We start from the raw sequence: 144179 nt of genomic DNA, 5'->3' as shown, positions 1-144179 counted from the left end.
TCGATCCATCTCAAGCATGGTGTGTCACGTCTTCTTTTTCTACCATAGATATTGCACTTATAGAGTTTCCAGGCTAGATTATACTCATCCATACGGTCAAGATGACCTGGCAATCGCAACCTGTGGAGCCGGATTTTATCCACCATCAGACGGTTGTGGTATCGTTCATAGATTTCATTGTTATAGAGACTGCGGAATCGTCCATCCTCATGTAAGGGGGCAAAAAATCTTCGGAGGATTCTTCTCTCCAACATGGCTAAGAGTTCGCAATTTTTTCTTGCTAAGAGCCCAGATCTCCGTTTTATGCGAAACAGTTTTTTTTTAGCCTGACATGGGGTCTGTTGACTGCCAACGCCCGCGCACGATTTCATCGTCATAGCTGTTATCGGTTGGGTATAGTTTTACCCTAGCTATGCTATTATATCATAGGCGGCCTTGAAATCGATGAAAGGATGGTGCAACTGATGGCCATATTCCAACAGCTTTTCCATCGCTTGCCACAGAGAGAAAATCCGATCTGTTGCTAATAGGTCTGCAGTGAAGCCTCACTGGTATGGGTATGGGCCGATGATGTTCTAAGCGTATGGGGCTATCTGGCCTAGCAAGATAGCGGAGAATATCTATGGAGCAATCGTATAGCAACGTAATACCTCTATAATTGCTGCATTGCGTGATATCCGTATTTTGGTGCATGAGACAAATAATGTCTCGTTGGCAGTCAGTCAGTCCCACACCTTGAGCACAAGTTGATGAACCACTTGGTGTAACTGGTCGCCTCCATATTTCACCAATTCGGCTGTAATTCCTTCGATTCCTGGCGACTTATGGTTTTTAAGCCGATGAATTGCACGGATTGTTTCTTTCATGCTCGGTAGTGGCAGCGTTTGTCCGTCGTCTTCAGCTATTAGTATCAAAGTTCAAACAGTTCATACTTTTCAATTTGGCCCGAATTCGCTGTACGTTTAACCAAAGAAATGTGTTGAGTTTTGGACTATCGCAACAGATCCTTGACAATCTGCTGATATAGGCTTAAATCTCACGGAAGACTGTGGGTATCTAAAGATCTCTGTGGAGCTGGTTATTTTTCTCAAACCAAGGCTCCTGAAATTGTACGCAGAATTCGCGAGTTTCAATAGCTCTATATTAGACATTCTCGCAAAACCCGATAACGGGATTCCATATGTGCAGAGAGGCTTTATGACTGCCTTGCACAAAAAAACTTTGTACCTCAATTTAAGCATAGAGCGCTTATTTAAAAGCCAATGTAGACTCCTTGCTTTAATAGTAATCAGTTGCTTCTTGGCTTCAATATGTCTTTTCCGTAAGCTGTTCAAGTGGTATTTCGCACCACTAGATTAGGGAACTTGGTTCCATTTAAGTTGATTCGAGGGCAGATTTTCCGATGGAGTGTGAACGTTATGTATATGAGTGACTAATTGACTTTAATCTTCCAGCCATTCCTCGATCCGATTTAAAAGTCGCTGTAGGACGCACGATGCTAATTGAAATTCGATAGACACGAAATTTCATCCGCAAATGTAGGTATGACTATACTACTGTTAGTTGGCATGTCTGATATGTCGATAAGGTACAGCATTGATGTGCCCAATTAGCTAGGATTCTAGAATCTTGTGAACATTAACAGTTCCTTAATTTTATACACCAGACCTGCGTGCCATACTCCGGAACACCGCAGAGCAACACTTCCTACCCTCTAATACTTGCCTAATTTTCGGCCACAATTCTGTGAACTTACTCGTGATATGCTTTGTGCGAAAGCCAAATTCCTGTTGGGGAATTGCTTCTTCGTTGGCAAGGAAAGGTGAGACTTTCGCCAGGAGGTAGCTCTCAAAAATCTTTGACACTTACTGGCCTAACAAAGGATAATATTGGCAAAAGTGGATCACTACCTGAGAAATTTGGTTGAAAAGCACCCTGCAGATAAGTCGCAAACACTGCCCTTAATCGACATTGCTCCTCACCTAGTTTCCATTAGCAAACCTTAATGATTGCTCAGTCTATACCGCTTTTGATTGCCTTCCATAGAGAGTAGTCGTTGCTGTGATAGGGACTGAGACTGCTCGTAAAGCGCTGGAAGTCACTTTCTGTTTCTGCTTATTAGCTCCTTGGTGGTTTTTGTGACTCCTGCTTCAGTCTCGGGAATCGATGTTCCTGCCATTTTCGACACAAATTTCACTTTTTGTAACCCCAAAATCCATAAGATATGATCAGAAATTTTGCACAAGTGACTGGGCCAACAAGTAGGCTATAGGCATCAAGCCCATCGAACAGTTATCTGCCTTTCGAAGAGATTATTCTTGATCCCCAGTGGGTGTGCTTAGCATTATAGTCCCCGCCTGCTAAAAGATTCTTTCCAAGAGTGCTGTAGAAATCAGTAACCTGTTGTGCCGTAATTTTAAACCCTGGAGAGCAATATACGGCTGGAAAGGTGATTTCGTCGCTAGATTCAGTTAGGCGGATAGATGAAGGTATTCCTTGCAGTAACAGTCCAGAGCGGAGTGTCTAAGCCAGGATTTGATTAGAATACCAGTTCCACCGTGAGCCTAGAGAGAACAATGAAAAATATCCAAGCCAGCCCCTCGGAAAAATGTTGTATGAAGAACTTTCTATGCATGTTTTTCCATTCATTCTTAGCTTAAAATACTCCTTCAATATTACTAAACTTACAGGTATATGTACGTATAATTCATTTTCTTCAGCCCTTGTCCTATTCTCAAGGAGGGTCAGCCGGTCGGGATCGATTTCGCCATTTGGCTCTATCAAATGCCTCATCTGGACGCAATGGCGAAGCTTTTAAATCCCCATCCAGCGTATCAAGCCACCGTTGTTTCGCCCGGCCTTTTGGTCACTTGCCGCTTCAGACATAAATACAATGGTCGTCCTAAGCCTAGCCTATTACCACACACGGACGCGTTCACATCTATACTCATGCGTACCTAAATTGATCGCACAGATCTAAATATTTCCGCATTACTCAATACGCACTACTAACGTACATACATATGGATGTCTATCAGGATTGGACACCACCCGTAAAATTTATTAATATATAGATATATATATGTTTGCCTCGAAAAATCGACCATCATCATTAATGCCGCAAAAACCGGCATTCGATCTAGGCCAGCCTAAATAAGGAACTCCAGACATCCCAGTTGTGCGCCGAGGTCCACCAATTCGATATTCCCCACCGTTCCATCTCAGGCAGGATCTGCTTCGTCTTCTTTTTCTACCATAGATATTGCCCTTACAGACTTTCCGCGCTAGATCATCCTCATCCATACGGATTAAGTGACCCGCCCACCGTAACCTATTGAGCCGGATTTTATCCACAACCTGACGGCCATGGTATCGCTCATAGATTTTGTCGATACATAGGCTATGGAATCGTCCATCAGCCAAAAATTCTTCGGAGGATTCTTCTCTCGAACGTGGCCAAGAGTTCGCAATTTTTCTTGATAAGAACCCAAGTTTCCGAGGAACACATGAGGACTGGTAAGATCATAGTCTTGTACAGTAAAACCTTTGACCCTAGGTGAGACGTTTCGAGCGGAACAGTTTTTGTAAGCTGAAATAAGCTCTGTTGGCTGCCGAGAACCATGCACGGATTCCATCGTCGTAGCTGTTATCGATTGTGATTTTCGACCCTAGATAGAAGAAATTTGCGACGGTCTCTCACGGCCGTATAAAGTTTTACCCTGCCTATGCTATCATAGGTAAAGACCAATGTGCCCATTCTGTCGGAAATCAGATTTCCTTCTTTGTCTCGGCAGGATGTGCATCGAAATATATAACGTTCCATCCTGCTGACTTATCGGTAAAACTTCCGCACTTGGTGCGGTTGTACTTGTACTTTTCGAGTTCACAGAGCTGTTGGTTCTCCCAGGCTTCCTTGTTCCTTCTGTGAAATCGCTTTTCCGCGCGCCGGAATTCGTGATAAGTCTCCACGCGAGCGCGTGTCCTTTGGGAATGCAACATTAGTCGGTATGTTGCGTTGCTAGCTTACTTTCATCGTCGAACCAGCCGTTCCAACTCTTTTTGCCGCTGGGACCAAGTATGTTGTATGCACCAATGATAACCTTCTTCAGGTGATTGTGAAGATCAGTTATTGATGCTTCATCTCGGGGACCTCTGTCGACTGCGGTTATTGCGGCTTCTATTTCTCCCTCCTAGGTTTTACGGAGGTCTGTGCTGCGGGTGGCTTCGGTGTTAACTCCCACCTGATGGTCAGATGGGATTCTGGGTGGTGTTGTTATTCGAGCTGGAAGCACCATGCCAACGAAATAGTGAGCCGAGTCTATGTATATTGGCCCCCTTATATGTTCTGACATTCATCAAAGCTGAGAACTGGCGGCTTTCGATCAGCACGTGGTCAATTTGGTTGAAAGTGGTCCCTTCTGGAGAGGCCCACGTATGTTTGTGGACCACTTTCCGCGCAAACCAGGTACTTTCCATAACCATTTCGTATGACTCTGCTAATTGAATAATCCACAGTCCGCTATCAATTGTATTTTGATGTAAGCTATAGGAGCCAACGTATCGCCAGAATATGGGCTCCGTGCCTGCTTGGCTTTAAAATCCCCAGGTTTGATTTTAATATCATAGAGTAATCGATACTTATATACAAGTAACCAAAAAGGAAAACTAAAATGTTCCCATGGGCCCGCCATTAAGGGGTTGGTTTTGGTTGGTTTTAGTGGGTAAGAGTCCCAAGTAACCGTGTGACAGGAGCCTGCGGTAGCTTTTGAAGCTTTTCATCCCCCATCGGCAAAGACAGACAGACAGACATTGAACCGAACTTTTTATACTACTTTAACCATAAAGGGCTTCAGCTTCTCGGGCAATTTTTTTCTAACTACACAATAAATCAACAATAAACTAAGAATATTTCTTTGAGCACGTTTTAAAGGCTTTGTGCAAAACAAAACCTTATTAAAATCGGTTTACTGTCTGCCTGTCTATCTTTTTTAACGTTGCAAGTTGGAAAGGTTTAAATCCTACCGCTAGTTCCTGCCATACAGTTATGGGAGACTTTTACTCACTGAAACCACCTCCTTCTCCTTCGCTTACCCCGCGGAACAGCCATTTCGATATTACTTCGCGGAGCAGGATCAGGCTAGCGTGTAATCCACGATATTTTCGGGTGTTAACTGTGCCCCGGCATCAATTTCCCCCTCCGCTCTGTGTGCGGCGAACCGCGAGCAGTTAAAAGCGTATGTCGGGCAATACGTTCTCGTTGCCAACTCCGTCGTTGTCAGACCCATCCAAACAAAGGCTCCTTATGTGGTTTCATTACAATTGCTTTCCGTTGTCAGCATTACCCAACTCCCAGCCTAATTAATGAAAAAAGGGGAGAAATATGAGAAATATTTTGTAATTAGTAATTCTCCAACACAGATTTTGGAAAACAACACCGTATTAAAACTGGGTTACTGTCTGTCTGTCCCTCCGGTAGTTACACGCACTTTTCTCAGAAATTAATTGATATTGATATTTGGATAAAAAGGAACAAATTGTAAACACTCAGGCATGCAGCGAATTACATCCCTTTACATTCAAAAGAGGATATACACTTTTTTACCGAATATTAGCATGTGAGGTATCGATTGAAAGCTCTTAATTAGCACTTTATAAAGCAGCTTTTCGTTTTGTTATTTGTTGTACAGAGGCAGTACGAGGTTGGAAAGAGGTTAATTATTTCAAGCACATCCTCAGAAACTACCCAGTCGAAAAATCTGAAAAAAAATAGAACATCGAGGTAGGTTACCCATCTAGTATCTCCAAATTCCAAGATTTGTTTAATGTCCTAATGACGTTTTACACGGAACGACGACGAATTTTGCACGAAGTGAAACAATTTGGTTTCCTTTTACGCTTGAATTAAGAAATTACCTTCCAAATGTGCATTTTAAAAAGGGTGCTGATATTGGCCTCCAAAAGGACCCTGGCCTGTAGCTAACAGGCGACGAACTATCGGCGCTCAGTTCGCGGTGAAAGTCTATATCAAGAAGACTACACACAGGAGATTCATCTTCCGGCGCATTGCTCGAATTTGTATGGTGGAAGAAAAGCATTGCACAAAAAATGTCTTGCTCTGACCTGAATTCTAAACAATAACCTAACATCAAAAATGCCTTTGCCAAATAAATAAACACAAGGAGCTGAAAGCTGTTAATCACGAACAGTGTGGGGACTCGACGCACTGGAACTCCATTATCGGAATAAGGAAGGAAACATGTCCTGTTGTCTCATTGGAAGGTCAAAACTCATTTAGATAGAAGAAATTTGCGACGGTCTCTCACGGCCGTATAAAGTTTTACCCTGCCTATGCTATCATAGGTAAAGACCAATGTGCCCATTCTGTCGGAAATCAGATTTCCTTCTTTGTCTCGGCAGGATGTGCATCGAAATATATAACGTTCCATCCTGCTGACTTATCGGTAAAACTTCCGCACTTGGTGCGGTTGTACTTGTACTTTTCGAGTTCACAGAGCTGTTGGTTCTCCCAGGCTTCCTTGTTCCTTCTGTGAAATCGCTTTTCCGCGCGCCGGAATTCGTGATAAGTCTCCACGCGAGCGCGTGTCCTTTGGGAATGCAACATTAGTCGGTATGTTGCGTTGCTAGCTTACTTTCATCGTCGAACCAGCCGTTCCAACTCTTTTTGCCGCTGGGACCAAGTATGTTGTATGCACCAATGATAACCTTCTTCAGGTGATTGTGAAGATCAGTTATTGATGCTTCATCTCGGGGACCTCTGTCGACTGCGGTTATTGCGGCTTCTATTTCTCCCTCCTAGGTTTTACGGAGGTCTGTGCTGCGGGTGGCTTCGGTGTTAACTCCCACCTGATGGTCAGATGGGATTCTGGGTGGTGTTGTTATTCGAGCTGGAAGCACCATGCCAACGAAATAGTGAGCCGAGTCTATGTATATTGGCCCCCTTATATGTTCTGACATTCATCAAAGCTGAGAACTGGCGGCTTTCGATCAGCACGTGGTCAATTTGGTTGAAAGTGGTCCCTTCTGGAGAGGCCCACGTATGTTTGTGGACCACTTTCCGCGCAAACCAGGTACTTTCCATAACCATTTCGTATGACTCTGCTAATTGAATAATCCACAGTCCGCTATCAATTGTATTTTGATGTAAGCTATAGGAGCCAACGTATCGCCAGAATATGGGCTCCGTGCCTGCTTGGCTTTAAAATCCCCAGGTTTGATTTTAATATCATAGAGTAATCGATACTTATATACAAGTAACCAAAAAGGAAAACTAAAATGTTCCCATGGGCCCGCCATTAAGGGGTTGGTTTTGGTTGGTTTTAGTGGGTAAGAGTCCCAAGTAACCGTGTGACAGGAGCCTGCGGTAGCTTTTGAAGCTTTTCATCCCCCATCGGCAAAGACAGACAGACAGACATTGAACCGAACTTTTTATACTACTTTAACCATAAAGGGCTTCAGCTTCTCGGGCAATTTTTTTCTAACTACACAATAAATCAACAATAAACTAAGAATATTTCTTTGAGCACGTTTTAAAGGCTTTGTGCAAAACAAAACCTTATTAAAATCGGTTTACTGTCTGCCTGTCTATCTTTTTTAACGTTGCAAGTTGGAAAGGTTTAAATCCTACCGCTAGTTCCTGCCATACAGTTATGGGAGACTTTTACTCACTGAAACCACCTCCTTCTCCTTCGCTTACCCCGCGGAACAGCCATTTCGATATTACTTCGCGGAGCAGGATCAGGCTAGCGTGTAATCCACGATATTTTCGGGTGTTAACTGTGCCCCGGCATCAATTTCCCCCTCCGCTCTGTGTGCGGCGAACCGCGAGCAGTTAAAAGCGTATGTCGGGCAATACGTTCTCGTTGCCAACTCCGTCGTTGTCAGACCCATCCAAACAAAGGCTCCTTATGTGGTTTCATTACAATTGCTTTCCGTTGTCAGCATTACCCAACTCCCAGCCTAATTAATGAAAAAAGGGGAGAAATATGAGAAATATTTTGTAATTAGTAATTCTCCAACACAGATTTTGGAAAACAACACCGTATTAAAACTGGGTTACTGTCTGTCTGTCCCTCCGGTAGTTACACGCACTTTTCTCAGAAATTAATTGATATTGATATTTGGATAAAAAGGAACAAATTGTAAACACTCAGGCATGCAGCGAATTACATCCCTTTACATTCAAAAGAGGATATACACTTTTTTACCGAATATTAGCATGTGAGGTATCGATTGAAAGCTCTTAATTAGCACTTTATAAAGCAGCTTTTCGTTTTGTTATTTGTTGTACAGAGGCAGTACGAGGTTGGAAAGAGGTTAATTATTTCAAGCACATCCTCAGAAACTACCCAGTCGAAAAATCTGAAAAAAAATAGAACATCGAGGTAGGTTACCCATCTAGTATCTCCAAATTCCAAGATTTGTTTAATGTCCTAATGACGTTTTACACGGAACGACGACGAATTTTGCACGAAGTGAAACAATTTGGTTTCCTTTTACGCTTGAATTAAGAAATTACCTTCCAAATGTGCATTTTAAAAAGGGTGCTGATATTGGCCTCCAAAAGGACCCTGGCCTGTAGCTAACAGGCGACGAACTATCGGCGCTCAGTTCGCGGTGAAAGTCTATATCAAGAAGACTACACACAGGAGATTCATCTTCCGGCGCATTGCTCGAATTTGTATGGTGGAAGAAAAGCATTGCACAAAAAATGTCTTGCTCTGACCTGAATTCTAAACAATAACCTAACATCAAAAATGCCTTTGCCAAATAAATAAACACAAGGAGCTGAAAGCTGTTAATCACGAACAGTGTGGGGACTCGACGCACTGGAACTCCATTATCGGAATAAGGAAGGAAACATGTCCTGTTGTCTCATTGGAAGGTCAAAACTCATTTATCGTAGTATAACAAAATCCCAGGAAACTAAAAATGTACACTATTTAAGTTGAGTTTAAGTTGAAAACGTTAGGCAAGGAAGAACAAACATGGAAAAATAATCAACATTCACCTTTGAGTGAACTTGCTCTTGCTTTTATACATCCATGTCGTACTGAAATTAGTGTGGTCAAATCAAATTGATTGCGTAAGTAGACATATTTCTAGGCACTTTTGGTAAATTATTAAAATTAAAGAATGAATTTTGTATTCGAAAAAGAAATGAAACCCCATTTAAGCGACGGTCAAAGTATTCCTCTGAGCACCAATGAATATCGATAGTTGAACTCAACACCAACCAAATAGCAAAATTCTGCACTCGAATGACCTTTTCTAACCACAGCCCGGATTCCTCCACTCAAACCGAACACACATTTTAGTGCTTCCTTTAGGACATTTTGCCTATCCGTAAAAAATAATGTGTTTACAAACTGCACATGCTATTTTCTGCAACAGCTGCAATCGATTTTTTTGTGTTAACCCGAAAAAAACACTTCAGTTCAGTTTAGTGCAATTCAGATGCATGCTGCGAATGAATGACGCTAGTATGCGATGTAGATGTGGATGTTTACAGGCAGAATTGTAAGATTGCAGCATAGGACGTTGTTTTCCATAAGGACCATGCCCTATCTCAACATCTTGATCTTGTGCTTTCGTTGAGAAAACATAAATGAAGAAATGCAGAAAAAAATTTGAAAATAAACGTTAACAACACGCAAAATAGAATTGAAATGTATTCAGCTGGAAAAAATGTAAAATATGGCTGGAAAATGTATAAATTGCGCGATTTTTGCTGCGTAATGGCATGCAGCTGTTGATAAGCAGCTGCTCCGTTTTTTACTGGTATAACAAAATTATGATTGCATAGAATAGTTTTTTATCCAGAAAATTTCATAAATTTTTCAACGGCCATTTGAAAGAAATAGGAAGTTGTAACTATATACATGTAGTTCTGGTGCCTCGAGTTTATAGCATTTATTAATTCATCGGGAACGAACCTTTAGAATTCGGTACAAAAACTCACAGTGAGATTTCCTTCCTGTTTGTTGTCTCGTAAGTTAGAATGGATACACGCAATTTGAAGCCTGAAAAGATTAAAATTACTTCCAACTTTCCTTGAAATTCTAATCCTTCTCGTTATAGAAACTAATCAACTTTAACTAATAACATGCAACAGACCAATACACAAGTGAAAAAAAATGAATGATGAATATATCCAGTAGGGGGACCATTCGCATATAAACTGCTACGCTTGTTGGACGAAGCTTAATAGGATTCAAAGGACCGCATGTGCAGGTATTACTGGGATTCGGCAGTCCTGCCCAGCCAGCAGATGCTCACAAAGTACACCTACACCTCCTCCTCCTAGACCTCCACATTAAATACCCTGCAGCGTGCAGTGCTGTCAGAATACGTGAGAGAGATGTTGGACAGCGAAGCCCTAGGGCCATAGCAACATTCTAGACGAAGTATCACAAGCAACCCGAAATTGCGAACCAGGGCAGAAGGAAAAACCGGCAGCATATTGCAAGATTATAACAAAGTATTCTTCACCGGCAGATCAGAGGTCTGTGGAGTCGGTGTGGGAGTTTTCTCGGATACACACAGTGTAGTCAATTCGTAATATCTCCCAGGATTCACCAGTGCATTCTAAGCCAAATTATCCGCGATACTGCAAGCCTGTCAATCTGAACCCAAGCCGAACATAGCTATTCTGACTGACAGCCAACCAGCCAAAAGGCTTTGTACGTACTCAGTGTCAACATCCATCAGGCAGGTGGGGCAGTACAGGTACGAGCTGAACGGCCTGGACAGTAAGCTGAAAGTCAGTTTCCTCTGGCTTTCCGGTCATAGTAAAACAGCGGGAAATGGGCGGGCTGATGGACTAGCCAGGCCGAGCTATACCTTTGGCAGCTCCCCAGAGAGCACAGTATGTGTTGAGAGTGGAATCTACTCGCACTGCTTAGTAACCACGGAACTCAGATGGCGACGTCTTACCACATGCGCCCTAGTCAGGAATACTTAGTTCGCCTATAACAAGAGCCGATAGTCGTCGGTGGTCAAAGAGTAGTGTAGGTTCCAAGGCGAAACGTGGATTAGTATACACGATGGAGCATAAAACCTTTGAAACGCTTGCTGAACCAACAACAACAGCTCTACTACCAAACACTATCACTACCTACATGTAGCGATCGCTAGAAGTTATATCTTAATGAAAAATTACCGACGGAGAAGAATGAAGGCGAATCTCCCGCGCCTAAAAGTGGAACAAATTGTGCCCATTGGTCTTCCAGATTCAAGGTAGTGTAGAGCTGACAACGCTAAACGGAAAATTGATGTTAGGAAGCCACAAAAGTAGCCTCGGATAAGTCTATAAGGGCAATATCTATGGTAGAAAAAGAAGACGAGGCAGACCCTGCCTAAGATGGGGCGATGGCGTAGGTCAGGACGCCAGACAGCTTTTAGGGATATCGAATTGGTGGACCTTGGCGCAAAACCGGGATGTCTGGAGTTCCTTATTAAGGCAGGCCTAGACCGGATACCGGTTGTTGCACCATTGACGATGATGAATATAGGACTGATAGAACACCGTTGCAAAAGAAACAGTAGACATGAATTGGTTTTCTAGAGAAGAACTACTACACTGTATATTATAGTGGCCATCCCTTACGTTTCCTAGTCAACCAAAAAATGAAACCTGCTGTTATCGGCTTTGAAAACATAAGTAAACGGCTCTGCACTCTGGGTTTTCGAGACAAATTTTAAAATATAAGCCTTAATGAGGCGTTCATGCCCCTATGAAGTCCGCCTCAAGTATAATATCAAAATCGTAATTCGAGATTTTAACAGCCAAATTGGAATGGAGCCCGTATACAGGCGATACATGGATTTACACAAAACTGCCAACGACAACAGAGTCCGGATTATTCAGTTAGCAACACAAAATGATTATTGGTAGCACTTAGTTTGGGCGGAAAGCGGCCCACAAACATACGTGCGCCTCTCCAAATACTTTCAACCAAATTGATCGCGTGCTGATTGAACGCCGCCACATCCCAGCCTTGATGAAAGTAAGAATATATAGGGGGCCAACATAGACTCGGATCACTATCTCGTTGCATAGTAGTACGAGCTCAAATTACAACACCACCTACAATCCCCTTGACAATCAGGTCTAAATGAATTCTGAAGCAATCTGTAAGAGAGTCCTCCGTATCACCTATAAGAGAGAAATGAATGCTGCAATAATCATAGTTAACAGAGGTCCTGGAGATGATGACGCATCAATAAATGATCTTCCCAATCAACTGAGGGACGTCGTCATTGATACGTCTACAAACATACTTGGCCCCAGTCGCAAAAAAGATCAGAACGACTGGCTGGACGTCGAATGTAAGCTAGCAAGGGAACGGAAGAATGCTGCATACCGAACAAGTTTTACCAACAAGTCAGCAGGATGAAGCCGATGCTTATCGTGCGGAGACAAAGAAGCAAATCTAACTTTTGACAGAGTGGGAATATTGGAACGATGAGTTGAGTATTTTGATGAACTATTCAACCACCAAAATATCGGCAAGTTGGAGGTCCCGCCAACTGAAGATGACGGAGAAATGCTGCCACCAGCAAGTATAGAAAAAATAGTCAACGCAATTCATCACCTCTTTGGTGCCATGTACAAAGAAGGGACAACATCAAATCGCACTGGTCAAATAAGAACAATAAAGATAGGAGAATACATTTTTGAGACCGTTAATAATTTCTCCTATTTAGGGGTCGAAAATCACAAGCGATAACAGCTAAGACGATGAAATCCGCGGCTGGTTGTCGGCAGCCAAAAGAGCCTATTTCAGCTTACAAAAACTGTTCTGCTAGAAACATCTCACCATAGGGTCAAAGTTCTTACTGCATAAACCAATAATCTTACCAGTCGGAGACTTAAGTTCTTAGCAAGAAAAGTAGGAGCAAAGCAGGGATGTCTATAGTTCCTTACTAAGATAGACCTAAACCGGATACCGGTTGTTGAGTCGTTGATGATGATAACAAGATCCTGAATCTGACTTTGCCAGAATCGGCATGATCTTCATTCGCATTGGCAAAACTATGGAGAAGAGGAAAAAATCTTCAGGCATTTCCTTCGCAATTGCCTAGTTCTAGCTAGACCCAGACTTCGGACGCTAGCTAAACAACTCCTTAAGGACCTCAGAGAAAGCTCTAACTACTGGGTGGGAGAGATGCCCACGGGTTGTCTCTGAAAATCTGAGCCTTCACAGCATTCATAGCGTTAGAAGTTTGTAGCATCAAAAAGACGGACCACAGTGCTAATTGGGTCTCTGTGGAGCGGCCATTGATGCCATTCTGGTAAAAATGCTTTAAAATCATTTCTTCTAGTGTGAAGACGATTTTATTTATGCTAATAATTTTTTAATATCCTTATCGGTGATATTCTGCCATTTTTAGGCAGAGTTATGATCCCATCACCGATTAACATTTGTAGTTGTTGATTTAAAAGTGGACCTGCTCTTTTTGAAGACCGCCTATTCTCAGTGAGAAAGCCTTAAGCTTAAATTTAAGTGACAATCAAAGGTTACAATGTTTGGAATACATGGACAATTTTTTCAATTTATCCATTTCAACGATTTGTCTAACGTTATCATCCTAGTTCTCTGCGGTATAATTGAGTGAGCGTTTTGTATTCTCAATGTAACCTACTTTGGCTTGGTAAAGGTTTTTGAAGACCAATTGTTCAATCAAATCATTTACACATTTGGAAGTCCAGAGAGCACATTCTCGGTTCGGACCCCCCCCCCCCCCACTTCTTACAATAGTCTGTTAAGATTCGACATACTAGAAAAGTTGGACATACTATTGACTGTTGCATAAAACACTTTTCATATTGATGCGATGGGTAAACGGATCGATGATGGCTCATGGTTTCCGCCTTGCCCTGAGAAAAAACCAAAGTAGTCATCTTACCTAAAAAGAAAATCCCGACTCTGCACCCCATATTGATCGGTGAGATGATTAAAGTGTTAAAACCAAAGGTTAAGTACCTTGGATTGACACTCAACCCGAAAATAAGGTTTCTCGAGTAAGTCGAAGTAGCAGCAGCAGATAAAGCCACGGCTGGATTTTCTGCCTTAAATCAATTAATGGCAAACGTTGAGGTTCTCCCTTTAGCAGGAGACATCTTTTCGTGGATGCAACGCAGTTCACCTTGTTCTATGGTTTGGGTTGAGCTTTCGGGGTGGTGGCTGCCTACCGCGCTGTCTCAGAATCGGCTGTGATAGTGGTCGCAGGAGTGGCTCCCGTTACCTTCCTTACCAACATAATACTATTTATAAGTGCAAAGGAAGAGATTCAACAGATGTGGTAGCTAGAGAAGAACAACAACATAATTCTCTGACTTGCAGACTCCCTTAGGTAAGACCATCCCATAGTAATGTGTGAAACGCAGTTATTCAATTGGTAGTCCGACGGCTTACCCCTACGGAAGCCCATACAAGAAAATTGGAAAAATGGCAAATAAATCACAGGAAAATACCTTGTAAGCAGAAAACGAAATATTAAGTTCGGAAATTAGAGCCACTTATTCTAATTTCAGAGCGGCACATGTAAATCAATTGATTGCTCTAATTTCCTGACTGTTCTAATGTCTGTGAATTGTAATTTCCAGTGACTACTGAACAATCTTATCCAATAATTTAAATGTAAGTAATGATTGTTCACTGGAGCAAGGAAATGAGCGCATGCGCATGCAATCAACGGGAGAGGTGAAAACTATTCATTATACGAGGTCTGATCAAAAATTTCAGGACTTTTCAAATTACGCCCCTTCACGATAATGTTGACAGCTGTGTGTATTTCTTGTTCGGCGTTTTTGTCATGAATGTGAAGGAGCAGCAACGTGTTTGTTCACGGAAACTTTTCAAATTTCCAATGCTAATGCAAACTTCTTGAAAAACATCACTACATGTGACGAGTCTTATGGCTACGACCACACCAAGGTGCAGTCGCCCCAGTGGAAATCAAAAAAATCACCAAGACCAAAAAAGTTCGCCTCCATCGTGAGAGTGATGCTCACTGTTTTCTTCGACTCGCAGTTCCTCCCACAAAATGAGACAACCATTCGTTATCGATACCTCTAGACCCTGTGAACTTTACACCAAAAGATTCGTCGTAAGAGGCCGGAATTTTGGGAAACAGGCGATTAGTTTTATCACCCCGACAACGCGCCTTGTCACACTGCGCTTCCAATTCTCGAGTTGTTTGCCAAAAACTCGATGATAACCCATCCCCATACCCTCCATTCTCCTGACCTGACTTTGTGTGACTTCTGGCTGCTCCCAAAACTCAAGTACCCAATGAAAGGAAGCGGTTTCAGACGATAGAAGAGATCAAGCAAAAAACGCTAGAACAGCTGAACAGCATCCATGAAACAGTTTTCCAGATGCGCGGAACAGTGGAAACATCGGTGGGAGAAATGTTCGCTCCCAAGGGGAGTATTTTGAAGGGGATAAATTAGAATAATTGTAAATATTTGGAATAAAGAGTTATTGGAAATGTTCTGGAACTTTTTGATCAAACTTCTTTTTTCTTCTATACCGAAATCGAATGTCAGTTCATTGTTGCACTTAAATTATTGGGTTGAAATGGTTACTTCAATTCTACAATGAAAAACACTCCGCGCTTGGTTAATCTTAACGGAATGGGCAGAACGCAGCTTCCTGGTCGACCTCATGGTCGTTCGGGCTCATTCCTGCTTGGTGACAGTTATATGAAGCGGGTATTGTGTATCGATCCGCCAAAATATTTTGTATCAATGGAACACCCAGAATTTCCATTTTCTCACACAGATTATATTCCGGAATTTTCTTGGGTCGAGAAGTTTTTTTTTTTTATTTTACTTTCCGATTTTTCAGCTTGACATCCATTTCCGTGTCAATTTCAAGCGATCTCAAGCACTCGCCGGACTGAACACGTAAATCACTTTATTAATGGTGTTAGAGAGATTGAGTGCCCAAAAGGATTCCCCTTCTGCATTCCTTAGGCTGGTTAGCACAAAGAGGTGCAAGCGCGTGTCAACAGGATACTTAAGTGGAACTGCTCTTAGTTGCTAGCGGACTTACACGGTCACTGCCACTACTTTCTTTAGACTTTTTGACATATTTCTGCACTTGTGATTGACCATGACTAATCCGGATAGTCATTCTGGCTATCCTCTATTTTTCAGATCATTACAATTTTCACAGAAGCTAATTCCTCAGGCACAAGACCCTTTGCTTATGGAATTGTAGTCAAATACATATTTCACAATATGATGAAAATACTAATGTAAAAGCAATTATAAGCAGCAATATACATATTTGCTTACAAAGCTTCAGTGAAATTGCCTTTTTAGTGGAATTCTTTAAGGCGCATGTTGCAAAAGTGGATATAAAGTATTTACGACCTGGGGGGTCACGTGACGGCTGCGGCAATAAAGCAACGTATGTAAATTTTTGGAACAGGCAACACCGGAAAGCATGTAATGTAATACATGGGCCGTTAAGTTCCGAGACTGACACACACATCGCCAGCAATTACCACATCATTTTCGGTAAAACCAACTTTTAGGAGATACGGGTGAAAATTTCATGGCACTCGGCATAGTAGTTCTTGAGATATTGAAGGTTAAAGGACGATAGATTTGTGTTTGTTCAAACGATGGAAAAGAACCGAATTTCGCGTGTTAATCAAACAGTTTTTTAATGAGAAAAAATGCCGTTCAAACTGAAAAATGGTTGAAAATATGTTACCCACAAAAGAGTCCGACGAAAGCAACAATTTGCCGAAAGTATGCGAACTTTAAACATGCATGAACATCTACCGAAGATGAAAGGCGCCCCGGTGCCCAATTGAGGCTGCGCCTAAAAACATTCAACAACATCCATAAAAATCATCATGTCCGATCGTAAAGCAAGTTTGGGCATAGGTAAGATCCTGAAGACATCAAAGGACCCTTGTGTCAAAAATTGTGCATGCCGATTTGGATATGAAAGAATGTTGTTCCGAGTGGGTGCCGCATTGACTCACAATAGAGCAAAAACAACAGCGAATTGATGATTCCGAACGCTGTTTGCAGCTTTTTACATTAGATAGAAAGAATTTTTCACGTCCTTACATAAAAATGGACGTCGATTCATCGTTGTACTTCGGAGCCAAAAGGAGCGTCAGCCGAATGGAGACGAAAGGGCGAAAGCTGACCAAAGTGCCCGAAGACACAACATTCAACAGGCAAGATCATGGCCTCTGTGTTTTGGGATATGCACAGAATTTTGTTTTAGGACTTTCTTCCAGACGATCAACAGCGGCTACTATATTGAATTATTGGATCGATTGGTTGACACAATTAAATAGAAAAGACCTCCACATGGCAAAGAAAAAACCGCTGTTTCACCTCGATAATGCGCCGATTCACAAATCGATGAAACCGATGGGGAAATTGCACGACTTACGATTCGAATTGCTTCTATACCCCCCATATTAACCAGATCTGGCCCCATCTAACCTCTACTTGTTCGCAGATCTCAAAAGCAAACTCCAGGGAAAGAAATTTCGCACCTATGGTGAAGTTATAGCCGCAACTGAGGGCTATTTTCAGGCTAAAAGGACACAGTCTTTTTTAAGAAAGGCATTGAAAGTTTAGAAAAACACTGGAATGATTGTACTGCTGTAGGAGGCAACTATATTGAAGAGTAAAGTCCAATTTTGCAAAAAAAAATGCGTTTTTAAGGTTTTGTGTAAAACAACGTTTAAGGTTTTGTGTGAAACAAACTACATTCAAAAGGGGATTGTACGTTTTTTTTCCACCAAATATATTCATGTGCTGTATCAAACGAATGATAACGGTTAGTATTTTCCTAAACCGGCCTTAGTTTTGACATTTCTTGGAAACGTGGGGGTGCGAGAGGTATTTCATGGACCCATTGTCAGAAACCGAAAAAATCAGGAGGCAGTTACTACATGGTGCCTAGGTTCCGAAATATCCTCCATGCCAATATCTTTTCAAATAAAATTAATAATAGTATATTACTTTAATTCTTAGTAATTGGCTGCAAAACCTTCCTTAAGTTCTCCCTCCTAGAACAACGCAATTGCGTAATGTAGGCTGCCAAGTTTGGTGGAAATCGTGCTATTATTATACTAACAAAGTTGTCGCTTCTATGCGATTTCAAGACTTTAAAAGTCAATATCACGCGAAAGTGGATATTCGCAAATAGGCTTTATAAAAGAAATACACAAAATCTTTCATACCAGAAGCGTCCAGCTTCTGGTTTCCCGACTGTTATTGGTTAGTCTCAGGACTTAACACTTTACCGACCAGCCGCTCAACAACAGATTCTTCGTGATGCCGGCTTTGTTTCGGCTTGGACTATCGCACGGGAGAATTTCTGTGCTTTGCGTGCTCAGACAAAATTGTCCACTTTCTATATTATATTTATTTCCATGATGTTAATAGTAAATTATATTTATTTTGCCCATCATCCATTCACCTCCACATGGTGACCGCTGAGAGTTCTTTCTTAACAAAAAGCTGCAGACGGAGAAGGATGAAGGCGAGTCTCCCACGAATAAAAACGGGATAAATTGTACCAACTGTCCCTCCAGGTGGGGAGTTGGGTAGGGCTGACAGCCCTACACGGAAAACAACTTATTACGAAGCCACAACAAGAGCCTCGGACTGGACGGATAACACAACGACAAACCCGGCAATGACAATGGAATAACAATTTGCGCGTTTTCTCATGGAACGTGCGCTCCCTGTATAGAGATGGAGCTGCCAAGCAGCTAGCGGATACCCTGCCCCAATATAGGGCTGACATAACAGCGTTATAGGAGATACGTTGGACAGGGACCGGAGTAGGTTCCTTAGTCAGCCAAAACATGAAACCTGCTGTTATCGGTTTTGAAAACATTAGCGAACGACTATGCACTCTGCATTTGAGAGATTTAGAAATATAAGCCTCATTAACGTTCACGCCTCTACTGGAGACTGCAGAGTCGGAGAAGGATACCTTCTAAGAGGCAGTAGAACGCACCCTCGAAGTCTGCCCCAGATGTCATATTTGGGGATTTTAACGGCCAAGTAGGAGCGGAGCCTGTATTTAGGCGATACGTTGGCTTCCATAGCTTACATCAAAATGCAAATAATAACGGACTGCGAATTATTCAATTAGCAGTGTCACATGAAATGGTTGTTGGAAGTACCTGGTTTGTGCGGAAAGCGGTCCACTAACAAACGACGACGACGAGACGAGACCACTTTCAACAAAATTAACCACGTGTTGATCGAACGCCTCTCAGCCTTGTTGAATGTAAGAACATATAGGGAGGCCAATATAGACTCGGATCACTATCTCGTTGGCGTGGTACTCCGAGCTCGAATAGCAACATCACCCAGAATCCCCTCTGACAACCATGTGTGAGGTAACACTGAAGCCATCCACAACACAGCCCTCCGTAATACCTATAAGAAGGAAATGGATGCCGCAGTAACCGCAGTCAACAGAGATCCTGGAAATGAAGTATAAACAAATGATCTTAACAATCACCTGAAGAATGTTGTCATAAATACGGCCACAAACATACTTAGCCCCAGCCGCAAAGAGTCGGGATGGCTGGTTGGACGATGAATGTAAGCTAGCAACGGAACCGAAGAATGCTGCATACCAAGTAATGCTGCATTCTCAAAGAACGCGGGCACGAAGCGACTTCACAGACGGAAAAAGGATGCCTGGGAGAACCAACAGGTCTATGAACCCGGAAGGTACAGGGAGCAACTGCACCAGGCGCGAAAATTTTACCAACAGCAGGATGAAGCCCTCGGTGGTCATCCTGCCGAGACAAAGAGGGAAATCTGATTTCTGACAGAATGGGCATATTGGAGCGATGGGTTGAGTACTTTGATGAGCTACTGAATAACCAGAACATCGGCGAGTTGGAGGTCCCGCCAATTGAAGACGATGGACAAATACTGCCACCACCAAGTATAGGAGAAACAGTCCGTGCAGTTCATCGGCTAAAAAATCATAAGTCGCCAGGAGCCGATGGAATTACAGCCGAATTGGTTAAATATGGTGGCGACCAGTTACACCAAGTGGTTCATCAACTGATGCTCAACGTGTGGGACAGCGAATCAATGCCTGACGACTGGCAAAGAGGCATTATCTGTCACATACGAAAAAAGGGAGATATTACACAGTGCAGCAATTATAGAGGTATCACGTTGCTGAGTACCATCTATAACATATTCTTCGCTATCTTCCTAGGCCGGAGCTCAGAACATCATTGGCCCATATCAAAGAGGCTTCACTCCAGATCAGATTTTCTCTCTGCGGCAAGCGATGGAAAAACTAGGAATATGGACATCAGTTGCACCATCTTTTCATGGACTTTAAAGCAATGACAAAATAGCCAGGGTAAAACTGTACACTGTACTGTAAGACTGACTAGACTAACCCTGACCAATGTGCGAGGCCAGATGAAAGCAGCAGAATCACCATTCACCATCAACAACGGTCTAAGACGTACGTCCTCTTCAACCTGGCCCTGAAGAAAGTGATTCGCGATGTAGACGTAAATGCGAGAAGCACTATCCTCTTCAAGTCCACCCAACTGGCTTGCCGTGACGATATTGACATCATGGAAAGAACAGTCCGAGATGTGCAGTCTACCTTCATCCAGATCGAGCACATTAATGAAGGCAAGACGAAGTATATTGTGGAACGTCAGCGCCAAAAACCAAAGAGCAAACAACATCGAATGGCACTGGTCAAACGAAAACAATAAAGATAGGAGACTACAAGTATGAGACCGTTGAAAATTTCTCCTATTTGGGGTCGAAAATCCGCGTACCTTGTTGGCAACCAACAGAGCCTATTCCAGTTTGCAACAACTGTTCAGCTCGAAACTTCTCACTATAGGGTCAAAGCCTTATGTATTTCTCGGAGATCTGCGTTCTTAGTAAGGAAAATTGCGAACTCGTGGCCACATTCAAGAGTAGAATCCTCCAAAGAACTTTCGACCCCTACGTGAGGATGATCGATTCCGTAGCCTACATAATGACGAAATCTATCAGCGATACCACAAAGTCTATAAGGGCAATATCTATGGTAGAAAAAGGAGACGAGGCAAACCCTGCTTGAGATGGAGTGATGGCGTAGGCCAGCAGCTTTTAGGGATATCGAATTGGTGGACCACAGCGCAGAACTATGGTGTCTGGAGTCGCTTATTAATGCACGCCTAGACCGGATACCGGTTGTTGCGCCATTGATGATGTCATCACACACTTTCTCTTTTTCTTCTTTAATGTTTATATTTATGAACTTTAGATATAATTGCAATTTTTTCTCTTACCTTGCAGAGCTACAACTTCATATGTTCTGTGAAGCGAACCGATTCCAACTATATAATGTAGAACTTCCATTATTGCTACATCAAACACCACATACAATTAAAAAAGATATATTCCTTTTTTTATATAGTACAAATAGAAATGTTTAAAAACAAAAATTAAGTGACTAAACATACTAAAATCTAAGGAATTAAAGGACATTTGAATGTATCTCAAAATCGATATTCATATCTAACGTAAAATAAAACATACATTTTCGCTTACAAAATAAAAGGGAAAAAAGCATTTTCTTTGTCATGTACAATTGAAAAACTAATGAAGATGTATACAGCATAAAGGAGTTTCAATGAACACTGATTGCATATATCAAATGGCACAAATTAATTAAATGAGTTCGGTTGGAAATCTTCCATTTGCCACTGCAATTCTTTACAGAAAATGATTGGTTCAAGATTTACACGCTCAGTGTTCCTAGAAGGGATAGAAATTCACTTTTACGTTGCTGCAAGTATACCATACTCCACGCTTTTATTTATAATCGAAAATATTGAAGTAATCTTTCAATGCCATTGTACTCGATTTTAATCCTATTTATTTAAAAAAGGTACTCCCGTGTTGCTTTATATTTCTTCTCATAAGTTTCATTTAATACTTAATATTATCCATATGGGATACTAATTTTGATATGAGTAGTAGCAGGTAATTGCACAGATAATTGCAACCGTACAGAATAAACGATTCGCTTTTCTCGTGAAAAATTTGTACTTGAGCGATAAAAAACTTTCGTGTTCTACCTACGCTACTGATCAAAATTTGCCACCACTAAGAAGGTTTTCCCAGTGTGATTTTATTTTTTCTCTTTTTTTTAAAGTCCAAATACGCTGATGTGTTAATGCCGATTATTGCAAAGCATCGTCCATTGCGATAAAACTGAAAGAACAGAGTTCCATTCAATGGTGAAATGTCCAAGAATTTTTGCCGAAGGACTTGCAATCAACACACTTTTTGGAATGATAGCACTAAAACGGCGAATCAATTTACGTTCAAACGTTCTATTTTTTAGATAGAGAATCGAGAACGCTCACTGACACTCTTATCATCAGCTCACAAATGGACTTTTTCATTTCATTTAAGTAGCTACCGTTTCAATTTTTTTCCTATTCTGAGAAAACAGAAGAAATATACAATTGAAATTTAAAAATTAGATTATATTATCATTTTTTTTACACTCTTGTGTACTATCACGTGGGTTCGGAAGTTGTCTTGGAAAAAACATATTTGAGACGAAATAAAATTTATCCAACATACATATTGACGTAATTTCACTGATAACGAAAGCACCGGGCAATGTTTTTACTCTTAAATATAAACATATTACTTAACTATAAGTATGTGTAAGTGTCAGGTTTACGTGTGAATCAACACTTGGTTTTTTTTTTGAAAAAAGAAAAGAACCATTGGGAATCGTTGGGAATAATCATTCAGTAGCTAATTGAATGACAAAAGGAGACGTTTGTTAGCGGATAAAAGGAAAGAATGAAACCCATATAATAACCAGGTTGCCACTAGCCGTTTAACTTCACAGTAAACTTGACATATAAAGAGAATCTATATTATTTTGAACATTTTGGGAAAATTGCTTGGATAATAAAAACGAAAAATTCGTTACGAAAAGGATAATTTCAAGACAATTTGATTTTATGTAGCAACAAGCTGTTTAGTTCTTCCACACTGGACAGGTTCATTGCCCTCCTCTTTTGGCTGAAATAATAATGGAAATATAGAAGTGATAATCGTAGAAAACCATCTCCATGCGTACCTAGCACTTTGCTTTTTAAGTCCTTAAAATACCTATTGTATTTGTTACTATTTGGGTCCAACGCCATACGTTGTGTAATCATTGCAAAACAGTAGTTGTAAACATCATCCATAAATTCTTTATCTGGAACCGCTATCTCCATTCGAATTTCTTCGTCATTAGCCTGCTCCACTTCTGATGTAGGCGAATCATGTGAAATGTCCTCTGGCTCCTCTTTAATTTTCTTCGACAGTCTCTTTCCGGGCGGCAGATTTGCTGTAAGTAAGAAAAATCATAGAAATGTTTATATTTATATGATGAAACAAGTCGCGAAACCGGAAGCTGAACGCTTCAGGTATGAAAGGTTTTGTATATTTCTTTCATAAAGACATTTGAGTGTGCATTGTCCCTTTAGTACCTAGCACGTAATATATGCATTTGCGGTTTGATAAGAGAGAACATTGCTTTTTCTTTTTTTTTCCACGAACCCCCGATGGAAGGGATCAACCTGTAAGTTCAACGACCTTTTTCTGACTGGTCCCATCGCTGTTGCCATCTGCTTACGGATCTCTCCCTTTCGGTTTTTTTCACCTGAGATAAGGGAGAGATGGCCACGGTGTTATAAATGTTCATAATTTCGGTTGCCAGGATGTCAATCGGCATCATTCCCGAGATGGCGAACACTGCATCGTCTGAGACGGTCCTGAAGGCAGGATACACCCTTAAGGATGTTCTTCTGTAAACCGTACTCAGTTTATGTGTATTGCCTAAAACCTGCAGTGCATTTCCCCAAACTGGGACTGCATACAGCATAATAGAGCTCACCACCCTGGCTATGAGCAGGCTGCCAGTATGCCGCGGTCCTACGTTCGACATCATTCTTGAAAGAACCATACTCGTGGGGGATGCTCTTTTACAAGTATCCTCTGTGTGCTGCTTTATATGAAAGTGTTTGTTTACAAGCCAATTAGTATCGAGCCGTCACAGTATTTTTTGCCATGGAAAAAATCAAGTATCGTGCAATGATTGAATTTTTATTTATGGAAGGTTTAAAAACAAAGGAAATTCATGACCGAATGTTGAAAGTGTATAAGGACTCTTTGCATTCAATTAGTATACTATAAAGATTATTGCTAAATTTAGATGTGGTCGTACAAGCCTTGAAGACAGCAATACCAGAAATGGTAGAAAAAATGCAGGATATCGTGTTGAAAATCGCTGAGTGACTGAAAGAAATTTAATAGAAGCCCTAGGCGTCTTATTGGGCAGTACAAGCAATATTTTGACTGAAGTATAAGGTTTCAGAAAACTGTGGGCACAATGAATGCCGCATTCGCTAACAATGGAAGAAAAACACATTCGAATGCGACATTCCCAGTAACATTTAGAGCGTTTTCGAAGGGATAAAGTGGATTTGTGGGTCATTCATATGGATGAGACTTGTGTCTATCACCATGATCCTGAATTTTGACAATGGTTAAAATCTATGAAATCAAGTTCGGATTGTTAAAACATCCACCGTATTCCCCATATGTTCCCAGTCCTAAAAAAATCATGCAAGGAAAGCTTTTTTCGTCAAATGATGAGATCATAGCAGCTGTGAAAGTGTATTTTTCAGCCCTTCCAGATTTTCACAGGGATGGAATTCATAAATTAGAATTTCGTTGGACTAACCGAACAATAAAGTGTATTTCAAACCATCAAATTGGGGTTTTCTTATCGCACCGCAAAACTTATTGAACAACCTAATATTAAGTGAGAATATCCACATTCAGATGATATTGACATTCAAAGTCTTGAGTTTGCAAAGAAGCAATAACTTTGACCTATTATAACTTCGTTAATAATAGTGCGATTTCCACCAAAATTGGTAGGATCATGCTCTTGCTATAATGATTTTAAGGGAGGTTTTGCAGTCAATTACTAAAAATTATAGTAAAATACTATTTTTAATTTTATTTGAACAGACATCGGCATGGATGATATTTGGGAGCCTAGACACCATATAGCTTCCTGATTTCTCTGATTTTTCGGTTGGGTAATTTCTGAGAATGGGTCCGTTAAAGAAACGGCTTCGGAAAGTGCTAATCAAGACCTTTCATTTGATACCCACCTCACAAGACTACATTTGGTGAAAAAAAAAATAAAATAAAATTGACACCCCCCTTAAATTCGACATAGAATTATGTAACTCACTGTATGCGTGAGCGTTCACAATTCCCACCTCTCCACAAAATTTTCTGTGAATCGCTAAAACCGTCTCCTAGAAAAATGGTTGTGATGGACAGACAGACAGACAGTAAACCGATTTTAATAACGTTTTTGTTTTACACAAAACCTTAAAAAAAAAGGATCTAGAGTCTGAGGGTTGTTGATGTAAACCCGCGGGGGCCAGTGCAAATCACTAAAACGAGAGACCCGGAAATGCTTCCTTCGGAATATCGGTCGTGGCTCGAGCAGTGTGTGCCATTGCACCGTCCTATTGGAACCACATGTTCTCCAGTCCCAATTCATAAATAAATAATAAATAGCAGACGACGCAGTAACTTTGAGTGGGTGACTCTCGGACTTTTGGTGCCCCAGAAATGATGATTAACCGCTAAGATGGAAATGAGCCCCATCGTTCGTGATAATTTTCGAAGAAAAATCGTGCTCGTCTCCGTTGAGATTCAGGATGGCTTGAGCGCAGGTTTGGCGTTTGGCGGTCAACAGCTAACAGCTGATACACTGTCTGCACTTTGTAAGGGAATTTCAAAAATCATCGGCCTACTCCGCCACGGAGAACACCGATGGTGACAACTGCCAATCGAATTAACAACATTCGAAATAAATGATAACCCCGCTGCACCACAGGAACATCTTCAAATCTTCCAAAATTCTGCTTAGGGACCGCCATCTAATGCATGGCACGTCGCTTGGTCAATGTTCCGGGCTCCTCTTCAACACCTTGGGTAATAGCAGCGATATTCTCAGCAAAACGGCTGCTTCGGGGCCGGCCAGCCCTGAGAACATCTCGTGTTGTCCCAGTCTCTTCAAGGCGAGTGGCCGAGCGCCGCAGTGTTTGTCTAGTTGGTGTCGGACGCCCAGAAAATCTGCGATAAAATTAACGCTGCGCCAACACAACCGATGAATTGTTGTGCAAAAAATGGAAACAATTATTCCGCATTCTTCCGGAGTAAACCGATTCATGGCTTCTCGATTTGTATTTTGCATTTGTTTACTTCACAAATGTCAAAACCGGGTTGACCATCGGCACCATTTGCAAAAGTTATAGCGTTTTCTAATAGAGTGATTACTTTTTCCCCACCTTGTAGTTAAACTTAATTGGGAGTAAGTCTTTTCGGCGGTAACATGAAAAGCAGCGACATTGCTCGATGTTCATGGTTTGCAGCTCAAATGACACTGGGCATAGCATAGCATTGGTTACCTTTTTCAATATTGTTTCGTCCGTCTTTAACGTCACATGAGCTGGCTGTGGTGCTTAGAGTTATGGTGGATTGGGTAGCCAGTCCTGGTTTTGCGACTACCGTTGAAGTTTCGAACAGTCCTTATATCCTACACTGGTATACCTCGACTTATAACACTCGAAAAATTAAGGAGCATGCTTCCAGGTAACAAGTTTTTGCTTCGACTAATCACACAATTTTTAGCACTATGTGATACATATTTTTAATTCTACACTTTTTTTTAACAGAAAAAGGATCAAAACCCCACATAGCAATATGGATAAAGGATACAGGTCCTCTAAAAAGAAGAGGCATAATTTAAAAACGCAGGGTGCTTGCTTCATCTATTCTGGCTGAGGTTGCTTAGTTGTTGGCATCGTTTGGGTGCTTTAAAAGTTTGCTTAATCGTCGCTTCAAGGAAGACGATGGTCGCTCAAAGCCCCCGGATTAGATCCTGCTGAGACGTGCTTCGTAAAAGTGCCTTATCAAGTTTCCTCATGAGGCGCGAATTTTGCTCCTTCATTAGAGCTAGCAACTTCTGGATCGTTGTGGGTTCATATAGAATTTTACCGGAGTCCCGTGACGACTCAGAATCATTGTCCGTTACGACCACTGACTCCGATTTATATTCGAAGTTAGGTACTTCAAGTGGGAGATACCGCAACCCTTTTGCTGATCATTACCTTGGATGCGCTCTCCGCTGAGGGCGAACTCATTCTGTGTGCTGTCCTTTTAGCGTTCACTGTTACCGAGCGGCACACCCCTGTCACTTTTTCTAGTTTGGTTGTTTATCGTCATTTGTATGGACGAATCCATTTTACAATCACTATTTGAAAACTTACTTTCGCTCTGCACCCTTACCTTTGCTGGAAGTCCTAAGAGGAAAAATTTACCCACAGAATTCGTTCAATTTGATTTGTAATGCTGACGACACGATACAGCACACTCGGTGGTAACGCATAGACTGAATGCAGATCTTTTCCTAGCGTCTCAGCAAAACTGATCTCGAGCAACTTGTTCAAAAATGAATTGATCGCCTCATGCAACACGGTCTCAGACTGAATCTAAATAAAACAGAAATTTTGACGACTGATCCCAATGAAACAGGCAGCATCACTGTCACTGGCACTGAGCTACATAGAACTGAATGATCTGAATATCTCGGATCAACTCTATCAGCCAGTGCGTTATGAAATTAATTTACGCATCAGCGCGACTTGAATGAAGTGTCGTGGGAAATAGTCAAGGATGGGTTGATTAGTAGGCTTTGTGGGTGTATCGGGTAAGATCATTTAAATCTAATTTAATAGATACTAGCTCTGAATTCAATTAACATCAACTGCTCTATCGCCCCAGATGTGCTTCGAATTGAAATTGCCACCGAATTGAAATGAGGTGCAAGAGATGGCCCGTGACCCTTGAGAAGTTTCATTTGATGTAGATAGAAACTACCAATATCTTTCTATTATCGGTAATTATAACTAATATCTCTGCAGTAGAAGAAGTTAGCATAATCGTCCTTTCTAACTGACAGGGCGTGATAACAACACTTTTCCGTTAAATGAAGTTTTAATTACGGGTGCTCCGTGGAGAGTTCAGACGTGATATCTTCAGCGCACCTTTTTTGGAGACCTCAGACCAGTTAGTGATTAGAGCAAAAAACGTGAATATGGAAGATTTTGTGAATGCTTTTTATGTAAGAATATTTTGTTATTTCATAAATCGATTTCAGACTACTGGGTCTGTCCTCTTCTTATATACTTAAAAATCAACTTCCAAATTTTATTGAATCTGTTCCTATTAATATTCAATTGAGGAACATATTATTCCAACTGAAATAATAATAATAATCAGCGCGATAATTTAAGACTTAAATCTTAAAGTGTGTTAGAGCACTTTATTCAAGAAAGTAACTGTATGCCACAAGACCACAGTATACCGTAGGGGACCTGATCGGCATTGCGTTCCCCGTGCTTATTGTCCGGATTTGACTTAGATAGTCATTCAGAGCTTCTCCCACCAATGAGATTTGAACTAGGACCTTCCACTGCTATATCTCAGCCCTTTGATCATTAATCCCTCCAACTGAGATATGATAGAGTTTAATATCTTAGAATGTTCGGGTTATACTTGTGTTAAATGTTTACTTCTTAGTGTCACTTAATTGAATAGTTTTTACATACCTTCGTCTGAGCTCCTTTTTAATTCATTGCATTTTGATTCCTCCTTTTCCTTATCTCGCTTTGGGCAGCTACAGATTTTCACACTTAAAAAGCGTTTACCAAGCACGACCCCGCTGCACAGATTGAAATACAGTATTAAAAATAAATAAAATCTATAACATTGAATAATGCATACTTACTCCTTATTTTCAAGAAAGAAAATAACAGCAGTTGGCCGTCTACCGATGCAAGAATTTTGGCATAAAAATTTCAATGCAATAGATTGCTTAGTAATATTTTTATCATCCGGTGCCACTGGACTGAGAGGAATAAGCACAGCCAGTCGCTCGTTAACATTCTTGCCTGCGGCACTTCCAACATATTTAGCATGTGGATTAACACAACGAACCACGGATTCAATGTAAGCTTCTCCAAAATTATGTGATTCAGTAGCTATTTCATGGAGAAAATTAAGCAGATCATATGAATTGTGAATTGCGGAAAGATGGTGTTATTAAAAACAGAAACATTTAAAATACACAATACCTGCGTCCATTCCACTGGCCTTATGATTATTACAGCGCTTAACTGGCATACCGATATCATCTTGGAAAACCATCATTACTCGGAGACTTGCTGGTTCAGTTTCAGTTTTTGCAATGAACAAATATTGAACTTGTAAGTAAATAGTTTGGTCCATCCGAATGTAAACTTTCTTCATTTTCTCGGAATAGTACCAAGAGCTTTTCCCACCATTTGTTGTCTTTAATTCAATTTTAAAGTCTAATTTGGCTTGATCATGCTCTTCTAAATTCGGGAATGTATGCTAAAAACAAAATTCCCTAAATTAAATATTTGATGTTTAAATATAAATGACAAACTTACCTGTTGATTCAATGCATCTTGCTGAGGAATATCTCCAATACTACTTTGCCAGAAATACTGCAAAATATCCGAGAATTATTCAAGTTGAATTTGATTTGAAAAAAATTAGAAATTAAAAATTTTGAGAATGCCTGGTAGAAGGTTTTTGTCCAAAAATTAAATTGTATATAAAGTAAAATAAGCCAAAACAATCAGAATGCGGGGAGCTAGACGCGTTGGGTATAAAGGTTTTGTGTTCATCTTGTGTGAGAAATTTCCTATGCCCGTTTTCCCTCCCTTAACCCAGTGGAAAATGATACCACCCTCTGTATGTGAAGGGATTCACAGTAGAGATGTCTTATCTTAGTAGGCAATATGATATCACATCACTTGTTGAAAAAAGTGATATTATACAATGTAAACATCACCTTTCATTACGAAAAAAACAAACGGCATTACCCCGCATTGCTTTGCTCTGAATTGTGTAGACAGAACGGGCATTAATTATGTATATTGTAAGCGTGAGCCTTTAGTCAATGCCAAGTAAAGAATAAGCAATCACTTGGGAAATGGATGCGGTAATAATAGCAATCAACATAGATCCTGGAGATGAAGCATCAACAAATGATCTTCACAATCACCGGAAGAAAGTTATTATTGATACGGTCACAAACGTACTTGGCCCCAGCCGCAAAAAAGGTTGAAACGGCTGGTTCGACGGTGAATGTAAGCTAGTAACGGAACGGAAGAATGTCGCACACCTGGTAATGCTGCATTCTCAAGGAACGCGGGAGCGAGAAGCGACTTCACAGACGGAAAAACAATGCCTGGGAGAACCAACAAGTCTGTGAAGTCGAAAAGTACAGAGAGCAACCACATCAGGTGCGGAACTTTTACAAACAAGTCAGCTGGATGAAGCCTTATATACCTCGGGAAATTTGATTTGGAGCGATGGGTTGAATATTTTGATGAACTGCTCAACAACCAAAATATCGGCGATTTGGAGGTCCCGCCAACTGAAGACAACACATGCTGCCACCACTAAACATGGAAGTCATCGGCTTAGAAATCATACGTCGCCAGGAGCCGATGTAATTACAGCCGAATTGGTTAAATATGGAGGCGACCAATTATACTAAGCCGTCCATCAACTTATACTCAATGTGTGGGACAGCGAATCAAAGCCTGACGACTGGCAATGGGGCATTATCTGTCCCATACATGAAAAGGAAGATATATAGTAAAGGCCTCACTCCAGACCAGATATAGTAAAAGGCCTCACTCCAGACAAACAGATCAGATTCTTTCTGTGCGGCAAATGATGGAAAAACTGTTGGAATATGGATCATCTTTTCATCGCCTTTAAGGTCGCCTATGATGGCATAGCCAAGGTAAAACTGTACACGATCATGAGCGAATTCGGTATCCCGATGAAATTGATAAGACTCACTAGACTGACCCTGACCAATGTTCGAGGCCAGAGAAAAGCAAAAGGATCAATATCGAGACCATTCAACATCAACAACAGTCTAACACAAGGGGATGCCCTATCATGCATCCTCTTTAACCTTTCCTTGGAAAATGCGATCCGTGATGTTGAGGAAAATACGATTAGCATGATCCTCTTTAAGTCCACCCAACTAATGGCCTATGCTGACGATAAAGACATCACGGGAAGAACAACCCGACACGTACAAACTGCCTTCATCCAGATTAAGCAGGCGGCGCGAGAACTTGGGCTGCACATCAATGAAGGCAAGACGAAGTGTATGGTGGCAACGTCAGCGCCAAAAACTAACCAACCTATAATACATCAAATCGCACTGGTCAAACGAGAAGAATGAAGATAGGAGACTACAACTTCGAGACCATTGATAATTTTTAAGGTTTTGTGTGAAACAAAACCTTATTAGAATCGAGACGGTGTCTGTCTGTCCGTCCGTCTGTCTGTCTATCTGTCTGTCACACCCGATTTATTCGGAAACGGCTAGACCGATTGTCACGAAAATTGGTGAGAGTATGTAATCTGGTGTTCCCTTTACATGCAGTATGTGGCGCCATCTTGTATTGAGTTTAAGGGGGGGGCTCCCCATACATGTGAATGGAGGGTGCAAATTTTTTTTTCACAGAATGTAGCCATGTGGGGTATCAAATGAAAGGTCTTAATTAGTACTTTTCGAAACTGGTTCAATATTTGATATTGGGTGAAACATAGGGGAGTGAGGGCTCAAGATATGACCCCCAAAAAGTGTAACAGGTCTCGTTTTCAGAACCTAGCCAACCGAAAAATCTGAAAAAAATCACAGTGGTGCATCTCTAATCTAGGCCTCAAAATATATCCGGTTGCGATATTTGCGCAAATAAAGTTAATAATAGTATATTTCCACATTTTTGGAAATATACCCGGAACCCCCCTTATGTTCATTCCCGGAGTACAAAATTTGGTATGCGTGTAATGAAGAACATAATGCACAGTTTGGTCAAGTTTGAAGAAAATCCAACTATTATTAACAATGAGTTCTTATGGATGGGAGCGGAAAGGATTATTTTGTTTTAGTTTTTAGTCATTTGTATATGAATATCAATTACTCCAACCAGACATGTGTGTATGTAGGTATATAGTATATGCGTGCTAATGAACTTTGCGGGTAGTGCCTAATTCAGATAGATATAAGAAGTAAATCGGAAAGATGGGTACGATCAATTGATATACGTGCACATATATGTACACAGTATTTGGAAATAGGCAGTTTGTTTGTTTAGGATGAGCGTAATATCTATGGTTGTAATATGTACGTATGTCTCGTAGTTTGGAAAAATATGAAGGATTATGTTGGATTTTTAGCTATATACGGATAGAAAAATGTGCGTTGAAATTTCTTACATAAGATGAACACAAAACCTTTATACCCGAAGCGCGAGCTTCCGGTATTCCGACTTGTTCCTATCTAGTGTCGGGAATCACAACCGATAATAGCTACGACGATGAAATCCGCGTACGGTTGTTGGCAACCAACAGAGCCTATTCTAGCTTACAAAAACTTTTCCGCTCGAAACGTACCACCATAGGGTCAAAGCTCTTACTATACAAGAAAATGATCTTGCCAGTACTTATGTATTCCTCGGAGACTTGGGTTCTTAGCAAGAAAAGTTGGAAACTCTTGGCCGCGTTTGACAGAAGAATCCTTCGAAGACTTTTTGGTTCCTATGATGGTGGACGATTCCGTAGCCTAAATAACGACGAAATCTATGATACGACACCGGTTGTAGATAAAATTCGGCTCAATAGGTTGCGGTGGGGAAAAGGATGATCCAGTCCGAAAAGTCTATAAGGTCAATATCTATGGCAGAAAAAGAAGACGAGGCAGACTGTTCTAGATGGAAGGATGGCGTAGGCCAGAACGCCAGACAGTTATTAGGGATATCGAATTGGTGGACTTCGGCGCAAAACCGGGATGTTTGGAGTTTCCTTATTAAGGCAGGCCTAGACCAGATACCGGTTGTTGCGCCGTTGATGATGATGTTGCCGTTGTTTATTATGGCTTACTCAAGCATATGCTTACATCATATATAAATCCATGTATTATTCGCAATGGGCAATATGTATATTTAATATTTTAGAGCACCCCATGTGAGAGAGTAATTCCTTTTTCATATAAAAGTAAACCAGTTAGAATTTAATTTACTGTTAACTTTCTATGTCAACCTGATCAATTGGTTTCCCTTCATATTTTACCAAGCTTAGGACTGTCAATCTAACATGCTAAAACAGTATAATGTGAAAATTGGCATATTTAAAAATCTAATGACTATTTTCACTACTACACTACTTCACTATCACACATGAATTCTCCCATGAAATTAATATTTTACCATTGAACAAATTCTAAAACCAAAAGTAAAAGGATAGTCGACAAATAGAGTGAATAGTGAAACTAAAGTAAGATTTTTTTCGGATGTATTTAAACTTGGTTCCTTATTATTTCTACCATTACATGCCATATTACGCAAATGCCAATAGAAATGGCCAGAACTAATAGAAATTACGGATAGATTATACATATGTACTATAAACAAGAATTATACCTTACATAAGAAACGTAAGTGCAAAAGATAAGACCCTCACAACTTTTGAGAAGCACATATCATAAAAGGCAAACACTGCCTTGTCTAACTCTACGTTTGGTCTAGTACCAGCATCATACACAATCAGCAGCCCAACGATAATATTACGGATTAATTTCGCTTAAGCAAAGAATCTGCATACACGAATTCACTTGCACACGAAATAATTTCTCTAGCGGAAAGGTAATGGGGTGATGTTGTAATGTTGGTGATGTTTTGTTTCCGCTCGTTGATGGTAATATGATATTACACTTTAAGGTGATATCAATTTGGTAATATTTCATACATCACCTACCCATCTCTAGTTCACAGACCTCACGTCCTTAGCAAATTCCATGACAATTAATGCAGCCGTTTCCAAGTAAATTGGGGTGACAAATAAAGAGACAGACATTGAATCGATTCTAGTAAGGTTTTTTTTCACACAATACCTTAAAAACCAAGTATTGAAATACAACAGAATAGCTTGGAGGCGCCCGTTTGAAAAGTTACGTGATGGTATTATGTAATAATTTCTGGGATTCAGAAGCACCTCCATATATATAAAAGAGGTGTGTGCATTTAGAATATCAAATGAAAAGTTTCGATTTCTAAATCAGATCTTAGTTTGGAAGCCGATTGCGGGACTGAGGGGTCATAGATGGGGTCACTTAAATTAATCTGCAATTCTAAGAAATCACACACCAGAAAAATCTGGTGTCATGTGGATGCCTCTATATAACATCTGGGCTCCGAAATATCCTCCATATTGATATCTGATAAAATAAAGTCAATAATAGTATATTAATATATTTTTCAAGTGTACTGCGAACCCCCCTTATCTTCGTCCTAGACCCTAATGCTAGACTAAAGGAGCCTACTGACAAGTTTGTTGTAAATCCTACTATCATTAACAAAGCTACAGTAGGTCAAAGTGGCCTCTTTTGCGTCAAATTGGTACTCCCTAAGAGATAAAATGTCAGTACCACATCGCATTGAATATTGGGTACGTTCAGCATATATTCACTACGAGCTATGTATAAATGAAACCGTTATGTATCTAAATACCTGGAGCGCCGAGCTTCCGATTTCCCGGCTTGTTTAAAACTCCAAAAGGGGCCAAATGGAAAGAATTGATGTGCAGATAGTCGGTAACTTTATCAAAAAATGAGGACCGTCCGTAACTCTCTCGAACCCCTTAGTATCGAAAGAAACCATGAACGAGAAAGTTCACGCAGACTTATAGAGTAAACTCGACGATCGAAATCATAGAGGAAGTCAACGTAAGGTATGGGACTGTCCAAACAATCTTAACAGGTGATTTGGAATTTCGAAAAGCCTCCATTCTATCAGAAAACCACAAGCGTTAATTGGAAGTTTCTCAGCGGCTGTTCGGACGATTCGAGCAAGAGGGAATTGCGTTTTGAGATAAAATCAACGCCTATGACGAAACTTGGAAGCACCATTAAACACCTGAATAAAACAGGCCAGTGGAGGAAGAACGACGAGTGGACGAACTATCACTGTTACGGACACAAATATTATACGTTTGGCCCCAATTGCAAAGAGTCGACACGACTGGTTGGCAAGATAACGGAACAGAGAAACGCTGCACACCCGGGGAGCAATCGCTTTAAGGCATTCAGTTTTATCAACAAATCGGATGAACTCGGATACGTCGACAATTAAGACCGGGTGCAGAGGGCCTATCGGCCAACCGGAAAAGGCGCGCAAGGGGCAATGGAGTCGGCGAAGAAATGGGAATCTGGCCAGGCGAGCGGAATCTCTTGATAAAGAAAGTTGATTCGAAGTTATCATTAACGTCATTTCGATCCGTACAGTTTAAGTTACATGGCGCACTAAATTAAAAGCGTCTGTTTCTTGTACCTCCAGCAAAGAAAATTAAGTGATTTCTAGATGCTTATGCTCAAAATTTGGGGCAGCGAGTCTCCGATGGCAAGCAACGAGCCATTGGCTGACCTATAAAGAAGGAAATACGGGTCAGTGCAGCAATAATATATGTATTATTACTTGCTAGGCACAATAAACCGATATGTTTAGAATATAATCGACCCACACTAAAGAGGTTTTAGACAGTACACCTTGAGGAAAATCTTTTAAAAAATTTCTAGCCCTTTCACGAGGATTATCGACTCCGTACCCTATATAAGGGGGAGATTTATAAATGATATTATGGCCAGTTGATTGTCAATGGAATCCAACTCAAAAGGCTGCGGGGGGCGGCCACCCAAAGCTGTATTCATACTTAGCATGTACCGCATATACCCAGTAGAAAAGCGGTCACAGCACAGCCAAAAAAATGTAGTGGACATATACGCAAAACCATTCATACAAAATTATTCGTATTGGCATCATGAAAGAAGAAAAAACCCTAAACTGATTAAATCAATGCTTCGATAACCACTTTCAATACGAAACCTAAATTTTAGTATGCAAATTTAATACGAAAACAATTTCAACTATTGCCACAAACATGCACCAAGCACAGAAAAAGTATTCATCTTAACACGCCGATAAAATAGTCGACGAATCTACGTACTGACATGAATGGAGCTTAATCCGTATTGATGGGCATGATCCAGCCCAGAAAGGCTGTAGTGAAGAGGTGGCAGACCCTGCCTCAGAAAGAGCGATACTTAGGACGCCAGAGAGCTGTTACGAGAAATCGAATTGGTAAACCTCGGTGAAAACCCAGGAGCTAGAAATGAGATGAAAGTTGAGCTTCGAAGATGGTGAAGAGTTCATGGAGGAAGAACACCACCCCTCACCCCCACTCCCGATCACAAAGTCAAAATGGTCACCCCCTCTCCTTGAAAACCTACGATTCCTTTAAATGGAGTTTTTGATACCATCATGGTATGGTTCTTCAGAGGGGCCCGCTCACTTCTCCCTCCAAGCCGGTGGAGGCCATTCCAAAGAAATTAATAGCGTGGTATCTTGTCGTCATCGGTAGCGTTGTTGAAGATGCCTTGTATGAAGGACGAGAACGACTTCTTTCCCCAAGCATTTCGACTACGCTGGTGACATCTGCTTGTTTTCACTCCGATTCATGGGAGACTGAGACAAGCAGAGTCGAATTGACAACGAACACCAACAAAATCGAAATTCCGAGTCATATCTGCATTAATGGGCAGAAGATCGAAAGCGTTGATGAATTTGTATATTTAAAAAGCATCGTTTTTATCGACGGTGGCGTTGAACTTGACATCGTATAAAGCGTTAACAATGCTAATTTCGCACTCGCTGTTTTGTCCAAAATCACCAATATCAAGTTAAGACTCTGCTGGGCTGCTGTATGCGAATAGTACGTGGATCGTCAATACTTGTAGAAGTCGTTTCATTGGAGTAATCTAGTATGGTGCAATTTCGAATAAAGAACTTCGTCGGCGTACAGGTCAGATACCCTTAGGCGTATTGATCAAAAAGCAGAAGCAGCAGTAAATCATCATCATACGTAAAGGGCGGCAAACCCATTCCTGACTACGGCGAATCCACCGATAAAAAAGCAAAAGCGGCAATGGATAGGTCACATGTAAAGGAAGGGCGACAAACCCATTCCTATGACGAATCCATTATCCTAAGATAACCGTCGCGTGAGCCGCGCCAGAAACACACGGTGCAGTGCAAGTTTCTCGGGAACTCCTGGAAGGAACTGAAACACATTTCAGCAATGGCACGTAGGTGTGATTGAAGGGCTATACCTCATTTATGGGTAGATGACAACCTGATATTAATAAATAAAACATAATATTGGGTTGGGCAAAAAGTAATGTCGTATTTGTGATCGAATTTTAACGCTTTATTTAACATACTTAGAATTATCTGATTTAAGTGAAATATGCGCCGTTTTGTTCACAAACTTGTTGCCATTTAGAAGGCATTATCCCCCTCTTATAACCCCCCCCCCCCCCTCCTTATTTGCAAAAAACTCAGACAGCCAATTTCCGCAACCCTTTTTTTGAGGCCAACTCAGTGGCACCAAGAGAGTTTTGCATGGACCGGAAGAGATGTTAATCACTTGGTGCCAGGTCCGAACTACACGGTAGGTGCCAGGTCCGGACTACACGGTAGGTGCGATAGGGCATCCCATCCGAGCTCCCGTAGCTTCTAGCGGGTCATCAAAGATGTGTGAGGCCGAGCGTTGTCCTGGTGGAACAGAACACCATTTCTATTGACCAATCCTCCGGTCGAGTTGCTCCCAGCAGAGGACCGAATTGAAGGTCTGGCCATAGTTGAGCAGCTCACAGTGGATGATTCCCTTCCAATCCCACCAAACACAGCAAAAATTTCCTGACCCTTAATCCGAACTTGGCGATGGTTTCGGCCGGCTCGCCGCGCTTCGACCACGATCTTTTTCGCTTGAGATTTTCGTACGTGATACACTTTTTATCACGTCACCATCCGCTTCAAAAATGAGTCGAATTCGTTCCTTTTCAGCAGTGCATCGCAGGCGTTGATTCGGTCCAAGAGATTTTTTTCCGTCAACTCGTGTGGCACGCAAACATCCAGTTTTTTTTGGAATCCAATCTTCTGCAAATGGTTCCAAACGGTTTTATGGTCCGTACCTAGTTCCTGGCCAATCGAGCGAATACTCACGTGCCGGTCTACTTGGATGATTTCGACGATTTTATCGGTTTCTGCGATGATTGACCTACCAGTCCGGGATGTATCTTCGACATCCACTATACCAGAACGAAATCGATCGAACTAACAGTGCTGTGCGAATCGTTACAGTATCGGACCCATAAATTTCACAATTTTTTTTGGCCGCCTTCGTTGCATTTTTATCTCTCAGATATTAAAAGTGTAAAATATGACAAATTTCTTCCTTGGTAGACTCCATCTTTGACGCGCTATAACTTGAGACTGAAACGTACGATCATAAAACTGTCAAAGAGGCACCTGTAGCCCAGATTGTCGTCTTCAAATCGTCGTATAGTATGACCCGATGCGATAAGTACAACATGAGATATATTTAAGAGTCGCCATCTATTGACAAAATACGACATTACTTTTTCCCCAACCTAATATTCCAAATCAAGGCGCATTACTTATTTGAAAGGTTTATGGAGGCACTTTTTATCAAACCACAAAAGACCCGGCACGATAAATTATTTCCATGGGTAACTGTGATTTGTAGGCGTGATTATAATCGACTATGTCAGAAAAGGACAGTCTAATTACTAATTATACGAGCCAATTAGATCTGGAACCACCCCATTCGTTCGATATAATCCAAGCTTATATTATCCCATAATATAAAAATATTCGAAATACTAACTCGATAATTTCCTTTTTAATTTGATTGAGATGAATATCGGGAGCACAATCAAAGCATTCAACATTGGGTGTATTTAAAACAATTTATTATCTCTATATCGAATAATGGAAAATTACGGGTCTATTCAAGCTGATTTTTTCACCCACATTAAGCACATAAATTGGAGATAACATCTCCTTTCCTATGCCATACTGTAACTACAAATACCTAAAACTAAAGGAGCCAACTCAATGATGCGACAATTAAAACTCAATTATCCCTGCAAGGAATCTTCAATTCATGTTATTTGTATCGCAGTATAGTGTAAGGCAAGGAACCATGCAGTCCCGTGAAATTTTACCAAAGTTAATCTCTTTTTCTTGTCAAGTTCTCAACATATGCGGGCTAACACCTTTTCGATATGACACAAAGTCTAAAACATTTAAAAATTCAATTTTTTCAATTATTTTTGCCTTTACTTTTGTCGTGATCTTCTCTACGGCCTATCCGGTTTTCTATAAAAATAGGATGAACAAGACGAAAACATCAATGCACGCAGCCCACAATTTGGCAGCACCATACGTGGCAATCAATGTTTCTGCAGCAATAATACTCTTCATTATTACAACCTTCGAATCGCGCAAATCAGTTGTCGTGATGAATCAAACTTTAGAAATTTTCCTGCGTTTAGGGAAGCAGCTAAAGGAGCGAACATGCATCTTAATCACAGTCAAGACATTGACCAAAGTCATTGGAATACCCGCAATCTTGGAAACTGCTTTGGTCATAAATCTTGTGGGAGTATCAAACATTGACAATATCTTCGATTTTCTTGCAGCTTTAACAATAATTGTGCCATATTTATATCGAAGTTTGGCACCAAATGTTCTTTACGGAGCAATTCTGATCAGCACCGAAATATTGAAAATATTGAATGAACAAATGCAACAAATAATGAAGAGAGTTATTTTCGTCAATAGTGGTGGTGACAGAAGTGAGCACACAGATTATTTCAAAATGGAAATATTTTGTCAAATGAGTGACCAATTGGACAAAATAGCTGAGGAATATTTTCATCTCTGTAGGATTACGAAGTCCTTGGTGAACTTGAGTGCAACTGCTCTGTTGTTTTCATTGTTTTGTGACGTTTACGTCTTAATAGTGCAATTGTTCGTAGAGTTTGTCGCAATCACTAACAGCATAATAGACAGTGAACCATACAATTTTGTTCGTGGAATGGGCGGAATGACTTATTCACTGTTTTTATTGGTTGACATTTTCCTTATAGTGAGCGAAGTGGCAGCACACGTCACAGAGGTGAGGAGTTATACTTAGTGAAACAGTGATCTTTCATTCATTTCGTATTGTTTTTGCAGTGGGGCCTATTTCTCCCGCGTTCGTTTGCCGTGTTTCTTTCTAAGACAGTTTGCACCAACAGACACCGATTCTTTAAAAATGTCCTTTTTCGCCTTTTTTGCTCGTTTATCGTTTTTCTCTCTTCTCATTCGTCTCTTGAAAATCGATTAATTTGTTGCTAAGTCCTATTTAACACCGATACCTTATTTAATTTATCTATAAATTCAGAGGTAAGTGAGACAATTTTTGTTTCAACCGTCGAAAGCATTGTCCACCACTGGCGCCAACGACGACTGAATGTTTGTATTGAAAATATCCCACAGGGAGAAGTGGATTCAAAGGAAATATGCCACTTTCCCGATCATAGGTTCAACCCGGGTGGAGAGAATAGGCTCTCAAATCACTATCCAACGTATCAAGCAATCGTTGTTTCGTCCGACTTCTGGTAACTTCCAATCAATTGTTGTTAGGCCAATCTTAGCTAACGAGCCTTCGTCAGTGCGAATTACAGGATCATACCACTGATGACAGCTATCTCACAATTTTTCGTGATGGATGCCACCGCCTATCGATCACCGATGTTTTCATTTCACATCTTTTTACACCAGTGATTCAATGTAACATATTCAGCTCCATTATCGCATTCATTGTCTATAGTAATCGGCCAGCACTCCAAACTATAGAGCGCGACGGGACAGTTGTCAAGTGCCCTTACACTTCTCAGACCGAACGATCGAATTCCCCTGCACGGATTCCCCACATCCTCACATTATCAAAAACTACTATCAAATTTTGGAATAGTTCAATTAGGATGAAACCAGTCTGGACGACAAAAAGCTGAAGTACAATTGCATAGAAACTGCTAAAGGTGAGGATCCTATCTTCATAACATATGTCTCTCGCGCCTCGGCACTCAGTATCCTTGCAAATGCTACCTTTTTAACAACGTTTTGGCGAATAATTCAAGTAGTCCCGATGTTTTAAATAAAAACCACAATAATTTCCAAAGCTTAAGTTCGAAATCGCTGATGAAGTTTTTGGTGAAAACACTCAATGCGGCGGTCAGGTATTGGCGTCACCGACTTTTAGACGATTTGGCATGTTTTTCCAAAAGTTGTTACACATTCAGGAACTAGCTACTGTATATCGGAAACATTGCATGTATCATCCGCACTGTGAGTTGGAGTTTAAGAATACACTCAAAGTCTTCCCCGCTTACCGTAAGAGACGACTAAAAAAAATTTGTAGGCTAGCAACCTGAAAATTTCGAAACTCTACTTCTACTAAAATATCAACATCGCTGATAGGGACTAACCTAATGGTAACGACTTTCGGCTATTGAAAACAGACTATGATTGGATTCTGGAATGAGCGCACCCTCTTCGGCAACGTTAGCTCACTTTTTCCACCTCGAGCCGGAATTCCCACGAGAGCTTTGGAGAGTAGTTGTCTCCCTCTCGCTACATTTGTACTGTGAAAGCCGGGTCGTAGCAGACACAACGGCAAAGCGCACCTGGCAGACTTTTGACTGCAAGATTCCAATCGGGATTAAGGAGTATGCCAATTGTGCACTGCTATGCACCAACGACGACTTCTGATATAGTGAAGGATGCTTGTGATGACATTGTAATCGTAATGGTCTATCTAAACGCCAAGATGAGCCCTAATAGTAACTTGCTCAGACATGTGATAGGCAAACACGGCCTTAGCGACTTTAACGATAATGGTGGGGGGTTTGTGAATTTCTACAACTTCCACCGCCTCATCATCAATAGCACATTGTTCGAGTGCAATAAGGTCAATAACTAACACCACACGAGCAATCAGATTGACCACTTGATCAGCAATTAATTTAGAAATTGTCTTCTGGATGTACGCAAAAAGAGAGGCGTTGACACCGGTCTCTAAAGAAATCACCATATGGTGGTCACTTACTTTCGCTTGGATGTAGCCTCGCCCCTGTGTAATGGAATATACTCTCCCAAGATGGCGAACGAGTGGGTCGCCATCAGCGCAGAATAGTAGAGAAGGAATGCGAACATCTTGGGAGATCCTGTGGGAGCTAAAGTGCATTTCCGCGTCGGGGGTAGCTCAGGGATCCATCCAAGGCCAGACCTCTGGAACGCTACCTATGACAGACTACTTAAACTCGACATGCCAAAAGAGTCGCGCCTGGTCGGCTGTACAGGTGATGTCGCAGCGCTTGTTGCTGGACGAAACTGCCGAATAGGCGCAAATCAGACTCGGCATATTGATGGGATGGGTAAGCGGATGGATGACTACTCATGGTTTCAACCTTGCACTGGAAAAAACCGAAAGTAGTCATCCTGACGTTCGGCGAGTCGATAATCAAATCAAAATCAGCGGTAAAGTACCTCGGGTTGACTCTTGACTCAAGGATGAGCTTTTTTAAGCAAATCAAAGCAACAGTGAACAAGGCTGCAGCTGGAGTTTCGGCGTTAAGTAGGCTAATGGCAAACATTGGGGGTCCTACGTCTAGCAGGCGACGTCTCCTAATGAGTTCAATGCAGTCTGTCCTGCTCTATGGCGCAGAGGTATGGGCTGACGCTCTTAACAAGGAGATATATCGTAAACGTCTCGCGCAAGTACAGAGACATACCGCACTGTCTCTGAACCGGCCGTGATGGTGATCGCGGGAGTAATCCCCGTTGCCCTTTTTGCTAAGGAGCTTCAAGCCATATACAAGCGCAAGGAAGATGAGCCAAGGGAGGTGGTTGCTCGCGAAGAACGGCAACACACCCTAGACGAGTGGCAGCTCTCGTGGCAAAATGAAATTAGAGGCAGATGGACTGCACGGCTCATCGGCAACTTAGGTGCGTGGCTGAATCGGAAGCATGGTGAGACTGACTATTTCCTTACCCAATATTTAAGTGGGCAAGGAAGTTTTCAGTCTTACCTGCAGCTCTATTTAATCACAGGGAATCTCAAAAAAATGAAGGGATGGCGGCTTTACGGTTTCTTACCAGGGCAGGGGCAAATCGTCACTCGCTGCCTCACCTCTTTCCTAGGAGCAGCGTGACCGTAACGGCTTGCAGATGTTGAGTGCTCCTTTATATAATTCGTAGAACACGACATGACTACGAATTATATTGAGCGCAAATCCGCCTTATTGACCAGAGCTGAAATATTCGTTTCTCAAAATGAATATTACAGGGAATCTCTCTCCAGACAGCACTGTCGAAGAGATGCTGAGGAATGCTGACAGGTGGAGCTGTGTTTCCCGTTATGTGCGGGCCCTTCTCGTTGCTAAGAAGATAGAGACCGGTGGAGGAGCCGGATGGCAGGGGGTTCCTTGAACTGACAGTAACCTTGCTCCTCTCCCCTCTCGTTGGTGAAAGGAATTCCCTGATTTGAACGCTTCGCAAGGCGGGAGAGTTTGGAGGCTAGCCTGAAGTAAGGTGATAAACGGTTCCAGGCTAGCTCTCTGACGATGGGGAGGTGTTTAGTTGGTAGTCCGACGACTCACCGAACCGGGAGTCCAACACTGTGTGCGTAAATGCATTCACCCCCCCCCCCCCGCATTTCCGAGCGAGCGATGGCGGAGCTTAATTTTCTTTCGTTGACATTAATGCAGTACGCCTAGTGACAAATGTAGTTGGCGGTACTTTGATCAGCGTCGGGAGAGTATCTAACCTTCAAATTGGGGGGAAACACCAATTCGAATCACTGAACTGGCTCCCATCAAATACGTGCCCGAAGCAACATAGAATAGCGATTTGCTGAAAATTGTAGCTTCATCGATAATCTAGAAGTGGACAAAAGCACATCTTGATTAGACAGCCTCTCAGACCTTAAAACTTCTTTTCGATCGTCAATTCCGATATCGGCACTCATTATTCATATCCAGTTGATATTTTTGATGCCGGACGAAAGCATCAGTTTTATTCAAGATTCCAAATTGACGTTTAACACCCTATAGCACACAAAACAGCAATTGCACTTCGAATTAGACACTTAAACATAAAAACAAGATAAATAACCCAAACAAAAAAGCATCAAAAAATAAATCCTTTCCAGAATAAAGCGAAACATCATTAAGAGTGCATTGCGCATCAGACGTTCCAAGTTGCACCTTTTAGGGTTCAAAAATCCTTTCACATCACCCAAACAGGATAACCCGTCATACTTGGAACTTTAAAGGTGATCAACGACGAACACTCCAGATGGAACGGACAAATGACCAAGCAAACAATCACTAAAAAAACCAAATTAACTTACATTTCCCCCTGGTGGTATAGGATGTGACTGCCAATCAGTATCCCGGGACTGCTCTTCGAAAACTTCGTGCCCCGCCTAAACACCATAAACAAAGGATCTAGTTACACAATCATACAAAACATTTATTCAATACATAAACAGTAGCTAAATAGAGGATTCGTAGAACTTCAGTACCCAAAAATAAATTGAGAATTTCATTTAACAGGCTCGGAAAACAGGAGAAATTCTGCATTACAATATTTCTTCTGAAATGGACCCTCGTTTAAAAGCGTCCATCGAAACATTCTCTATTGGCATTCTACAAGAAGATTATTCAATAATGCTCTACGGTTTCTTTAAAATCGATCGTGGTCTTTTTCACAAAGTAAGTAATTAAAATATTTATCTAATTACAAAAAAAAACAAAAATAAGGCAGACATACTATATAATTTTCTTTCTTTTTAGATCATTGCATTTATAACGAATTTCTTACTAATTTTGGTGCAATTCGAACTGGCAAATCGACATCAAAACAAAACTGGTTAAACTCGGCTCATCAATTACATTGAAATTTAACACAAAGTATTTAGCGAATTACTTCTGAATTCAGCTTTTCTTGTTTGTTTAATTAGCAACGAATGCAATGTTTAGAATTGATAAAAATGAAATCTGTTTCTTACCGTCATTTCTCTCGGACTCAATGTAATCAAATCCTCGGTCTGAAATAAAAAAGTAAAATGCGTTAAATAAAACATACATAAAACAACTATAATCGGTTACAGAGCGGCAACAAAAAATTGTAGGACACTGGAAAATATAAGATAATTTCCTAATCCACTGTATGCAAATGTTTGATCTTTTCCGCTAATACAACTAAACTAAGATACACTAAAGCCCGGCTGTAAAAAGAAAAGGGATGGATAATTTTAGTCTGAATGTAGGCCACCGCAGCCTCTTAGGAGTATGTGACGAAAGTCCAGGAACTTTTTCGTCTTCAAACTACTCACTGGTGAGGTTATCATCATACCTGGCAGTTACGTACAATATACACTAAAATGAAAAGGAGACATATCAAATCCGTTGTTAAGAACCGACGACTGTCGTCTGACTTTGTGGCTGGGTCGTGTTCCCCTTATAGACAGCACGGCACCGAAACCGATAATCGCGGACCGGTTATATGACCAGGAGCATAGTTGCGCTTGCTGCAGTTGTTTCGCCAGATCTTTGATGACCACTTGAGCAGGTCCGCGAAGGCAGCGAATAAAATTACCTGAGGAGACGGACCTCTTTATCGTCTGCTCCTACTACGAAATAACAATTGCGAGGGAGGAACATCTTACCGCCCCTTACTGCAGCAAAGATTTCTTGGCAAGTGCCGCAATTCGCACAATCAGGAAGCATGTTCGACTTGAAGTCATCGCGGAAATCGGTCACTAAGAGTCTATAGGGGCAGGGGCAGAGGCAATGGTATCAACAATATCACTATCAAGAATTATAATTTGGCTTTGACGATTTCGATCGCAAGGCAGAGGCGATCTCATCAGACGCTGCCTCAACGCCTCTACCGAAAGCGGCAACGGGTGGCATTTACCTCGTTTTTAAGGTTTTGTGTGAAACAAAACCTTATTAGAATCGAGACGTCTGTCTGTCTGTCTGTCACACACGATTTATTCGGAAACGGCTAGACCGATTGTCACGAAAATTGGTGAGAGTATGTAATCTGGTGTTCCCTTTACATGCAGTAAGTGGCGCCATCTTATGTTAAGTTTAAGGGGGCTTCCCATACATGTGAATGGAGGGTGCAAATTTTTTTTTCACAGAATGTAGCCATGTGGGTATCAAATGAAAGGTCTCAATTAGTACTTTTCGAAACTGGTTCAATATTTGATGTTGGGTGAAACGTAGGGGAGTCAGGGCTCAAAATATGACCCCCAAAAAGTGTATCAGGTCTCGTTGTCAGAACCTATCCAACCGAAAAATCTGAAAAAAATCGCAGTGGTGCATCTCTACGAAATCTAGGCCTCAAAATATATCCGGTTCCGATATCTGCACAAATAAAGTTAATAATAGTATATTTCCACATTTTAGAAATTTGCCCGGCACCCCCTCCCCTGTGTTCATCCCAGAAGTACAAAATGGCATGCGTGTAATGAAGAACATAATGCACAGTTAGGTCAAGTTTGAAGAAAATCCAACTATTATTAACAAAGTTATAGGGGGTGAAAATTTTTTGTGAATTTCGTGCACTCTACAACCTGCATAACGTCATCATCACATATCAATTCGTCAATACCACAACGAAATCTTATGAATTGGGTCGCAGAGAATTATTTTGTTTTAGTTTTTTAGTTATTTGTCAACCAGACATGTGTGTATGTAGGTATATTATATATGCGTGCTAATGAACTTTGCGGGTAGTACCTAATTCAAATAGATATAAGAAGTAAATCGGAAATATGGGTACGATCAATTTACATACGTGCATATATGTGTACAGTATTCGGAAATAGGCAGTTTGTTTGTTTAGAATGAGCGTTATATCTATGGCTGTAATATGTACGTATGTCTCGTAGTTTGAAAAAATATTAAGGATTATGTTGGATTTGTAGCTATATACGGATAGAAAAATGTGCGATGAAATTTCTTACATAAGATGAACACAAAACCTTTATACCCGAAGCGCGAGCTTCCGGTATTCCGACTTGTAATTGAATTCAAAACCCGCCACGAACAGAGTAGTCCGCACACCGAATAGAAGAAGTAAGTTGCTCTCAAATAAGTGCAGCCCGCCATCAAGTAGATGGTGGGCTCAGGACAACTCATCCCAAACAAAAAATGTTCTTTAATATCACTATGCCGTAATGTGAGCAAACATTTCAATACTCTCCTCAGCCTGAAATCTTGGCGAAGGTTCGGGACAAGTTTCTATGTAGGATCAATGACGAGATTGCCTCTCGACTGTCTCGACTGTATGTTGATATGTGGCGACTGCAACTACAGTCACTATGCACTGTGGTGTCATTACGGCTGTCAGGTTGGACGACCAGAAGATTCGCTTTTGGGGTTAGTTTGAGTGACGAAAGAGGTCTAGCATTAAAAAATTCGTTTGTAAGGTCGGCGCCCCTGATCAATGTGTGAGATCAGATAAAAACAGCAGAACCGCTCTCGGGGCAAGATAAGACAAGGGGATGTCGTATCATGGACCCTCTTTAATCTGGCCCTGGAAAAAGTGATCCGCGATACTGATATAAATGCAAGAGGCACTATCCTCTTCAAGTCCACCCAGCTACTGGCGAATCCTGACGATATCGACATCACGAGAAGAACAATACAAGATGGATAAAATGCCTTCATCTAGACCGAACAAGCTGCACATTAATAAAAGCAAAACGAAATATATAGCGGCAACGTCAGCACCAAAAACGAAAGAGGCAACAATGTTAAATAGCACTGTTTAAATGAGAACAATAAAGACGAGACTACAACTTTGAGACTATTGATAATTTCTCCTATTTAAGATCGACAATCACAACTGATAGCAGCTACGACAATGAAATCACACGGGTGTTGCCACTCAACAGAGCAATATATTCCTCGGAAATTAGGTTCTCAGCAGGAAAAATTCCGAAATTCCGTTCAAGAGAATAATCCTCCGAAGAATTTGTGGCCACCACATGAGGATGGAAGATTCCGTAGCCTATTAACGACGATACTAGACCGTTTGGTTGTGGATAAAATCAGTCTCAATAAGTTGCGGTGGCTGGGTTACTTAATCTGTATGGATTCCGGCCCGAAAATTCTATAAGGGCAATACTTATGGTACAAAAGGAAGAGATGGCAGAATTTGCTTCAGATGGAACTGTAGCCTAGGCTAGGGCACCAGACAGCTTTTAGGGATTTCGAATTGGTGGACCTCGGCGCAAAACGGGGGTGTCTGAAGTTCCTTATTAGCGTAGGCGTAGACTGGAAACCGATTGTTGAACCGTTGATGAGGGGTTCGTTACAATTTAAAGAAGTAAATATGATATATTCTTTGATGGTCGACGGGGTGAAATTAGCAGGCTTGCATGTAACATGGAAATCGACACGATTGATTTGTCCACCCAATGGGAGAACAGGATATGAACATAAGCAGCGATAAAAGAAGGAGCATCTGGGAATTGGGGAAAGTAACGCACAGGAAAGAGTGTAAAGTGTATCAATGCGTCTAAATCAAAATTGGTCAGTTCATGCCAAACTATTTCTTTTTCGTCAGGGTCTCTGACCACATTTCTTTCATAATGGCCCGTTTCGTTGATAATAATGAATGTAATGTTTTTGATTGCTGTTGCATGTAATGCTCTCTTCGCCCAAGAAGGACTCATCAGTCGCAGCTAATTGTGGGGTTCCGAATTGGGCTTCGTCTTTTTCGTCATCGTCTAAAGTTGATGCCAATCGTCTATGAAAATCTGCGCGCAAACAGTCTGAAATGCACTCTCAAAGCCACTCTCCTCTAGTTTTCAGTCATAGGAACATAGAGGCAGGCCCGACTCTACTCTTGGCAGTCCGTCGGTGGGCATAGTTGGCGTCCTACGGACCTCAGATAGCGAAGTCAAGGGGTCGCGAGAGCTCTTGCGCCAAACACGTGCAAATTGCATACGAGATTACGAGGCACTTACTTATAGGAGACCATGCCGTCAGCCTCGGCATGCCCTACAATATGCATTATCGAAGCTCCGGAGAAGAGGGAGAAAACCTCAAGCACTTCCTTTGCGATTGCTTAGCTCTAGCTAGAACCAGGCTACGGACACTAGGTAAACTATGCTGTGAGGACCACAAAGATATCTCTAGCTGCAAGGGGGAGTTGCATTCCGTCGTGAATGTTACCGGCTGACTCTGAAGATGAACCGAATGCACTCTGCCTTCTGCCCTCATAACAGCAGTCATTGTTTTAGGGAGTTAATAGCATAAAAGCAGCGCACCTCAGTGCTAATTGGGACTTTCGAAGCGGCCAGTAGTAATAAATTGATTCGATCAAATAGAAGAAACAATGCAGGGTAAGGTATTGTTGTGGCGCTAATCACTTCCAGACACTTGGCTGAAATTTGAACTTTTTTAATTAACTTCAAATGCCGTATATGAAGTATCCATTAAAGCGTACACAAAAATTGATAAACGCATCAAGTTATTCCCACGCTCACGCTGCAGGTCCTTGTCCATTTACTATCTGTCGATTTCGCCCCCAACCCAGAGAAATTTGAAGTCGGACAAAATTCTGAGGAAGATTGCTGGCCGGAGCGAAAGGTTGAGAGTGATAACAGACCGGGCGGAAGACAGAGGGTGATAGCAGGCCGTGGGTGAATGCAGATGGTTATAGCAGACCAATACGAAAGGCTGAATGTGACTGCAGACCGGAGAAAGGACGAATGAGGTAGCTCATCATAATACATTACTCATTAATTCTTCGGTCTGAGACATAGATGACACCACTTTTGAAAGACTTGTCGCGATCCAACCTTCAGCGATTGACCGCCATTCGCGTTGCCATCAGCATGTAGCATGTAAACACATTTGCTGTATTATGATGAAATGTAAATGATTCCAGTTTAACATGTCGTAGTAATCGGAGCGACTCTCCCAAATATAAATACACAGTTATTAAGGTATTATTTTGTATATCTCTTTTTTGGGCGTAGAAGCTATTCGTGTTTACAAGAAGCCAGAGACTTCGTCATTTTCTCGGGACCATCAACTACTACAGAAGGTGCAAATTTCCAGATTAAAACTGATCATAAGCCTTTGATTCACGCTTTTCAACAAACATCAGTAAACTCAACGGCGCGGCAGCTCTCAACCGACATTGTTCACATAACTAGGAGGACGAACACTGTCGCGGATTCGTTATTACGAATTGACGCCATCTTGTTCCCTACTTACTTTAATACAGAGGAACTCATCGCAGTGCAAGAACAAGACAAAGAACTGCAGCCATTAATTGCGCACAACCCAACCTCGCTTGTACTTTGACAGGTATAGATCGAAAATGGCAGCTCGTGTGCGATACATCGTCATCTACCGTGCGCCCTTTCGTTCCCACAACATTGCGCAGGCCATTGTTCGACATTTGCCACAGAGCTTCACACCCTAGCAGTCGCCACACATAAAGCGATTAGCAGAAAATGTCTGGCCTAGCATGCCAAAAGACTTTCAACTGGGGGGTCGCACTTGTGAACGCTGTCAACGTTCCAAAGTCGTTCGACATACTAAGAACGATCTTCAAGAGTTTTCCGTTCCTAGTCATCGTTTCCACCACATATATATGGATATAGTTGGACCTCTTCCACCGTCGTGAGGTTATCGCTATTGCCTCACACTGTTAGACAGGTTCACGGAGTGGCCCGAAGCCATTCCCATGGTGGACCAGTATGCGAAAAGCGTTGCAGTGGCATTCTACGCTACTTGGATTTCCCGTTTTGTATCTCCTAGCGTAATTACAACCGACTAAGGAAAACTCAATTTGAATCAGCGTTATTCACTGCACTTATCAAACTTCCGGGATGCAAGCGTACACCAATGGTACTATCGAGCGATGGCATCGATCATTAAAAGGTGCCATCATGTGCCATCAAGATAGCGACAATTGGGTGGACGTCCTTCCCACTATTTTGCTTGGTTGGTTCACCAGCAGAATTAGTTTTCGGAACGACTCTGAGAATTCCTGGAGAATGGTTCATGGACGACGACTCAGCAACTGATCCTCTTACTTTCCTCAATCGTATTCCACAAAACATGAGACAGTTGTGCCCTAAACCGTTTATTCATCGCAACAATCGAATAATATTCGTCCACAAGGAACTGAATCCATGTCCTCATATATTTTTGCGTGTGGACTCAGTTAAACGATTGCTTATTCAACCTTATATCGGTCTGCATCGGATCGTAGAACGAATCAACCCAACCGTATTTCGAATCAATGTTAACGGAAGACTGGTTAATGTGCCGTCAGACAGACTCAAACCAGTCTTTCTGATTTCCAAGCCTAACGAATCGTTCACGACATCATCACCATCGCAGAGCCAACCAGAGAGAATTTTTTCGAATCTTATCGATCCTATTACGAAGCCTAGCAAAAAAATTTCATTTGGTACAACATCATCAGCTGAATTGAACGTCAGCGAGCCAGTTAAACGACAGTTCACATCATTGTCACAACCGATGCCAGCATCCTTTAGTGGTACTTGGAAACCAATCAACCTACGACCGGCTCACATCACAAAGGTGTATTCCAGAAAAGTTTAACCGAATAGCAATACTCAGGGGGGAGTACTGTAGCGAACCGACCTTCAGCGATTGACCGCCATGAGCGTTGCCATCAGCATGTAACAAGCATGTAAACACATTCTCTCTATTATGATGAAATGTAAATGATTCCAGTTTAACACGTCATAGTATTCCGAGTGACTCTCTCAAATATAATAAATATAGTTATTAAGGTATTATTTTATATTTCTCTTTGGGCATATTTCGCAACAGAATTCCTCCAGCAAAGAAACGTAGCAGTAATGTAGAAACATCATTGCTCAAGCCGCTACAGATCGGCGACCCCTGTATGCAACAGACTCATAATTTATGGATAGAACCGATACGAGTCAAAATTTCAGGTGATTCCAACCATTATTTTGATCATTACAGTGGTTTTAGTAAAACAACTTTTATTATTGTAAAAAAAAATGAATAAAAAGAATTCCGAGTGTTGATTAAATAATCTTTTTTAATGGGGTCATGGAAGCTGCACCAGGGAAATCAACTATTATTGACTGGCGCGGCCGTACAAACACCGATGATGCTGAACGCTTCTATCATAATGTGTTAATCTAATATCTATTTACATTTTTTTTTTGTCTAGAAACACATTTTTTATGATATAATTCATGAATAACATAAATTTTGTAGAGGGACACCCGGGTACTCCAGGTGGATTGTACGTGTACTTTTTTTATACTTCAAAATTTTCGTTAAAAAAATGAAAGAAAACAGCTTAATGTATAATTCGATAGAAAATTGGCCCAGTCGTGAAAATTCGAGAGGATTTTAGACAATTTTTTTCCAAGAACGAAAGTGATTAAACAAAATGTACATCAATCGGTACCCGGATGGGAACACAAGGGCTAAGGTTATTATAAATTGAGAAAAAAACTCAAATTATAACTCGTCTTTAAAATCACTATTATATTAAGAAAACACGACTACTCACGTTTATTTTGCTTATCAACGTTGCTGAATCATCGGAATTAGATCTGAAAATTAAACAATATGAAAGTAAATATAACATTTATTTAGTAATTATCATGGCATACCCGTCAGGATTTGGTTGATATAGGCTACTGAACCGCAAACAAAGCATGGAAAAAAGAAAAGGAACAACCATTAATAATAAATAATAAATGAAATAATAAATTTTATTCAATAACTTTGAAAACCCAGAAAAAGGGAAACTATCAATAAAAAGCTTTTCAAAAATATTAAATGAATTTGAATAATTATGTTTGATTGTAAAGATAGAATACACGTCACGTTTGTCACTAGCAACCATTTTAATGGGAATACAGTATGGAATATATCTCCAATCGCAACAAAATCCCTACGAGCCACAGAATATTTCCGTAAAGAAGTTGTCAATCCTGACAACTTTGTAGAATTTTATTCTTTCAGAAGATAGGTGGCCGCCTGTGAAGTTAACTTCCACCCAGGATTTTTACGATTTAATTTGTTTATCTTCATAGGAACACTTACAATTTACCATACAAAGATGAAAGTGGATCTATTCTTTTGTCACAACGCACTCCATTTCCAATTTCTCAAGCTTTGTCAGTATATCGAAACAAGTTGCACTGCAACCTAAAAGAATTACTGTACCAAGTTGTGATATTTAAGTGCGTTATACCCCCACTTACTCGCTATAAGTTTATCTAATAATTAAGCTATTGTACAGAGTTATCATGGCGGGTCTTTGAATTAATTACTTAATTTCCCAACTCCGCATTTCTCCCCTTCGCAACCAATGTCAAAACTAATGTTTCCTTTGAAAAATACTAATCGACCTTTCCTCCTTTGATTCCCTCCTCCACATGGCTATATTCAGTGAAGAAAAGTTTTACACCTATGTTTTACTTGTATGGGAACCGCCCTTAAATCCAGCCTGCAGTAAAGTAACTCACATGTTCCGCGGTTCCAAACTTTCTACCAAATTTCGTGGCAATAGATGTAACCGTTTTTGGTAAAAGAGCATGTGACAGACAGACATGTAGACAGTGAACCGATTGCAAATTGTCGAGGCTTTAATTTAGTAAGTAGAAAACTTCCAAAACGATTCTGCAGCGTTCCATCGATCGAAATTTGAGGAGAAGAACGTGTGAACATTTTCTTACATAGATCCTTGGTTTGACTTTTCCAAACAAATTCCCACCAATTAACTCTCTTATCTTTGGATGGATTACAGAATATAAAGACATTTTAGGGACCAAGTTCATGTCATAGCCTACAAACAGCCCAGAGCGCAAATGCTATTGAAAAGATTTTGGCCATCGTAAAATGAAAAATCTGCCGTTATACAGTAATATTTAAAAATTAAGGAAAACCATTAAATCTATTTGATACATTTTCGAGACAAATAATAAGAAAATTATATGGAAGTGTCCCTTTTCGACTACAACGCATTCTGAAGGCAGACCGACTATTAAACAAAATGCAACGAATAGAAACTGAAGTAAAATCAGGACGCTTCAGGTATGAAAGTTTTGTGTATTTCTTATATAAAGACATTTGAGTGTGAATTTTTCCCATTAGTGCATAACACGTAATATATGCATATATTATGTGGAAATATCCACTTTCGGGTGATATTAATAATAATCATTGGCGCAACAATCCATATTGGATCAGGGCCTTGAAGTGTGTTAGAGCACTTCATCCAAGACCGTAACGGTACACTACAGTATACTGTAGGAGGCAATGTGACCAGCATTGCGCTCGCCCGAGATTATTACCCTGATTTGACTCAGGTACTTATTCACAGCTGAGTCAACTGGTATCCGATGTCAAATCACGATACAAATCCCACTGCCACTAGTGAGATTTAAACCGCGACCTTCCATACGATAGCCTTGTGCTCTAACCACTCAGCTATCCGGGTGATATTGCCATTGAAAATCTTGAATTTGCAAAAAAGTGACAACTTCGACCTATTATAACTTTGTTAGCAATAGTGCAATTTCCACCAAATTTGGTAGGATCAGCTCTATATTATAGCCTACAGTGCTACAAAATTTCGTGGCGCTAGGATGGACTTAAGGAGAGTTCTGCAACCAATTACTAAAAATTAGAATAATATAAATTATTAACTTTATTTGAAAGGATATCGGCATGAAGGGTATTTCGGAGTTTAGGCCCCATATAGTGGCAACCTCTTGATTTTTTTTCAGATTTTTTGGTTGAGTAATTTCTGAGAATGGGTCCGTTAAAGAGATCACTTTCGACCCCCGCACTCCCCACCTATCCAGCAAAAGTCAAAACTAAGATCGACTTCGGAAAGTACTTATCGAGACCTTTCATTGGATACCCCACATGACTATATTTGATGAAAAAACTGTACACTCCTCTTTTGCATTTATGGGGACCCCCGACGTAAAAGGATATAACTCATTGTATGCGCTAGTGTTCACAGTTCCCACCTTTCCACCAAATTTGGTGCCAATCACTATAACCGCCTCCGAGAAAAATGCGTGCGACGGACAGACAGTAAACCGATTTTAATAAGGTTTTGTTCTACATAAAGCCTTAAAAAGTGAGGAGATTACTACTATTATCAAAATAGTTAGTAGGTCAAATTTTTCCCTGTTAATTTTCTGCGCCCTAAGTAATTGTTGAATGTTAACATATCGTATCATGTGAATAGTTTGACATATTCAAGTCATATACACTATGCCCTACTAGTTACGTATAAATGTACATCATGCACCTTACATACGAGGGTGGAGTGAAGCTTCCGGCCTCATGAAGAAATGGCGTCAAAAGCTCCGATTGTTTACTGATATTCTATAACTCTATTTTTGTGAAAATTTGTGTTTAGGGGATTTGTAGTCAATTATTGAAAAATAATAGTAAAATACTATTACAGTGGAATTCCGATAATTCGTACATCGAGTATTCATATTTCCGTCTAATTCGTACAAATTCGACGGTCCTCAGAGTTAATTTTCTTTATTTTATACTCCCGATAATTGGCAATCCCGATGTCAACTTTATTTGAACAGATATGGATATGGGGGTAATTCAGAGCCTCGGCACCGTATAGTGGCACCTTCTTGATTTTTTCGGATTTTTGGATTGGGTAAATTCTGAGAATGTATCCATTAAATAAATGACCAGTTTTGAGCCCCCACCCTCCTCCCTTATGCATTCAATTTCAGAACCGAGATCAGTTTTGAAAAGTAGCAATCAGGACCTTTCATCGGATACCCCACATAGCCATTTTCACCACTCATCTGCATGTACGGAGACCCCCTTAAATTCCACGAAGAACAATGTATGCGTAGGTGTTCACAGTTCCCACCTTTCCATCAAATTAAGTGTCAAGCGATACAACCGTTGATGAGAAAAATCCATGAGACAGGCAGACAGTAAACCGATTTGAATAAAGTCTTGTTTTACAAAAAACCTTAAAAACGTGCTGAAGTTCGAATTGTTCTCCCACCCAGGAAATTAATCCAGCTTCCATCGACTTGTTGCTGTTTTGTGTTCTGAACTAGAAAGAATGAAAGCCAGTTCTTTCCTCAAAATTCAATTAATTTATTGCGCTGAACGATGCAAGGAATAGGTTGTCATCGAAATATCGGCATTCATCAAACCACTACTACACAACGGAGACGTGCTACGTTTCAATCCATTAACCTTTCCGCTAGAAACACCGTGAACACACATTAATTATTATCATGCTGACATTCTTCGACTTTTTTAAAGGCTAATCAGTTTTATTACAACGCAAGTTTGGCCCATTATAATTAAATACTAAAATTGTTCCCTACATTACGATTTGTATTATTGCAGGGATGAACGTAAGGGGGAATTTTCTAGTAAATTTACACAATCGTTGCTAAAGTCGATATTTCGATGACGATTTCAATGCAATGCTTGTCGAACTTTACTTAAAAAAAAAAAAGCGATCAGAGGCAAAAATACAATAAAGCATAGGAGACAAATGATCTCCTAGATAGAGACTGGATTAACTACTATCTTGAACTAGTTATTAAAAACAATTAAGCTTGTGGGGAAAACGAAAATCTGGACAGTAGCTATTGTCCCAGTGTACATCAGACGAGTTTCTAGGCAATGTAAAGGCGGTGACTTTTAATGCACAGGATAACAGCATATTGATGTGTAATCATCACTCATAGACGATCCAACATGACCATTAGATAACTCGCAATAATAATATACTCGCCGACAGGCACGATAAAAGTCGTTGTGTCGAGTAATTACCGAAGAAGTCTTTCTTGAAATCGAATTTACTTGTTCCGGTTCTCTGCCGCTAATTTTGACAGGACTGGAAGCCGGCCTGTCGCAATAACTATTTTATTCATATTATTTTGTTGGATATATTCAAATTTACCTCCTTTACCTTTACGTCCATCCTGCCGCTCTCTATAGTTCTGAGTGTTGGCGGATTATAAGAGACAATGAACGAAGTCTTGCGGTAATGGAGATAAAAATGTTGCGTTGGACTAGTGGCGTGACACGTTTTGATCACATCTGAAATGAGGATATCCGCGATTGATATGGAGTTGCACCGATCGTGGAAAAATTACGAGGCGTCTTCGATGGTATGGTCACGTAATTCGCGCTAAGGTGAATTAACTCGCCAAGATTGGTCTGAAAATCGAAGTCGATGGCGAGCGACCAAAAGGCAGGCAGGAACAACGGTGACTTGATATACTTGATGAGGACTTAAAAGCCTCGCGATGGCATCCAGGTTAAGCATTTGATAGAACCAAATGGCGAAACCTATCATGACGAGCCGATCCCACGTGTGAACGGGACAACGGCTGAAGAAAATATATCCAAGTGTCATATAAGACGATAAAAATTCCAACTTATTTTTGAGAATTCATGCACAATTTGAACATTTTTTCCTGCACAGTGCATCTGGTATTCGTCCCACATTGTCATCATTGATTTAGTTTTCTTATAATCAAATCTATTGAATTGAGATCAAGCAATTTAGCAGGTCACTGCATTACGGCAATTTCATGATTTTCTGCCCGCATATTTTGGAGGACCCATTTAAGAGTCATTTTGTCCTTACCATTCGGAATGATAGCTTCCTACAAAATATCTGCATAGACACTTTGATCCATGGTACTCTTGATCCAGTATTATAGACCATCACCATAGTAGGAAAATTAAGCCCATATGATACTGGACATAGACCCCTTCTCCGTGGTTAATCGTTTTCTTTGTGAAGCGGAGATTGTATTCATAATTCGGCGGACCTAGAACATACCGTCTTGCTCCATGCCACCAAAAAGTATTTCGTCCGTCCATAAAATATTTATCCATTTTTGGATGGATCATTCCAGATTTTGTGGCTCATTTCTTTGGCTTTCGTCGTTCAAATTATAATCCGTTTAAATTAGGTCTACCGGAAAGATCTGTCCGCGAAGATTCAACAGCTCTATGAAAATTCATTTGACGTATATTTGTTTCTTTTTATCACTGTATGTATGCATATTGACCTATTGAACGGACTAAAGTGAAGATGATTAATGTCAGATCTAAGTGACACGATTATGTAATGATAGCTATTGATAAAGGTTATTTATGCTACTGTATTTCATGGGAATTTCAAAAGGGAAGAAATGCTATGGAAGCGTAAAGAAATTTGTTAACGGATGTTGATAAAGGCAGAGTTCGTGGCCCCAAAAATTACAAAACTTTAAAGTAGGGAACTTTGAACTTTCGGATGAGCCATGTTCTGGGATCATCTTTGATTGATGAAGATATTTCGAAGACCCTTTTAGAGGAAAATCCTTATCTGATAACGTCGGATATCGCGGAAAAACTCATTTCAACTCAACAAACCATTTCGGACCATATCCGGAAACTAGGGTTGATGTGAAAATATTCAAGTTGAGTGTAACATGCGAGAAAAATTTGAAGATCAAGTCATGACATGTACACCTCTGTTTGTATAATAAAAAATTGAACCTTTCTTGGGCCCGTTCATTAATAGGAATGACAACTACAAAACATCAAAGGAAAAGGGCATATTGCCACCCCGGATAACCAACCGCCTCCACCGAATTTGAGCTTAAAAAAAAGAATGCTGTGTATATAGTGGGACATTCGCGGGCCGTCACACGCGTCACACAAATATCCGACGTCCAGCGCCCTATATACTGCTTTATGCAGATGATCGTTTCTTAGCGTCCAATATCAAAAATGATCTCGAGCAGCTTGTCCAAAAATATAATGATCGCATCATGCAACACGGTCTTAGATTGAATCTGAATAACCGATCCCCATGAAACAGGAACAATCACTGTCAATGGCAGTGACCTGCCCAGAACTGAGCGATTTAAATATCTCGGGACAATGCTGTCAGTCAATGGAGCGCGATGTGAAATTGCTGCATGCATTAGCGGAACCTGGATGAAGTGGCGTTCCACAAGTTGTGTTCTTTGTGATCGACGTATCAACGAAAGTCTCAAATTTTTTTCAATTTACCCCAAAGTCGTGCGTCCTGTCGCTTTCTATAGTTCTGAGTGTTGGCTGACTATAAAAGACAATAAACGGCGTCTTGCGGTAATGGAGACCAAGATGTTGCGTTGGACGACTAGTGGTATGACACGTTTTGATCACATCCAAAATAAGAATATCCGCGATCGAAATTGGGTTGTACTGATCGTGGAAAAATTGCGAGTTCACTTGCCAAGATTGGTCTCAACATCGAAGTCGATGGTAAGCGGCCAAAAGACCGAAATAACGGTGATTTGATACACTAGATGGGGATTTGAAAGCCTCGCGATTGGATCCAGATTAGGCTTTTGATAAAACAAAATGGCGAAACCGATCACGACGAGCCGACCCCGCCTGTGAACGGGAGAAAGACTGAAGAAAAATATTATAAAAACGGACAGAACTTTCCTCTAATATATAATCGCAAACACGACGATAAGTACGAGTTATATTCAAATGAAAACCGCCTTGTCTTTAGACCCGAACTAGTCCGAAGCGATTTTTTGTCTTTTGTTTGAAGTTTGACATCTAACCGTTTTCGGATAGTGTGAAGCAAATAGATCACGCTACCGTCCAAAAGTTTGGAAGCAAAAAAATGTCTAGAAAAAAAAAACACCAATTTACAAAAAACACATTTATTTGCTGTGTAGCCATAAATTATGTTAATACTTTGAAAATTTGTTACAGCAAAACTAAAATAGATACAAAACTGAAATTATGCCAGAAGGTACAAAACAATCTAATAAGTAAGTGTACATACGCTGCACGAACTGTTTCCAGCAGCATTTCACGCGCAGCTTCCACTATAGTGGCCTTCAAAATTGCCAACTTGGAGTGCCGATAACGGCAGGCGACCTCTTCAAGCTTAATCCACAGAGAATAATCCAATGGATTTAAGTCTGGGCTTCCGCAACGCCAGTCAGCCGACGCTATGGAATCTGGCACGTTCACCGATAACCAATTTTGAATTGCTTGGCCTTGTGCGCTGGCGCAGAATCCTGCTGAAAGTACCAATCATTACCCTCGAACAAGCTTTCATTCAGAGGCTCAACTACGATCTTTAACATCTGTTCATACACCGTTGAGTTGGTATTGACACCGGTTTCACAAAAATGAATGTACCTCGCGCCGTGGTAGGAAACTCTCCATCACACCATCATTGAAGGAAGGTGATGCCCGCCCCCTTTGAATGCGTGTTGCACGATCCTTAGTCTTATAACATGATCTTCCACACACCCGATCATTTTGGAGATTAAATTTTTCTTCGATAGAAAAGATATCTTCATCCGTAAAAAGGATTTTGTGATGCTCATTTTTTGCAAAGCGTTCATGCATCCTGAAGATGCATTCCTTTAATTCAGGCGTAAGTAAATGGCTTTCCCGATGTCTGTAGGCCCCTAACTGAAGTTCGTCGCCTAAAATACTACTCATGCATGGTGACGTTCATCTCACTCGCTAAACTCTTACACAAACATATCTCGGACGCCAGCCTGTCTCGCGATTTTCAATGTGACGGTCTGAAACTTAAGTGGGGGATCCTATATTAAACGTTCACAGTGTTGCCACTATTTTTCGTTTCTCAATTCTTTCGCTACGACGTTTCGCGATTTACTGGTAGAACTTATTGTGTATTTTACAATGTCACCCAATATAATTATGATTATCCATATACTATGACTTTCTTTATTTTTGATTACCTCCTTACAAATTTAGACCATCCTTGTTATGGTCTGGAAATAATTTTCATCCAGCTTTTTTCATTCGCTTTGCTTTGTCCAGACCTGTCCTACACTAGATGGAAATCGACTCTTGACCCTTCGGTCGAGTTCATTCCAAACAAGTTCGACGGGAGAGAGATCTGGTGATTATGATGGCGATTTCATCATTTGTATGATGTTGTCTTTTTCGCTTTCATTGAGGTTATCTTGGGACGGTTAAGAAGATAGCTTCGAATCATTATCTTGGTCGATAACAACATTTTGGACCATGATGTTGGGTCCAGAAGGTATATGTTTTCATTTTTCCGTTTTCCCTTGATTCTGGTTAAATTGGCAGCCCTTACGCCACCAAAGCACTCTCAAACCACAACATTGACCCCCCCCCCCCCCCCCCCCCCCACTTTGCACTCAAATATACTCACAGAAGACGCAAACAAAACCTTTCATACCTGAAGCGCCGAGCTCCCGGTTTTCCGACTTGTTTCTATTGTTCGAACGTATAATTCTTACGTGCTTAAGCCCACTCTAGTCGCCCTTACTTCTGTTTGGCCGTTAATTCCAGGTTTTTTATGGCTACGCAACCTCTTAAACCACGCGTTTCATTTAATGCGGCAGTGACTTTAGGACCAGTTAAACGTCGGTTACGTTTAGATATCACTGTAATAAACGCTCTCCGAGTCTACACTTTCCGAGCACTACATTTTCCAATATTTAGTTGCTTTCGTTTCATTCCTCCTCTACTGTTCTCCGCTATGTATTTGTAGGACGACACTCTTGTCGACCACTCTAGGATAAGGGATTCTATTGCACGGTATAATCAGCAATGGAGCTTTTGCTTTCTCTTAAACTGGGACCTATCCACTACCGCTTCCGCCTTCTTATTAGCACATTCGCCGATGCCTGGCCCGTACGTCATGTAGTTCTTCATTTGAGATTGTATCGGACTAAAGTACCCCGATGATTCGGCGGAGACAACTGTGAGTAATAGTGGCAGTCATTTTCCATGTGCTACTCCCACACAACAGCACAGAGATGATTGGCGCGGAACAACCTCAACTTGGTGTTGGCATTGAGATCCCTGGACAACGAAGCCGAATCAAGCACTGTTAATGCATTGGGTGATATGAAGCGCTACTAAGATAGGACATATTGATCAACGCTTTCAACGCTCTGCCCATAAACCCAAATGGCCAGTCAGACTGAGAATCATGAGATTGTTGCTATTTACCTTCACTTCGACTATGCTTGTCTCCTTCTTCAAATCCAGAGCCATTTGAATTCTACCTAAGTTGTTGCACTGTCGAAATCAAATGACCTGGTGGCAAAACGGTACATAGCATAGAAGTTAACACTTGCAAGATTCTTTGTCATGTTACGTCTTAATATGATATAAAGCTGTGAGAAACAAAACTCTTACGGCTCGTTATATTTTCACATACTTAAATTAGAAACTTCTAACATATCCATACATACAAGTGAATCCTGTACTCTTTTATAAATTAGCAGGCTCGAAGGGAAAGCACAAAATTACTACATATATTTGGAGGTATTCAGCAGCTGTTGTTCAATAAGTTTGGTCATTCGATACGGAAAACACGATTTTATGATTTGAAATTCATTTTGTCATATAAAGAAAAACTGTAACTGTGGAAATACTTCTTCGTTCGATGAATCATCAAATAGTAGAACCATTTTTATAAAAAGATCAACATAACTACAACGCTATCTCTCATCAAACGACAAGACTTACTGGGCAACCTGGCGAAATTGCTAGCCGAAGTAGCAGGCAGGCGACCTCCAAACGGATTTCGATAAGGATAGGAATACAAAGATACACCCTCATTGTTCTCCTCACACCAACCATCAATCTTGATGTGAAACAAAGTAAGAAGTAGTATTTTCGAGGGCGCAGGAAAAAAGAAATACAAGAAAGATAAATATCAAAAGCTAATCGAAGAAGTGCATCTGATATTTTACTAGGAATAAGTATAGTTTGCTTCGTACATCAAGCGAAGTTTTGGAAACTAGATAAGAATGAAACTCACCTGTCAAAGCAAGAACCAAAATCATCTCTGAAAAAAAGAAAATAATTAATATTTCTATCGAGAAATTGGAGTGCCTTCAGATTTATGTTGAATTCAATAAAGATTTGATTCAGTAAAGTTAACTACGAGTAGCTAGTATTTGCAAGTATCTATTGTCATATTTCTCTTAAAAACTCAAAACAAAAACCGCAAAAAAAGAAAAAAATTGGAACCTGAACTGAAAAAGAACTTCCAAAATAACCGGAATCTTATGTTTTTCTTCTTTTTGGCGGAATTGCAACAAAAAGATAAGACACCTTATTTTCGTGTCTTTTGTCAGATTTAGGAGAAAAGACATATTTTCTCACTAATGTAACAATCCTCCTAAATGTAGAAGATTAATGGTTGAAAATTGAAGGAATCCTGACTCCGCATCCACTTAATGACGTAAAGGAAGAATTTGGTAGAATTTTACTTCTACTTTTGGCGTCCACCGACCACTCTTATTGCGTTGAATACGCAAGAGCTCAAAAAGGACAACTGGCAGTTTTGCCCAGAGCAAAGGCAACTTGCCAAACTTTGCCTCCCCTCTGCCCTGGATGCAGCGTCATCGAAAGTAGCTACAGGTGGGGCGGTGTGTGTGAGACAATTGAAGGCGTTTATTGCGTGCCTCTTGCAGTTAAAAATATATTAACTAAAATAATCCTGGAACGCATCACACGAAACCCAGAAAACTTGGTCGACGAAGAGCAGGCTGGTTTCTGCTTCAGATCCACATTAACACCATTCGGATCATTATAGAGTAGTAAGCAGTGCTTAAATCTCCGCTCCATCTCTAACCAGAACGAAGAGAGCTTCAATGGATCATTACATCTTTCCTCAAAACCATCGAATACGCTGACGGTACCTGCACACCGAATCACCTTGGTCAAATGGCTCTGGATTTGGAAGAGACAAGCAGAGCCGGAGTGAAGATAAAGGCCAACAAGACCAAGGTTCTCAGTCTGACTAATCGCCTTCATATCTGTTTTGATGGTTAGAACGAACATTGAGGGCGTTGATCAATTTGTGACACTAAACGAGATATTACCCAACACTTTAAAAAGGCTACATCCGCTTCTGCTATTTTGTTTAATATTTGGAAATTCTGACGGCTCAACACCAGCACCATGTTGTTTTGCACCTCTCTATTCTGCTATATGGAAGTACCAAGGAGGAGCAAATATGATATGATAATGATATAGAGGAGCAAATCTAGCGGTAAAGGGGTAGGAAATTTCATTGCGTCTCATGAGGTAGATAAGTGCAACCCATGTGATTCATGTATTGATGTGTCGATGTCGCCTAGATGGGTCTCTTGTGTTTCCCCATCCTATCCCATGGACTAGGTGGACTATTTTTCATAGATGCGCCCGGCAGAATTTTTTTCTTTCACACATTTTGACAACCATAGGATCACAAAATAATATTGCACTGGTCATTGCATCAACTGGAATTGCGGCAATGGTGGCCGAACAGCGCATTCAGCATTGAAACTTCGGCTGGAAAAAACTGAGGCGCCAACATACAACATCAGCAACAACTCTGGAATGAGCAAAATACTCCAAACGTTTCAAATTATCATATGGGGCGAATGTACAATGTCTCACAAGAAAGCATTGAAAGCCCTTGATCGTACACTGTGAGATTTGAGAGGAAACGCACTGATCTTCGGTGGCGCACTCATTTTATTGTCTGGTGATTTTCGACAAACACTGCCAGTTATACCAAGCTCAACACCCGCTGATGAACATAATGCATGTCTCAAATCATCAGTTTAATGGCGTCATTTACAGAAATTGACTTTAAAAACCAACATGCGTGCACAACTACAACGGAATGCATTAACTGGAAATTTTGCAAAATTAATGGATATTGGAAATGGGCGAATGCACATTGATGAATCTACGCAATGTATCACCTTGCCAGCAAACTTCTGTGAGATCACAGAAAGCATAGACGAATCGGTGCAAAAAGTTGTCCCAAACATTGCACAGAACGACAAAAGTCATCAGCGGCTCAAGTACGCGTGCTGCATTAGCGGCCAAAACCATCGATGCCAATACCATCAACCTCACCATTGAGAATGGAATATCTGGCGAAACGACAATATATAAGTCCATAGCTTGATTTGCCAGGCATGTCACCGCACGTTCTTGCATTGAAACTTGGCGTACCCATCATAATTCTTCGAAACATAAATCCACCACGACTTTGCAACGGAACCAGACTCTCAGTCACGAAAATGATGAACAATTGGGAAATTCAAAAGTCAAGACGTACTGTTGCCGCGTATCCCAACCATCCTGACAGATATGCCATTCGAATTCAAAAGTACGTTTGCAGTTCTTGGTGCGACTCGCGTTCGCAATGTGCCGTAATAATAATAATAATAAATCTATATTATAACAAGTCGGGAAACCGAAAGTTTGACGCTTCAGGTAAAAAAGATTTTGTATTTCCCTATGTGAGAAGAATAACGCAATTCTCCATTGGCTGATAGCATTGACCCGAGATATTTAAGTCGCTCAGTTCTGGGCAGGTTACTACTATTGCCAGGACTGAGCGATTTAAATATCTCGTGGGGCCGATTACTGCCATTGCCAGAACTGAGCGATTTACATATCTCGAGGCAATGCTATCAGCCAATGGAGAGCCAATGAAATCGCTTCACGCATTAACGCAATCTGAATGAAGTGGTATTCCACAACTGGTGTTCTTTGTGATCGACGTATTAGCGAACGTCTCAAATCGAAAATTGACCACAATATCGCCGTCTATCATTCTCTATAGTTCTGAGTGTTGGCCGACTGTAAAAGACAATGGAGGATATCCGCGATCGATATGGGGATCATGGAAAAACTGTGAAAGAGGCGTTTCGATGGCATGGTCATGTAATTCGCGCTAACAAGAATTCACTTGCCAATATTGGTCTGAACATCGAAGTCAATGGTAAGTGCCCAAAGGCCGTTCGAAACAACGGTGGCTTGATGGGAATTTAAAAGCCTCGCGAGTACATCCAGATCAGGTATTTGATAAAATAAAATGGCGAAAACGTTCGTGAACGGATGAAAGGCTGAAAAAAAAGAATATGTGAAGAGCGACGGGTGCATGACAGCCCCGTGTCACATAGCTAAAAACTCCATTGTCCTCTACTTTTTAGAAAGCGATTTAAATAAATTATTTAATGGAAAGCCCTGTACTGATAATAGTCAACTTCATACGCTTCACACTCTGAGTTTAATTTTGTTAGCAAATGCAAAGAATTTAACCTACAACAGATAAAAACAAGTCGGAAAACCCGAAGCTAGACGCTTCAGGTATGAACGGTTTCGTGTATTTCTTTTATAAAGAGATTTGAGTATGCATTTATCCCATTAGTATGTAGCACGTAATATATGCATATATTATGTGAAAATATCCACTTTCAAGTAATATTGACATTCATAGTCTTGAATTTACAGAGAAGCGACAGATTTGACCTAGTATAACTTTCATAATTCTGGAGTGAACTTAAGGGTGGTTTTCCTGACAATTAGTAAAAATTATAGTATTATGTGCTATTATTAACTTTATTTGAACAGGTATCGGTATGAGGGGTATTTCGGGGTCTATGCACCATATAGTGGCAGCCCCCTGATTTTTTTCAGATTTTTCGGTTTGGTAGTTTCTGAGAATGGGTTCGTTAAAGAAATGATCGCTTCCAACAAATGTCAAAACTAAGACCGGCTTCGAAAAGTACTAACCGCGGCCTTTAATTTGATACCCCACATGACTATATTTGATGAAAAAAAAAATGTACACCCCCCTTTTGCATGTATGGGGACCCCCCTCCCCACTTAAATTCGACGTAAAAGGATGTAACTCACTATATGAGTGAGCGTTCACACTTCCCACCTTTCTACCAAATTTCGTGTCAGTCGCTACAACCGTCTACGAGAAAGATGCGTGTGACGGACAGACAGACAGTAACCCGATTGTAATAAGATTTTGTGTTTACACAAAACCTTAAAAAGGGCTAGGTACATTTTGACTCCTCACTCGCGCACTTTGCAATTCACGTCAAAACTAATATCAGTTCATTTGATACACTAAACGACTAAATCCGGTGAAAAAAAAATTGTGAATCCCCCCTTTGCATGTACAGGGAGGCCCCCTTTAAACACCACCTAAATTTATGGCACTCATTGTATGCGTGAGATTTCATAGTTCCCATCCATCAAATTTCGTTCGGATCGGATTAGTCGTTTTCGAGAAAAGTGCTTGTGACAGACAGACAGTGAATCGATTTTAATAAGGTTTTGTTGTACGCAAACCCTTGAAAATGAATGTGGATTTGTTTGCCCTTTATAAACTCTGAAATGGTAAGAGATAGAGCATTGATGGCTTTGGCAACTTTGTTCAGAATTTTCTGGAAAAGGTTTCAGTACCAAAATTATATCGAACACATTGTTGATACGTTACAGTCGAAAATGTTGACTTTTACATTATTTAATTCTAAGGCGGTACGAAGTTCGCCAGGTCAGCTAGTTGTAAATATTAGTTAAGTAATAGTTAAGTATTTATTTTATGTTAGGCTAAGCTGGGTTAACTTAGAATAAGTTAGGATAAGATAATTTAACTAAGTTAAGAAAGTAAAATTTTCAACCTTCTCCCGCCTTTAGTGCGAGCGCAGTTTTTGTAAATGTTAAATTTTTCCGAAAAATTGTCAAGATTGATATATGTACACCATCCTATACACAGTAGAGTAGACTACAGAGAAGGTCGGGTTTACCAAACTTTGTAATAGTCACCCATTTTATAGAGTTAAGTATAATTGGCTATTATTTAAGCTAGCCGTAAGTAAACATTGTCTAGTTGTAAGTCACTACAAATAAATAAATTGAAATTGATCGTTCATTGCTGCCGATTTTGCTGTATCAAACCACCACCAGTTGGCGCTGTTGATGTCGGATAATGAAATATAAATCAAGGATTTATTTCAGTTTTGACCATCGTTGTGATAACAGTGAATGAAAAGGAGAAAAGGATGGAAAAGAGCCAAGAACGTATACTTTTTCTGTATGAGTTCAAACTCGATCATAAAGCAGCGGAGACGACCAGGAACATTAACAGCGCATTTGGAGCTGATACGGTAAGCGAACGAACCACACGGCGGTGGTTCGAAAAATTCCAGTCAGGCGACGTAAACCTTCAAAGTAAGCCACCTGGACATCCAGGACCATCGATTGATAACGACGAGCTGCGTTTGCTATGTGAATCCGATACACGTCAATCTGTGAGAGACATTGCAACTGGGCGTACACTATTCGACAGTTTCCCGGCACTTGCAATAAGGGAAAAAGGTGAAAAAGCTCGACAAATGGGTTCCGCAAGCCCTTACGGAGCAAAACATGGCGCTTCAAATGGAAATTTGCCGTTCTTTACTCTCCCGCAATAGAAGCGATCCCCCATTTTGCACAGAATAGTGACATGTGATGAAAAGTGCATATTATACGGCAATCGTCGCCGATCGGCACACAGGCTAGATGCTGATGAGCCATCGAAGCATATGCCGAAACCTAGCCTCCATCCGAAGAAGGTAAGGGTGACTGTTTGGGGGTCTTCAGCTGGAGTTGTTCACTATTCTTTTTTGGCACCTGAAGAAACGATAAATGCACAGAAATACTCGAGGAAATGCACCAAAAATTGAGTATTCAACGGCCGAGATTAGTCAACAAAGATGGTGTGATACTCCTTCACGGCAATGCACGACCCCATGTATCCAGAACAACGATTCAAAAGTTGAATGAATTGCAGTATGAGACTCTGCCTCATCCACCGTATTCACCGGACCTTCCGCCAACCGACTACCACTTTTTTAAGCATTTGGATCATTTTTTTGGCGGAAAATCAATTTAGCAATTAAGAGGCCATCAAAATTGCCTTTGACGAGTTTATCAACACCTGCAAATTGGAGTTCTACGAAACTGGCATGCATGCTCTTGTATCTCGCTGGGAGAAGTATTTTGAATAGACTTGTAGTGACCGCGGCTTCGCAACGGGAGCGGAATCTCATTCGGCTCTTTCTTAATTAATTTGCTTACATAATGCATTTCATAATGTGCAATTATCCTAATGTTCGCGGCAGATTGCACATTATTGAATGCATTCGGGCGAATTAATCTTGACAGAGGCGAATGATTTGCCGCATCCGCAGGCGCATGTTGCCGCAACGTGAACTGACAGAGTTGAAGGCAATGTAGCGGGAGGCGAAACGGTGCTGGATTGAGGAGGAGGTCAGAGGCCTGGAGGTGAGAACAGTGAATTGAACGGTTGTGAGTGATTGACTTTTCCCCAAAATTGATATATTTCAAGAATTCGATTGAATAATTATTGAAAAAAGAAGCGAATTCGTGGCAAGGAAGTGGTTTGGTGAAAAAATTAAAAGGAGATTTTGAAAGGACGTGAACGGCACGAACCCTTTGTCGTCTCTGTTCCAGACAAGATAAACCTCCAGGACTATCTCGAAAACTCGCCGTGCTGTGGTTTAAATTAATATTGACGGTAGAAAATTATAACATTCGTGGAAATAAAATGGTATAATATAAAACAGCGGAAGAAAGGCGAAGTGGCGGCTGCAATTTGAACAGCGCGAACCCTTTGTCGTCTTCGTTCCAGACAAAGCAAACCTCCGGGACTGCCTTGAAAACCAGCCGTGTTGTGGTTTGAATTGGTATTGACGGTGGGAAGTTGTGGAAATAAATCCCGCGAAAAACCATTCATCTAGTCGGATTCGGTAGTGTTTTCACAGCCCGATCAGGAAAATCCTCCCGTACAGCAGTGAAGTCACCGAACCCAAAGAGGTTTTCTTTTTTATTATAGAAAAAAAAAGAAAAGAGAAATATATAAAGAATTGTAATTTTGTTTAGGAATTCCTAATGTGCTTAATTTCTTCCCACCACAGAAGCAGCTACCACGTGTTGAATTGCAAAAGTAAATAAGTTTTTTTTCAAATTTCTTCTTTTTTGTTAATTTAATTTTCTTTTTCTGATTTTTGATTATTTTTTTTATATATTGGATTTTTTTCTGAATAATTGCATTATGAATTCTAACTAAGTCTTGCGTAATTTGAGGACTTCCTCCCTCTCTTTTCCTCCTTGCTCCCGCAAAACCTGTTAAGGGACATCCTCAAACAAGTCGGGAAACCGGAAGCTAGAAGCTTCAGGTATGAAAGATTTTGTGTATTTCTTTTATAAAGAGATTTGAGTGTGCATTTATCCCATTAGCATGTAGCACGTAAAATATGCATACATTATGTGAAAATATCCACTTTCAAGTGATATTGACATTCATAATCTTGAATTTGCAAAGAAGCGACAGTTTTGACCTAGTATAACTTTGTTAGTAATAGTGCGATTTTCACCAAATTTGGCATGTTCATACTCTACGCTGTAGCCTGCAGTGCTTCGTGATTCTAGAATGAACTTAAGGGGCGATTTCCTGTCAATTACTAAAAATTATAGTAATGTACTATTATTAACTTTATTTGAAAAGGTATCGATATGGAGGGTATTTTGGAGCCTAGGCACAATATAGTGGCAGCCCTCCCCCCGGATTTTCCGGTTGAGTAGTTTCTGAGAATGGGTTCGTTAAAAAAATGATAACTTTCAACCCCCACTCCCCACCTTTTCAACAAATGTAAAAACTAAGACCGGCTTCGAAAAATACTAACCGAAACCTTTAATTTGATACCCCACATAACTATATTTGACGAAAAAAATTTACACCCCCCTTTTACATGTATGGGGGGGGGCAATAATCGGGACTGTGATCCGTCGTGGATCTTCCCCTCCTTGGTCGCGGCACTCGAGTCCGGAGACTTACGGCTCCACACGCGCGGTCGAGCCGTTTTTTTTTATTTTTCAATTTTAGTTCGCGTTCTGGTTGCTATTCGATAGGCCGTCGCGAATTCCCTAGTATTGTCTATTTTTGGAATCCGATGCGGACCCACTCATCGGAATAGACACGTTGATTTTGTAATAATGAAGCGTGAGGGCTCAAAGCGCTCAAAGGACCCCTCCACATTCCCGAGCCTGGCTAGCACAGAGGCGTGCAGCAACGTGTCGACCGTGCACTTCAATGGAGCTTTAATCTTTGCGGGCGGACCTTCACGGTCAACTTCGCCATTTTTTTAAGTTTCTGGGATAGCTCTGCCCTCTAAGTCGCTATCGGCCACTTAGGATGATCGCTCTGATCATTCTACCCAAATAAGTTCATGAAAGACTGACACCTATTTTGATTAATTAAATAAATTTTTGTAAGCTTTACAGTCGTTTCAAATTTTGGTACCAAATCGGCTATTTCATGTGCAACAACCTAATAGATCTGACTTTTGTCAGCCCTGCGTTAGCACGTGACATGTTCTGGGAAGTTCGCGAGGACTTCACGTACAGCGATCACCAGGTAATCACCTTTGAACTAACGACAGAGCCACAAGGCAACAGACCCGCACCCCGGAAGCCGAAATCCAGAAGAACACCAGGATGGTCTTCCAAAACGATGGATGAGCAGACATTTATGGCGGTGTGGCTAGACTTGCCTAGCAAAGCAGGCACCTCCACGGATAGAGCTCTCCATGTCACACTGAGCATCTCTAAAGCATGTGACGCGTCGATGCCTAGGAGATGCTCATTCCCCACTATAAGACCCAATTATTGGTGGAATAGTGAACTTGCCAGCCTTCGATCGATTTGCCACACGAACCGCTCAGAGGGCAATAGGTAGGATCGATCAGGGGCAAAAAGAGCACGCCTATAGGGAAGCTCGCTATCCAGCGGAGTAAGAGGAAAGGACATAAATTCGTGGGGTAACACCTATAAAATCGTGACAGGACGATTCAAAGGCCGATCGTCTCTGCAGATCACGTGGCCTATACTCTTGTTAAAAATAATCCAGGGATTATTTCCCCAGCAAGAGGGAGGTACTGACACCTTCCAGCACCTCCTGATCCGAGCTGATGGAGATCTGCAGTCGAATAGGCGACAGCAAAGCCCCGAGTGTGGACGGCATACCGAATAAGGCCCTCAAACTTGCCGTCAAATGTAGCCCGGATATGTTCGCGGAGCTGTTCGGTTCGAAACGTGCATGTCCGAGGGTATCTTTCCAGCACCGTGGAAGCGGCAGAAGCTGGTGCTGTTGCCTAAGGCTGGCAAACCTCCAGGGAAACCTTCCGTCCTTCCTATGTCTTCTAGACACTATGGGGAAAATGTTGGAGCGGGTCATTTATAATAGCTTACTTCCAATCGTCGAGAGCCAAGGGGGCCTTTCAGATAGGCAGTATGGGTTCCGTAAAGCTAGTTCAACCATTGATGCCATCAAAATGGTTGCTGGCTTGGCCGAAAATGCAATTCACAGAAGGGATTGTACCAGCAAATATTGCGTAGTGGTGACCCTGGATGTGAGGAATGCATTTAACTCGGCCAATTGGAACCTTATACGAAATTCTCTGGCAATGATTAGTGTTCCCACCTACCTCGTCGCTATTATCGATAGATACTTAAAAGAGCAGACACTCTGATATGATACCGATGATGGACCCAAAGAGTACATTGTCTCCGCGGGTGTCCCACAGGGCTCTGTACTATGCCCACTACTGTGGAACATTGTGTATAATGATAATATATATATTTGGGCTCTTCTTACTACGAAGAAGGTTGAACTCGACCGGCAGAGGGATCGGACGGTAAGGGGTTCCCTGAACTAACAACAACTCCCTTCCTCCCCTCTGACTTGAAGGCTCCCAAAGCCGGGAGAGCGGGAGGGCTAGCCCGAAGTAATGTGTCAAACGGTTCCAGGCTAGTTCTCTGATGACAGGGAGGTGTTTAGTTGGTAGTCCGCGTGCTGTTGCGGGAGTCCAACACTCTGTGCGTAAACGCATTCACCTACCCTACTCCCAAAAAAAAAATGTGTATAATGATGTACTCAACCTTCCGGTCCCGGAGCAGTCCACGGTGGTGGGTTACGCCGATGATATAGCACTGGTTGTGGTCGCAAAGCATCTCGAGGATGCTGAGTTGTAGTCAAGCGAAGCAATCAGTGTTATTAAGGCTTGGTTAAGGAGTGCTGAACTGGCACTCGCGGAGGAAAAGACGGAAGCGGTTCTCATCACTAAGCGCCGCAAAAGAAATTACGCCTGCATTAGAATCGGGAATCGTATCATCACTTCCAAGCTGGCCATCAAATACTTGGGAGTGATGATAGACGGAGGGCTTAATTTTAAGCAGCACATAGAGCATACTTGTAAAAAAGCGTCCACTATGAGTATGGCTCTGGCAAGGATGATGCCGAACGTAGGAGGCCCGCGGCATACTTGCAGGCTGCTCATAGTCAGGGTGGTGAGCTCTATCATGCTGTATGCAGTCCCAGTTCGGGGAAAAGCACTGCAGGTTTTAGGCAATACACATAAACTGAGTACATCCTGCGTGCAGCTCGAGAAATGCTACTTCATACCGTGCCTGAAGCGATCGATGCATGGCCTCAAAGACTTCGGGCCTGTATAACTGCTAGTGACGGCTATTTTTAATATTTTTTTTCGTTTGAAAGCTCTGTTTCCAGTTTCTAATGGTGTACTTTTCGATTGATTTGGTTTATTACGTCGTGAGAAATAAAGATTTCTTTGACTAACAGAACTTATGGCTACACTATGTGCACAGTAGGGTAGACCACAGAGAAGGTCGGATTGGCTAAACGATGTAATAGTCACCCATTTTATAGGGTTAAGTATAATTAGCTATTATTTAAGCTAGCCGTAAGTGGTCATTGTCTAGTTGTAACTCACTACAAATAGAATGAAATTGATTGTGTATTGCTGCCGCGTTGCAAAGCGAAGCTGGGGTCGTATCGTGGCGCCATTTGAATAGGAAAGAACTCGTATTCCTAGTTGGAGACATGAATACAACAGAATTCGTGTTCACACTCGTAAATATGAAAGCATTCATATTCAAGCTTGGAAGTACGAATGCAGCCGTATTCACTTGTGCTCTAGTTCGAGGGTCCAGCCCACATCATTGGCTAAAGCAACAATTGGAATTCAGTACACTTTCACTGCGTCCATCCACTTGCTCCCTTTGTCGCATGACCTCTAAATTCATCGCCAAGTGGCAGAGCGAAGCTAAACCTTAGTTAACTTTAAAAATCATTCATTTTATTATTGGAGTCGTCATAAACTTCGAATCTAAATTTTGTGGAAATCTCGGTACCCAAATGTAAATTTTCCGTATTCATGTTTCTCTGCGAACAGACAGACAGACAGACAGACAGACAAGAATGTCTACTCATTCGTTCCCAGCATTCCAGGAAAAGTTCCCAATAAAAATTGAGATCGACCTTGACTTGCACTAAGCAGGGTTGTCCCAAAATACTTTCAAGCCACACCGGAAAAAAATTCACCACTTAAAGAGCCACCTTATTTACAAATTCACGGCTACGTGATTGGGCGTAGAGGATTTCCCTGGATATTCCCTTCCAATCCCATAGAACGAAGAATAAGTGTTAAACCGCCCAAGTAACTATTTATCACATAAATCTGATCACGCCTTGCGAAAACAAGGAAACACGAAAATCTAATCGGCGGACCTTCAACGCGCTTATTCCATATCCGAACCCAACTGGAGCCGCGGCAGATTATCGCTAGCCCAACATGAAATCAACTTCATTGTCGCCAAGCGACGCGACATGGGACGCCAAGGAGTTTCGGGACAGGAAAGGACATGATTGCCAATACAAAACTTACTCGACGGCTCCGCAGATCATCCCGTTGTGTACCATCTCCTTTGCTAGTCCGTCACCGGCGCAGACCTGCGAAAAGAAAACCAACGTCGGGATCAATTCAACTCAAGCCAGCCAACAAGAATGCACTAATTCTACACAAATTACGCAATTACAAGGATGGACACTGCAACAGGTCCGCAACATGCACGCCGGCCGCCGACAACCGGCTCCGACTCGGGCCCGTGCGAAAAAAAGGAACAAGACCAGAAAGTCACGGAAAGTGCGGTTAGCAGTGCAGTTTTATCAATACATTGCAAACTGACTCAGAAATGTAATCAAAACATTGAGCGCAACAGACCTGTAAACATTAAATTTAGACTCGATCCACTTTCGAATTTCAACCACTCCAGAGCCGGAATTTTGACAATCGCACGCGACGGTGGCTCTCGACCAAACCCACGGAATCACTTCGCACTTTGCTCACACACAAGATACTTTTGCAGAGGACTCGAAAAGTCAACTGCAAGATTTCCAATTTGACGGGAAAGCAATCAAAAGATTCACGAGTCCAGAAAAATCATACAAAACAAGAAAATTTAGCACTCCATGACCAACGACACAAACAACGAACAAGAATGGCAAAGTAGTTAGGGAATTATAAACCTTCGATTAAACCACAACCAGGCGGAGCCGTGGTCGTCGGGAGATAAGATGGCGACAATTGGGAGAATCCATAATTCTTACAGCGGCTTATTGTTTAAATTCATACTATTGCCAAGTTATCCTTAACTGCATTATTAATAAAAATTATAATATATAGAAAACCGCAGGCTTGATGCTCCAAGCATGCTATGTTTTTGTAGCCCTTCACTTCATATTTCACGGTGATTTATGAAGGATAAATTACGAGGCATTGGTTAGTATCAAAAACCTCTTTTTTCTTCAGCCTTTGTCCCGTTCACAAGCGGGGTCGACTCGTCGTGATCGGTTTCGCCATTTGGCTCTATCGAATGCCTGATCTGGATGCAATCTCGAGGCTTTCAAATCCCCATCTAGCGTATCAAGCCACCGTTGTTTAGGTCTGCCTTTCGTCGTTTACCATTGACTTCGATGTTCAGACCAATCTTGGCAAGTGAATTCTCGTTTGCACGAATTGCGTGACCATACCATCGAAGACGCCTCTCTCGCAACTTTTCCACGATCGGTGCAACCCCATAACGATCGCGGATATCGTCATTTCGGATGTGATCTAAACGTGTGACGCCACTAGTCCAACGTAGCATCTTCGTCTCCATTTCCGCAAGACGCCGCTCATTGTCTTTTTAGATTTGAGACATTCATTGATACGTCGATCACAAAGAACAAGTTCGCGAACGCCACTTCATCCAGGTTGCGTTAATGCGTGAAACAATTTCATAATGCAGTTCTCCCTTGACTGATAGCGTTGACCCGAGGTATTTAAATCGCTCAGTTTTGGGCAGATCACTGCCGCTGACAGTGATTGTGCCTGTTTCATGGGGATCGGTCGTCAAAAATTCAGTTTTGTTTAAATTCAATCTGAGACCGTGTTGCATGAGGCGATCATTCCATTTTTGAACAAGTTGCTCGAGATCATTTTTGCTGTCAGATGCTAGGAAAACATCATCTGCATAAAGCAGTGTGTAGGGTGCTGGACGTTGGATATCCCGTGTGATGGTGTCCATAACAAGAACAAAGGGGAGTGGTCAGAGAGCGCTTCCTTGATGAACACCAACAGAGACACGAAGCGGTTTTGATACACCAGCCATACTTCGAACTTTACTTTTCGGATGGTGGTAGAGCAATTGAACCCAGCGCACGAGTTCTTCTGGCACTAAGTGTTATCGTAGAGCATACCAGATGAGGTCGTGTCGCACACAGTCAAACGCTTTCTCTAGATCCAGAAAGGCAATGTAAAGAGGGCGATGCTTCTCACGGTGTTTCTCCATGAGTAACCGCGCAGTGTGTATTGCGTTAGTAGTTCCGCAGTTCTTGACAAATCCGACTTGATTCACGGTTATTTCAACGATTTCACGAATACGGTTGTCAAGAATGCGTTCAAAAATCTTCATGGTATGGGAAAGTAACCGGATCAGACGGTAATTTGAAGATTCTGCTGGATTACCTTTCTTCTTCCATATTGGAACAGTGGTACTTTCTTGCCAGACAGATGGTGTTCTTCCTTCCTGAATAACCCGGTTAAAGAATTCACTGAGCCATAGTGTTGGGTCCCAGCTCTTCGTTTTCCAGAGCTCAGATGCGATGTCGTCAGGCCCTTTCCCCAATTTCATTTGTTTTATTGCCTCCTCGACTTCAGTTGCGCTGACTGGTGGAACTGGTCCAAATGTCGGCAATGATTGTGGAAGTGGAGGATGAGCAATAGTAGCCTACACAATGACGAAATCTATGAGCGATACCATGACCGTCCGGTTGTGGATAAAATCCGGCTCAATAGGTTACGGTGGGCGGGTCACTTAATCCGTATGGATGAGGCTGATCCAGCCCGGAAAGTCTGTAAGGGCAATATCTATGGTAGGAAAAGAAGACGAGGCACACCCTGCCTAAGATGGAGCGATGGCGTAGGTCAGGACGCCAGACAGCTTTTAGGGATATCGAATTGGTGGACCTCGGCGCAAAACCGGGATGTTTGGAGTTCCTTATTAAGGCAGGCCTAGACCGGATACCGGTTGTTGCGCCGTTGATGATGATAAGGATGAGCAAATTCTTCAGTTTAAATCTGCTCGAAATATTCTCGCCATCTATCCGTTGCGACTCGACGGTTGATAAGCAAAGTACCGTTCTTATCATTAACGCAACAGAAGTGTTCGATATCCTGTGTGCGTTCATTACGGATTTTAGCAAGTCGATACAGATCTCTCTCGTCATCCCGAGTGTCCAGTTTATCGTAAAGATTTTTGAAATGGTTCGCTCGGGTGATAGCGACCGCTTTCTTTGCTTCCCGGTTGGCACTCTTATAAATTTGCCAATTAGCAGGCGTTTTATCGTCGAGAAATTTGTGGTAGAGGCGTTTCTTTTCACGGACCTTCATTTCATCATTATCATTCCCAAGCTAAGTATCTTAGTTGATGTACCGCTTACCCGGCTTGGTGACCCCGAGGGTTGCAGAGGCCGCTTTCAGGATCGTGTCTTTCATTTGGTTCCATGATGGTCGGCAATCGTATGAGTGAGACCGTTTCTTCTTTCTTCTCACCAAATCGCCACCATTTAATGCGCGGCGGGCCAGTGAGTTCCTCACGCTATTTTATCGGTGGCTTAATTCGCAGGACGGCAATCAACAGCCGATGTTGAAGTGCGATGGTCTCATAGGGAACGACTTTGCAATCAGTGACAGTGGTAAAATGTTGGCGTCTTAAGAGAATATAGTCGATTTGCGTTCTGCTGTTCCCACTATAAAATGTAGGAAGATGCGACAATCGTTTGATGAACCATGTATTTATAAGTACAAGGTCAAGGGTATCCGCAAAATCGATTATACGCTCGCCACCCTCATTGCGCGCTCCGAACCCATTTCCCCCATGGCACCTGTTACCGTTTGCCTTTTCACCCACATGACCATTAAGGTCGCCGGCAATGATTATGTAATCGTCAGCAGTAATCGTGACAAGTCTTTTCATCGAGAAGTTGTCAGAAGGCATCTTTCTCGGCATCAGGTCGACCTGTCTGTGGTGCATACGCGGTGAAGAAGTGAATATTGCGATCAGCTGATATAATGGTGAGCTTCATCAGCCGATCATCAAATCGTTCGACTTCTTTAATGGCATTACGGAAACCCTCTGAGATGGCAATGCCAACACCATATTGAGTGTGTGGGTTACCAAAATAGAGAAGTTTGTAGCCATTTTTACCGCGTTCGCTTTCAATGTCGCAGCTTTTGGCACCAGACCATCGGGTTTCTTGCAGAGCGCAGATATGAATGCGCCTTTTCCGAAGGGCTCTTGCGAGTTCCTCGGTCTATCCAGTTAGGGTACCAACATTTAGCGTGTAGACACGTATTTGTTTTGTTCGTTGTGTTCGGACTAACTTGCTTACGTCCTGACGCCGTCCATGCGTCAAGAACCCTTGCCCATTTCTCGACAGATCCGGGACCCGTCCTGCCGCGTCGACTGAGGTGGACGCCCTAACATTTCTCCGAGGCTTGTAACTCAATCCGATCATCATGTTTGTAACGACATTGTATGCATTTTCTTGGTCGACCTGTCGCGGGGCCTGTCACCAAGAGAAATCAGGTAGGATTTAGCATAGTAGAATAACTCCAACTATACTCAATTTATCTCTTTCCCTGATCTCAGCATTTTATCTTTGTTTTACTGAGGATAGTACAGAGTACGTTGCCTCAAACCCTCCTCCTTTACCTGGGCTTGGGACCAGCATACTATGTTAATAGCGTGGCGGAGTTGTTAGTATCAACAACCTAATTTAATAAAAAGAACCAAATACAGCATTAATTTTCAAAAACTGCGTAAAGCCAAATATGGATTAGTATGAATTTGGCCTTAAAAAGTAGACAATTGCGATGATAGAAAAACGTTTTATGTAATTAATACATTTAATATAATTTCGGCAAAGGATGAATTTTCAACCCCATCATTGGAGGGGAAGGCTGAAATTCACTACTCTTCAATCCCGACAAAAATTTGTAGTGGTCGCTCCCCTTAAAAGTTATGACTCTTCATAGTGGGATTTTTATGGTGTCCTCAAGATAAAATTTGAATTTTTAACCAAACTCCTCTAAGGAGAGTGGGGAGGTTACGCAAGGTGAAATATAAGATCTCTCCCCTCTAACACCATTAAAAACTGCAGTGGCTATTCCTCTCAAAAAACTGTGACGCCTGGAATTGGGACTATTTGCAGGTTGAAATGGTAGGGTTTAATTATGGACCCCATTCTCACAGGTAGAAAAGAGGGTGTGAATGGAAAAGCGGAAGATCCACTCCGTCAAACCCCTTTGGAAAATTGCGGCGGCCATTCTACTTTAGAAAGGTATAGTGCTACGTGCCCGGAGAGGTAAGGGATAAAGAGGGCATATATAGGGTAGAAGAATGTCCTCCCTTTCTAACACCCTACGCAGCTTCGGCAATGCGAATCGTAGGGTATACGGAGTCTGGTCCCTTAGTTCCCTATAATGCCGATGCTTTATGTAGTCCGGGGTAATCTTGCATGCATTCATGGTCGTGTCCTGTTATAGGCGGCCCAAATACTCCTCCCCTCCTATGACCAGAAGCCAAGAGGAGGGCGACTTGGAGCACGCCGCTCAGACTGTTCAGCACATCCCTGCACTGCCCCACCAGCCTGGATGATGTTGTCATTGGGTACAAAGCCCTGCTGGCCGCTTGGGTTGCCAGTCCGAAAAGCTATGTTACGCTTGTACCTCGCATCATGCCTGATCCAGTGACTGATTTCCAATATTGTCAGTGCTTCAGTTGGGAATACACTGCCAAATCTTGGGAGACTTTACGATTGGGTTGCGCTGCGTGTAACCGAGAAAACTACCGCTCTAACTCCACAGATTATCTTTGATTCGTCAGAGATGAAAACTGTGTCATAGCCTTGTAAGACGTTGCCGGTCCCCATCCTGCCCTGGTTGAAAACAGCGTAGTAAAATGCCTTGTGAGGCTCGGCTTGGGTGTGATGTAATCCATTGAGAATGGCTATATTCCCCGATATACTTCGTCTAGGATATTACTGTCGTAGGGCATCGCTGTCTAACATCCGGATTCAGTCAGAAGTCATACAGCACTGTGCCTTATATGGTATTTAATGTGAAGATCCAGGAGAAGGAGGCGCAGGAGTACATTGAAGGTATCGGCCGGGCAGAACTGCCAGTAGCACATGCATTCGCTGTTTTTTTAATCCTATTAAGCTTAGTTATTCATGTAGTCGTGGCAGAATGGTAGGGAATAGCATTAGATCCGTTTTGATTGAATTTATGCCGAGTCCTCATCTTGCAGTTCACTAGCACACTTTTTCCGACACTTCTTTCATGATTTCACGCTTAACACCGAAAACATCTCTGGCACCGATATCACCAAGTCGTCGGTTTACGCTTCTCCCCTCATCCTGCTCAGGTCCAATATACGTAGAATTTCATCCAAAACTAGCAAGCCAGAGCACCGGAGAGATGATGCCACCCGGGGGCATTCTTTTGATCGCAGCTCTGATTAGGTAGCTACCTTCCAGGTGAGACTGGATTATCCTGCTTCTAAACATGGATAGCATCCAGTGCGTAAGATCTTTGTCTCTCTCCCCTTCAACTTTACTCTGGCTAGAGTTACTTTGATGACTTTGATACTAACGTTGTTGAATGCTCCCTCAATACCCAGGAAGGCAGCAACGTTAGGGTATGTTGCTTGTAGTGTAGCAACTGCTCAGCCAATCTGCATATGGGCTCGGGGATTTACATACATATAGTAAATGCGGAGAAGCTGGTTATAGCCCCGTCGATGATTACCAATTTAATAAGATCCCTCGCTGTCAGGGAAGTGCGCCTGAACTAGCACCTCCAAAGTCTCACCAGAAGATTTCATTTAGAAGTCTTCCGACTTTTTAAGAAAAGATGGTCTGCTGGGGGTTATTTGACCAGAATCCTACTGAGTTTCCCAGATTTGCTGGTGCTTTCAATGTTCTGGCAATAATCCAGGCATGACCTCCTCAAGCAATCCTTATATGGCTGATAGTGTTTGTGCCTGTAGCAGATGTTGGAGGTATCCCTGGTTAACTTCCTGAGGTTGGACAGATTTTCATTCCACCACAGTGGCCATATTCTCTTGCTGTGTTTACCAGGTCACAAAAGTTTGAATGCGGATTCGAATGTTCCGACCTTTGACTCCAGCTAGTCTGTCGTATCAATGTTGCCAATTTGCGCACCGAAGAGTTTATTCTTGATAACTTGACCAGTCGATCTTGATGGGGTCTTTGAAAGGATTGCATGCCGAAGCGAAATTTAGATTGCAAAATATTCACCTGTGATGTGGGAAGGATTTCTAGTCAGACATTCTCAGGTTCTCCATCCTGAAAGTCCCATTATCGGTTAGTGGGATTATATCAAGAGTCTGCCCCTGTTACAGTTGACTGTTACAATTCTCTAATTTAATTAGAAACGGTGGCTTCCTCTTAATTATAAAGGGTAACTTCCTCTTTTTTCTGCATATCCTTCCCATCCTCTTCTCTGCCTAGGGTACGGTTATCATCATGATATAAAAAAAAACACTCCCGATTAAAAGTTATCTCTTATACATAACTTTTAAGTTTTCATAGGGTTTCATAGGGTTTGAAAAAGGGCCACCTCCCCCTTCCCCCTCCATAAATTTTCCACGGCGTCTGCACGTGGGGTTGAAAATTCAAGTTTCCATATTTTAAATTGAAATGCTTTGACATATTGTAAAACAGTTTTTTTTTTAATTTTCTCATAAATAAACACCAAATTCTTTCACTTTGTGGAGGGTCTGAAAATGCAACATTGAGCCTGTCGTCAGTAATGATAAATACCATTATTGTAGTGCAATTTAACAAAATCTCAAAATATGCAATAACAGTTTTGAAAAATAACTGATATTTTTGAATTATAAGCATTTCAAATTTAGTTTGGATTCAAACCTCGCGCCCATGGTGCGTAACGTCATAACTCCCGCCAAGAAATATCAATAACCCAACGGGTTGCGATTAATATGGATCAATTGTACTTTGCTTTTTACATGATCTCCACAGCATCCACATTTGCATCCGCAAATAAATTTATTTACAAATATGACGAAGACACATTAATTTAACTGTAACTTGACACAGCTTAGATTCAAACCACTCTCCCAGTAACGTTACTATAGGCTTAAGTCAAACTGCGTTTTTTTTCTCGCCTTGTTAGAATTCAAACTTTTAAAAAAAATTATAATTCACAAACATCACTTTTCATTACGAAATAAAACCTTCAACTTGGCAGATGAAATTATCTTATAGTATTTATCGCAAGAGCTTTAAAAACGGTTTATTATCTAAGCTTCTGGTTGAAATTAATAATTGCAGCTAATGAACATTAATTGGACGTCAGCCGCGATTTACTCTTATTTAGTATGACTCCCGCTTTCAAAAAAATTCTTTCACAGGGCACTGATGTAAGCCCTTTGAACATATACAATAGCTCACAGCTTATTTGGTGTGACCAACATTTTTGATTAACCAAACATAAAATTGGTATATTTTATTCTGTACTCTACAAATAAATGATACAGTTTTATTGATAATCTAGTGTCATCAAAAAAATTTACACAAAGATCAACACATAACGATTTATTAAACAAGTGAAGAAACCGGAAGCTTGACGCTTCAGGTATAAAAGGTTTTGTGTTTCCCTATGTGAGGAGCATAACGTAGTTCTCAATTGGCTAATAGCATTGACCCGAGATATTTAAATCGCTCAGTTTTGGGCAGGTTACTGCCATTGCCAGAACTGAGCGATTTAAATATCTCGAAGGGCAAGTTACTGCCATTGCCAGAACACAGCGATTTAAATATCTCGAGTTAATAATAATAATAATAATGAAATTGCTTCACGCATTAACGCAACCTGGATGAAGTGGCATTCCACAACTCTATAGTTCTGAGTGTTGGCCGACTATAAAAGACAATGAACGGCGTCTTGCGGTAATGGGGACGAAGACGTTGCATTGCACTGGTGGCGTGACACGTTTTGATTACGTCTGAAATGAGAATATCCGCGATCGATATGGGATTGCACCGATCATGGAAAAACTGCAAGAGAGACGTCTTCAATGGTTCACGTTATTTGCACTAACGAGAATTCACTTACCAAGGTTGGTCTGAACATCGAAGTCGATAGTAAGCGACTAAAAGGCCGGCCGAAACATCAGGGGCTTTATACGCTTGATCGGGATTTAAAAGCCTTGCGATTACATTCTGATCAGGCATTTGATAAAATAAAATGATGAAACCGATCACGACCAGGCGATCCCGCTTGTGAACGGGACAAAGGCTGAAAAAAAGAGAAAGATGTGCGGAGCGACGTGTGCACGACAGCTTCGTGTCACATAGCTAAAAATTCGATTGCCCTCTACTTTTTAGAAAGCGTTTTAAATAAATCATTCGATGGAAACCCATGTATTAGCAAATGCCAAGAAGGTAACCTACATCAAATATAAAAAGGGCTGGGGAGAATTAGATTCTTCTTGAATGGAATTTTAATATTTTACTCGAATGTCAATTATTCCCGTTAATTATGACGTCAGCATCTTATTTGTATGGCTTAGGATGCTGTTAATTCGCACGAAATTGATAAGTTTCAACTGCTATAACTTTGACACTAATAGTTGGATTTGGAACTTGGCATGTGTATGCACGAGGCTGTCCTCTATGTCGGTGCAAAATTTAGTACACCTAGGATGAACTTAAGGGGAGTTTTTTAGTCAATTTCAAAAAGTTGATAATATACTGTTAGTAAATTTATTTGAGCAGATACCGGAATGGGACATCTCTCGAAGATTAGATTGCGCATAAGTGTTTTATACAAAACCTTAAAAAGGGCTGCAGATAAGTAGATTCTTCATAAATGCCACTCTAATATTTCACGCGAATGTTATTCCCGTTAATTATGACGTCAGCATCTTATTTGCATGGCTTTGGAAGCAGTTAATTCACGGGAAAGTGCAAAGTTTGAACTGCTATAACTTTGACGTTAATGGGCAGATTTCCATGAAATTTAGCACGTATATAGGAAATATTATCTATGCTGGTGCAAAATTCGGAATTCCTAGGATGAATTTAAGGGGGGTTTTACAGTAAATTTCTAAAAGTTAGTAATATACTATTAGTAAGTTTATTTGAGCAGATATCGGAATGGGACATATTTTGAGGCCTAGATTTCACCTAAGCGCACCACCCTGATTTTTTTGGATTTTTGGGTTGGGTAGTTTCCGAAAATGAGTCCTGTCTCACTTTAAGTGCGTTCATTTTGACTCCTTACTCGCGCACTTTGCAATTCCAGCCAAAACTAATATCAGTTTTGGAGAAAAGTGCGTGTGACAGACAGACAGACAGACAGACATTGAATCGATTTTAATAAGGTTTTGTTTTACACAAAACCTTAAAAACAGATAGTGTAGAGTGCACAAAATTCACGAAAAATGACAAAGTTTCACCCCCTATAACTTTGTTAATAATAGTTGGATTTTCTTCTCCTTCTTGACCAAATTGTGCACTATATCATCCCTTATACCCATGCCAAATTTTGTACTTCTGGGATGAACATAAGGGGGGTTGCCGGGTAATTTTCTAAAATGTGGAAATATGCTATTATTAACTTTATTTGTGCAGATATCGGAACCGGGTGTATTTTGCAGCCTAGATTTCGTAGAGACGCAGATTTTTAGGTTGGATAGGCTCTGAGAACGAGCCCTGTTACACTTTTTGATGATCATATTTTGAGCCCTTATTCCTCTATGTTTCACCCGATATCAAATATCGAACCAGTTTCGAAAAGTATTAATTGATACCCGACATGGCCACATTCTATGAAAAAAAAATTTGCACTCTCCATTCACCTGTATGGGGAGCCCCCGATGTTGTGCGGTGATTACACTTGATGTAAAGAATGCCTTCAATTCCGCTAGATGGAACAAGATACTTGAGTCCCTAATCAACTTAGGCGTGGCGAGGTACCTGGTGCGTATCGTTGCCGACTTCCTAATCGGTAGGATTCTGTGCTACGAATCAGATGAAGGAATGAAATCATACAAACGACATGCGGAGTTCCACGAGGGTCTGTCCTAGGGCCACTCTTGTGGATTATTATGTATAACGCGGTACTGACGCTAGACCTTTCTACTGGTGTGGTCTCCATTGGTTTCGCAGACGATATTGGTGTGACGGTTGTTGCACGCCTTCTCGAAGAAGTCGAGCTTTATGCAAATGAAACAGTCTATGAGACCCTGGTTAGAGAATGCTGGTCTATAGCTCGTAGAGCATAAGACGGAAGTAGTACTTGCTACCAAGTGGAGAAAATGCACTTACATGAAGATCGAAGTTGGAACGCAAACAATTCATTCCAAGCCTGCACTTAAGTACTTAGGTGTAATGATTGACCAGAGGTTAAATTTCAGATTGCATGTGGAGGGTGCAGCAGCCAAGGCATATAACGTCAGAGCGCTGGTTGCGAGAATGCTACCAAATATAGGTGGCCCAAGGCCGAGACGTCGACTCCTTATTTCGAAGGTGGTCAGTTCGATCCTACTGTATGCAGCCCCAGTATGGGCAGATGCACTGAGAAATATAGCAAATAAGAGAAAGATTGGAGCTGCGTATCGCATAAGTGTACTCTGAACATGTTGCGCTTACAGAACAATATCCAATGAAGCAGCTTGCGTGATAGCAGAAATGGTCCCGGTTGAAATCCTGGCGAAAGAAATATAACGACTTTACGATCGAACTTATGTCACCGGAGAATCTCCTGTTCGTCGGCGACAGTTCGCACGAACTGACACTGTCGTGGAATGGTAAGAGAAGTGAGACGAGTCAGAAAAAGGCCGCTGGACAAAATTATATCGAGCATACCTGTATCAATTTGGGCGTGATGATTCACCATATTGCCCAAAGTGCCCAAATATTGCAGAGAATGCAGAACACGTCTTTTTTCATTGTCTCAGATTCGAAGCCCAGGGCTGCATTCGAAGCTACAACCGGGGAGCACTTTACACCCGAAAATATAATGGAACTTATGGTGAAAGCAAAGGGCATATGGACTGAAATCGAAAAAGTAATTGCAGCCATCGGAAAGAAGCTTAAGCAGGAAGAAGTCACCCGGAAGAATGAACACGAGAGGAACACGAATATTACCAAGAGCACAGAATAAATTCTTATCCAGCCCCGCGACGTAATACCAAATGGGAAGTTTTGAAAAATTCTTTCACCATTTGGGTTTTTATAGCTATTCCTGTGATTATAATTTCTTAGTTAAGCTTCTATTCTTCTCCTACTCCTTCCTAAAGGTCCCACCAAGGTGGAAAAATTGTTGCCCATGACGCTGTTTAGCCTCTTAGGAATCTAGTCTTCTAAAATCGTTCACTTCCTTCAAGATATTAGCGTTGTCCAACGACAAATGATGTCCCTGCTCTATTATATAATATGTCTGGCAACCACGGACCTTATGTGTGGGTTATTCTTATTTTTAGCGGATTCGGGCTCCTTTAAGTGTTCTAGCACTAACTGTCTGGACTAACCATTTTGTTTGCCCTACGTACATCTTGTCGAAGTCTGGGCAGGAAATCTTATAAATCCCGCTTTTCTCTGTACCCCAAGATTCCTAAAAGCTGTCTGGCATCCTGACCTACACCATCGCTCCATCTTAGGCAGGGTCTGCCTCGCCTTCTTTTTCTGCCATAGATATTGCTCTTATAGACTTTCCAGGCTGGATCATCCTCATCCATACGGATTAAGTGAACCGCCCACCTTACCCTATTGAGCCAGATTTTATCCACAACCGGACGGTCATGGTATCGCTCATAGATTTCGTCGTTATGTAGGCTACGGAATCGTCCATCCTCATGTAGGGGGCCAAAAATTCATCGGAGTATTCTTCTCACGAACGCGGCCAAGAGTGGGCCATTTTTCTTGCTAAGAACCCAAGTCTCCGAGGAATACATGAGGACTGGCAAGATCATTGTCTTGTACAGTAAGAGCCTGGACCCTATGGTGAAGCGTTTCGAGCGGAACAGTTTTTATAAGCTGAAATAGGTTCAGTTGGCTGCCAACAACAGTGCGTGGATTTCATCATCGTAGCTGTTTTCGGTTGTGATTTTCGACCGTAGATAGGAGAAATTATCAACGGTCTTAAAGTTGTAGTCTCCTATCTTTATTCTTCTCGTTTGATCAGTGCGGTTCGATGTTGTTGGCTGGTTGGTTTTCGGTGCTGACGTTGCCACCATATATTCTGTCTTGCCTTCATTGATGTGCAGCCCAAAATCTCGTGCCACCTGAAGGCAGTTTGTACCTCTCGGGTGGTTCTTCCCATGATGCCGATATCGTCAGCATAGACCAGTAGTTGGGTGGACTTAAAGAGGATCGTACCTCTTGCATTTACCTCAGCATCACGGATCTCTTTCTCGAGAGCCAGGTAAAAGAGGACGCATCATAGAGCATCCCCTTGTCGTAGACCATTCTTGATGTCGAATGGTCTTGGAAGTGACCGAATTCTCTCATGACCGTGTACAGTTTTACCCTGGCTATGCTATCATAGGTGGCTTTAAAGACGATGAATAAATGGTGCAACTGTTGTCCATATTCCAACAGTTTTTCCATCGCTTGCCGCAGAAAGAAAATCTGATCTGTTGCTGATTTGCCTGGAGTGGAGCCACTTTGTCATGGGCCAATGATGTTCTGAGCGTATGGGGTTATCCGGCCTAGCAAGATAGCGGAGAATATCTTATAGGTGGTACTCAGCAACGTGATACCTCTATAATTGCTGCACTGTGTGATATTTCCCTTTTTATGTATGAGATAGGTAATGCCTCGTTGCCAATCGTCAGGCATTGATTCGCTGTCCCATACCTTGAGCATCAGCTGATGAACCAATTGATGTAATTGGTCGCCTCCAAATTTAACCAATTCGGCTGTAATTCCATCGGTTCCTGACGACTTATGATTTTTTAGCTGATGAATTGCACAGAATGTTTCTCCTATACTTGGTGGTGGCAGTATTTGTCCGTCGTCTCCAGTTGGCGGGACCTCCAACTCGTCGATGTTCTGGTTGTTCAGTAGCTCATTGAAGTACTCATCACATCGCTCCAATATGCCCATTCTGTCGGAAATCAGATTTCCCTCTTTGTCTCGGCGGGATGAGCATCGAGGTGTGTAAGGCTTCATCCTGCTGACTTGTTGGTATAACTTGCGCGCCTGGTGCGATTGCTCCCTGTACTTTTCGAGTTCACAGACCTATTGCTTCTCCTAGGCTTCCTTTTTCTGTCTGTGAAGTTGCTCCTCCGCTCGACGGAGTTCGTGATAAGTCTCTGTGCGTGCCCGCGTTCGTTGAGAATGTAACATTACTCGGTATGCAGCATTCTTCCGTTCCGTTGCTAGCTTACATTCATCGTCAAACCAGTCGTTCCGACTCCTTTTGCGACTGGGGCCAAGTATGTTTGTGGCCGTATCGATAATAAAGTTCTTAAGGTGGCTGTGAAGATCATTTGGTGATGCTTCATCTCCTGGTCCTCTGTTGACTGCGGTTATTGCGGCATCCATTTCCCTCTTATAGGTGTTGCGGAGGGTTGTGTTGTGGATGGCTTCAGTGTTAACTCTCAAATGATTGTCACAGAGGATTCTGGGTGGTGTTGTTATTCGACCTCGGAGCACCGTGCCAACGAGATAGTGATCTGAGTCTATATTGGCCCCCCTATATGTTCTGACATTCATCAAGGCTGAGAGGTGGCGGCGTTCAATCAACACGTGGTCAATTTCGTTAAAAGTGGTCCCGTCTGGAGAAGCCCACGTATGTTTGTGGACTGCTTTCAGCGCAAGCCAGGTATGATTTTGATATTATATCTGGGAAAGGCTTCGAGGGTTCGTTCTACTGCCTCGTAGAAGGTATCCTTCTCCGACTCTGAACTCTGCAGTCTCCTCTGTACGGGTGTGAACGTTAATGATGCTTATATTTCTAAATTTGCCTCGCAAACGCAGAGTGCATAGCCGTTCGCTTATGTTTTCAAAGCCGATAACAACAGGTTTCATTTTTTGGCGGACTAAGAAACCTACTCCTAGCACATGGTTTACTAGATGACGACTATAATATATGGTGTAGCGGCTCTTCTCCAGGAAACCGGTCCCTGTCCAACGCATCTCCTGTAACGCTGTTACATCAGCCCTATATTGGGACAGGCTATCGGCTAGCTGCTGATCAGCTTGATCTCTGTACAGGCAGCGCACGTTCCATGAGAAAATGCGTAAATCGTTCTTCCTTTGTCGTTGCCGGGTTCGTCGTTTTGTAATCCGTCCAGTCCGAGGCTCCTGTTGTGGCTTCGTAATAAGTTGTTTTCTGTGCAAGGTTGTCAGCCCTACCCAACCACCGATCTGGAGGACCAGTAGGTACAATTTGTCCCATTTTTAGCCGCGGGAGACTCGACTTCATCCTTCTCCGTCTGCAGCTTTTCGTTAAGAAAGAGCTCTCAGCGGTCACCACGTGGAGATGGAGATAGGGTTTGGTAGTAGAGCTGTTGGTGTTGGTTCAGCAGGCATTTCCCAGGTTTTATGCTCCATCGTGGGTACCAATCCACGTTTCGCCCTGGGACCTATACTACCCTCCGACCGCCCAAATCATACGATCAGAAAACCCGAAACTTATTAGAGGTTGCGGGGATAACATTGGGAATTTGAGTGTCAAATGGACTCCGGAACGACTTATAGCTCGAGGAGAGACCATTTTCAGCATTCATGTTCCTATTAGAGGATAGGTTTTGGGATTTCTTCTTCCACCCAAAATACTGAATATCAATATCACACTAAAGTGCTACAATTTGTTTTAATTTTTTTTCCCACGATAGATCGTATATCTATTATTATTTTGACCGCAGTGGTAGTAGTTCCCTACCTTCTCCCAGAACACTTACTCAATAGGACTTTAGTGGCTCTTCTTTTTCAACCGCACTTAGGGCCGTTCTTAAGGAAGTTTGCAGAATAGATTGCGTAAATTTTCCACATGAATCCCATTTGTGTCGTAAGAAAAACGTTTTTTAAAGTTTATATATGAATGCAATATTTCAAACTTACAATGCAATATTAGTCCGATTTGCATTTTCAAAATTTTTTATGTATACATGCCCACTGACAACTAATTCTTTTTACCTTAAAAGCGGGACTATAAAGGACGCTGCTGGTATGTGCGCCTTTTAAGGATTCAACCAAAATGCACCACAGGAAAAAGTAACTCAAAGTTTCAGCCACAAATCTTGAATACATCTCTAAGGAGGCTAGAAATATGTTTCCTGTTAACCAGGCTCTTAAGAGTTGACTATCTTGTGACCCTCATAAACGCGAATCAGGTGCCTGCTCCACTTGTCCTTCTTCTAATTATGGGTGTTCAGGCCATTCTTTTTCAGTTTTAATGATGCGGTCGTGTTGTACCTCTCCTAAGAATTTCAATTTTAATTTTTACCGAGGAAAAGGCCTACAAACAAATTTTACCTGATCACCAGAGTTAGTTTGGGTTTTCCAGTAGCCTGTTCTCAATATTTAATCCCTAGCTCAGTTCTCAATTCATCTGCGCCTTGTAAACAATAAAGTGCGAAATGGTTTCCGCGTTTCTATCCGTTTATGTGATTTTGCTGGGAGTGTTCTTAGTTGACCGTAAGTGTTTTTATTTAGAAAGTGTCGTACATATTTTCCTAAAAATTAAATTATAATAATTTCAGCGTCGCCCATCGCGTTTGACATTGTCCATATTACGAAAAGTAATTTTACGCCAGTTGTGATTGATAATATTCGCAACAAGCTGGAATATCAAGTTAGCCCCACCGAATCTAAGGTTCCACTGAGCAATTTTCAGCCAAAAATTAAAGGATCGTCGATCAAACTCGGAAGCACAGCCACTACTTCAATTAGGGGTTATATAAAATTTTTTGACTCTGAGAATGAAACTTTGGAGGACGGGTCCTTATGTAAGAGAACCTCGGACGGTGCGAGCGGGTATTGTATCAAAATTACGCAGTGCCAACATGTTTTCAAGGAGTTTAGGATGTTTGGGACAAAAATCGACGTTTGTGGATATGATGGGGGTACCCCGATTGTTTGCTGTCCACTGGCAACGAGAACAGGAGAGAAAAGAGATTTGGATTCCAAAAAGAGGGTTAGTGCACGATGTAAGTCCAAGTATGGATGTTACTTGTCTTTCTAGGTGGCTTCAATGAGTCAGCCGATCCTACATGTCCGGTTTTACAATAGAAAATTTCTTTACAGATTGTGAGCAACATAGCGAATCGGGAACAGCTCGAAGTGAATTCATTCGTTTGGTAAATAAACCCGCAGTAGTAGAAAAGGAATCGGTGCCAGTTTGTAGATTCCACCTGCCTTTGATTGTTGGAGGCGAAAGCGTTTCACCTGGAGAATTCCCACATATGGTATGTAATTTCAAAACGGACAATTCACGGGATCGAAAGAATGTAAGGAATATTCCTATTATAGGCGGCAATTGGATGGACGAGACAAAGCAAACCGATCAAATGGATGTGCGGTGGATCCCTGATTAGCGAATATTTCGTATTAACAGCTGCACACTGTGGACAAGTACGCGGGTAAGTAAAGTCCTTTACATTTTTTATCTAAATCGAAATTTCATGCTTGTTGGAATATCTTCTCAAAAGTAAAGATACAGTTGTGCTGTCTCCATACACTATGACTGTGCTTATCCCCTCCCTGCACTCCTACCAGGCCAGGAGCGTTATAGAGGAAGAGGATTTTAAGTTTTTGGATTGGACTCATGATTTGGAAGGTCCTTGAGGTTGTTTTACTCTGTTTTACTATGGTAGAGTTGTCGAACTAGTGGATTAGGTTGGTCCTCCGTCCTTTTGAAGAACTTTTCTAGGAGGCTGAGAACGTATTTTTGGAAAGGTTTGACTTTGGCTCGCCTATCAGCGCAGATAATGGGTCCTATTAAAGTATTGTACAGGGTCAATTTGGCTTTGGCTTTCTTGCGGAGAAGAAATTAGTCGCTGCTAACTGCGCCGCGTGCCTTGTTGATAGTGAGCTCAAGGTCTGGGTTGGAATTAAGGAGTTCATAAAGTTTAACTGCTAAGGATTTGATCGTGCCAGGTCAAGGGATTCTCTGATTCAAATTTGTAAGCGATTAACTTGTCTGTGAATGCCTATAGAACTTTGGTATTTAGATTTTTTCCTGAAAATGCAGATTTCCGTGTTTGCATAGTTTATCTCAATTACCTGTATAGATCTACCAGATAGTTTCCAAACGCTTTGGATGCTCTGTTGGGGTGGAGGCTCGATTCGAAGATAAGTGTATCATCGGTGAATTGAAACGACGGAATGTCATCCGTGAAGATATTATATAGGGTTGCTCCTGAAATGGATCCTTGCAGTACTTCCCATGTTACTGGCAAGAGATCGGAGAGTTCATTCTCCACGCTGCCAAAGAAGTACCTGTCTTAGAAGAAGCTTATTTACGACTAACAATTTAATTATCGGAACTAGGATCTCGTTATCAATTTGTTTATATAGAGGTCGGTTTACCCACACGGAATCAAAGGCCTTTTCTAGATGTAGCGTGCACACAGGGGTCGGTTTTTTGTTGTCATTTAGTTTTGAGACGATGGTTTCGTGGATGTAGCTTAATACGGCTTGTGTTCCGTGTTTGAAGCCTAGCCCGAACTGGTGATCTGGTATAATTTTATTGAAATTGCAATGTCGGACAAGCCCAATTGAACACGTTTTCTCAAACACTTAGACAATAAAGATATGGGCTCATTTGAGAAGCGTCTTTTCCCCGATCTCAATAATTCTCGCTATTTTCCAGGTAGAAGAAAAGTAGCCATTATTAACGCAGTTGTTGAAGACTGCAAGAAAAAATTTTAACGAGGCTTTGGGTAGGTTTTTTATCACAAGGTTCGAGATTTCAACAGACCCGGCAGACCTTTTACCGGTTAGGTTTTTGGTTAAGTCAGTGAAAATGTTGCGAATCCATTGGTTTGACAGAAGAGTTCATTGTGGTGAAATTTTAAAGTTTATAAGAATGCTCAGAGACAAAAGCTGATTCAACAATCAACGATATAGCCGGTTTTTTTGAGGCGGAGATGTCGTGAGCTGAGTCTCGAAGAATTCGGCGAGGACTTGCGCTTTCCTATGTCGCTGCAGATGGGTTCCCCGTTCTTGATAAGAACGGAGTTGCGAAATTTACGTTTGCCCGTTAGACTATTAATATGCTGAAACATATTTGGCCTGCGTTGAATATCTGCTAGTTTTCGTGTAAAATGTTTGTTCCGAGAATTCGCCACCCGTACCCAGGCAATTAACCCGCGAAAGTAATACTTTGAATTTTGCATTGACCGTATTTCCATATTTCTGGAAAATCTGTTGGAGTTTCCTTCGCCAAGTTTGCCTTTCATGTGTAACATGATATTAAGATCAAGCGAGTTGTATTGGAACTCATTTACTTTGTGTCTCAGGATAAAGTTATATCCGCTGGATTGGGCATTTCCACTGCTCGCTCTTGAGATGGATTCCTTGAACGCAGTATATGTTTGATTTCAGAGTGTCAGTCAACACTTAGGGAATGGCACGTTGGGCGTGTGAGCTCAGAGGCACTCAGAGTTAAATGTGAGAACATTTCATTCTATAAGGTCATTAAAAGTTTGATAGCAGCGAGTAGACGTTGCTCATTGGTTTGGCTCGATGCAAGGATTTCGACCAAATTTTTGAAATTTGCTTGGTTTTCATTTTGCGTATTTGAGACCGTCTGGGATGCAGTTATAGGAAGAGAGTTCCTAGCAGCTTGTGACTATGACACGCCTGGTTGTGCCAAGCTTTGTGACATCGGTGTCACTGACTGCTTGATTCGTGAAGCCTCATTTGCTTGCTTCCATTCTGACAACCATTTCTTTGTATGCCGTACATCCGCGGTAGCTTACAGTTCATTTTCACCGCAATTACTGAAGCGGAGCGTTTCTGTTGTGGGCCTTAGTCACCCCCCCCCCCCCCCCCCCCTCTATGGGTGGCCCTTAGTGCACTTTACGCACCTGCGCACCATTGAACAGTTGACGAATTTCACTTCAATATAATTAATCAATCAATTCAATTAATTACCATCTGCCGTGACTTTCGGTCACGCTGCTCTCAGGGCAGCGAGGTGGCAGCATCTGATGAGTTGCTTCTTTCAGGGATTTCAAAAGATCAGGTACATTTCATTTTCTGCACTGTATAAAATTGAATTCGTTGTTGTCTCTGTCTTCATTGGTTATGGCTTCAACAGGCATGCTGTCCACGACCGCCTCTCTTTTGCTGTCGTTGGTCAACACCACTGGGCTCCTACTGCTTCTCGCTGGCTTCCTCGTTCCTGCCTGCTTGTTAGCTGGCTTGGTCAACTGCGGACTGTTCAAGCGTAACTGACAGGCCGAACTGATCGTGGATGGCGAATTTTATATATATCCACAAATATGCCCTGTGAGACAGCGCCTGATAAGATGTGTTGGCCTAGACGAAACTGCAAGTTTTCCGTTTCGTTCTCCGTTGTTGGGAGCTGCTTTCCACACAATTTCTTCATTTTTCAGAAGTTCCGGAGGTACATTGTCAATACTTGCTTGCTTTTCTTGATTTCGGTGGTTGGTTTCGTTTTTAAGGTTTTGTTTAGAAACAAAATCTGTCTGTCTGGCACTTGCAATTTCCTCGAAAATAGCTACACCTATTGGTATGAAATTTGGTGGATGCATTATGCAAGGAATCCCCTGCAACGGCCGGAATAGAAATTTTAATGAAAAAAATGATAATAGACAGGGTCACATCATTTTCATCCTAGACGTATCATTTCTGTCCAGGCCCGAGTTTTCTCTCCTCAGCCCTATTGATGAGCTGTGCTACCATCGTATCGACTCAAGAGCGGTGCTTCTCATTTTATTCTTTCTGGCCGTTTCCGCTGACATAGCGAAACTAGTCTTCTCAGAGTCTGGACACGTCATTTTGTGTATTCCGTGTTTCAATTCAACAAGCTTTTGGAATGCAGGTCATTATTAATCTTAATTATAAACGGGTCAATCAAGAGGGCTGACAGGGGGTCCTCCATTGGCATATATCCGGTTCCTTTGTAAAATTTCTTCTAAAAATCAGGTAACTTTGTGTCATGTTTACATGTTGAACGTGGATAAAATCCGCAATTTGCAATTGAAGTTTTAGATTTAACATAGAGACATGGAGACATTTTCTCTATTCATGTTCAATATCAGGCACTCTTTGGCATAACCGTTGCGAATCTGAATCTGTATAGAAGCAAAAAATATGAATAAGAACATGATTACAGTCAGTCAGGGCGTCTTATATTCTAGATCTCCACTTCCACTTTTATTTGAATCACAGCTTCGACAGAGAGGCTGTTTGCGACTAATTCCCTGATGATAGGTGTTAGTCTCGCTAGAGTCGAACCGGCAATTTTTGTTCCATCACCGTTGCTTTTTCGAGCACTTGCATTGGTTCGAAGTAACACATATTTCCACATATTCTGAAAAACAAATGGAAAACAATTGTAGATTGAGAAAATGTTATTACAGCAGGACAATACCATGCTTAAGGAAATTTGTCAAGGAAAAATTGCTGCGAAGAAGCTAGACACAGGAAGAGCACAACTGAGCACCGAAAAAGGTATTTGCCAGGATAAACCGAATTGTAGCAGAAAAAGGAAGATCCGTCTTTTTCTACTTAATAATGAATTATGTTAACGAAGGCTTCCTAGAGGAACTATTATAACCATATTACTGGTTAGAGTATGCTTGTTAACTATAGTGTGTGAAGCAAGCCTACAACTGACAGCAATTTTAGTATATTTCCTACTTTAAAGTATTTAAAATTGGCATTTGGTATTAAATATTCTCCCAAGTGCCGACTTTCTCCGCGCAGGATCGCGATATCCCTAGCATCCTTGATCAGTGTGTAGTACTGTGAGTCGGAGGTTCTTTTTTGTGAGGTGTAAATAATTTTTCGAGCGCTTGGATTTGTTTGCCCACATGAGCAACCTGGACTGTTCCATTCCTGGTAGATTCGGACAGTATAGTTTTCAGCGTCGTAGCCAGGAACCTGTTTTCGATTCCACAGAAGGGTTCTGGTTTGTGTAGAGACGTCCTTGTTATTTTCTTGCCTAGCTAGTCCATGGCCTGCAACACAGAGTATCCAGATCTTATTATACGAGCCGAGCGTGTTTAGCCTCTCAGGGCATTCCTATACTAGTTTGGAGTTCACCTGGTAGGACCTAAGTGCCTTAATCGCTGCTTGGCTGTCGATCAGAACAGCAATATTCTGTCCCGTAGAGTTCCTTTCGATGATGAAGGGGGCACATATGTTTAAAGTATGTTTTCCATAGACGAACGACTCTGGCACCTGCTCACTCTGCTGTGAGGGATCAGTCAGTGCACCAGGTCATCAGTTGTTAAAGCAGTGGGTCACTATCCCTTTCTCACAGTTTGCTCTGTTACTTTTACCTGTTTTAAATTTCTTGTCAAAATGAAACCTCGTTGTAATGTTATCCGTTGGTATCAGTAATTCGGAATACTGCCTAGAAAGAATATCAATTTTCCTTCGATTTAGGGAGCTTCTCGCCTCACTGAAATTTCCAGTCATTCTGAAGATCGCCCTCCTTGTTGCGTATGTATGTGAAGACGGAGAGGAGTTAATTCCAGAAAGACCCCCAGGGATGTTGGCATGTCTTCATTGCCCCCATGTCCTCATTGTCCCCACTGATACTCAAGCAAACCAATCTTTTTCCTGCTATGGACCTGCAAGTCGTCAGAGACCTCGTAGCTTTCCGATATATGTAATCAAGTTCCTAGTGAATGGTACTATGGTAGATTTGCTGAATTGATGCGCAGCGCCACATTCTTGGATCAAGTACTATTAATTCTTAATCCAGTTTAGATTCTACCACATAGGGTATTCTCCTCGACTTGTATTCCAGTATTTGTTACCCCCCTAGAAGCTCAGCAACTACCATACTCCACATGAGCGGTGGAGACTCTTGAGTAGTGTTCATGTCATAGCTGTCGGTACTTCTGTTTGCCTACTCTTCAGTATTCTGCCCATCCGAAAAGCCAGGGTGTTCTCACCCCTTGCGGGTGCATCCTGTATCTCGTACATAGTGCCATTTCTTTCGTTTCTATTCCATCCCGTGATGCATCCGTCAGCGGTTGCAAGGCAGTTTCGGTTAATCGTTCTGCCCAGTAAGCGTGTTGACGTTGATATAGGGGATTAAGCATTAGAACGTTTCGGAATGAAGACCACTTTTGCTCGCTCCTTCATGGTAACTATCTAAAGGGTATGCTGCCCATACCATCCTTAGAAAGAATTCCGGGATGAGTTTTAAGCCCGTCTAGAGTAATGCTGGGAAAATGTCATCTACTCCGGGTAGTTTAAAGGTTCTCACTGTCCACCTTACTCTAGCTTTCGAGCACACATTTTCTCCTATTCGTTTTGCTCGTTGTTGGGGTATCAGGCAGAATGTTGTGGCTTTTCTGTACTACATATGTACTCTATCCTTCTCATTCTTGGTAAATGACCTTTGTTCTTTAGGTAATGAGAGGATATCGCCCTGTTTTTGACTATGTGGTTGTTCGATCCCTTCACAGATTTCCCTGAAGCCACTGCGTTTTGCTTCTCTGATCGTGTTGCTATACGCCAGTGTTCAGTTTGTTTATCCCGGTTGAAGAGTTTTCGGAATTCTGTTCTCATTCTGGCTAGGTTGCTGTTCTACCAAGGTACATCCTTAAATGACTTGAACGTCTTAGCCGGGCAGCTGGCCTTATATATGACAATGACAACTTTTTTGAAGTTTCTCAAATCCGGTTCCAGTTCGCTCCTGAAATCACCGTATTTTTGTAGAGGAATTATGTTATTGACATGGCTTGCATAAGAGTAGGACTCTCTCTATTCTCCTGGAACTTCTTGCTATTCCTTTTATTTCGAATCTGATTATTCTATGATTCGACATAGAGGGCTCATTCCACATCCTCGAATTCTTGATCAGCCCGAGTGCTGGCCATGAATGTTGGAGTGTTTCGTATGTTGTATATTCCTAACTTGTTGTTAACCATAAAAATTGTTTTCCCAGACTTCGTGATGGGCTGACTCCGCAGTCGAGGAGAATAGGTAGCGCTTTCTTCTCGTAAAACCTCATCAGCGATTAATTTCGATGGGTTCTGAATGTCGTTTCCTGAGAAGTGGGGTCACGACTTCCATGTTCCCAAATATTTCCACCGGTAACCAATATAGGGTCTAAGTGTGATTGATGGATGTTTACAGCGACTATATAAAAAATAAACTGGGCTCAATATGATATATTTCCTGATTTAGTTTTTTGGGATCCGAAGGTACGATACTTTATAGGGACCTCCTTTGGATTATAATATATGAAGTAATAGACGACTGACCCAGAATGAGGTCAGAATGATATACATAATTATATCATTTATCTATCATATCACCCCGACATCGATATCTATTGCAAGATATTTTAAATTATCTCCGCTTTATCTTGGATCTGGGAATAGCTATCAGAAGTTTCAAACCTTTTTTCATTTAAATCTTATATATTAATATTAAATATTTATGGTATTAATGTAAGTGTTCTTTTCGATATTTTAGAGTCCCACCCGACGTTATTCGACTTGGAGCGCACAACCTTTACACTACAGAAGAAGAATACACGAAATTTGAAGATTTCCGCATAGAAAAAATAATAAATCATCCAGAATATCGTCAGAACGCCTTCTACAATGATATTGCATTATTTGAATTGAATCGAGCTGTTCAGTTTAATCAGTTCATTCGACCCGCGTGTCTTTGGCAATCACCAGAGTTAACTATGTCGGAAGCAATTGCTACTGGATGGGGTCGACTATCGTTTCGTGGGCGGAAGGCTAAAGATTTACAGAAGGTCGTTTTAGATTTGATCGATCACGAAACATGCAACAATTCTGTTGGACTGGAGGATGACCTTAAAATGGGGATCACTGACAGTCAAATTTGTGCAGCACATATGGAAGGCGGGAAGGATACATGTCAAGGGGATTCCGGCGGACCTTTGCAAGTATTAGTACCTAATCATAAGTGCACTTACTATGTTATTGGCATAACGTCTTTTGGAAGATTTTGCGCGACACCCAATACGCCAGGCATTTATACAAATGTTTATTATTATTTAGATTGGATTGAAACAATTGTTTTTCAAAATAAGTAAATTTTATATTAATAATCAATTACTAGAATGTTGATGGAGTGAAGAATGACGGGGCTCTATCTTTAATAAAATTGTACAATATTGTTATATTTGTAAAGCACCAAGTGCTCTAAACACTACGACGATACTAAAATATTTAATTTTATTATGGTGTATATTAATGTAAGTAGCTTCCAATATATGTATGTAACTGGTAAGGAAATGATATCTCATTGTTCCAATTTTTAAAAAGAAAATAGTTAAGGTGAACCGATTTTCGCCGAGATTTATTTGTAATATTGAAAAACTTTTTAAAATCTAGATTTAAGTGGTGACCATTCCTTTGCTTGATAGGAATGCAAATATGTTTTCCTCTTACTTCTGCAGTTTCGAACCAGATTACAGAAATTATCTTGAAATGACGTTTCAAGCTAGAATAAGTACTTTTTCTGTGATATTCATGAAATAAATTATTACCGCCAGTCCAAATGTTAAAAATATGATTATTATCTTTCACTTTTGGTGTCAATATCTGTGTAGCTTTCTTTTCCCCTACAGGTAAATGTGCCATATCAGGTGTGCAATTTTATGGATGAGGTAAGATTAATGATCTAGTTCTAAGTTATTTCAACAGTATCATCGAGAGTTCAAATCACAAATACTCTTTCTGCGTTGAATTCTCTGAAAACTTCAGCCATTGATCAAAAAGAGTAACAACTGCGAAAAAACTCATTCATTGATATGTTTTGGAGAAAAATTCGAGTGAAATATATTATTTACTAATTGACATTCGTGAAAACCACTGACTGAATTTAATTAATTAGTTTTTTTGGCTTTTTTCTTTTCTTCGTTTGTTCTCTTGCATTTCCAATCATTTTAAGGCTTTGTGTAAACACAAAACCTTATTAAAATCGATTCAATGTCTGTCTGACACACCCGATTTACTCGAAAACGGCTAAACCAATTGTCACGAAATTTGGTAAGAAGGTGTGGTCTGTGAATCTCTTTACATATACGCAGTGGCGCTGTTTTGTGTTGAATTTGAGGGGGGCTCCTCCATACATGTGAAAGCGGGGTGTACATTTTTTGTCACCAAATATGATCATGTGGGCTATCAAAGGAAAGGACTCAATTAGTACTTCCCGAAAATGAAGTGAAAAATCTGAAAGAAAAATCAGGGTGATGTATCTTTACGGCATCTAGGCCTCAAAATACATCCCGTTCCGATATCTCGTCAAATAAAATTAATAATAATACATTTTCATATTTTAGAAATTTACCCGACAACCCACCTTAAGTTCATCTTATAAGCATGAATAGTATAGTAGTAGTATAAGGGATAATATAAGGCACAAAAACTTTATACCCGAAGCGCGAGTTTTCTACCTGTGCCGGTGGTAGCTCAATGGGGAATTCGTCGAGAACTCTCCGCAACATCGAGCACGTATCCAGAATGGTATACTTCTGTGAAGCTGTGAATGGCTTACTTCCTGTAGCTGACGATATTATGGCAACTACAACCACCCGCTCGAGACACCAAATTTCTTTGAATGCCCGAGTCAGTGGCTCATAGTTTACCTTCTTCTCCACGTATTTTCGTTCGATTTTGTTATTATGGGGGATAGCAATATCAATAATATATGCAGAGCGACCCGTCTTGTCAATTAACGTCAGGCTTATTGCGTGGAATGTCACGATCAGTTAGAATTTAATAATAGTAATAATAATCGTTGGCGCAACAATCCATATTGGATCAGGGCCTTGAAATGTGTTAGAGAACTTCATTCAGTTAGAATTTGCCGGTCCCAATACATGTTGCAAGCAGAATTACCAAGCACTGCTTGCGGCTCGTATCGGTAAACCGGATATATTCCCGTGATCAGCTCATGCTTGAATGATGGATGACCTTACATACAGCATTATGCCTGGTCATGTATTGCATTGGTGCCATAACAGTTCAGTCAGAAATGACATGGTCCACGTCTCCAACGCTGAACCTCACATTCTGCACTGGTCGTTCTTCACCCGCTCTTTCATCACGAGCTTTTTATAAACTCGGTTTGCGACCACGCCGTCCTAAATGGTATACATGAATGCCTCTGTCTCAGCAAAGAGCTCCTCAGCACACAGCCACCTGTTCGACAAATGCAAATCGACAAATGGCTGCTATGGCTTCGACTTCCATTCATCGATCCGCTCTTGGCCCGACTTCACCCTATTCAGAGGATTGAAAGATCGGTCCTTCAAGTTAAGTGAAATCAGTCCAAAGTCTGCCTTACAGACAGCCGTATGCAAGGGACTCGCCTGCTCCTTGCTGTAAAAATAAGTGCGTAGCGAGTCGACTTGGCGATGATGTTATGCAGCCACGTCAACTACGCTCCATCCGCTCCACGGCAGTCTTCGAATGGTGCATTCGGAATTTGGACATTGTAGTCCGTATTCGCTACTGGACGTATTCCATATCGGTGTTCGTCCACGGAAAAATTCCGAATCCATAAGCCAGTGATGGGATAGCGAATGCATTCAATGCGTTCATTTTATTGTTCCCCGAGAAATGCGATTTCAGTACCAGTTTTGCACGTCGCAGGAATTCGGACAACAAAGCATCCTTCAGATCACCAATTCAGTTCAGTTCTTTGCAGAATTCCTAGGTATTTGTAGAAGTCTGTCTCGGTCATAGCTTGGACGTTGAGGTCACCAATGTTATGTCCGACATGCGGCTCGTGATAACCTTTGCGGATGGCTTGGATTTGAGACTCGTCTAATCCAAACTCCAACCGAATATCAGGGCTGAACATGTCTACTATTCGCAACAGACTTCTAAGGTGCTCGTCAGTACCAGCATACAGCTTGATGTCATCTAAGTACATTAAGTGTGTCAGCTGGCACTCAGAACGTAGGCCATATTTGATTGCAAAACCATGCCGTCTAGCATCATTCAGTAGACATGAAAGGGGGTTAAGTGCCATGCAAAACCAAAGAGGACTCAAAGAATCCCCCTAAAAGATACCCTTCCGTGTAGGGTTAGGCTCTGAAGTATTCGCACCCTCAGATGTACGCATTGATAAGGTTTTATGCCACCCTGACTGTTGCTAAAAAATTTATTAGTTTCGGATCAATGCGATACAGATGTAGGGCATCGATTAGCCAGGTATGCGGGACGCTATTGAAAGCTTTGGTATAATTGATATAGCAACTAAAGAGATTTTTTTGGCCTCTAGTTGTTTGTCCGACTACTACTAACTACGAAGTCGATAATGAATTGCTCTTTCCAACTCCTTGGCAGCCCTTCGCTCCTCGGACAAAATAGTGTTAGCCTCGGGGTGGGCATTGACTCTTCCACTAATAATGGACGTTATGAATTTGTAGAGGGTTGCTAAGCGAGTGATCGGTCTTGTATCCGCGGGGTCCTGCACTGAGAAAGAGTGGAAATTTTCCCGGCTGACTAATGACCTGATTTATGCTATGTGCCCACCGACTGTGTACGCTGGAAAATTTCTTATACCAGAATTTCTGTACCCGATCCAGATCAGGGCCTCCCAGTTCAGCGAGTTGTTTATGGCTCGTGGTACTTCCTTTTCGGTAACATCCGCAAAATTCATGCCAGGTGTAGTGGCATGGCAGTAATCCACTCAGCATGCTGGGCAAGTAACCTCCGAAGTCCACCTCAATACTCTTTCGCTTTCGTCACCGAAAACTGCACTGTCTGGACGCTCTGTTGGGATTCGTTGAATGATCTCTGGTTCCTCGGATACGTTGCATTCTGGACACGTCTGGAATGACTTTCGTCATACCGTCGTAACCGACTGCATACGACAGAAAGTTTTTGTTTTAGTGTGTCCAGAATTTCAACTACGGATGTTTCACTGGGGATGGCATAGTTCCTGCACAACCTTCTGCACTTTATTCTACACCCATCTGCTAGCATTACCAGGGATGATTTGAATCAGTCTAGCAATGTCCTGCCTTAGTCAGTCCCGCCGACATTCCAGACAAATTTTCCATGGCCACTAGCGCGAAAGCGAATCTTCTGTCCGTGCAATATGACAGCCACAACTGCACCACAATACACAAGTAATTGTAGTTGCAGCAGCCACATATCAGCACACAGTTGAGATGCAATCTTATCATTGATTTGAGATAGAATTCTAGAAGGTGCTGGAGATGCATAGAACCTAGGAATACTTGAATTCTATACACGCTCTTTGGAATTCGTCCCAAACTTCACCGGAGACTTCAGAAGGACAGTGGAGAAGGGTGCTTCGGGGAGTACTGAAACTGTTGCCTGCAGTACGGGCTGGTGTTGTTGATGCCGCCGCCTCTGCTCCCATCGACTCTGGGTCACCAGTCTCTCCGATGACCTCAAGTCGAACATGCTCCCTGATGATGGCCGGGATTGTGTATTTCTATTATTTTTATTGATTTATTATTTATTTACTTTCCCTTTCTTCTCAACTAACAGTTTGAAATTTGGTTTGGCTACTATTCTCGGTTTCCTTTCCTGATTTTGTTTAATTATGTTTACTCCTGCTTCACCAGTGCATAGTAGCAGTACATAGTTCAGTTAACTAATTTTCTTTAGTTTGAGAACTTAGCTCTTCCCTCCTCCTCTTCTTTAACCCAGCAAAACTTTCACTAAAAAAGGGGCATTTGCTAATAGAATCGCCTGAAGATGTTATGGCAGAGTGGAGGGTGGAGGCAAGGGAAACATCGATCGCGAATGCAATCCATCGTGGATCCTCCCGTTCGATCGCTGCACTCAGGTCCGGGGTTTTACGGCTCCTCGCGCTCGGTCGGGCCGTCATTTCTTCAGGTTTAGCTCGCGTGTTGGTCAGGTGGTAGGCTCGCATGAGTCTCCTAGTTCGTTTATTTTTCAGGTCCCATTGCATTGGAAAAGACATGTGAATTTTTGCAAAATGACACGTGAGGGATCGAAGTGTTTAAAGAATGGAGATCAGGCGTCGCGGCATTTGTGGTGAATGTAGTGTCGCATCCCGTAGCGTACCTGACATACCCAAATTTTATAATGGAATATACAAAATGACAATCATCATCATCAACGGCGCAACAACCAGTATCCGGTCTGGGCCTGCCTTAATAAGGAACTCCAGACACCCCGGTTTTGCGCCGAGGTCCATAAATGCGATATCCCTAAAAGCTGTCTGGCGTCCTCACCTACGCCATCGCTCCATCAGGCAGGGTCTGCCTCGTCTTCTTTTTCTACCATAGATAGACTTATAGACTTTCCGAGCTGGATCGTCCTCATCAATACGGATTAAGTGACCCGCCCACCGTAGCCTATTGAGCCGGATTTTATCCACAACCGGACGGTCATGGTATCGCCCATAGATTTCGTCGTGTCGTGTAGGCTACGGAATTGTCCATTCTCATGTAGGGGGCCAAGAATTCTTCGGAGGATTCTTCTCTCGAACGCGGCCAAGAGTTCGCAATTTTTCTTGCTAAGAACCCAAGTTTCCGAGGAATACATGAGGACTGGTAAGATCATTGTTTTGTACAGTAAGAGCTTTAACCCTATGGTGAGACGTGGATTTCCTCATCGTAACTGTTATCAGTTGTGGTTTTCGACCCCAGATAGGAGAAATTGTCAACGGTCTCAAAGTTGTATTTTCCTATCCCTAGTCTTCCTGTTTGACCAGTGCGGTTTGATGCTGTTGGCTGGTTGGTTTTCGATGCTGATGTTGCCACCATAGACTTTGTCTTGCCTTCATTGATGTGCAGTCCAAGATCCCGCAGTGAGTGCCGCCTGGTCGATCTGGATGAAGGCAGTTTGTACGCCTCGTGTGGTTTTTCCCATGATGTCGATATCGTAAGCATAGGTCAGTAGTTGGGTGGACTTAAAGAGGATCGTACCTTTTGCATTTACCTCAGCATCACGGATCACTTTCTCGAGGGCCAGGTTAACCAACAACGTCAACAACGTGATACCTCTATAATTGCTGCACTGTGTGATATCTCCCTTTTAATGTATGAGACAGATAATGCCTCGTTGCCAATCGTCAGGCATTGATTCGCTGTCCCATACCTTGAGCATAAGTTGATGAACCACTTGGTGTAACTGGTCGCCTCCATATTTACTTAGTTCGGCTGTAATTCCATCGGCTCCTGGCGACTTATGATTTGATTGATGATTATGAACCGATGAATTGCACGGATTGTTTCTCCTATACTTGTTGGTGTCAGTAGTTGCCCGTCGTCTTCAGTTGGCGGGACCTCCAACTCGATGATGTTCTGGTTGTTCAGTAGCTCATCAAAGTACTCAACCCATCGCTCCAATATGCCCATTGTGTCGGAAATCAGATTTCCCTCTTTGTCTCGGCAGGATGATCATCGAGGTGTATAAGGTTTCATCCTGCTGACTTGTTGGTAGAACTTCCGCGCCTGGTGCGGTTGCTCCCTGTTGCTCCCTATACTTTTCCAGTTCACAGACTTGTTCGTTCTCCCAGGCTCCCTTTTCCCGTCTGTGAAGTCGCTCCTCCGCTCGACGAAGTTCGTGATAAGTCTCCGCGCGTGCCCGCGTTCTTTGAGAATGTAACATTACTCGGTATGCGGCATTCTTCCGTTCCGTTGCTAGCTTACATTCATCGTCAAACCAGCCGTTCCGACTCCTTTTGCGGCTGGGGCCAAGTATATTTGTGGCCGTATCCATGATAACGTTCTTCAGGTGGTTGTGAAGATCATTAGTTGATGCTTCATCTCCAGGTCCTCTATTGACTGCGGTTATTGCGGCATCCATTTCCCTCTTATAGGTGTCGCGGAGGGCCGTGTTGTGGATGGCTTCAGTATTCACTCTCACCTGATTGTCAGAGGGGATTGTAGGTGGTGTCGTAATTCGAGCTCGGAGCACCATGCCAATGAGATAGTGATCCGAGTCTATATTGGCCGCCCTATATGTCCTGAGATTCATCAAGGCTGAGAGGTGGCAGCGTTCAATCAGCACGTGGTCAATTTGGTTGAAAGTGGTTCCGTCTGGAGAGGCCCACGTATGTTTGTGAACCGCTTTCCGCGCAAACCAGGTATTTCCTACAATCATTTCGTGTGACACTGCTAATTGGATCATCCGCAATCCGTTATCATTGGTATCCTTATGAAAGCTATGGGAGTCAGCGTATCGCCTGAATACTGGCTCCGTTCCTACTTGACTGTTGACATTTCCAAGCAGGATTTTAATATCATACTTGGGACACGCTTCGAGGGTCCGCTCAACTGCTTCGTAGAAGGTATCCTTCTGCGACTCTGCAGTCTCCTCTGTAGGGGCATGAACGTTTATGAGGTTTATATTTCTAAACTTGCCTCGCAAACAAAGAGTGCATAGTGTTTCGCTTATATTTTCAAAGCCGATAACAGCAGATTTCATTTTTTGGCGGACTAAGAAACCTACTCCGAGCACTTGGTTTACTGGATGATCGCTATAATATATGGTGTAGCGGCTCTTTTCCTGGAAACCGGTCCCTGTCCATCGCATCTCTTGCAACGCTGTTATATCAGCCTTATATTGGGACAGGGTATCGGCTAGCTCCTCACCAGCATTCGGGCTGTACAGGGAGCGCACGTTCCATGAGAAAATAAGCAAATCGTTAATCCGTTGTCGTTGCCGGGTTCGTCGTTGTAAGATCCATCCTTTCCGAGGCTCCTTTCGTGGCTTTGTAACATCGGTTTTCCGTGTAGGGTTGTCAGCCCTACCCAACCCCCAACCTGGAGGACCAGTTGGTACATTTCGTCCCGTTTTTTTTAGAATCGCCTGAAAATGCTAGGGCAGAGTGGAGGATGGAGGCAAGGGAAACATCGATAGCGAATGCGATTTGTCGTGGATCCTCCCGTTTGATCACCGCACTCAGGTCCGGGGTTTTACGGCTCGACGCGCGTGGTCGAGCCGTCATTCCTTCAGGTTCAGCTCGCGTGTTGGCCACTTGGTAGGCTCGCCTAAGTCTCCCAGTTCGTTTATTTTTCAGGTCCCGGAGCCGAATGTTGTATTGGAAAAGAAGTGTGAATTTTTGCAAAATAATACGTGAGGGATCGAAGTGTTTAAAGAATGAAGATCCGGCGTCGTAGCATTTGTGGTGAATGTGGTGTAGCGCCGCGTAGCGTATATGGGGTCGTACCGCAAATACCCAAATTTTACAATCGAATATACAAAATGACAATACAATTTAAAATTCTAAAACAACATAACCGTACTTTCGATAATTTTCTACCATTCGGATATGAGAGCTAAAGATGAGGGAAAATCGAATTAAATTAAGGCCGGTGTCTTAGCCAAATGGTGAATGGCCGACCAAGTGACTTTCCAATAGAAAAACAAGCTGAAGGGGTTGATTCAATGAACATGTTACCATACTGCGACGAAAATTAAAGAGTCAACAAAACTTCTCGATTATTTTGTCTCTTATAAAGAGGTTTTCCATATTGTGGCGATGATAGTAGATCTGGTATTGTGCATAGTACTCCCCCCTTAACTTTATATTCTATTTTAAAAAAGGGACAGGACAGGGTAAGCGATCCGAATAACAAAAATGTTTTCCATTTAATTTGAACAAATTTCTGTATATTTACACATTTCTTAAGCTAAAGGAATATTAAAAATTATATTCCAAAATATAACATTGTCTGAACTTCGTAAACTAAAATTCTATCAATTGTACATTTTAGCAATACTTATTTCATTATCAGTTTCAACTTACATAAATTTAATAATTAATTTTATTGAACTTGTAATTGGGAAATATTTCCACATTTTATTCAATTTTAGAAGGGCCACACTATATTTTCTATCCATTCCACAAATGAAGGAATTCTCGTGTAAACACTTGGATATTTACCGCCACAGAAGATTCCATAGGATGTGATCCCAATTAAATAATAGTAAGGTCTGCCATGTTTCATTGCATTCATTTGAAGTGGTCCGCCAGAATCACCCTAATAATAGCAGAATAAAATGATATGTTAGAGCGAAGATCAAAGAAAATTTACCTGGCATGTATCTGTGCGTCCGCTAGGATCTATCGCGCAAATTTGAGACTCGATTACTCCAAGATTGGCTGCAGGAATCGGTGGTAGTCGACTGTTGCATTCTGTATTATTCATAATTGTTAACTTCAATTCGGTTAAAGTCTTTGTTTGAACCCCGCCAAATTCAGTAGATCCGTACCCCATGGCTACAACATTATCGTGGGGAATTTCAGGTTTGCTCCAGAGGCAAGCAGGTCGGACAAACTCTGTGAAACTGAAGATATGCATTAATAAGGAAAATTTATTCATCCATGGATGTAAGGAGTGTAGTTTGGAGTTCTTCTAACTTAAAAGCAACAACATTAAAGGATTATATGGATATTCTGCCGAGGGGCTGCCAGGGAGTAAGTGTATAAGTTCTATGCATTTCTAATCAATTTTGAATAAGTTTTTAAATAGCCCCCTAATTATGTACGGGGACGACATTGTTTTAATCTGTGGGGGCAAATATGAAGATATACTATGTGATAGAATCCAAACTGGACTAAGGGTTACTAGTGCCTGGTGCAGGAAGGTGGGACTGCGAATCAACCCAGCCAAAACTACCATAGTACCATTCACTAGGAGGCATAAGCTTGATCACCTGAGAGCCATAACATTACATAATATGGAGGTGAAACGAGAAACAGATGTCAAATATTTGGGAATTACGCAAGACCAAAAATTACTCTGGAAGACACATGTCGGAAACACTTGTCGGAAAGCCACGAGGTATCTGATGACTTGCAGATCCATAGCAGGAAAAAAATTGGGTTGCAGCCCGAAGGTACTACTTTGCAATAGTAAGGCCAATGATTACCTATGGAGCGGTAATCTGGGCAGAAAGAACCGAACTCAGCACACAAGCCAGGGAATTACATAAGCTCCAAAGGCTGGCTAGCGTGTGTATCAGTGGGGCAATGAGGACATGCCCAACGGCATCTCTGGAGGTCCTTTTGTGATTAACCCCTCTCCATCTGCACATACAGATGCAGGCAAGAAGATCAATATTCAGGATGGCCGGTAGTATGAGTGAGGCGGGGAGCTGCCTAAATAGAAGGAAGATTGATATTCTTTCTAGGCGGTATCCCGAATTCCTGATACCAAGGGATAATGACAACGAGGTTTCACTTCGATAAGAAGTTTGAAACACGTTGGAGTAGCAAGGCAAACTGGGAGAGCGTGGCTGCGACATACGGCTTCAACCAGCAATTGATTACTTGGTATACTGACGGATCCCTCACAGTAGAGAGAGCGGGTGCCGGTGTCATTAGTCCAAGGAAAATGTACTTTGAGCCAATGGGCAGGTACACTAGCGTATTCCAGGCGGAAATATACGCCATAGACAAATGTGCCTCCTTTAATCTGCAAACAAACTACAGGGGGCAGAACATAGCTATTCTCACCGATAGCCAAGCAGCGATCAAGGCACTTAGGTCCAACCAAGTGAACTCTAAACTGGTATGGGAATGCCTTGAGAGACTGAATAAAAACACTCGGCTCGTCCAACAAGGTCTGGATACTTTGGGTTCCAGGCCATGCTGGGTTGGAAGGTAACGAGGCAGCGGACGAACTAGCCAAGAAGGGGGCAGGGACGTCTTTACACCGGCCAGAACCCTTCTGTGAAATCGGAAATGGTTTCATGGCTATGAATCTAAGAAATGAAGAGGAACGGTTGAGGGATCTATACTGGGCGGGTCTACCAGGGATGGAGCAGTCCAGGGTGCTAATTGGGGGATACGAACCCATGCGCATAAAGGATTGCTTAAACCTCACCAAAAAGAACCTCCGAATCATAGTGGGAATTCTCACTGGTCATTGTCGGCTGAACTATCACCTTGGGAAGCTAGGGATATCTACGGACACTGCCTGCAGGAGGACGAAACCTCTATACACGTCCTGGGACAGTGTCCGGCACTTGTACAAAGTAGGTCGAGGCATTTGGGAGAACACTTAATACCAGATTCAAAGTTGAAAGATCTGGAAGTAGGGAACATACTAAAGTTCCTAACGGTTATAGGCCTGCGTAAGATACTATGATCAATAGGTACACTATAACCAGTAAAAAGGGCACAATAGTTCTTCAAGGACGCGGTGTGATTTTCCCTTAACAGAATAATAATAAGGAATAATTATGTAATAATATTTCTTGTGTTTTTTGTATTTCTTCTATCTTATTCACATACAGTAGACATGCCATGTTGCTGAGGTCGTAGCTTAACACATTTCTCTTTTCATCTGAATAACAATCGTTTTAAAGTCCTCCAGAAAAACTTTAGCTCCCTCGCGCCGGAAATTATCCGCAGGTCATTAGCAATTCCTCATAATTAGCCTTAATTTAAGAATTAATTTTCTAACTAACAATAAGGTGAAGCATATTTTCAGCCAAGAATGGCTGTACGTAAACTTGAAGCTGCAGACGAATATATTATCTCGGTGAGTAGTCGATTCGGGGTCATTCGAGACCATGCTCATGAAAAAAGGCTGACCGCGCGAAATCCGTACTCGAGTTTTTTTGCGAAAGTTGAGCAAGGCCGAGGAAGGTCGTTTGGTTGTCCGGATTGAGTTCTGGTAAAAGGTCATCGTCGGACAATACCCGTATTCAGAAACCGAAAAAATGCGCAAAGTTTTAATAGTGTCGAATGAAAAGTCGGTGTTTTACCCGTTGCTTCAGGAATTTATGAAGTGTAATTGCTGTGCATATTTATTCAATTATATTTAATTATAAATATTATTGTAATTGTTATAATTATTGACTTACATAGCTTTCCTATTCAATTCAATAAGTCCAATATCATTATAGTACGCAGCAGAGTCATACATAGGGTGAATATACGTCTTTATCACTCGGAACGTTTGAGGGAATACAGTATCTTCTCTTTCGACTAAATTTAAATCTCCGATTTTAACTAAGTCTGGTGTTTTGCTGGAATTGAATAAAGATGAATGTAATTTGTTATACGAGTATATACGCGTATCCAAACGAAACTTACCCATTTACTGATACACAATGTGCTGCAGTCAAAACAAAAAAGTCGCTTATTAAGTTTCCGCCACATTTCCAGTCGATTTCGTCCGTTTCGAGAATCCAACCGAGTGCAGACTGCAAAAAAATTAACAAGTTTGCTTATTGTTGTTATAATTGATCTTTGGGTTGTTGAACATAAAAATTTGAGTAATGATGTGAAGCAAGTGGGTGAGTGACCTCTGCAAAGAAATTTTCGTAATGGTCTACTTAAACACGTACAAATGTACGTTTGCAATGGAATCGGAATGAATTGCGTTTTTTGGTAAGAATGAAAGGAATCAAAAAGCAAATCACCATTGACCTTAATTTTAGTGCAATCAATCAATAAACTTCAAGAGAGGCGTTATTTATTGAAGGAAGTACATGTTTCATCTCCCTTCTCTCTCTGATTTCGGTGTCCCAATTTTTTTTGCATATAGTTTTATGCAGCTCAGAACGTATTTAATTTCATCTTACCATCTACAAATAAAGCAATGTCGAAGTCCTTATATTTCAGAGTGTCATAAATGTGGCCATAAATATATCCCCCTCGAACACCACTTTGTCCTGATGGGAAAGCCTGCAGTAGTTTACTACTACACTAGGGGTGCCCAAACATGAATACGGAAACAAGGGATTTAAACTCTCCAAGTGGTAAGAAGTCACAGACTCCAAATCCAACCGCGACCATGAGAAATCATGTCGCGGATGAAGTGCGGATTTGGGAGCCCTCAACCACACTCATGCGCTCCTATGGATAAAACTGTAGAAGGTCTCCTTTCCGACTCAATGGAAAGCTTGCATTTAGTGTCTACGACGAAGGTAGTTAGAAAGGAAAGTACGGTAATCCTTAACTTGGGAGAAACTAGAAGTCCGACTATGGCTGGCCCGTCGTCCGCGGTAATCTACCTGCAAACGGAAGAAGAAGGCTTGGCAGAAGGGAACTTCAGCCGCTAAGGAGGGGGACTACAGATTGAATCCTGCTTATCAGAACCTTTTCCTTCATTCTTACCGGAAGGAGCGGAAGAAAAGGAAGCTGGCGTCGTGGGAGTTACTGGTTTACAGTATATGGAAATAGACCCAAGTGGCATGGACATCTTGAACTTGGAAATTTCCCAAGCTGGCAGTAAGAAAAGACACTGCGAAGGAAGATGAAGCACCTTAAGAATGAAGACATGGACGTGGTTGTACCACTAGGTGCGGTAGTATCCGGAGAAATCGGACGCAAGGAATCGGAATCGTCGGCGGAAGGTGGGGATAAGTTGCTAACCCCTTTGAAATCTACACTGGACGCACCAGACTCTTCTGTCAGCGGTAATGCCCGCAAGAAGCGTAAGACCAACACATCTGTGGTGACCAACGCTTTATTGTGCTGCGCACCAGGGCCTACTTCCTGATCTGGTCCATAGGAATACGGACACGAAGGCGGATAGGAAGAAGAGGTAGGTGCAAGCTGCAGCCCCAGTCCTGACTGCTGCCGCGGGAGTTTTCTCCAAGGATGGCAAAATACCAGAGGGACAATTTACCATCTGCCGAGAATGCCTGTGGAGAAAAATGAGAGAGCCTGGAATGAAGCCAAAATTTAAAAATCAAGGTTTTCGCGATGGGCTTTTCTATTTCGAGTGCACTGATGAGGCACCCTTAAAGTGGCTTCAGCAGATAATCCTGACTTTGACTTCTGGCGGTCGGCCCAAGTTCACTATTGTGAACACTGAGCTGCGCAGGACAGTATATTCCGGATGTTGATTAACGAGCCCTCGAATGAAAGCAGAGGACATCATCCGGGTATTGGGTGAACAGAACGCGGGCATGGATTTCTGAATGTCACGAAGGACAAATCTACACATGTGGAGGGTTTCAGTTTGATATTCGAACTGGAGCAAAAGAGTTTGAATGTGCTCAGGGTAAGTCACCACCTCTTCTTAGATGGATTGAAATTCAATTATATCAGGAAACTGCAGAGCATCATCTCCATTTTGAAATCGAATCTTTGGTGCGCTTATCCACAATGGAGCTGCGTGCGGAGGATAGCGCATACACTGGCGAAACCACCGTATGGGGGTTCGCACTGGTGAAAGGACTACAGAGTGAATCTGATCTGCTAGTAACTTCTAATATACCATTTATGGATCCGGCGGAAGAAAGGGAAGCCAGAGGAATCAACGAAACTGAGTTGACGCCAGTTCGAGTGATCGAATCTATGCAAGCCGGACACCGCAAACCAGTAAAGGTGTTAAGTGGAAAACAGACGCAAAACCGGGATGTCTGGAGTTCCTTTTTAAGGCAGGTCTAGACCGGATACCGGTTGTTGCGCCGTTGATGATGATTATAATGGCCACGAGAAACGTGACGAGGCCGGTATCCGGTCTAGGCCTGCTTAGTAACTAGCTCCAGATATTTCGGTATTGCACTGTGGTCCACCAATTCTATACCCCTAAAAGCAGTCTGTCGTCCTGCCTGCATCATCGCCCCATCGGAGACAGTGTCTACTACGTCTTTTTTTACCATAGATATTGTCTTTGTAGATTTTGTGGGCTGAATCGTCCTCACCCATACAGAATAAATGACCCATGCACCGCAATCTATTTTATCCACAATCAGACAGTCATGGTATCGCTCATAAATTTCATCGTTATTTAGTCTATGAAACGGTCAATCCTCATGTAAAGGGCCAAAAAATTCTTCAGGGATTCTTCTCTCGGATACGGCCAAGTATTTGTAATTGTTCTTGCTAGGAAACGAAATCTCATAGGAATATAAAATGACGGGCAACATCGTTATCTTCTTGAGTAAAAGCTTTGACCATATGTTGAGACGTTTCGAACGTAACAAATAGACTCTGTTGACCGCCAACCGTGTGGAAGAAAGGATGAATTATCAACGCTTAAAGTTATAATCTCCTATATTTATTGTTCTCATTTGGCTAATGCTAATTGATCTTGTCTCTCCTTTGTTCTTTGGCACTGATGTTGCTACCATATATTTTGTCTTGCCTTCGTTAACGTGCAGATCTCGCCCTAATCTGATCTGTTGCTGATTTGCGAGGAGTGAGGACTGGGCGTATAGGGCTATCCAGGATAGCAACATAGCGGAGAATATCTTATAAATGGTAATTAGAAATGTGATACCTCTATACTTGGTGTACTGAGTGATATTTCTTTTTTCATATACTCGGTATCCGGTCTAGGCCTGCCTGTCATATATGTTGGACAGATAATACCTTGTTGCCAATTGGTAGATATTGATTCGTTATCTCACACCTTGAATGTCACTTGATGAGCGGCTTGGTATAATTGGTCGCCTCCACATTGGCTCCTAGCAAGTTATGATTTTTAGTCCGATGAATTGCACGATGAGAGTACCCCCTTCGTTTTTGAATTGCATGTAGGTTTTTGTTGTAACTATTAAAGATTTACTCCTGTCTTTGTTTGTTCGCTGAGGTTATTGGGACAGACAAACACTAGAGATATGCTCAGCATACATATTTATTGGACAGTAGAACAGAGCAAAATATACGTCCTTCTAGGAACTAAAAACAAAACGTACTTAACAATGACAATTACTTTCCTTGAAAAAGGATCTGATTGTCAACAATCAATAGTTTTGATTGACAATATGTGGTCGCCATTTATCCTTTAGTGAGATATAGCTACTGCATGGCGTAGCTCCCAGTGCAATTGTCCCCCCTCCTTAATGTGTGACCTATACACTGCCAGAGCATACAAGTGCCAGGCCTGTGCGCCGACCGAGGCTTGGAGCTGTTGAGAAACAGTGAAGTTTACTTTCCACGTGCTACTCCCATATAGCAACACAAAAAGGCCACAAGAGCAGTACAGTCTCTGCTTGATCTTCGTGTTGAAATAACTCTATTTTGAGATTTTAGCCAGCAAAAGCGGATATAGAGCTGTTAATGCATCGGGCAACACCCAGTTCGGTGCCACCGCAGTCCGCTGAAATCACACTTCCCAGATATACAAATTGATCGACACCTTCGATCCTCTGCGTTACGATGACCCGTCAGACTGAGAGGCTTGGTGTTTCAGTTCAATCCAATTCTACTTGCTTCTCTTTCCAAATCTAGAGCTTGCATCAAGGGGCTTATAACGCAACATATCTGTCTGAACATTTGTTTATGAGGATCATATTTTTTTCGTGCTCCAAATTGTTGAATTTCGACCATTTGCGGCACGCAGTGTTGTTTCAATTAGGACAAAAATGTAGAATGAATGCCAATGGATGCTCGTAGCAATTTCGACTTGATGAACAAAGAGCCACAATAATAATAATAATAATAATAATCGTTGGCGCAACAATCCATATTGGATCAAGGCCTTGAAGTGTGTTAGAGCACTTCATTCAAGACCGTATCGGTACACTACAGTACACTGTGGGAGGCAATGTGGTCAGCATTGCGCTCGCCCGAGATTATTACCCTGATTTGACTCAGGTACTCATTTGCAGCTGAGTCGACTGGTGTCCGACATCCAGTCACGTTAAAAAATTCCTCTGTCTACACGACTGTCCGACTGTCTACATGCAATGGGAAAGAACCACGAAAGGCCAGCCCTCAACATTGGGGTGAAGACCCAATCATTTCGACTAGAAAAGACATTTGATTTATGAAGAGTTGGTGACACCTGATCAGACTGTCATAACTGAGCACTATGAGTAGCAAGTCAACTAGAATCACATGCTTATTGAAAAATGTTCGAAATGGGCGCGAATGGAGGCCAATATAATTTTACAGGACAACACCTCACTCAACGACTTTGGTGAAAAACACCATTTCCGTCCAGATACCCGTAGACGTGTTGAGGGGAAGGCGAAAGTGACAATGGATAGGTCACACATTGAGAAAGGACGAAAATTAGATTTATTTAATTTTAATTTAATTTTATTTATTCATTTATTAGTTTTTTTTCAGATGTACGGGATTGTTATGAAGAGAATAGAATTTCCTTTTTTCATCGGGTTTGGAAATGTTCTAGCTTTACAAGTGCAAGTGGATATGCAGGGTTGGTAGGTTATGGATCGCCAAAAAATACATGAAAAATTCAATTCCCATTGAAAACCCGGACGCGAATGGTGATTCTATTTTACCGTTTACCCAACTTATATTAAAAGAATACAATTCGAAAAGCTATGGACAATCCAATAATATAAAAATAAAGACTAAACGAATCCTTTTTCCACCTCCAATCCTTTTGTGGTACATAAATACGGAGGATGCACTTGAGCGGGTACTTTAGGAACCGGAATTTTATTTTTTCTTCCGCGGAGGGCTGTGGTAACCGCGTAGTCAATAGTTTTCCCTCGTTTTTGTTTAGGCTACAGTTGCTAGGCAATACTTTCATTTGCGGTTTTAAGATGTGTTATTGCGAGATTGAAATCATCGGTGCAGTATATATATATATGTATAGATGAGCACAGGTTTGGAATATCCGCTAAAAACGAAAAAACAAACTTACAAGTTTAAAATTCTTCCCCAAATTTTATGTAAACATATGCTTAGACTTAAATATACACATATGTATATGTAATATATTTAATACATTTCTTGTTGATAATATAACACGAGACTGCTATGAAAAACTGAACTTATTTCGGGGGTTTTTAATTATCCCATTTGCAAAATTCATCTTATCTGGTCAATAAAGTCAACGATTATAATACTGTCTCCGTCACGCTTTTGCGGCAGCCAAACAAAAACATGTGTGGAATCCTGTAAGATGATTTGTAAATATTCTAGTAGAAAGTAAAGAATTTAACTATGTTTATGTCAAAATAAAAATGTGGTATTGCTATGGAAATTAAGCTTTTTTCAATTGCCAAATCAACGATAAACAATAAGTATATAGGCATGACTGGTCCTTCTCTCATAGCCAACATTGTCATTTTGGAAAATATTTGATTTTTGATGGAGGAAATTGTCTATTTTTCATAAAAAATCTTTTTGGCGGCAGACGTCTGCCTGCCTACGTTATTCTCTATTTTGAATTGTTTTGTTATACCATTTTGCATGTAACCATCCTCAAAAGTTTTGCATCGGAGCTTTCACGACAAACCAATCATTCCGGTTTTTAGAATTTTGCGGTTTCTACCGAAAGTTGGTCAAATCGATCCACGTGACAATGAATGTGTGAATTTTATGACTTTTAATTTGAAAACAGATAAATATTCAGGTAGAGATGTTAGATGATATATAGTGTAATTTTGACCCCGGAAATGATTGCATCAAAGTGCAAAGTAATTATTGTTGAAAATTACAATATTACCAATTGTATTTTCTCTGATAATGTATGACTTGTCTGTATCTGTACATAATATCAATATTTATACTGCCAAAAAAATGTTTAAAATTGAAACACTTCCAGCCGTCATTTAGAATCGTGATTTTTATCTAAAAGCTGAAATTGATATGCGTTTTTATATAGAAGTGAAGTTTTTTAATATACGACGGTAGTTCAGTGACACTTTTTAAGGTTTTGTGTAAACACAAAACCTTATTAAAATCGGTTTACTGTCTGTCTGTCTGTCTGTCTGTCTGTCCGTCTGTCTGTCTGTCTGTCTGTCTGTATGTCTGTCTGTCTGTCTGTCCGTCACACGCATTTTTCTCGGAGACGGTTATAGCGATTGACACCAAATTTGGTAGAAAGGTGGGAACTGTGAACGTTCACGCATACAGTGAATGACATCCTTTTACGTCGAATTTAAGGGGGGGGTCCCCATACATGCAAAAGGGGGGTGTAAAATTTTTTTCCATCAAATATAGTCATGTGGGTTATCAAATTAAAGGTCTCGATTAGTACTTTTCAAAGCCGATCTTAGTTTTGACATTCGTTGGAAGGGTGGGGAGCGCGGGGGGTTGAAAGTGATCACTTCTTTAAGGGGGCTATTCTCAGAAACTACCAAACCGAAAAATCTGAAAAAAATCAGAAGGCTGCCACTATATGGTGCCTGGGCTCCGAAATACCTTCCATGCCGATATCTGTTTAAATAAAGTTAATAATAGTATATTACTACAATTTTTTGTAATTGATTAGAAACCCCCCTTAAGTTCATCCTAGTACCATAAAATTTTGCAGTGATATAGGCTATAATATAGAGCATGATCTTACCAAGCTTGGTGTAAATCGCACCATTACCAACAAACTTATAATACCTCAAATTTGTTGCTTCTTTGAAAATTGAAGACTATGAATGTCAATATCACCCGAAAGTGGAAACTCTCACATAATATATGGATATATTACGTGCTACGTACTAAGAAATACACAAAACCTTTCGTACCTGAAGCGTCCAGCTTCCGGTTTCCCGACTTGTTTTGTTTGTTTTTTAGCCACGTTATTTGGCTCAGGTTAAAAAACGGCGAAGATATGATACACGCTTTGAGCCATATGTTTACGCACAGAATGCTGGACTTCTCCGTCCTCAGGGAGTTAACCTGAAACCGTTTGAGACGTCACTTCGGACTAGCCCTCCCGGAGTAGGGAGCCTTCAAATCCTTTCAACAACGGGAGGGATGAGCACCCTGTGTCTGCATCCCATCTCAAAACGCTATTGTTGAACACACAGTCACGCGATTCGGTCTTCTCAATGCAGGTGAGACCAAGAACTCCCATGACCACATAAAATGGTTAAAAACTGGGTAAAGAAATAATTAATTTCACCATGTTTTTGATACAACCATGGATCCAAATTGCCTATAGGCCTTTGACCTCTCTCTTGCCAAAAGAGTTGTCACTCATTTAGTGTACATTGCTGTTCCCCAAGAGCTTCTAGATGGTCTTATGTTCCTAAGAAAGGAAAGTAGCGGGATCACTGCCGTGATCACCATCAAAGCCAGTTCTGAGACAATGCTGGACTTGACGCTTACGATACATCTCTCTGCCAAGGGCATCAGCAGATATATCTGCACCGTGAAACAGAAGGGGCTGCGTTGCTTTCATAGAAGACGTCTCCTGGTAGATGTTCGTCATTAGTCGAGGTAAAGTCGAAACTGCCACTACAACCTTGTCCGTTGCTTCTTTGGATGTAGGGGCGAAATTCTCTTTTTGGTCAAGATGATTACTTTGGTTTATCGAGCGCAAGCTGAAAGCATGTGCAGTCATACATCACTCACTGCTCGAATTAATATGTCATGTTTGCTTTGCGCCGCATAATCGATCAGGCACGACTTTTTTAACATATCGAGTTTTAGCAGATTATCGTACGAAGTTTTCAAGAGGTCTGACTCTTGAATAAATCCCTGTGATACTCCGGATTTAATCTCCAGTCTTCTTCTCATATACCAGGGGTGGTCTCTCATATAACCATCTCATATCCATAAGAAGTGGCTCGACGCGTGGAAAGAATTTTCTATTGCATTGAAAGCATTTCTAACATAAAGCGTTACGAGGTGAACTATCCGTCGAGACCCCCTGCTGTGTGCCTCAGCTCTATGAAACGAGTCCACGAACTCCATAATAGCATCGACCGTGGACCTCCCTGTTCTAAAGTCGAACTACCTTGAGGATAGGTCCCCGCAGCACGTATGGCTTCTGCGAGTCTAATGCTGACGAGCTTTTCGAGTAACTTTCCTAGCATCCCGAGCAGTAGGTCTAGCCGATGGTAGAATACCAGTTTATATACTTCTGCCGGAATATCATGAGCATCTGGCGTCTTTTATTTTGCATATTGAGAACTATATATACAAACTACTAATTCTTCTAATTCCTCACGGATTCATATTTACCTTGCCAACTTGGTTCTGCCAATGGCGAACTTAGCTTTCTTTATCGCGCTGCAGAGTGTCCTTTTAGCTGATCTGTACACTGCCATTGTGGCAGATGCCTCTTTCCGAGCGTTTAAACGTTTCCACACGTAATGCTATTTACTGGGTAGATCTTAAAATTTGCTCTCAATTGAAAGTGAGATAGAAGTAAGGTGTTATGGTTTCCCCAAGAGTTCCAGGGAGTGAGAATTACATTGTGATGAGAAGAAACCTAATTTTCGTAACTGAAGTGTGAATAATTGAAAAAACTAGAGCGGTTCGAAAATACATAAAATAAATAAAACGGCAAATTTATCCTTTTCCTGGCTAGGAAGATTTAGTGAATCGAATCGTATTCCGGTGTGGGAAAAATAGGAAATATAGTTTCACGGCAGGGACTTATAGTGTAATTTTGTTTTAACAAAGTTTCAATAACATTTTCTTTGTTGCATACATCGTACCGAGAATATCACATCAGAATATGAACTTTACTTTCATCAAGTATTATTCTTTATGCTTGATGGCTATTTCTTACTTAAATAATTTCCTATTTATATGTTATTTCACATTGTTTTAATCCAATAATATGAGAGCTCTGGTAGTGGTGGTCCGTAGCAGTTTTGTGTAAGAGTCCGTCGAGACCTCACCGAAACATCGAGCATGTTTGCAGAATAGGGTACTTTCGCGTGATTGGAACAGGACTGTGTGAGAGTCCTAGGACGTCAAGGGAAGCCGTGAGGGATTTAGGTACAATACCTGTAGCTGAAAATATTATGGAAACTACAACCACTTTCTCGAAATGCCAAATTTCTTTGACTTAACTGGATACGTTTGGGCTTCACTTAGTGGAGCAAAAGGCGGAGCTGTTAATCATAAACCCAAGGAAAAAGAATGCAATCATAATTTTAATGAGTGCCTACATAATTATCTTAAAGCTGGTTATCAAGTTCCTATCGAGGATGATTTTAGGCGAAGGTCAATTTCAAGGCCCATTTGGATTATGCTTATGAGAAAGCGCTAAATATAAGCATATCTTTAGCACGGTGGTATCCATGGCAGATGTGAGATATACACACAAAATCTTAAGAGGGCAGACCAATGTAAAATTTAAGAAAAGTCAATCTCTCTCCGGCCGCTGAATTCAAAATATTTCCGCGCTGCGGGCTTATGGATATTGCAATCCCAACTGCACTGCGCTGTGCCCAACCATCAGGGACCCATGCAGGAAGGTCGTAGATCGCAAGATGGTACAGATAGGAAAATGGGAGCTGAAGCTGACTCAAGTCGCGAAAACCCCACTTCGATTGCAGTTTCAACTAATGGGTCGTTGATGAAGAGAGGTCACCCGTTACTGTTCGGCATCGTTGAAGCGATTGGAGCGAATACGGGACAGCTGATCGACTTGGTGATAAAAAATGAAACTTTTATCACTCGTCTTTAACTGATGCCAAGTCCCAACACCAGCATTGCTCCCCAAACTGGTTACCTGAAGGCACAAGAGAAAGGCCAGATCTGCAAGCATCCCAAGCCCTTCCCTGATGCTGTTCTGAAGGCTACTGAACCCATTTATAGAGACTTCCCTCGAAAAGACCTACCGGGAAGGTGCATGGGTTGACGCAAAACAACAATGATATGTTAATTTCACTGTATGGAAGATTGTCCAGCCATTTTCAGAAATGGCTACAGTACCATCTTGGCAAACCTGTCATTGTCGCCCTGAAAATTCTGCTTATCTGGGCAGACGGCAATACGGCTTATTTGAAAAGTAAAACTAGACCGGGTCTATTATATTGAACAGTATGGTCGGTGGCAATGGTTTGACCCGATAATTTTCCGAGATTCTCTGCGAAGCATACTTATCATAAGTATAGAAGCTTGCCACTAACTTATAGATCAACGCAAGGTTTTGAGGGAGAATCTTGCAGACGGAGTTATAACGATACTGCCCAAAATCCTGCTCGATACTGCTCAAAATCCTGCACGCAGATGTTATGTGCTGGATGGTCTCCTCGACTTTGGGATCATACCATTGCCACCGATAATAGTGCTAATCACAATAGGCCCGATCTATTTTGCTTTTCAAAGAAGAACAAGCGTGCTTCAGAATCGATGTAGCTGCACCGTTGGACCGGAACTCTGTTGAAAAAAGCAAGTAAAAATCCGGAACCACGGCTTTTGAAGGACGATTTAACGCAGGTAAAGGGTCAAAGTAATCTCAGACGTAATTCCAGCGACGGGAATAGTCCTGTAAAATTTACATAAAGCGTTGAAAATGTTCGATCTAAGGGCCGCACTATACATGGAGATCCAAAATGAGTTTGGAACCACCGCGTCAGTGCTTGAAGTGTTTACGACAATCGGGGATGTAGCAATACATTTTCGCATACACTTTGTGTTGAAAAGCATCATTGCTATGATGTATATTGCCTTCAGTCCCTCCTTAAACTGATTCTCTCTCAGTCCGTTTGGAATAAAAAGGAATGCATCCAACATTTCTATAAGAAGTTGACTTGAAATTAAAAGAAAATATTTAGAAAGAGATGAAACTAGCTGTTTACTGAAAGCGAGATATAAAAAAGTAACTTTAAATAAAGAAAATCTGGAAATCAGTTGGGGATAATGAAAAGCTGAACACTTCAGGTATCGGAAAATTTCGAATTTCCTAATGATACAGAAAATGAAGATGGACTGAATATGCATGGGACGTTTCAAAGTGAATATTGAAGTCATTCGTGACATTTTTATATGTCATTACCTTGAATAATATATCATTTAATAATAATATTTTGTGCATACGACAAAATCCCCACGATAAGTTTCATATTACTGATGGAAAAAAATATGCTATTATAAAGTATCAACGCAAACAACTTTTACACTAATCCTCTCAATTGGAAAGGAATTTTGATGAATTGACCTTGTCATTTTCAAATACAAACTCAACATCTATTTCACTTTTCTATCAAAATCCTGTTGCAAAATTTGTATTTAAATTTTTGTTCACGTTTATTTCCGACTTCTACTTTTGATGAGATGCAGCTGTAGAGCCCTGATTACGGATTATCTAAAGTTCATTACGATTTGACTTCTCAGCTATTGTTACTTTTTAGTGATAAACAAAGCAGGAATATGTACCTATATATATTACCATTTTACATACATATGTATGCGTTTAAATAGAATTGTATAATTGAAAGAAAGTGTTTCCCTTAAAACAAGGAAATAGTATATGGTAAATAACCGCGAATTATGACTTCCAGTCAATGAACACCAGCTCATTATTAATTTATAGGGAAACCCTTTTCGAAAACAAACCAACAAGCAAAAAAAACGTGTCTTATTAGCTTGTGATCAGACAAAGCAACCTTGCCATGCAAAGTTAATCGCGGATTTACATATATATGTTATCCATGCGGGCATGCACATTAATATGTCATATGGAAATGAATTCAATGTAGAAGATAATTGATTATAAAGTGAATACACTGATAAATTAGTGAGAAACATTAATTCAAAACATTTATAAATTCGAATAAAATTTTCAAATGATTTGTAGGAATAAAAAACATGAACTTATCATAAATTTTAATCCATTAATATGCATAATCCATAGAATTAGCAAGCTATTAGCAATTGTACAGTAGACAGTCATCGCTGAAATGTTCATACATAGTAAAACAATGAGATGAGAATGGAGCGCCAAATGTGGTCACACTTTATGAATGAAAGGCCACTCGTATCTTCTGGGGGAATTTGATATTTATGTTAAACAATTTAAAGAAGTTGGCTAGCGGAAGTTGTGGCGTTGTATTGTATATCAAGGCTTTTGCATGGTTCTCGTGTGTTCAATTAGGAAAACTCGGTGTTGTATAAAACCTCGAATATTATACACCCATAGCATGGTAAACATGGCTGCATATTGCATTTGAAATGTTCATCCAGTGAAACTTTATGAATAAGAAACGAAACTTTTTAGAGACCTTACTTCTATCCCATAAGTAGGCAAGCATGGGCGCTTACTTATCGTAGGTTAAGTCGACCTATTGACTACTAACAGAGTTTTGTGTTATTTAAGATACCCTGTTCGTATCAGTTCGGAGTCCGGATAAGTTTTCTTTAATTTGATATTGCCATTTCTTGATTTCTGTCCGGATGGCATGTGATTAGAGCCCTAAACTGTCGTAGCGAAAAGGAGCGGTTTACATCTCACTGCTGGTAGAGGAATGATATTAGCAAACTCAAACGAGAATTAATCAAATTAAGGTAACAATCCCGAATTAGTACTCAAACACGCTTCAAGGTCTAGGTTCAAATTTGATCGTTGCCCATCTATTATTATTTGCTAATTCAAATTATTTTTAAAAGTTTAAATTTTCCAAAGTGTCCAAAGTATGATGGTTCCAGAAAGATTGATTCGAATTATTTCATTAGAGAGCCACTTCGTTTAAGACCCCTCAAGTGTTGAAGATCTCTTTGATAAGTAGGAATTCATCCAAGTATGTGAAAACTTCATAGCGCTAGTGAGTAGGGATGACTTTGTTCATCTAGTGCTACTTGAGTCTAGCGGGATTGCAGAGCCCAATCTTCATAGAGGGATCGACCTAGACCTGTGAAGGTAGTAGTAATTTGCTAGAACGCATTTTTCAGATGCAGACTTGCAATAAACTCAGCCTTCGGGAGGTAACTGGAAATCTCTTCAATGTTAGGTGAAGGATAAGCATCCTTCACAGCAACATTGCTCCCCTTATGTCTTTACCAGGTTTCATCACAAGAATGATTGACAAAGACCAAGCGTTTTGCGATTTTTCGATGACTTCCAAAGGCAGTATCTGATGAATTTCTGAAAGGGAACTTCTTTTTCCTGCTGGAACATGTATAAATGCTTTTTACTAGTAACGCGGTGGACTGGTATTGGGAGTGTCGGGATCATTTTCGTGACTAGTTTGAGGATATTGATCTCTGGGAGCGGCTACGAAGCCAAGCAGAGAGGGATAATGAGTGGTTGGCTGGACTTTTATCGAGATATGCACCACTTCGTGTCCAGGCTCCAGCAACCAGTTCAGAAGACAGAGTAAGAGGAAATCTTACCCTACAGTCTACGACCGGAGATCATGCAAGCAATATTTTCCATTTATATGCCCACGGTCCGGGAATTATGTGGATGGGTTGATAAATATGACAACCAACAAATCCGATCGATTTCATAAGCTCGTGGAGACGTATGGTTCAAATTCCATTTGAAACTGGTCACCGAAAAGCGCAACCACACCACCATGCTGATGAAGTCGAGGTGAAAGCCATCCATTTTTGTGGAACTGCCTGGATGCCTGGGTGCCTCAAGGTTGATTGATGAGGGAGCCGCTGTAAGTTGTTCGGCTTCGGATTTTGCTGCTGATTTAACGACGGTCGATACAGGTTACGCATCAATCTCAAGATAGCCGACGTAACCAGCAACTTGACAGTAGGTAGAGTGTAAGCTAACATCACGTTTCGTAGTCAGACGGATGCGACACGGCTTCTCCTTATTCCATCCTTGAGGCAGAATTTGTACTCTGGCACTGATTTTGAATGAAAATTTGAACTCGTACAAGACTTACATATCTAAATTGTCGACTTTACAAACAATCTCACGGAACTCGTGCGTGGACAAAATGCCTGCCGAACCCCCAAAATTCCTGTATGCAGGAAAACTCTCTCGTAGATCCTTCCCTTCTCTCTAGATCGGGCACTCGGGTGCCGACTTTTACATCTCCACGCGCGTTATATTGTTTTTATTTTCCAGTTTTAGCTGGTGTGTTTTCTTCCGCCTGGTTCGCGTGCTATTCCCATGTTTATTTTGTTTTTTTTTCAGGTACCAATGCAGACGTACGTATCAGTGAAAGGAAACGTGAAGTTTTATATTATGACACGAAGTATTCAAAAGGATCCCTTAACATTTTCAAGTCTGACTAGCATAGCGCCGGGAAAGAACGAGTCCAAAGATTTGGTATTTGCACGTGGATCTTCATGGTTAATTTCAAGAAGTTATTATATTTTTGGGGCGGCTCTCCCCTCTGGTCGACTTCCGGCAATCTAGTGTAGTCTTTTGACCACCATCAATTTCATCGAGTCATTACAAAGTAATACCGCTCTATATCATTATGAAGATTGAGGCAAAAGAAATCAATTATTTTCATGGCTATCGCCTCGCCCGCGCTATTTAGAGGACCAGTTCGTTGAAGCTTGTTCCGGTTGGCAAACAACTGAGGAAGCCTCTTTCACAACTTTTATTTGAATTCAGTTTCATACTAACGCGTTTCACATAGGCAAGGAAAGTTGGGTACAGGTTCGGGTTGTGAACATATAAGAACCTCCCAACCAAGCCTCTGAAGCTTCTGTTTTATGGAGGTATAATGCGGTCAGCCTTGGGATCGCCCATGATTAGTACTTTGATTTGACTCATGTACTCATTTACAGTTGAGTCGACTGGTATCCGATATCTAGTCGCAATGCAAATCGATCTAATCACTATGCCATCCGGACACACTTGAAAATGGTTCGATTTTGTTCCTTTTGGAATGGACTTCTTTGTGAAGCTAGCTTTCCAGGTTGATAACTGTTTAATAGTCAATTTGCAGCTTCTATTCGATGCTACCAAAGTTGGTCTCAGTGCATAACGTCCATTTTTGACATCAAATTTCTAGAAGAGAACCAACAAACCCAAAACCACATATGGCATCATTAGGTTTAACATCTTCCGAGATAACTTCATATAATAAATAGAGATACGGCATACGCATAGGCTGAAAATCTGACATGACCAGCATAAAGCAAAACTGTTTTGTCGAATTAACAGGCACTAACATAACAGTAGATTGTTCAACACAAAACGCTGGCTACATAGAAGCCCTACAATGGGAAACATAAGACCTTTTTAGCGCTTGTGTTAGATCCCTTAGGTCTACTATCAACGTGAAATAAAGCAGGAAATTAGGTTTAAAACTAGGCCTGCCCCGGAAGACAATACTTCATCGGCAACTCTTCTTTTCATAAAAGCTTTCTGAAAGGGAATAACGTCGATTTCTAACCTTATTTCAATTCTCCTGCTAACAATTCCTTCCATAATATTTGACATTTTTTAATTTACACTCAAAATTTTCTGGACTTTTTTATGTGTGTCTGTTATTGTGAAGTTCAATAACTTCCAGATCGATTACGCTATGGCCACTTTGCCCATGCATTAATTTTTTACTCATTACAAATGGCGTCCAAGGTTGCACCCAGCTTCCGTTGGTTCTAGCTTAGTGAACCTGCAAAAGATAGTCTATTCCGGCTCCCAGTTTCACTTTGGTGCATCGGATAGAGACATTCCAGTTTTTCATCGTTACATAGGTGATTGCCTTCTAGAATTATATTGATTTATGGGCCTTTGGGGCTGTAAACTGACAGATATTAGGACCTTGAGGAGAGTCTTTTCTTACCTTTAGGTGAAATAGCAGACCTTTTCTTTATTGGGATGAAGTGGCAGCTGAGGTGCCGCTTTGATGGAATACAGAAGCAGTTGACTTAAATTGTGCGTATTCCATCTTCTCACACTTTTCTCCGATTCCAAATGCGGAAGATTCTCTTTTGGTTAGATTTATGTACCTCATCCCCACTCATGTTTATCCTTTATTAATGCACTGGGTTGAGATGTTGTACTCCCTTCTATGAGTTCTACACGTTCGATGTATGGACTCGATAATATGACAGAAGGAGTTCTCAGGTTATATCTGAGAATGTATAGTTTATTATTAGTGTTTTCTGTTCATTTCTTCGTGGAGTACAGGGCATCCACACAGTCAGATCGTGTTTCAGTTTCATATCATCACACCTAACACTGTGCGAGTGATAAGCTCCCAGCAGCAAGACAAACAATAAGCGAACGCAGACACCAGAGCAGCGAGATTGGGAGTCTGATACTCTACCCCCTCATTTTAATTATTATTTTAATTATTTAAATTATTTACGATTTCACGCGTTTTGCAGAACAATTTCATCATTTTGATATATTTATTTTAGGCAACTTTCTTAAGGTTGTCAAAGCGATTGACACCAGGCTGCCACTATATGGTACCTAGGTACCTAGGTGGTAACGGTATATTACTATAATTATTCTCTCCTGAAAGTACACTACCGGGAAGAACAGGTCTCAGAAGTGGGAAGAAATGAATTGGCGTTTTGTGCAAACCCTTCAACACGAAGGTGTTGCAAGGGGAATTGGGACCCTCCGAGAGCAGTTGTTACCAATCAAAAAGCGAAAGTTGCTATGCTATCATTTGAACACTTCAAAGCACCTGGCATGGATTGCATTTACCCAGCGATGCTAAAGGAGGGTTAGCACTTAAAGCAACTTCTCAGAAATATTTTTCGAGGATGTCTTACTCTCGGCTACGTGCCTTCCTCTTGGCAGGAGGGGAAGATAGTCTTCATACCAAAGCCTGGGAAAGATGACTATTCAAATCAGAAGAACTTCAGGCAAATCAATTTAACATCATTTTCGTTGAAATGTCTGGAGAGACTGGTTGAGCGTCATATTCGCGAGAAGGCGCTAAGGTCGCACCCACTAAATGAAAACCAAAATGCTTACCAACGTGGAAAGTCCTGTGAATCTGCTCTTCATTCTTTGGTTCCAAAAATAGAAGACGCAATTCTGAAAGGGGAGTACACGTTGGGGGTGTTCATGGATATTGAAGGGACTTCTGACTATGCGCACTTTCAAAAGTTCTGTGATGCCGCTAGAGGGTGGTGTTGACGAAACTCTAATAGAGTGGACCTACTTTATACTAACGCAGAAGTTGGTGTATGCTGAAGTGGGTGTTGATCGCTACCTATCAACAGAAGCGATGAAAGGCTGCCCTCAAGGAGGTGTGATATCGCCACTTCTGTGGAGTATGCTGATCAACTCAGTATTATGCGAACTGCAAAATCTGCCAATACATGTTCAAGCTTATGCGGATGACGTGGCTGTGCTGGCTGTTGGTCGAGATCTCGGAATGGTGGTGTAGAAATGGTGTAGAAATACACAACGCGCCGTTGATTTGGTTGACAGTTGGTGCCTCAGGCATGGACTTTCAGTTAATCCAAATAAAATCACAATGATATTATTTACAAAAAGGAGGAATCTGAATGGTCTTTGCCTTCCAGAGATGAGGGGTACAACTCTTCAACTCTCCGAAGACAAGAAGCTTGTTTGGAAAAAACATGTAGAGGTAAAGATGAAACGAGCTCTCTCAGCTTATGGGCTGTGTAGGCGGATTTTTGCCCCGACATGGGGATTTAGGCCTCAGGTAGTAATGTCGATATATGTTGCTATCATTAGACCTTTGTTCGCTTATGCATCCGTAGTGAGGTAAGTTAAGGTGAAACAGAAGAGTCTTTACCGTAAACTAGTCACACTGCAAAGAACTGTGTATCTGGGTATCACCGGTGCCATGAGCACCACATCCGGCGCAGCTCTGAATGCATTACTCAATTTCCAGCCCTTGGATTTATTTATTATATATTTAGTTATTGGGAAAATTGAATCTAGTTTTCGCAATGCCTTTCGATTCCCAGATCCCCATACATCTGTTTGGTAGAAGATATGCTGTTATCTTGGAACGGAGAGAAAACTGGGACGAACCAGAAGAATGCTTGTCAGGATATACTGATGTCTTCTATACCGATGGCTCAAAGACAGAAAATGCTTCTGGAGCAGGAGCCTACCTTTCGAATAAAAACGAGAAGTGGGCTTTTTCTTTGGGACAATATACAACGGTCTTTCAGGCTGAAGTGTATGCGATCCGAATGGCGGCTACCTGAATGATTGACGAGCGGTTGGAAGGCAGACGTATCGCAATCTGTAGCGTTAGTCAAGCTGCATTGAGGGCGTTGAGTAGTACTTTGATCACTTCAAAAATCGTTCAGGAATATAGAAGCCGATTGAATTCTGTTTCTAGATTCAATATGGTGGATTTACTCTGGGTACCTGGTCATTGTGGTGTAGAGGGAGGTGAAATCTCGGATGCATCAGCAAAAGAGGCTTCAACTTTCCCCATGCGCGGACCGGAACCAGCCCTTGGCGTCTCAGTAGCATTGGATGATGCTGCTATCAAAAACTGGGAACAAGCTTCTCATAATGACATGGAGAAGGTTGCTCCCCATTTGATCCGGTCCGGCATTAAGTTGATGCGGACTTAGGATCCCACAATTCTCAAAAAAATATTTTCAGCTCTGGCCAAGCTCTGGTCAACAAGGCGGATTTGCGCTCAATATAATTCGTAGTCATGTTGTGTTCTGCGAATTATATAAAGGAGCACTAACCATCTGCGAGCCGCTTCGGTCACGCTGCTCCCAGGGCAAAGGTGAGGCAGTGTCTGACGATTTGTCTCTGCCCTGGTAAGAAACCGTAAAGCCGTCATCGCCTGACATTTTTAAAGTACTTTATCTATTTGCCCATTCTGCTTCATTTTTGTTCTCCGATAAATTCTCGGGATAATTCGCCCTTAATTTTGTGTTAAACAGCGTCTTAGTATCTATACCACTATCATAGCATTATTATATTAACTCACTTTATTCACAGTTCCTAGCACTCCAAACTAAATCATTATGGAATAAAATTAATATTTGCGATATTTAAAAAAAACACACATTAAGAACATTGTCCATTTTACTGCCCCATGTTCTATATCATTTTAAATCTTCTTCCTGTTGTTGCTGAGAGCAATTAGATATGGTAGCAGGGACAATGGAACTGAGCTGGATGCAAATTGATTCTTTTGCTGCAGTACAAGATTGCTCTGCTCAAGTTGTCGCCGGAAAGCGATTGGTTATGGGACGGAATCTTTCTCGCCCGCAGAAATGGACAGTTTGGGGGAATAACTGGTGCAGTGCGTTGATTTCAAACTGAGCGGATTTTTTGCAAAATAGGTCCAATGTTGAATGAACTATTTTTAAAAAGACGACATACCAGGAAAATTCCATAAAATTGACCTAAGATTAAGGCGCTTATATTGCGTTGAATATTCGTCATGTTGAGAAACTGAATTATCGTATTCTACCGAGCAATTTTTCCATTCCATCCCATTTAACAGAGATATTTTGATTATGCTGTTTTCATTAAGCTATTTGACGCATTAACTATGTAGAGTCAAAAGGTTTAATTTTCATAAGTATGTTATTTAGTTTATGAAACTTCTGTAAAACTAAGTTACATGTATTGTTGATCTTTACACCCAAAGCAATGTGTTCCATTTTTTAAGTCATGCTACCGCTCCATGGCCAGTTTTTTTTCTGGCAGGAATAACAATAACAAATTAGGCAAAACACTACTATCTGTTGATACACGCTTTTTAGATTTCTAGTATTACGTGGGATCAAATCAAACAAAGATATTTTACTGCTATTTGCGAAAAATGTTTAGTTTCGTAAATTATCTTGTAAAATTTTGGTAATAAAGCAAAATATATCAGTAATGAATTATAAAACACTCACTCTATTGGAGATAACAGCAATGTATATTTTATAAAATTTGCTTTATAATATAATGAACCTGAAGTATTGGAAGTGTTGGCAAACATCAATTGTTGGCAAGATTATCTTGAGTTGACTTTTTCAGCCACTAGGTCACATCTATCGCTTACATAGTAAAATGAAACTGAGCAGCTCCTAAAAAGTGTTTGCATTTTTAGAATAGGCTACAAATGGATTTTACTTTAGATTTTTCAAAACAAAGTTATTTCATCCAAAACGAATGAACAATTATTTATGGCTCATTAAATCAAAGAAGAGAATTTGCTGCTTTTGAAAATCATAAAAATTGTGCATCGCCTCCCTAAGTCGTTTCCTGATCATTCAATGACACAAAAACAAAAATTAACCGTTTCAAACAATGTTGGAAATCTTCCATATAATAAACAAACCCTAGAACTTCAAATAGAAATTTGAAATGAATGAATGACGATAAAGGCAACTAAAGGACGCTATCTCAACTCTACCCTCCTAGCGCAAGTTTTCTATTTTTTCAATTTTTATTTTGGAAAATAGTCGAAAATATCCAACTCGTTTGGTCTACCATTATGTGGATGGACTCAGGACTCCCTTAATTCCTAAACAAAATATTGTAATTTTGCTCTACTTCGCCGGGCTTAGGCCTAAAGTTTGCTAAGTTGTTTTGGTCCTGAATATGATTTATTCTCATGTCGTGTTGATATACATTTATAATAGAATAAATAGCCTCTTGTAACGATGTCGGTTACACGGCTCTCAGGAAAGAGGTAAAACAGCATCTGATTAGTCGTCACTGCATTAGATAGGTTCAGAGAAAAAGGCAAGTTACACTACCTGGTTCAAACATTTTAGGTCCTAATTCCCTTGTAGCTTTATACCCTAATTAACAAGTGGGAACCTAGAAGCTAGGCGTTTTAAGTATGAAAGGTTCTGTTGATTTTTTATGTAAAAATATTTGGATACACCATCCTTCCATTTATACATAGCTCGTAGTGTCCATATATACGTAGAATCAGCCCGATATTCAATTCGATGTGTTACTGACATTTGATCCCTTAAGTAGTAGTAATTTGACGAGAAAGAGGTATTAGTTTCGAAGCACCTTCGTAGTGTTTTTAAGGTTTTCTGTAAAACAAAATCTTATTAAAATCGGTTTGCTACTTGTCTGTTACATGCACTTTTCTCAGAAATGGTTATACGGATTGAGACCAAGTTTGGTGGGAAGGTTGGAACTGTGAACGCCCACGCATGTAGTGAGTTACATCGTTCAATGGGGAACTCCATACATGCAAAAGGAGGGTGTACATTTCTATTCCATCAAATATAGTCATGTGCGGCATCAAATGAAGGGTCTCAATTAGTCCTTTCAATTGCTGTTGTATGCTGCAGTTCTGATATTTAATGCAAAAGAGGGAGGAGCGGGGTCTGGAAAATGGTCGTTTCTTTCACGTACACATTGGGGTTAGAATGTGGTCCTTGCTTTCACGGACACATTCTCAGAACCTACCCAACCGAGAATTTAAAAAAAAACAAAAAGCTGCTACTATATGGTGCCTATGTTTTGAAATATTCTGATGTAATGTATTTATGTACATTACATGGTATAAATGTTGACTGAAATATTTTTATATAAGAAATACACAAACATTTTTACCTTTGTTTTAACTTTTATTGGCATAAGATTTAAATCAGAAATATTGGGTAAAGGTTAAGGGGGTCCTTAAATAATTATAACATCTGAGTATTATTCGCGTTATTTCTAGCGATTAAACTATTTGAAATAATAAAATCTTGTTTTTCCTATTCGCTAGTGTTAATTTATTGGTCTTGCAAGTAACGATATTTCGGAAACCACTTGTCCCCTTCATCAGTGCTAACAAGTTTCTGCCCTGTCTTGTTAGCACTGATCAAGGGAACAAGTGGTTCTTGTTAGCACTGACGAAGGGAACAAGTGGGTTCCGAAATATCGGTATTTACAAGACCAATAAATCAACACTAACGAATAGGGAAAACAAGTTTTTATTATTTCAAATTATAGTACCTCACCCTCAACTGAGAGTTTTGTCAATATGGAGTGTAGAGCGAAGGTATATTATTCCAATAGGGTTAGAATTGATTGGGACCCTTTCTAGTTCATAGGAGAAGCCATGTTTATCGTTCACTTTCATTCTGGCCGCAAAAGTATATCTTGTTTCTATCTTAACTTTTTATTTTTTTATTTTTTTTTTCTGTTTATTTTCTTTTTTTCATTTTATATCTTTAAAATAATCCTAAAATTTCATCCAGCACTAGCGTACTTAATACATTGCTTCTCAGTTTGTCGTAATAAATATTTGTTTCTGTTTAATTTCGTGAATAAGTCGGATAAATGGTTGTGGAGCATGAGGTTTGTAACAGATGGCGTTTGTGCTGCTGTAGCGTCACTGTCTTCCCCCCAGCTGTCGAACGACTAACTGACGGTGTTAACTTTATTTATTGAGGGATTAGAAGGTCAAACTTTACTCTTCGCCATATTTTACTTATCTCTTATATCATAAAGGGAAGAACGTTAACGTGAAAAACTGGGTATAGTTCACGGAAATAATGCTCGAAAAAAACGTTGGTACCGAAACTGGTCTAAGAAATTTCGGACTGGTAATTTTCATATTAAAGATGCTCCCCAGTTTGGACGATCCACTAAGATTGATGATGACAGAATTGTGTCATTGATCAAGCCAAAGCCATGTTATATGACGCGAGACATTGCAGGTACATTAAAAGTCAGTGAAAAAAGGATTCATTTGTACCTTAAAAGGCTTGGATATGCAAGCAAGCTAAATATTTGGATTTCAAACAAATTCAACTGATGGCAAGTATTGAAAACTGCGATATGCTGCTTGAACGTCGAAGAAAAGATACTTTTTAAGGTTTTGTGTAAACACAAAACCTTATTAAAATCGGTTTACTGTCTGTCTGTCCGTCTGTCTGTCTGTCTGTCCGTCACACGCATTTTTCTCGGAGACGGTTATAGCGATTGGCTCCAAATTTGGTAGAAAGGTGGGAACTGTGAACACTCACGCAAATAGTGAGTTACATCCTTTTACGTCGAATTTAAGGGGGGTCCCCATACATGCAAAAGGGGGGTGTAAATTTTTTTTTCATAAAATATAGTCATGTGGGGTATTAAATTAAAGGTCTCGGTTAGTATTTTTCGAAGCCGGTCTTAGCTTTGACATTTGTTGAAAAGGTGGGGAATGCGGGTGGTTGAAAGTGGTCATTTTTTTAACGAACCCATTCTCAGAAAATATCCAACCGAAAAATCCGAAAAAAATCAGGGGGCGGCCACTATATGGTGCCTAGGCTCCGAAATAACCTCCATACCGATATCTGTTAAAATAAAGTTAATAATAGTACATTACTAGAATTTTCAGTAATTGACAGGAAAACCCCCCTTAAGTTCACTCTAGAATCACAAAATTTTGCAGCAATGTAGGTTATAGCATAGAGCATGATCCTGCCAAATTTGGTGAAAATCACACCATCACTAACAAAGTTATACTAGGTCAAAACTGTCGCTTCTCTGCAAATTCAAGACTGTGAATGTAAATATTACTTGAACGTGTAAATTCTCACATAATATATGCATATCTTACGTACTACATGCTAATGGGACAAATGCACACTCAAATCTCTTTATAAAGGAAATACACAAAACCTTTCATACCTGAAGCGCTGAGCTTCCGGTTTCCCGACTTGTTTGAAAGACCTTATGATGAGAAGTGGATAGTCTACAAAAATGTCTAGCGCAGACGATCTTGAATTTGACATGAATATCCCGCCTCAACCTTCACAGACTTCAAAAGCAAAACATCGTCAAAGGAAGGTGTTTATACTGTAAACTTTCACTTATTTTACTCTCTTGAAAACGTCTTGAATGAAGTAATGTTAAACGCAGATGAGGTGGTAAATCAGCACCTTCTTCAGTTTTTCATCAATAAAGTCAGGTTCTTCTCTGATCGATGAATTATGAAGTTCACGAAAAGAGCGAACAAAATTGCGGGCAGTTCAATGTTAGTACACTGTGACAAAAGGGAATTTGCTATTTTGCTGGTTAGGGAAGCGAAAGATGCCATAGAAAGCATTGATTTTAGAGGTTTATACCGGATTACACAGTAACTTGCATATGGTCACAACTCTTTCGATGATACTGTGAAGGACGTTAACGGTAGACTTCTCATCCACGATGGCGAGAAACTGAGGAGATTTCATCCGATAATGCTCTTCCTAATGTCTGAATACAGTGGCTAGTCACCGTTCCTCCAAGGAGAAGAGAAATCATTTAAGCCACCAATGCACTCACATTTAGTAAAGCCGCTAGGCTTGGCGGTCTCCCTGCACAGTTATCTATCGCTGCACTAGCAGCTACTTCCACTCGTATGAAAGTCTTGGAAGTCTGAGACATATCCCAGAGAGTAGAAGAATTGGGTGATCGTTAAGATTCCCAAGAAGGGCACCCGTTGGTTCGAGAAACTTTCCTTTCCTCTTTTTCCAAATCTGCGAAGAGCTCAACATGTATAGATGTAGAATAAGGGAGCATATACATTTTTTTTGTCTGCTAGATACCCAGGTTGGCGGAGATCCTATAGGACCGATATGGTATGGAAGAGAGTACCAATCGTTGCATCCGGTTTACCGAGAGGTTCGGCTCCAATTGTGCCGTCGATTCGTTTGTTTTTATTTCTAGTTAGGAGATACATATCTCTCACTGTAGCTATTTTGTTACGATATCGGTTGATGATTGGGATTTTAGGCTCATTTCAATGTAAGTTTTATGGACCGGTTCTAAAGCACGTATTTTTCAATCAATGTATGTCGACCATGTTTCATGCGATGATGGTAAAGAAATTCAATTAGAATAAGTTGTTCCGGAAATATCGGCTATATTCAATAATAAAAGCTTTACTAACGACAACTTCATTAGTAAAAATTTTAATGAAGAAAATATTTAAAAAGTAATCTAAAAAAATAGTAAATAATTCCCAAGATTCAAGGAATAAAAGACAATATAGTTACTTTAAAAAATTAGGACTTATCTTCTTGCAAATCTGATTTTTATAAATAAAAAATATCAAAAGCGGACACTGAAGAAACAAAAAATGTTATATTGCCATTGAATGTTTTTTTTTCACGCCAAAAAGAATCTGTACATAGAGACAGTAATTTTTTTTGCATTGATTTGGATGTAAGCCTCTTTGATTCTTTTCATTTTGTGAAACATTGTTGCAATGTACATTGTGGTATTAATGTTCATACTGGTAAACGCTGCTAGTTTCCATTCGAAGCCCGTTTTAGGGGACCCACCTCTGCACAGTGGTGTCAAGCTGAACTGAATATACATATGGATGTAAACTTGAAACTTGCCTTACGAATTGTTGCGTCAGTTAAGGTGTTTATGTGAATAAACCGACATTACTATTATTTTCATTTCACTGTGTTTATTTTCTTATAATTAGTCATCGATTTTCGTTGTCACAGTCGTTTTACAAGGTAACTTTCAATTTCTTTCCATATCAACCACTTGAAAAAGCTTCCATTGGTAACCTGTCTGTAGTTTTGATGGTAAATTTTATATCAGGTGATAAATTTACAAATTTGTCCTCAAAGGTTATTTCAGTAGTTTTCCAATCATCTGATACTGAATCAATAGAAGATATATGGAGCTTGACGTATTGGAATCTGCATCATAAACAATCAGTGTATGTTGTTCATTACATTTTTTCCTTGGTTGGTATTCAGGACATCCCAAAATGATTTCATAGATATAAATGCCTTTTTAGGAAATTTTTCCGATGAACACTTACTAAATGTATTCAGTGTGTGAAAAAGTGTTTCCCTTTTTCCATATAATAAATTATTAAATAGTATTCTCAATGAAGCTAAAAATTTTTCCATTTTCAAGGAATTTTCGAATTCCTTGTTTGACGAAATTCAAGTTGTTTGACTGATTCAATTATTTAGTCAAATTCTAGAGTAAGGTGTTTGTACGAATTTACGATATCGACCAATGAAAGTAAATAATACAAAGAAGTTATATCGGATAAATATTATGGATAAAGTAATGCTTTTCACTCTTTTTTGCTATGAAGGTGGGCAGAGCTCTTTGTAGGCCCAATGCATGGAGTTATGCTATGCTGAGCCTGCACTCATGATAAAACACTTTTTTAAATAGGGCGCTATAACATATAGACCGCAGAGTAAAAAAAATGTACGACCCGTTCATCCAACTTATCAGACATAACCTCATTCTCATACCTTGGGAGCATCAGGCTCGCAACTGGTTGCGCAGAATTTATGTTACATAAGCTACTTAAAGGTGATAGTTTCTATGTGAATTTTTGAGAGTTAAACAGAACTTAGTTCGCTACTCGTACTAATCAACGAAATATTTTACTCCTGTCCTTTTTTGAGGAGTTTATTACGTGACGTGACTAAAAGAGTCTTCACCACTTTTAACATAGGCAGATGGAGAATAATTTATTTCTTTTCAAATAGGACTACAAAGTAAAGCAGAACGAACTTCCCAAATTGTGAGGACGGTAGATTTTGATAAGGAGAGGTTACGATAGTGGAGAGCTTATTCTCGACGGCAAGCTCTTCACGATCGGGGTAGCTGACTGATCCCTGGAGGAAATTTACACCGTAACTGCCTCCTCAATTACAAATTTGGTAACATTCCTGTGCATGTGCAGTGAGAGAAACCGAGGGAAGGTACTTCGCAAAACACATCGGGGGGAAAGTCCACCGAGATCACCGAAGGAATCGTGGAAGGCAAAGAGTCCACTGAGGAGGAGAAACTGGTCAACCTAAACCTAGATCTTGTATGGCTCAAGGCGGCCAACGGTATGCAGGGAAGTCTCATGTCGGAGGAGAAGGATGATACTTCGACATTAGAAAAGAACTTCAAATACTAATGGAGTCAATGGCCAGCACTAAGATAGCCCTGGTAAACCTCCACTATGCAAAAGCGGCACCTACAATAATTACAGATAGGGCAACTCACAAATATCGAAAAAACATTAAATGCCTTTAGTAAAAAGTTGATGGTTTTCTAGAAATTGACAATTCAATTGAATTCGTTAAAATAGTTTTCTTGGATCAGATTTTCGAGTGACACTCCAAAAAAAATTCATATCCATTCATTCTTAGGTTTAGATTTTCTATACTAATTAGCCATTTCATTAATCAAATAGCAACATTTGATTAACAATTCGAAACTTTTAATAACAAATCTGTTTCAAAATGAAGTAGTCTAGCTTCCAATCATACCTTGCATACCTTGTTTGCTAGAAATCATCTTAGGAGGGGGAGTGGAGAACACTTTGGCCAGAAATTCATTAGATAACATGCCATGGAGGTGAAACGAGTGACAGAGAGAATCACACTACTCCGAAAGAAGCATGTTGACAACATATGTCAAAAAGTTACAAGGGCTTTGATAACTTGAAGGTTCGTAACGAGGCAGAAATAGATATGCATCCCACTGGATATACACTTCAATAGTACAATACAATGATTACCAATGATTACCAATGGGGCGGTAATCGGGGCAGGGAGAACTGAACAACAGTACAAATTCTGGGATTGACTTCTCTCCAACTGCGCATAAAAATTCAGGCAAAGGAAGGCGATCTTCAAGACATCTGGGAGTATCAGCAAGACAAGGAGCTGTTTAAATGGATGAAAGATTGATATTCTTTCCAGGTAATATCTCGAACTATTGGCGCCAAGGGATAGTATGAAAACAAGGTTTCATTTCGATAAAAAGTTTGAAAGGCCAAATTGGGAGAACGTGGCAGAGGCCTAAGGCTTAAACTAGTAACTGATTATCTGATACACTGAAGGAACCCTAGCAGCAGAGAAAGCGCGCGCCACGTTCATTGGTATAAGGAAGCCTGTCGGTAAAAACGCTAGTATATTCCACGCGGAAACATATACTTTAGATCAACCATCAACCTCGAAAGGCATAATTCCATGGGGCAGAACATTGTTATTTCGACACCCAAGCGCTGTTAAGGTACAGATGATTATCAAACTGGTACAGGAATACCTTTACAAACTTGACAAGGAATAACTTGACAAACAGAGAGGGAGCAAGGATGTCGCTACACTGACCAGAATCGGGCGGCTGAGAGAAGCGTAGTGGGCGAACCTACCAGGGGTGGAACAGTCCAAGATGCTCATTAGGAGATACAAACTCAACAGGCAACTACTGCTCATACTTGGAATACTTGCTGGTCACTGCAGACTAAATTACCACCTGGGGAAGCTTGGAATATCTACGGACACTTTCTGCAGAAAAAAATGACGAAACCTTCGCACATGTTCTGGGATAATTTTTAGGGATGTCGAATTGGTGGACCTCGGCGCAAAACCAGGATGTCTGGAGTTCGTTATTAAGGCAGGCCTAGACCGGATGCCGGTTGTTGCGCCTTTGATGATGATGATGAAGTTGAGGCACCTAGGATAATACTTAGTATCAGATGCAGATGTAAGAGGCACCATCTTCTTCAAGTCCACCCACCTACTGGCCTACGTTGACGATATTGACATTATGGGAAGAACAATCCGAGGTGTACAATCTACCTTTATTCAGATCGAGCAGGCTGCGCGAGATCTCGGACTTGCATATTAATGAAGGCAAGACGAAGTACTTAGTGGCAACGTCAGCGTAAAAAACCAAAGAGGGAAAAACATCGAATCGCACTTCGCACAAACCCGGGTCAACAGGTTGCGGTGGGCGGTCACTCAATTCGTATGGATGAGAATGATCCCACCCGGAAAGTCTATAAGGGCAATATCTATGGTAGAAAAAGAAGACGAGGCAGACCCTGCCTGAGATGGAGCGACGGCGTAGGTGAGGACGCCAGACAGGTTTTATGGATATTGAGTTGGTTGACCAGGGAGTGTTGAAAGCCAGGGAGTTCTTTTTTATGGCAGGTCTAGGTGGGATATTGGTTGTTGGACCGTTGATGATGATGATAGGGGGACTGCGGGCTGACTTATAGCTCGTTAACGTAAATTCGTAATGTTTAAGAAAATTAATACTTTCAAGGTCAAATAACGCAAAACTAGTAACCTCTAGTGGAAATTGATCTAAAGTTCTTTCAAAGCGCTTTAGAAGACCTTCAAAACGAGGAATGATGGAAGTCAGTGGGATAAATAATAACGGAGTTATGATTAAAATAATATAATTACCAGAATTTTGCATTTGAAAATCAATAATCTAATGTTAACTACAGCCCACGCAATAGATTAAACAAATTTGGTATAATTGAAGTGCGTAGTTTCGAAAAAAAAGTATGATTTACCCCGAAAAAATATCTCAAAAAATAAAGATGATAGTGAAATCTCCTGGGTCAATATTTTAGCCAAATAAAGGCCACATTTTTGTACTTTTTTTTGATTTTTGAGATATTATTTTTTATTATTTTTTCGTTTAAAAATAAGAATTTTTGTTTTTGGGTAAATCACACTTTCTTGGAACCTCGGCGCTATATAACTTTTATTTCTTATCCTACCCTAACCCCCACTCTAAATTTTATGTCAATCGGTCTTGACTGAAAGAATTCAGAAGACGCTGAACAACTTTAAAAAAAAACTTAAAATTCTAGCACTTCTAATTTTTAATAGACCCCAGGACATTTATAATGCCGACGAAACAGGTTTTTTCTTTAGAGCATTACCCGACAAAACGCTTGCTCTCAAATGGGATAAGTCTTACGGTGAATAATTGTCCAAAGAAAGGTTAATAAATGTGTTGTGCGGCAATTTATTATAGAAGAAGAAAAAGAAAAACTACTCGTGATTGGTAAAGCTGAACGTCTCAGAACATTTGCCTCAATGGACATCAAGCGGTTGCCAATAATTTGGCATTTTAATAAAATGGTGTGGCGAGTTAATGACTCAGTGGCTAATGGAATTCGACCAAAAAACTAGGCAACGACTTGCAATTACAAAATATACAAATTATTTTTCTTCCAAGCAACACGACATCTGCTTGTCAGCCGTTAGATCAGGGCGTCATTAAAAATTTTGAAGTCCACTATCGAAGCATGCATGTGAACCACATCTTGGCAAGCATTGACACTTCTTCCCCGAAGAAACCAATTAACGTCTTGGAGGCTGTGCATTTCATAGAAGCAGCCTGGTTTAAGGTGCCAGCCAGTAACAATTATAAACTGCTTTAGAAAAGCTTGATTTGACAAAATGATTCCGACGCAAAAGAATTCCACGAAGTTGATAAAGAATTAGCCACTGAGTCCCCATCAACATTCCCAGAGCGTAAGATCGACTGTTCCAGTAGCGAAATCTGCTTAGATGAAAGGATTCCAACACTGAACAGCCTTAAATAGGCTTTTTAACCAATTTCAACCTTAAAGTTTTTTTTGTAAACATGAAAATATTGCCTGCCTGTCCATCAAATACTGTTCTTGGAAGAAAAACAGAAAATGTTACGTCAGTCCATAATTTCCGAGTTTTTTGAAAAATGTAATGTAAATAAAAATTGAATAAATTTTTAGTTTAGGTTATGGATGACACCCTTTTTGGGTGGACAAAAATTGCTCGACGGTCGATCTCCGCCCATGATAGTTTTGACTGTATATACGTATATATATGACACCTTTTTGAAGTAACGTCCTGTTACGTGTGCTATTATAATAAACTGAATACTGTGTATATCACAATAGTAAGAACTTTCGATTTATTTTTTTTACTTAACTTTTATTTGTTAGCACTCTTCCTTTCTTCCCAGCAAAGCAATTTCACTGGCGTAGTATATTCAACCTTCTGACGCCCTTATTTTACTGATTAAATGAAATGTCATAATTATGGGAGGAATGAATTCCTAAAGGTCAATAAAAACTGTTTCTTAAGAAAACAGTAAGCTTGAAAGCATCCAAGATAAATACTCCACTTCCTTATTATTTTTGTGAAAGAGTCAAGGTAGTTCAGCTTACCATATGCGGATATTCTCCTGGTCTAGTTGGTGTCCGGCCTTGTATATTCGGTTCGCTCGTGGTATTATCAAATATCTTGTTCATGTATTCTTCAAACTCTGTAACAATGAAACATTTCGTCACTAAGAACTTGTCACAATTATAGATTTATGATATTACTTTGCTCACTGATACGCATTCCTTTATTATCCTTATTTTTTTTCTCGTCGCCGGAAACTCCATTCAATTTTTCCCGAGTACGATCTGTGTTATCATTTCGCGGTGGCCTATGTGATTCAGGATGTTTATGTTTATGATTCTGACAACAAACAATTTTTTGATATCTTCCACGAAAACAAATGTCACGATGCGATCCCGACCACTGATCCGGAGGACACTCACGTAAAGTTTTACAAGTACCGTCTGTACCCCAAATGGTTCGACAACCGGAAGAAGTATCTTCTTCGGAACTACTATAATCTTCGAAGTGATAGTCGCACTCAGCCAATATAATATTCATTGTTAGAAGTAATGTGGCTACATAAACCAAATTAAAATTTCGCGGTTTCATCTCAAGGTTTGGTTGTAGCTTCGAAGGCGATTTGTTAAAAACTGAAAAGTTTTCCATTTTTGGATGCTCATTTAAAAACATTTCCGAAAGAAATATTTTTATTTGGAGTAATGTGAACTCGGACGTAAACGCAGCTGGCGCCGGCCTTGATCTCCAAGCTTGAAGATTTTGTCTTATCACTTTTTGTTGGTGTAAAAATGTTTTTAGTCATCGAACTATTGTGATGTGTGTGGTTTTTGTCTCATGAATGGGAAACTATTATACTCGTAGATGCAACTGCTTCACGGCACATGACTTCAGATAAGAGTTGACCAATGTTCGATACTTTTGTCCATGCATAGCAAATTTGCATTTTTTATTAAATTTAGTCTATTATCTTATATTATCTATTATCTGATTATATCTAATAAAAATATTGATATACATATTGATCTTTATATGAGCAGAAATGGCATGTGCATTTTAAAGATAAACTGGACAAATGTACCAGGGCAGTGCAATTTTATTGGGTTTTCTCTTTTCTCATTGTTGTT

General features: G+C 41.0%; 3 protein-coding genes across 12 annotated transcripts; 1 reads left to right on the top strand and 2 right to left on the bottom strand.

The window, feature by feature from the left end:
* Positions 1-22536: 22536 nt before the first annotated feature.
* Positions 22537-75596, bottom strand: LOC119651250 (tumor protein 63). Of its 10 annotated transcripts, none has more exons than XM_038054731.1 (13): positions 75242-75594; positions 74906-74970; positions 63115-63141; positions 52916-52942; positions 52813-52855; positions 45260-45298; positions 44600-44674; positions 29641-29697; positions 29302-29581; positions 28956-29208; positions 28777-28889; positions 23169-23423; positions 22537-23110 (listed from the first exon to the last, which is right to left on the bottom strand). In XM_038054731.1, the coding sequence occupies exons 2-13, from the start codon at positions 74938-74940 to the stop codon at positions 23091-23093; spliced, it is 1224 nt and encodes a 407-aa protein (XP_037910659.1). In that variant the 5' UTR covers positions 74941-74970; positions 75242-75594; the 3' UTR covers positions 22537-23090. The 10 variants fall into 10 exon arrangements, with proteins under 10 accessions (XP_037910659.1, XP_037910660.1, XP_037910665.1 ...); XM_038054732.1 differs by having other exon boundaries at positions 52916-52939; positions 75242-75593; XM_038054737.1 differs by lacking the exon at positions 44600-44674 and having other exon boundaries at positions 75242-75595.
* Positions 75597-92062: 16466 nt separating this feature from the next.
* LOC119651854 (serine protease snake-like) lies at positions 92063-100073 on the top strand. Its single transcript, XM_038055656.1, has 2 exons — positions 92063-92201; positions 99253-100073. The coding sequence occupies exons 1-2, from the start codon at positions 92134-92136 to the stop codon at positions 99845-99847; spliced, it is 663 nt and encodes a 220-aa protein (XP_037911584.1). The 5' UTR covers positions 92063-92133; the 3' UTR covers positions 99848-100073.
* An 8294-nt stretch (positions 100074-108367) lies between these two features.
* On the bottom strand, positions 108368-143699 carry LOC119651840 (serine protease snake-like). Its single transcript, XM_038055638.1, has 6 exons — positions 143256-143699; positions 143097-143194; positions 111826-111935; positions 111594-111758; positions 108815-109067; positions 108368-108760 (listed from the first exon to the last, which is right to left on the bottom strand). The coding sequence occupies exons 1-6, from the start codon at positions 143644-143646 to the stop codon at positions 108590-108592; spliced, it is 1188 nt and encodes a 395-aa protein (XP_037911566.1). The 5' UTR covers positions 143647-143699; the 3' UTR covers positions 108368-108589.
* Positions 143700-144179: the final 480 nt, after the last annotated feature.

The sequence above is a fragment of the Hermetia illucens genome, chromosome 3 (genome assembly GCF_905115235.1).
Source record: "Hermetia illucens chromosome 3, iHerIll2.2.curated.20191125, whole genome shotgun sequence".
NCBI lineage: Eukaryota > Metazoa > Arthropoda > Insecta > Diptera > Stratiomyidae > Hermetia > Hermetia illucens.
The sequence above is the reverse complement of the archived record's forward strand: the minus strand, read 5'-3'. Positions and strand labels throughout refer to the sequence as shown.

What these genes read in the sequence shown, in the direction of transcription:
- LOC119651854 (XM_038055656.1), top strand. Translation starts at nt 92,134, where the DNA reads ATGTGCGGTGGATCCCTGATTAGCGAATATTTCGTATTAACAGCTGCA. An exon ending in CACTGTGGACAAGTACGCGG is followed by an intron (nt 92,202 to 99,252) that starts GTAAGTAAAGTC and finishes TCGATATTTTAG; the next exon opens with AGTCCCACCCGACGTTATTC.
- LOC119651840 (XM_038055638.1), bottom strand. Translation starts at nt 143,646, where the DNA reads ATGAAACCGCGAAATTTTAATTTGGTTTATGTAGCCACATTACTTCTA. An exon ending in GAATTGAATAGGAAAGCTAT is followed by an intron (nt 109,068 to 111,593) that starts GTAAGTCAATAA and finishes GCATATCTTCAG; the next exon opens with TTTCACAGAGTTTGTCCGAC. An exon ending in GACGCACAGATACATGCCAG is followed by an intron (nt 108,761 to 108,814) that starts GTAAATTTTCTT and finishes TGCTATTATTAG; the next exon opens with GGTGATTCTGGCGGACCACT.
- LOC119651250 (XM_038054731.1), bottom strand. Translation starts at nt 74,940, where the DNA reads ATGGTACACAACGGGATGATCTGCGGAGCCGTCGA. An exon ending in CTATACCACCAGGGGGAAAT is followed by an intron (nt 29,698 to 44,599) that starts GTAAGTTAATTT and finishes GATATTTTGCAG; the next exon opens with TATTTCTGGCAAAGTAGTAT. An exon ending in CTTAAAAAGCAAAGTGCTAG is followed by an intron (nt 23,111 to 23,168) that starts GTACGCATGGAG and finishes TTATTATTTCAG; the next exon opens with CCAAAAGAGGAGGGCAATGA.